The 144,179-nt window shown below is 45.1% G+C and overlaps 1 protein-coding gene across 1 annotated transcript; it reads right to left on the bottom strand.

The window, feature by feature from the left end:
• Window positions 1–41,769: 41,769 nt before the first annotated feature.
• On the bottom strand, window positions 41,770–126,689 carry LOC141139146 (C-type lectin domain family 2 member D-like). Its single transcript, XM_073624988.1, has 5 exons — window positions 126,383–126,689; window positions 61,735–61,852; window positions 46,392–46,543; window positions 45,391–45,491; window positions 41,770–42,309 (listed from the first exon to the last, which is right to left on the bottom strand). The coding sequence occupies exons 1-5, from the start codon at window positions 126,656–126,658 to the stop codon at window positions 42,150–42,152; spliced, it is 807 nt and encodes a 268-aa protein (XP_073481089.1). The 5' UTR covers window positions 126,659–126,689; the 3' UTR covers window positions 41,770–42,149.
• Between the last annotated feature and the right edge of the window lie 17,490 nt (window positions 126,690–144,179).

The following is a 144,179-nucleotide window of genomic DNA, read 5'->3' as shown; positions in this document are numbered from 1 at the left end:
CTCTCTTTACTTTGAAGGGACCAATAAATTTTGGGCCCAATTTGCGTGAGGGACAAGAAAGTTTAAGGTTTGTTGCAGATAGCCAGACTTCATCCCCAATCTTAAAAGTTGGGTTGCTCCTCCTCCCCCTGTCATAGTATTTCTTGTAGCTGTCCTGAGCCTTCTTCATAGCTTCCTGAATTAATTGGAAATTGGTTTGAATGAAATTTATTCGGTCTTGCACCGCAGGAACTGATACCTCTGGAAAAGAGTTAGGCAGAAAAGAAGGATGAAATCCATAATTGGCCCAGAAAGGAGTTTGGTTGGATGCTGTGTGTATGGAATTATTGTAGGCAAATTCTGCACAGGGGAGGAGCGAAACCCAGTTGTCTTGAGAGCATGAGCAAAAGCAGCGCAGATATTGTTCCAGCGTTTGGTTCGTCCTCTCTGTTTGGCCATTACTTTGGGGATGATACGCTGAGGACAGGCATACCTTGATTTCTAAGGATTTGCAAAGGTCTCTCCAGAATTTTGAGGTGAACTGGACTCCTCTGTCAGACACAATGCTAACGGGTACTCCATGGAGCCTAACCACTTCCTTAATGAATATATCCGCAGTATCTGAAGCAACGGGGTGTGCCCTTCATAGGTAAGAAGTGGGCAATCTTTGAAAGGCGGTCGACCACTACCAGAATGGTGGAGAACCCCTCAGCAGGTGGTAGGTCAACGATAAAGTCCATAGCCACTTCCTTCCAGGGTTGCTCTGGTATGGGTAACGGTCTTAATAGACCCCAAGCTTTCGCATTGGATTCCTTGCTGTGTTGGCAAACAATACAAGATCTTACATAATTTTTACAATCCTGACTCCACCCTGGCCACCAGAAGGAATGATGTATTAGTTCAGAGGTCTTTTGTACCCCAAAATGTCCTGCAAACTTGTTATCATGAAATGTTCTTAGTACCAAGGGTCTTACTTGTGCTGGGACAAATATTTTGTTTTGGGCCCATAGCAAACCATCCTGTTTCCTCAGTGTAGGTACTTCAGGGTTTAAACATTGGCTGGAGGCCTGTTCATTGCAGTTCTTAGATCTGGCTGGATTAAACAAAGAAAATTCTATGAGGACAGAATAGTACCAGGTTCTGCTGTTTGAGAGGTTTCTGGGAACATCCGGGATAGAGCGTCCGCTTTCCCATTCTTGGAACATGGCCGATAGGAAATGTGAAAGTTGAACCTGGAGAAGAACAAAGCCCAGCGGGCTTGCCGGGGTCTGAGACGTTTTGCTGTCCTAAGGTACTCCAGGTTCTTGTGATTAGGGATGAGCTTCGTGTTCGAGTCGAACCCATGTTCGACTCGAACATCGGCTGTTCGATCGTTCGCCGAATTGCGAACGTTATGGGCCGTTCGTGCTAAATTCGTGTGGCGCGTCACGGCCCATAATTCACTGCGGCATCGCAGTGCATTGCTGGCTGATGATTGGCCAAGCATGCACTATGACCCGCATGCTTGGCCAATCACAGCGCTGTCAGTAGAGAGAGCTGTAATTGGCCAAAGCCAGGGTGGCTTTGGCCAATTATGGCTCAGGGGATTTAGTACACACCCCACACTATATAAGGCCGCCTGCACGGCGGCCCTGTGTAGTGTGTGTTCCGGTGTGCTGAGAGATAGAGAGAGAGAGAGACAGTGTCATTTGATTTGAGTTAGATAGATTAGGCAGAACAGTCAGTCAGTTAGCTGCACTTACAGTGTATTGTGTATATATATGCATCCCAGGTGTTGCATATATATATATACACTGTATTCAGTTTAGCTAGATCCGTTCCTGTTATCTTCTATCTAGACTATTTACATTTAATGCAGTGCGTCCTGCTCACAGTGTTCAGCTAGATCCGTTCCTGCTATTTACATTTAGTGCAGTGCGTCCTGCTCACAGTGTTCAGCTAGATCCGTTCCTGTTATCTTCTAGACTATTTACATTTAGTGCAGTGCGTCCTGCTCACAGTGTTCAGCTAGATCCGTTCCTGCAATTTACATTTAGTGCAGTGCGTCCTGCTCACAGTGTTCAGCTAGATCCGTTCCTGCTATTTACATTTAGTGCAGTGCGTCCTGCTCACAGTGTTCAGCTAGATCCGTTCCTGCTATTTACATTTAGTGCAGTGCGTCCTGCTCACAGTGTTCAGCTAGATCCGTTCCTGCTATTTACATTTAGTGCAGTGCGTCCTGCTCACAGTGTTCAGCTAGATCCGTTCCTGTTATCTTCTAGACTATTTACATTTAGTGCAGTGCGTCCTGCTCACAGTGTTCAGCTAGATCCGTTCCTGCAATTTACATTTAGTGCAGTGCGTCCTGCTCACAGTGTTCAGCTAGATCCGTTCCTGCTATTTACATTTAGTGCAGTGCGTCCTGCTCACAGTGTTCAGCTAGATCCGTTCCTGCTATTTACATTTAGTGCAGTGCGTCCTGCTCACAGTGTTCAGCTAGATCCGTTCCTGCTATTTACATTTAGTGCAGTGCGTCCTGCTCACAGTGTTCAGCTAGATCCGTTCCTGCTATTTACATTTAGTGCAGTGCGTCCTGCGCACAGTGTTCAGCTAGAGCCGTTCCTGCTATTTACATTTAGTGCAGTGCGTCCTGCTCACAGTGTTCAGCTAGATCCGTTCCTGTTATCTTCTAGACTATTTACATTTAGTGCAGTGCGTCCTGCTCACAGTGTTCAGCTAGATCCGTTCCTGTTATCTTCTAGACTATTTACATTTAGTGCAGTGCGTCCTGCTCACAGTGTTCAGCTAGATCCGTTCCTGCTATTTACATTTAGTGCAGTGCGTCCTGCTCACAGTGTTCAGCTAGATCCGTTCCTGTTAAATTCCTACTGACCGGCAGGCTTGTCTGGTTACAGTATATAAAGCTACCTGAAGAAAATTACAGGTGTTCTATTTGATCCTATTAGTACCACGGTCAGGCAGCTAGACTATTTACATTTAGTACAGTGCGTCCTGCTCACAGTGTTCAGCTAGATCCGTTCCTGTTATCTTCCTACTGACAGGCAGGCTTGTCTGGTTACAGTATATAAAGCTACCTGAAGAAAATTACAGGTGTTCTATTTGATCCTATTAGTACCACGGTCAGGCAGCTAGACTATTTACATTTAGTACAGTGCGTCCTGCTCACAGTGTACAGCTAGATCCGTTCCTGTTATCTTCCTACTGACAGGCAGGCTTGTCTGGTTACAGTATATAAAGCTACCTGAAGAAAATTACAGGTGTTCTATTTGATCCTATTAGTACCACGGTCAGGCAGCTAGACTATTTACATTTAGTACAGTGCGTCCTGCTCACAGTGTACAGCTAGATCCGTTCCTGTTATCTTCCTACTGACAGGCAGGCTTGTCTGGTTACAGTATATAAAGCTACCTGAAGAAAATTACAGGTGTTCTATTTGATCCTATTAGTACCACGGTCAGGCAGCTAGACTATTTACATTTAGTACAGTGCGTCCTGCTCACAGTGTACAGCTAGATCCGTTCCTGTTATCTTCCTACTGACAGGCAGGCTTGTCTGGTTACAGTATATAAAGCTACCTGAAGAAAATTACAGGTGTTCTATTTGATCCTATTAGTACCACGGTCAGGCAGCTAGACTATTTACATTTAGTACAGTGCGTCCTGCTCACAGTGTTCAGCTAGATCCGTTCCTGTTATCTTCCTACTGACAGGCAGGCTTGTCTGGTTACAGTATATAAAGCTACTTGAAGAAAATTACAGGTGTTCTATCCCAGCTTAGTGCAGCTACAGGCCATTAGTATGTCTGGAAGGCCAAGAAGGAGAGGCAGACAGTCACAAGCCAATAAGAGAGGGCAAGCAGGCTCTGTGTCTAGTGCTGGTCGTGGAGACGGTGCATCCTCATCAGCACGTGGCCATGGGACACGCTTGGCCTTTTTTTCGGCAGCTGGCCATGTTGAGCCGCAACATGCGGAAGACTTGGTCGAGTGGATGACCAAGCCGTCCTCATCCTCCTCATCCTCTCTCACCCATGCCCAGGGTGCTTTGTCTGGCAAAGCAGCGGCCTCTTCCCTCAGCTCAATGTCATCAGTGACTCCTTCCCTAGCTCCACCATGTCCTCATGAGGATTCCCTCGAACTGTTTGACCACAGTGTTGGGTACATGCTCCAGGAGGATGCCCAGCGTTTGGAAGGCTCTGATGACGATACTGAGCTCGATGAAGGCAGTAACATGAGCGCGGACAGAGGGGGTGCCCAAGAAGGACAGCAATCTGGCAGTCATGCTCCCCCTGCTGCAGCATACTGCCAGGTTTGCTCCAGTGATGAGGAGGGAGGGGATGATGAGGTCACTGACTCAACGTGGGTGCCTGATAGGAGAGAGGAGGAGGAGGAGGAGGAGGAGGAGGAGGAGGAGGAGGAGGCGGCAGCACATCACCAACGAGGCAGGATGCCCTCCAGGGGCCAGCCTAAGGGCAGCACATTGACTGCATCACACCCCAAAGCTCCACATGTGCAGGGCGCTGCAGTCTCTGCGCGTTATTCAAAAAGTTCTTTGGTGTGGGCCTTTTTTGAGACGAGTGCATCAGATCGCACCGCTGCTATTTGCAACATATGTCTCAAGCGTATCTCGCGTGGCCAAAATATCTCCCGCTTGGGTACCACATGCTTGACCAGACATATGTTGACCTGCCATGCAGTTCGTTGGCAAGCGTATCTAAAAGACCCACACCAAAGAACAAAGAGGATCTCTCCTTGCTCCTCATCAGCTGAGATTTCCAACCCCACTAGACCTTCAGTCCTCTCTGAGACCTGCAGTGAGAGGAATGAAGGTGTAGAATTAGGTGTGTCACAGCCAAGTACTTGTGGGCAATCTGCTTTTGGTACACCGACGTCAGATTGTACCAGGCAAATTTCCCTGCCCCAGCTGCTGCACCGCCGAAAGAAGTTTGCTCCCAGCCATCCACATGCCCAGCGGTTGAATGCTAGCTTGGCAAAATTGCTAGCACTTCAACTGCTGCCTTTTCAGTTGGTAGACTCTGCCCCCTTCCGTGAGTTTGTGGAATGTGCGGTTCCTCAGTGGCAGGTACCCAAACGCCACTTTTTCTCACGGAAGGCGATTCCGGCTCTCTACCGGCATGTGGAAGGCAATGTCCATGCCTCGCTGGACAGGGCGGTCAGCGGTAAGGTGCATATTACCGCTGACTCATGGTCCAGCAGGCATGGACAGGGACGTTACCTAAGTTTCACGGCGCATTGGGTGACTCTGCTGGCAGCTGGGAAGGATGCAGGACAAGGTGCAGTAGTGTTGGAGGTTGTTCCGCCACCACGCCTCCAAAATGCTGATTGTGACACACCTCTCTCCTCCACCCCCTCCTCTTCTTCTTCCTCCATGGCCTCTTCCTCGGAACCAGCGGTGCTCCGTAGGCGTTCAAGGGGCTACGCAAGTACGCAGGCCAAAAGATGCCATGCGGTGCTTGAGCTGGTGTGCTTGGGGGACAGGAGCCACACTGGGGCAGAGGTTCTGTCAGCTCTGCAGGGGCAGGTTCAGAGGTGGTTGACGCCACGCCAACTTAAGGCAGGAATGGTGGTTTGCGACAATGGCACCAACCTCCTCTCTGCCCTCCGACAGGGACAAATGACCCATGTGCCCTGTTTGGCTCACGTCCTTAACTTGGTGGTGCAGCGGTTCTTGGGCAGGTACCCGGGCTTACAGGATGTCCTGAGGCAGGCCAGGAAAGTCTGTGTGCATTTCCGCCGGTCATATAATGCCAGTGCTCGGCTGACGGACCTCCAAAAGGAGTTTAACCTGCCCAAGAACCGCCTAATCTGTGACATGCCCACCAGGTGGAACTCAACGTTGGCCATGCTGCAGCGGCTGCACACGCAGCAGAGGGCCATCAATGAGTACCTGTGCGACTATGGCACCAGGACAGGGTCAGGGGAGCTTGGTTTTTTTTCCCCACGCCAGTGGGCCATGATCAGGGATGCATGCACTGTCCTGTCACCATTCGAGGAGGCCACGAGGATGGTGAGCAGTGACAGTGCATGCATCAGTGACACTGTCCCCCTTGTCCACCTGTTGGAGCACACGCTGCGTGGAATAATGGACAGGGCACTTGAGGCAGAACAGAGGCAGGAAGAGGAGGACTTCCTTAGCTCTCAAGGCCCCCTTTATCCAGACAGTGTTCCTGCGTGCCCGCCGATCACACAGGAAGAGGACGAGGAGGAAGAGGAGGAGGAGGAAGATTGTGTCAGTATGGAGGTGGAGCCTGGCACTCAGCATCAGCAGCAGTCTTTAAGGGATCAGTCCCAAGAAACACATGGACTTGTACGTGGCTGGGAGGAGGTGGCTGCGGACCATGTCGTTCTTAGTGACCCAGAGGACTCCGGACCGAATGCCTCAGCAAACCTACGCTGCATGGCCTCCCTGATCCTGCAAAGCCTGCGTAAGGATCCTCGTATTCGTGGTATCAAGGAGAAGGACCAATACTGGCTGGCAACCCTCCTTGATCCACGTTACAAGGGTAAGGTTGCGGACCTTATCTTGCCATCGCAGAGGGAGCAGAGGATGAAACATCTTCGGGAGGCCTTGCAGAAAGGTCTGTGCAACGCGTTCCCAGAGACTGGGAGGTTACAAACTCCTGTTTCTGGACAACGTGTTGCTGAGGCTTCGGTCAGTCAAAGAAGGAGCGGTGGAGAAGGTGGCCGTCTGACCGATGCGTTCAGACAATTTTTTGGTCCGCAGCCCCAAGGTATGATCGGTTCCAGCAACCATCGCCAGCGTCTGTTTTACATGGTGCAGGAATACCTAGGGGCAAGATCAGACTTGGACACCTTTCCCACCGAAAATCCTCTGGGTTACTGGGTCTTGAGGATGGATCACTGGCCAGAGCTTGCACAGTATGCAATTGAGCTACTGGCCTGTCCTGCATCCAGCGTTCTTTCGGAACGCACATTCAGTGCTGCTGGAGGCGTGGTAACCGATCACAGGGTGCGTCTGTCCACCGACTCGGTCGATCGGCTGACCTTCATAAAAATGAATGAGTCTTGGATCACCACCAGCTACCAAGCACCTGATGCTGATGTAACCGAATAATTTTTTTTGAAATCTCAGATCCCTTCAAAGACTGCCTATGCTGATGCTGAGTGACTATCCCTGAGTAATTATCCTCTTCCTCCTCAATCATCACGCTGATAGCTTGTAAGAACATTTTTGGTTCTGGGCGCCACCACCAGTGCCTAAGGCACAATTTTTCAGCCCCTGTTTAACAGGGGCGTGTAATTACAATTTTTGATGTAATACTTTGCAGCAGGGCTCGTTCCTGCATTCCAACTAGAGTGTCTGTGAGGGGTTGCAGTGTTGTGGCACCAGCACCAGTGCCTAGGGCCCAATTTTTCTGCCCCTGTCTAACAGGGGCGTGTAATTACAATTTTTGATGCAATACTTTGCAGCAGGGCTCGTTCCTGCGTTCCAACTAGAGTGTCTGTGAGGGGTTGCAGTGTTGTGGCACCAGCACCAGTGCCTAAGGCCCAATTTTTCTGCCCCTGTCTAACAGGGGCGTGTAATTACAATTTTTGAAGCAATAATTTGCAGCAGGGCTCGTTCCTGCGTTCCAACTAGAGTGTCTGTGAGGGGTTGCAGTGTTGTGGCACCAGCACCAGTGCCTAAGGCCTAATTTTTCAGCTCCTGTTCAACAGGGGCATGTAATTACAATTCTTGATCTAATATTTCACAGCAGGGCCCTGTGAGGGCTTACAGTGTTGTGGCCACAGCAACACCTAAGGCCCAAATTTCTGCTGAGTATATAGGGCAGGACCCTACTTTCAAACATCTAACTTACAAACGACTCCTACTTGTAAACGGAAGGAGACAACAGGAAGTGAGATGAAATCTACCCCTAGGAAGGGAAATTCTCTCCTGTAAGAGTTAATATGGGAAAACAAGTTCTCCTTTCCACTGATGCTTTCCAATCCTTGTTCCACAAAAAAACCCAAATTTTCAAAAAACATTTTTCATTGGGACAAAAAAGTGAGGTGAAATCTTCTGAAGAGGAGGAAAGACAGCAAAACAAATGTCACAGGGGTGATAACCCTTCCCTATGTTTTCCAAAAAGCTTAGAAAAGATTTTTTGGCTGGAGCTAAACACGTTAAAAATGTTCAAAATTACAAACAGATTCTACTTAACAACAAACCTACAGTCCCTGTCTTGTTTGCACCGCCTGTATACTGCTGTTCAGAGTATATAGGGCCTGGTGGCCCCACACCTTTCCTTATTTTAATTTGGGTGCGGGGTTCCCCTTAATATCCATACAAGACCCAAAGGGACTGGTAATGGACTGGGGGGTACCCATGCCGTTTGTCTCACTGATTTTCATCCATATTGCCATGACCCGACATGACATTAAACCCGCAAGCAGTTTTAAATGAGATTTTTTCCTTTAAAAATGACATTTGGTGCAGGGACTGTTCTAAACATGGGAAACACGCGTCACTTTACAGGCATACTATAGACACCCCCCAGGTACGATATTTAAAGGAATATTTCACTTTTTTTTTTTTACTTTAAGCATCATTAAAATCACTGCTCCCGAAAAAACGGCCGTTTTTAAAAGTTTTTTTTGCATTGATACATGTCCCCTGGGGTAGGACCCGGGTCCCCAAACCCTTTTTAGGACAATACCATGCAAATTAGCCTTTAAAATGAGCACTTTTGATTTCGAACGTTCGAGTCCCATAGACGTCAATGGGGTTCTAACGTTCGTGCGAACTTTCGGTCCGTTCGCGGGTTCTGGTGCGAACCGAACCGGGGGGTGTTCGGCTCATCCCTACTTGTGATCTGTGAAGATCATAATGGGGTGAGAAGCACCCTCCAAAAGATATCTCCACTCCTCAAGAGCAAATTTGATGGCCAGTAGTTCACGCTCCCCAACGTCATAGTTCCTTTCTGGCGGGGATAGTTTCCGGGAGGCAAATGCCACAGGGTGAAGAAGAGCCTTCTTGCCTTGCCTTTGAGATAGAATTGCTCCTAAAGCTGACTCTGAGGCGTCTACTTCCAACACATAGGGAAAAGTGGGGTCTGGATGCAGTAGTACTGGGGCAGAAGTAAATAGATCCTTCAGTTTATTAAATGCTTCCTGAATTTCTGGAGACCACTGGAATTGGCTTTGCTGGCGAGTCAATTGGGTTATGGGTGAAATGATCGATGAGAATCCTTTTATAAACCTGCGATAAAAGTTGGCAAAGCCCACAAATCCTTGGACCCCCTTTTTATCTGTAGGGGCTGGCCATTCTTGGATAGACTTCACTTTCTGAGGGTCCATTGCGACCCCTTCAGTGGAGATAGTGAACCCTAAGAATTGGACTACCGTTCTTTCAAATTTACATTTCTCTCCTTTTAGATAAAGTCCATGCTTCCTGAGGATCGTGAGTACCTTCTTTATATGGACTTGATGCAGCTCAATGGTAGTAGAGAAAATCAAAATATCGTCAAGGTAAACGATCACAAAGTTGTCTAAGTATTCTCGAAAAATATAATTCACTAGATGTTGGAATGTAGCTGGGGCATTGCATAGGCCGAATGGCATCACTAGATACTCGAAATGTCCGAATCTAGACCTAAAAGCCGTTTTCCACTCATCCCCCGGGCGCTCAACCAGGTTGTAGGCGCCCCTTAGGTCAAGTTTAGAGAAGACTCGTGAGGTTCGGAACCGTTGAAACAGTTCTGGGATGAGGGGAAGCGGATAGCGGTTTTTGATGGTGATCTTGTTGAGTTCCCTGTAGTCCACACAAGGTCTTAGAGTACCATCTTTTTTTTCAACAAAGAAAATCCCTGCTCCAGCCGGAGAGGAAGATGGACTAATGAATCCTTTTTCAAGGTTTTCGTTGATGTAGGACCGAAGAGCCTCCAACTCCTTTTCTGATAGAGGGAATATACGACCAAAAGGAATCTCGGAGCCAGGTAAAAGATCAATGGGACAGTCATATGGTCGATGATGAGGCAAACTGTCGGCTTTCTTTTTGTCAAAAATGTCCATGAATTCATGGTAGGCTGCAGGGACGTGCTGAAGATGATCAGGAACTGGCTGGATGGTCAGGCAGGAAGCTGTGCAGACAGAACCAGGGGTCAAGCAGTGCTGGGAGCAGTAGGCCAAAGAGAAGGAGATTTTCTTCTTACTCCAATTAATATGGGGGTCGTGAGCTTGCAACCATGGAAGTCCTAGGATGATAGGAAACATGGGAGAGCATATGATGTCAAAGCAAAGAAATTCTTGATGTCCTGAATCTGTGATGGTGAGAGTGGGTTTAGTTTCTTGGGTAACAGGTCCTGAACTGGGGGACGATCCATCAGCCAGGTGGATTTGGAGACTTTGTCTTTTACTTTGCAGAGGGATGCGTAAGCTCCGGGCTAGAGATGTATCCAGGAAGCAGCTGCAGGCGCCAGAATCAATAATGGCTGGTAGCCGGATCTCCTCGCCTGCCACCTGTAGGGAGACAGGAAGGACAAGGTGAGTTGAACTTGGACCATTTACCTGAAAGTTCATAGCTGTTTGTGGATGGGACTTACTGGGTCTTATAGGACAATTGCGCAAGATGTGGCCTGACCCTCCACAGTACAGGCAGAGGTTGGCTTCCCGCCGGCGTTGTTTCTCATCAGGCGTGAGTTGAGCCCGGATCAGGCCCAGTTGCATTGGCTCACCTTCCAGAGTAGAGGAAGAAGGGACTGCAGGCGGAGGGTGACCTGTAGGGACCCTGGGTAGCATCCACGTAGGCCGGGGAAATTGAAAACGTTCAGAGCGTCTTTCCCGTAGACGTCTATCTAGTTTTATGGCTAGCTGGATCAACTCCTCCAGGGTAGAAGGAGAATCAATGCGTGCTAATTCATCTTTGACAGTCTCTGAGAGTCCCTGGCCGTACTGGTATTTGAGAGCCCCCTCATTCCATCCAGTGTCCCCAGACCATTTTTGGAATTCAACCGTATAGTCCTCCACCGGTCTCTTCCCTTGGTCTAAGGTATGCAAGATGGACTCGGCCGTGGCTGTGCGTTGGGGGTCATCATATAATCTTCCCATGGATTCAAAGAAGGTTTCCACAGAGTTTAGTAAGGGGCTTTTCTGTTCCAGGAGGTTGTGAGCCCAGGCTTGGGGTTCTTTGGACAATAAGGAAATAATGAACCCTACTTTTACTGTCTCAGAACTGAAAGTCTTAGGTTGAAGAGCCAGGTATAACAAGCAGGCGATCTTAAATGCCCTAAATCTTTTCCGATTTCCGGAAAATCGTTCGGGTGTGGGCACCCTAGGTTCTGGAAGAGTCATAACAACCGCAGGAGCTGAGCTGGAGTGATCTTGCGAAGAGCTGGCTCCACTGGGGGATGCGGAGGCTGCGTCCCCGGGAGATAACGTTAGGTGCTGGAGACGACCTTCTAGTTGGAAATAGCCATCTTGCAACCTCTGGACTGCTTGCGTAAGGGCTGTTACCTGCTGGCATAGAGCCTCAAGAGGGGAACCCACTCTGTCGGCCTCAGACATCGGGTTGGTTTGTACTATCACGGGTACTCACCGAAGCCGAGATGCTGGGAGTGGCTTCCCTTGCAGCTAAGCGCACTATACCCTTGGTGATGGTACAGAGGGTATAGGGCACAGAGAGGCACGGGTCGCCAGCAGGCAGATAGCTCTTGAGAGGAGGACTTCTGTAGTGTGGAGATGAGAGCAGCGATGACTCTGGCCCTGGAACTGGAGAAGAAGACCCGGCTGGGGTTCTAACCCGTAAACACAACGGGAGCTGAGTGGGGTGCAGGAGATCAGGCACGGAGAACCCAGTAATAGAAAGTCTGTGGTGCAGGCCGGGAACATATACTGGAAACTGGTGGATAAGGAAGTCCTTTAAACAGGCTGAGGGTCAAACACAGCAGACTGTAATCAGAGAAGTCCTGAAGGCAAGCCGGAGGTAGTGCACTGGAGATGTCAGCAGAGGAGTCCGTTAGACAAGCCGGGGTCATACACAAGAAGGCAGGAGAATCAAAAGACAGGCTGAGGGTCAAACACTGGAAGCAGATGGTAGAGAAGTCCTTTAAACAAGCCGAGGTCAAACACTGGAGAGAAACAAGGTAGGTCAGGCAAATCCGTGTCAAAACAGGCAAACACAAGTAGCAGGAATCAGGAACGGAACACAGGAAACTGAAAGACAAACCAGCAATTAAACAGGGAACAGATCAGTCTTTATATAGGCCAGCAAGGGGGTGTAACGCTGACGTGCGAACGTTCGTACGCCATTACGTCGTTGCGCCGTGTCGTGAACCTGTGTGTGCCGCTACTTTGCTAACCCGCATGCGCCGAAGCGCGGCTCCGCCGCGCAGACGCACAGGAACCTTCCGATATTGGCAAGCTCTTTTCTTATTGCTTCTCTGACAACTGTGCTGCACCCGCACATCAGTGAGAAAGCAGCCTAATAACCCTTTCTTATAAGAGCTAATATGCCCATTGTAAAAGTGCAGTGAATGTGATGTTTAATACACTGACTTTCTTTTCCTCTTCCATCTTCTGCTGGCATCACTCTCCAGGCTGCTAGAAAAGTCCCAGGTGATGTGTACTGGGTATCAATCTGCCTGGGCTGCATGCACTCTGATGCTCTGGAACAGTGGGTTGGCAACCCATTGATCATGATCTGGGCTTGCTGACCCATCATCCCAGAGCATGGGCATGCACTTCCCTGGTTTGAGGTTGCGGGCCACATCAGAGGGCACCGAGATTAAAGAGACCTTGCCACCAACTTTTCTGGTAAAAGCACAGAAAAGTCAGGTATGTTAAATGCTTTCTTGCAGCGGTGTCTTTCCATAAATGATTATGTAGCTCCTGGGGAAGGAGCAAATGGGATTACTATAGAGCAGGGGTGTCAAACTCAATTTCATCGTATCAGCAATAAGGTTTGTGATAGACTCACCTGGGACAGAGGCTTTTGGAGGGGACTAAATGCCAGCCTCTTGCCTACCGACTATGGGCCCTGGCATTTGAGGGAGCTAGAAGCATTTGGGAAGATGTTCTGTTATGTAATGCAAAAGCACATTATAAAAAAGGCCATGATGGTCTCTGCCAGCTTGGGACTCATAATGTTATTGCCATCAGCAAGCCACCTGTCTGGGGCCCCCTACCATAATGTGTTTATTGCAAGTAGGCCTAGTCTGCCACCTAAGGGTCTGTCACCCATTGTTTGGGCTAATTAACTCTGCTGTTGTCTGAAGGTGTTCTGTGTTTATACTTATGATAATGTGTATTGCAGTTTGTCAGCTAGGAGATGGCAAGTCTGACCTGAAAGGTCAGACCTCTGAGTCACCTAGGCTGGTTAAATGGCTAGTTATTTAGCTCATGTTAATTTATGTTTCTGGTTACAGTTTGTATTGTTAGGGTAATATGATCAGGAGGGGGGACCTCCTTAAGTGTATAAAAGCCTGCATTCTTGTTCAAATAAACAGTTCCAGCTTTGCAGCCAAATGAGTCCTGCCTAATTCTTGGTTGTAATGTGGCTATAATATCTATATTCAGAGTGGTATACGATGGAAGCACTAAAGCGGTGTGTGGGACCTTCCGTTACATGGTTGCCCACAAAGGGCCAGATGTATCTGTAAGACTAGATGTCGAGAGCACCCTACCCCCATTACATCAGCTGGCAAGAGACCTCCCACCATCAGAAGTCAAGAGTCCCCTGCCCTCCCTTATATCACAGTGCACACTCCTTATCTTGTGCTGCTGCAGGGAAGACGCTGGGGGTGGGAAACAAAGAGTACAGGCTCTAGAGGACCAGAGGAGGAATGGAGTCAGCTGCCAGAGTCTGCAGAATGCTGAGACCAAGGGAGGTGGAAATGAGGGGGTGCTGTGGCTATACCAAAATGCTCCGGATCTGTAGAAGGAGTTCTGTACTCCTCTCTGCTACTTACTTCTGAAACGGTGGGGGGGGCAGAGATGAGCCTCTTTGCGGCTGCATAGAGAAGTGCAGGATTTGGCAGAGGAGTTCTGTCGTCCTATCTACTGAGACAAGCAGGAATGCCACAGCTGCAGGAAAGGTGCAAGGGCCACATGAAATGATCTGGTTGGCCAGATTTGGCAAATGTGCTATAGAGTGTCATTTGAGTAAAACTGGCCTTACACTTTGGCTGGTTTCTAATAAATCTGTAGAAGTTTGCTTCGTGGGTGGCCCTGTTAACACCCTCATGCTCAGTATCCTTTAGTTGAAGAATTATACCCCGTACACACGGTCGGATTTTCCGACGGAAAATGTGTGATAGGACCTTGTTGTCGGAAATTCCGACCGTGTGTAGGCTCCATCACACATTTTCCATCGGATTTTCCGACACACAAAGTTTGAGAGCAGGCTATAAAATTTTCCGACAACAAAATCCGTTGTCGGAATTTCCGATCGTGTGTACACAAATCCGACGCACAAAGTGCCACGCAGAGATGAAAGCTATTGGCTACTGCCCCCTTTATAGTCCCGACTTACGTGTTTTACGTCACCGCATTCAGAATGATTGAATTTTCCGACAACTTTGTGTGACCGTGTGTATGCAAGACAAGTTTGAGCCAACATCCGTCTGAAAAAATCCTAGGATTTTGTTGTCGGAATGTCCGATCAATGTCCGACCGTGTGTACGGGGCATTAAAGTGGAAATATACCCACCTGTCTTCCAGCCCTGTAATCCCCTGAAGCTCCCCACTGGTCGCTGACACCTTCAGCCTGGCAGCTTCCAGGTATTGATCCCCATCCGTTTCTCAAGAAGTAAAGAAGACAGGCAGAAAATTGTCAGTTGAATAGCAGCTACATTTAATCAGTGCAGACACTGTTTAGGTACTATGACAGCTGCCACCACCCTCTGTCAGAATATTCAAACAGCATCAGCATCTGATAGCTGGCTTGTAGATTCGTCCATCTGTGCAGTATAATGTGGATGGAGGCCAAGGCCATTGGATCAAAGGCCCACCTTTTAGTTTAAAAATAAATAAATAATATTAATAATAATAAATGCTCATTATTTTGCAGGTAATGTGCATTTATTTTTATTATTATCATTTTTTCCTTGGAGCCTGCAACGCATTGCAATGTCAGGCTCCTGCAGAAACTGCTAACGGTTCTCTGCCCATACCTCTTACAGCTGTTGGAAGAGTCAGTAAACTACAAGGGTAGTAGTTTACTGGTAGTTCATTGAAAACTACAAGCCATCTGCTACGGTGGCAGAAGGGACTTGTAGTTCATTCACAGATCTCCTGTGAATGAATTTAACGGGTGTGTGATCAGAGGCCTGCACATACGCACTGTTGTTAAAATGCGATAGCCTGAGTGAATGAAAATCTATTAGTGTCAGTTCAAGTATGTGTTCTTAACTCAGAAAAGTCCCTTTTATTGCTCTCGGCTGTCTCCAAATCTCCAAAGCAAAATACAGTTGTGTTCAAACTAATAATAGAAGTGTGTTTAAAAAAGTGAGTGAAGCTCAAAATCCTTATAATAGCTTTTATTTCCATACAGGGAACACGGCACAGTCTATTCCAAATCAAACCATGAAGAAAAATGTTTCAAATTTGTTAATACTTCATAGAAATTAAAGAAAAAGGAATATTAGGCTTTTCCAAAAAATAGCATTGTCTGCATTTTTCTTTACAAACTCAAAACATTTACTGTATAAACTGAAAAATGCTTGAAGATTCAGCTTTCCTGTGAATCGCTGAACTAATATTGCGTTGTATAAGCACTGTTTCTGAGAACTGCCTCACATCTGTGTTGCATGGAGTTGATCAACTTCTGGCACCTGTGAACAGGTATTCCAGCCCAGGATGATTGCACTACTACATTCCACAATTCCTCTGCATTTCTTGGTTTTACTTCAGAAACAGCATTTTTTATGTCACCCCACAAGTTTTCTATTGGATTAAGGTCTGGGGATTGGGCTGGCCACTCTATAACATTAATCTTGTTGGTCTGGAACCAAGATGCTGCTCACTTACTGGTGTGTTTGGGGTCGTGGTCTTGTTAAAACACCCATTTCAAGGGCATTTCCTCTTCGGCATAAGGTAACATGATTTCTTCAAGTATTTGAAGTGGACACCAACTAGTTACAAGCGCAGATTTCAAAAAGAGAGAAAATGAATTAGTACAATATTTAGAAAACTATAATAAAAACATTGTTACAAAAAAAGATACCAAATTCTACAAAGATAAATTGGCGTTCTCTGGAGGGTACGCATATCGATGGCCTAAAGGCCAGAACAACAGAAGGGGGGACAATTCCGGACAAATAACAAAAACTTTGAAACCCCGTACAAATCTGATTCCGAGGTATCAGCCTCATCTACGTCTGTCTCATCCTATAAACCACCTCCCAAGTCCTCACGAGGGGCACATGTCAGGGGGTGTCTACCAAAACGAGGAAACAGTAATGATTACCTAAATCATGGAGGGACTAACAAAAAGCGTATTATCTCTCCCTCCAGACATCTACCAAACAGCTCCTACTCAGATCCAGGTGAGGGGGCCTATAATGATTCATTCACAGGAACAACTACATCCCTCCCTATGTTTGGAGACACACTGGAAAATGATGTAGCACCCCAACGAGAAATGGGGGCTGTACCCAAATCCAACCAAGGACGGGGTTCCAATACAGGACCAGCCCCTTTAGGCCATGCCCACAACCCCCCGGCTACCCCAATGACACAACGGACAGGGAAAATGGATCCATTTGTAATCAGACCGTAACAAACCGGGATTAGACGTGATTAACCTCTCATCATACCAGCTTACATTGGTGGAATTGGAAGTATTAAGACTTGGACTTAGTTTTTGTCCCTCACAGCAGATAGACAAATTCACTTTAGTTAAAGATTTGCATATCTTTGCAAGAAACCTGACATACAAGTACATATTTGACACCGATAAAGGAAGAGGAGTAAATAGGGAAGAAGATTTGTACAAGGGTTTCAAAGTACAAGATTTTAGGGCCCTAAAAACGTTGATTCAACTACTGGACGAGAATGAGGGATACGAAAATTCCAAAGAGTCATCATCTGAGGAGGAAGATGCAGTCACAACAGCTCCGATTGTACCATTGAAATTTAAGGCAAAATCTCACAAGTTTCCGAATCTTCAAACATGCCCAGCGGTATGGGCATTTTTGAAACAAACTACAAAACAAATCAAAGGGATGCAATTCCCTAAACGTACCATCAATAACTTATCACCAGCACAACAATCAGCCCTAAAAAATCTAATGGAGAAGGAAGACTTAGTTATTAAACCTTCCGATAAAGGAGGAAATGTTGTGGTGATGAACAAGGAGGATTATATCAACATGTGTTTGAACATACTTAATAACCAGGAATGGTATCAGCAAGTTCCATCCCAGAAGCTCATTGAGGCAAGATCTAACTATCTGACCATCATTGATCAGGCATATCAACAGGGCCTGATTGATAAGGACACCCGTGAGTTCTTGGAAGTAAAATAGCCGATAACGCCAACTTTTTACTCATTACCCAAAGTTCATAAGAACATCTCGAACCCCCCTGGACGTCCAATCATATCTGGGATAGGCAGTCATACCCAGAACGCCAGCCAATATGTAGATAGCTATCTACGCCCACATGTCACAAGTCTGCCCTCATATCTAAAGGATACTTTAGATTTACTGAAAATCCTTGAAGGACTTACCATACCCCAAGGGGCAATCGTGGCAGCAATTGACATAGAGGCTCTCTATTCAAGCATCCCACACACCCAGGGTTTAGAGGTGGTCTCAGAGTTTTTGAGAGAAAGGGATACCAATAGCTGGGAACTAGGTCAATTTATCACCACGCTACTAGAGCATATTTTAACCAACAATATGTTCTTGTTCAATGGCGTTACCTACCTCCAGGTACAGGGAGTAGCGATGGGGACTTCTTGTGCCCCATCGTACGCCAACAATAAGAAAAGAGCTTTTAAAAAATATAAAAATGAAGGAACACTAGAGTTGTTTAAATGCTACAAAGAATTTAACAGAATATGTAAAAAGGAAATCAAGGGTGCAAAAATTCAAAATGAACGACAGATCGCAAAAAATAGTAGGACAAACCCCAAAAAATTCTTCAAATATATTAATAGTAAAAAGGTCATGTCTGAGCATGTAGGCCCTTTACAAAATAATCTAGAGTGGGTGACTGGGGACAAGGAGAAGGGTAATTTATTAAATACTTTCTTCAGCTCTGTGTATACAAAAGAGCATGGGGAAGCTCATGTCCATAATGGGGGTGGTATTGACACAGCCCCCAATGATCCACAATGGCTCAAAAGGGATATGGTCCAGAAATATTTAGACAGAATAAAAGTGGATAAAGCACCTGGACCTGATGGCATCCACCCACGGATCCTAAAAGAATTGAGCTCTGTAATTTCAAAGCCATTGTATCTAATTTTTAGGGACTCATTAATGACAGGAATGGTACCACTGGATTGGCGCAGGGCGAACGTGGTGCCTATATTTAAAAAGGGATCAAAGTCTTTACCAAGTAACTATAGACCTGTTAGTTTAACTTCTATAGTCGGGAAGATACTGGAGCGTTTAATAAAAGACCACATAGACGAGTTCTTGCTGGAAAAAAACATTTTAAGCAACAGACAGCATGGATTCATGAAAGACAGAAGTTGTCAGACAAACCTGATTTCTTTTTATGAAGAGGTAAGTAAAACCTTGGACAGAGGGGTGGCTGTGGACGTGGTTTACTTGGATTTTGCAAAAGCGTTCGATACAGTTCCGCACACACGGCTCATGTGTAAGCTAAAGTCTACAGGGTTGGAAATATCAGTTTGTAAATGGATAGAAAACTGGCTAAAAGACAGAATTCAGAGAGTAGTGGTTAATGATTCTTACTCTGAATGGTCTAAGGTTATCAGTGGTGTACCCCAAGGTTCAGTGCTGGGACCCTTACTCTTTAATATCTTTATAAATGATATTGGGTCTGGGATCAAAAGTAACATTTCTGTCTTTGCAGATGACACCAAGCTATGCAGTGGAATAACGTCCTTACAGGATATCTCCAATTTACAAGCCGACCTCTAATTGGGCGACTATGTGGCAGATGAGGTTTAATGTTGAGAAATGTAAAGTTATGCACTTGGGGGCTAAGAATATGCATGCATCATACATTCTAGGGGGAGTACAACTGGGGGAATCCGTAGTGGAGAAGGATCTGGGGGTTTTGGTAGATCATAAGCTCAATAATAGCATGCAATGCCAAGCTGCGGTTTCCAAAGCGAGCAAAGTTCTTTCTTGTATTAAGAGAGGTATGGACTCCAGAGAGAGAGATATCATTTTGCCCCTGTTCAAATCATTAGTAAGACCTCATCTGGAATATGCCGTTCAGTTTTGGGCACCAGTTCTCAAAAAGGATATCGGGGAACTGGAGAAAGTGCAGAGAAGGGCAACCAAACTGATAAGAGGCATGGGGGAGCTCAGCTATGAGGAAAGATTAGAGGAACTGAATTTGTTCACTCTTGAGAAGAGGAGAATAAGGGGGGATATGATCAACATGTTTAAATATATAAGGGGTCCATATAGTGAACTTGGTGTTGAGTTATTCACTTTACGGTCAACACAGAGGACAAGGGGGCACTCTTTACGACTGGAGGAAAAGAGATTTCATCTCCAAATACGGAAAGGTTTCTTCACAGTAAGAGCTGTGAAAATGTGGAATAGACTCCCTCCAGAGGTGGTTCTGGCCAGCTCAGTAGATTGCTTTAAGAAAGGCCTGGATACTTTCCTAAATGTACATAATATAACTGGGTACTGACATTTATAGGTAAAGTTGATCCAGGGATAATCCGATTGCCTCTCTGGGATCAGGAAGGAATTTTTTCCCCTGCTGTAGCAAATTGGAGCATGCTCTGCTGGGGTTTTTTGCCTTCCTCTGGATCAACTGTGGGTATAGTATTGGGTATATTTTTTTTTTGTTTGTTTTTTTATGGTTGGACTGGATGGACTTGTGTCTTTTTTCAACCTGACTAACTATGTAACTATGTAACCTGTACCTGGGGGGATGGGAACGCACCCTTTTCTCCAGTGAGGGGGCCTCGATGTATCTCCGCCACATCCTCCTCTGGCGGAGATACATTGATGATGTCCTCCTGATTTGGACAGGCTCTACAGACTTGTTATCAGATTTTATGGAGTTTATTTCTCAGAACAACTTCAATTTAAAGTTTACGATCCAATCAGATGCTACCTCCATTACCTTTTTGGATCTACGTCTGGTCCTTAGAGAGGATGGTTCTGTTTTCAGCACATTGTATAGGAAGGAAACTGCTGGGAATACCATACTGGATTTCTCTAGCTCCCACCCTCGTACGCTTGTATATAGTATACCGTACAGCCAATATCTTCGGCTGCGAAGGAATTGTGCGAGAAATGAGGATTTTGAAAAAGAAGCAAAGGCCCTATATGAGAGGCTGCTGGACAGAGACTACAGCAAGAAAATCCTCAAAAGGGCCTACCAACGGGCAAAATTAAACACACGTGACACTCTCATATTCAAACAGAAAACAGATGATCCTCATCCTACCACAAAACTTATTACCACCTTTACGACCCATCAACAGTCCATTCAGAATCTTATCAATGCCAACTGGCACTTCCTTTCGGAGGACCCGATAATCTCTAAATATGTAGCTAATGTACCACAGATCACGTATAGAAAGTCACGGTCCATTAGGGACACTTTAGTACACAGTCATCTACAGCCTACAATACCCTTATTGGGGGCGGAAGGCGGCAACGGCACCTATAAATGTGGACACTGCGAATTTTGCCCATGGATCAGAGAAGGCCCTGGATGCCCTCTCCCAAGAGGGGGCTTCCATAGATTAAGGGGCTATGCAGATTGTTCCACAACAGGCATTGTTTATCTTGCCACGTGCCGTTGCGGCGCCTTCTATATTGGTAAAACCAAACGTCCCTTTGCTAGAAGAATTCAGGACCATCTATACTACTTAGATGCAGGTCTGCTATATACTCCTATTTGTAAACACATTGGTCTCCACCATAGCTTTGATCCTAGTTTTATTTCCTTCTTTGCCCTAGAAGTTATATCTGATTTCGAGAGGGGAGGAGATGTTGATAAATTAATACTCCAGCGAGAGGCCAGATGGATTTTTGGCCAGCAGGCCACCCATCCACCTGGCCTCAACACAGCATTCTCATACAAACCGTTCTTGTGAATCCTACTTCCCTCCTCCTTACTTGTCCTATGCCTTTGCTACCTACTATACATAGACTCTATGAATAACTACTTCAAATTATTTGAAACCCCCCCCCCCTTTTTGCTCTCCACCTTCTGTTTTCTAGGGGGGATTACAATATATATGGATGAGGAGCTGTGGGACCCTGTTTAGTCAGTCTCCTCCTCTCTTCCTCCTTATAAATTACATCCTGTCAATAAAGAATGGTCGCTGCAACCGAGATATATTTATCTATGTACACCCATGCATGCCTGTTTGGCTTTTAAGGAAAGATCCCTGTATGGTGTTATGACTGTGCATAGTTACATAAGGCTGTTTACCTGTTACTGGATTTGTTTTACTTTTTTGTATAGTCTTTTGCGGGACTATTTTATGTAGGCATCCCCCCTTTGCCAGGATTATCACGTACAGTGCTGTTGTTGTTGCCATAGACAGGGGGACTCGGACGTCCCTGCGCAAGGGGGTGGAGAGCTCCATATCCGCCCCATATGCCCTCACTTCGGTTCGTGGTGTGGGCAGTGCGCGCGCGTCCGCTGTAGTGTTTGCACGTGCGCACTCGGTGAGATGCACGCGCATCATGTGCGGGGACATCCGGACCGGAGGTGATGCCGGAGGTCATTCGTGACCTGTTCACTTCCGGTAGGACCACACAAAAGATGGTGGCGCCGGTGTGTAGTCTGACAGACACACTCGGCGCCGGTCCGTCCTCACTGGCAGGAGGAGACACCTTGTAGCGAGTAATCACGATTCATCGGCTTCTGCAGGTATTTACTTTATGGCTATCCAGGGTAGCACTTGGTTGCTTTGGGGACGTTATGCACTATATGTTCTCCCGTGTAGGGGAGCAAATATCTGCTTGTTATGCAGTAATACATAGTGGCTGTCTATTTGTTTATTTCTTGGGGCTTGGCAGCCACTTATAATATAGGATCCGGGGACCCTTATTAGTCATATACAGCATTATACAAACGCTATATGGCCCTTATATTTTTGTTAACCCTATCTATTGCTTAAGTTAATACCAATACTTCCCATACAGTTGCTTGCAGTTTGTAGGGCACTATGTGATTAAAACTACCTACAGATAGTCAAAACCTCTTCTATACATCAGATATGATTCTATACATGGATATAGTTATCTGCTCCCTACCTTGTAAGGTGTATCTTTTAACATATATGACCATGACTATATTTCACTCATTTATGTTATGCTTCGGCATAGTCTGAGTGACAAGTGCCATATTGTACAGATTAATCATAATTCTTCTGGGAACTAGGAATTTATTGGCTTTATTTTCTTTCTCTTTTTATACTTTATTAGACCTTTGTCCTGCTATTGTGTGGTCCAGTTCCCCTGTTGGCATTATCCAGTTGGGATCTGGCACCCTTGGATTTTTTGCACCAGTTGGTACAGTGGATGACGCCTGGCAATGGTGGTGTGTGCTTTGATTTTAGATTCATACCAGTAGGTGAGATTACTAGATTGATAGTTTTGATTATGTACCTTATGTGGTTATATAAATATGTATGACCATCTTATAACCCTAGATTATTTATCTGTTGTTTATATAGTTCAAATGAACCTATGATGTCGATCTATGCCCTGATGAAGCAATTAGTCTTTGCGAAACATGTTGGCTGACAGACACAAATGAATTTTGAACACAATACTGGATGGTCATATTTTTGTATATCTATATATTCGTTTTGTATTTTTACAATTTAAATAAAAATAATTTTTTAATTATTTACTCATCTATGCCTACTTGAATATAGACGTATTATCTCCTTATAAAAATCCTATTCTTTGTGTAAGAATCACAACTTTTGTTCTATCAAGTATTTTGATGTATTCAAACTGATTCATGATCCCTGGTATGCGATAAATAGGCCCAAAACCATAGTATGAGAAACATCTCTATATCATGATGCTTGCACCACCATGCTTCACTGCCTTCACAGTGTACCGTGGTTTGAACTCAGTGTTTGGGGGTCGTCTGACAAACTGTCTGCGGCCCCTAGACCCAAAAAAGAACAAACTTGCTTTCATCAGTCCACAAAATTTTGCACCATTTCTCTTTTAGGCCAGTCAGGTTCCTGGGCAAAATTGTACCCTCTTCAGCACGTCATATTTTTCAACAATGGAACTTTGCGGGGGTTTCTTGCCAATAGCTTGGATTCACATAGGCGTCTTCTAGTTGCTACAGTACTCACAGATAACTTTACACCTTCTTTCATCACCCTGGAGCTGATCATTGGCTGAGTCTTTGCCAACTTGGTTATTCTTCGATCCATTAGAATGGTAACTTTCAGCTTTCTTCCACGTCTTTCTGGTTTTAGTTGCAATATTAAAGCATTTGAGATCATTTCAGCTGAACAGCCTATCGGTTTCTGCACTTCTTTATATGTTTTCCCCTCTCTAATCAACTTTTAAATCAAAGTATGCTGTTCTTCTGAACAATGTCTGGAGCTATGCATTTTACTCAGATTTTCAGAGAGAGATGCACTATACCCAGCATGTACAAAATGTTCTGCCTTCATCCTTACATAAGGGCCACCTGTGTGACACCTATTTTTTTCACAGACTGAATGACCTCACTAACTCAACTCCATACTGCTATTATTTTGAGCACACCACTATCATTTAATGATTCAATTACACAGAATCAGCAGCACGCATGTCAGGACTGTTGAGTTTGTTGGTTTTCTATTACTCTACTACAGCTACTAGTAAATTATTTGCCATGTAGAAATATAAGTTATACCAAAAGCAGTGATTGATCTGGTTTAGCGATGTTGAACTGCTATTATTATTCCCTTTTTTTTTTTTAATAGGTGATCAGATTCCCTCTGTTCTCAGCTGCATAATAGCTGGGGGAGGGAAAAACAGCAGCACACTAATCTTCCCAGTAAATGGCTGTGCAGGGGGGAGATTGTCAGGACAAGTCTGATCATTAGAGGAGAGCATACTGAATTTCCAGCATGACCACTGACAGTAAACATGTTGTCTCTGATGTTGATGTGTTGAAAGCAGAAAAAAAGGAAAATTTATTATCAAATACTTACCGTAATTTTCCTTTCCTGATGGACTCCATGGCAGCCTACGTGTGGGTTAACCCCGCCTCCTCTCCAATGCTATAGGACCCCATTCCCATAAATGAGTACTCACCACTAGCTACTGCGTTCAGTAACTAGCCTACTCTTTGACCAATGGGTGGGAACTCCGTCTGCCATGGAGTCCATCAGGAAAGGAAAATTACGGTAAGTATTTGATAATAAATTTTCCTTTTTCCTGACAGACTCCATAGCAGCCTTGGTGTGGGAAATAACTAGCCGACCACACGGGTGGGTATGCTGAAACAAACATCATTTTAATTTGTCCTATCAACCGATAGGATTCTCAAACCAAAGTTTACAGAGGACAATGAAGCAGGCTCAATACAGTAATGAGACATGAAAGTGTTGATAGAGGCCCACGAGGCCACTTTGCAAATGGTGTCTGGGGCCACATGTCGAGCTGCCGCCCATGAAGCTGCCATTCCCCTGCTGGAGTGAGCTGTCACCACCTGTGGAGGAGCCAAGCCCTTCGCCTTGTATGCTTGTTGAATAGTTTGAACAATCCAAGTAGCGAGTGTCCTAATCGAGGCTTTCTTTCCTTTGTTACTTCCCAAGTGTAAAATGAATAGATGGTCAGAACATCTGAAGGGAGAAGTCACTCTCAGATATTCTTTAATTGCTTCTCCTACATCCAGAGGATGAATCTCAGAGGACCCCGGAGACCTAAACGTAGGAAGTACTATCTCCTGATTATCATGGAACACCGAGGACACTTTTGGGTTAGAACCCAGCATAGGCATAAGAACTACTCGATCCAGGAAAACGTTAAGAAGGGTTCTTCACAACCCAGAGAGCCAATCTCAGAGACTCTTTTTGTCGATGTGATGGCTACTAGAAAGACCACTTTAGCTGAGAAGTCCTTGATAGAGAGCGGGGAAGGACCGGTAGTACTGAGTCCGGAGATTGAGTCTAGGACAAGTGGCAGGTCCCATTTGGGGAATCTGGATTTCCTTTGGGGCTTGAGCCTTGAAGCTCCACGAAAAAATTGCCGGATTAGCGGATTAGTTGCCCAAGAGGACCCAGAGAAGGCCGACAGTGCAGAAACCTGAACCCTAAGCGAGCTGATGGATAATGGTAGATCTAAGCCCGTTTGAAGGAAGCTGAGCAAAAATCCACAAATTTGGACCAGATTCTACTGTAGACTCTATTTGTGCTAGATCTTCTTGAACTCATGAGGGTTGATATTACTGTAGGAGCGCAGCCAAGCGAGATTAGCCTCTCCCTCTCAAGAACCAGACCATCAGTCTCAGCACTGCTGGACACGGGTGCAGGACTGACCCCTGAGAAAGAAGGTCCGGCCTGAGAGCGAGAGGCACCGGGTCCCTGAAGCTGACTTGGACAAGGAGAGGGAACCAAGGCCTGTTCGGCCAGTATGGAGATATCATCAACACTTCGGCTGTTTCCGAACAGAGTCTCTTCAGGAATCTCAGGATGACTGGAAGCGACAGGAAGGCATATGCCTTGCTGAACTTCCAAAGATCCATCAGTGCATCTGACCCGAAAGCCTGGCTGCAACGGCTTCTGGTGTAGAATTTCTCCAGCTTGAAGTTGTGGCGAGAGGCGAACAGATCTACCTCGGGGTTGATCCCTAGTGAGGAGACCCATCTGAATGTTTCCATATGAAGGGACCACTCGTTGTTGTCCAGTTCGGTGCGTGAAAGGAAGTCCGCTTGAGAATTCGGGACTCCTGGGATAAACACTGCCGATATATTGCAAAGGTTCTTCTGCGCCCACGAAAGGATGGGCTCGACTTCTCGAAGGAGAGTGGGACTCCGGGTACCCCCTTGCCTCTTCACGTAGGCGACGGCCGTTGTGTTGTCCATCTTTAACAGTACTGACTTCCCTTTCAGTAGGTGAGAGAAGGATTGTAGAGCACACCAGGCCGCCCTGAGTTCCAGGACGTTCGAACCTGGGACTGGGAGGCAGGAATCCCATTTGCCCTGGGCGAAGTTCGAACCGCAGAGGGCTCCCCAACCAGTCCCGCTGGCATCGGTCGTAACCGTGATCCAGGAGATGGGGGCGATGGAATGACATGCCAGGAGATTCTTGCGTTGAAGCCATCAAAAGAGGCTGTTCCTCATTGATGACGTCACACAGACCATGGCCCACTTGACCATGGGGGTCGTAGAGACCATCGTGCCGACGATCTCCAGGCACTGAGAGGCTTTCAGGTGTGGGGAATGCAAAGCCCGAGAAATTCTGTCCCGAACAACCGGAATTTTCTGTAGTGGAAGGGAAATAGTGCTTCTCACGGTGTCGAACTGAGCTCCTAGATATATTAGGTGTTGAGCTGGAATTAGGTGACTTTTTGCTAAATTCAGGAGCCACCGAAGCTGGGCAGGGTGGAGATCACCTGTTCCCGGTGGGCCAGCAGCTGCTCCCTGCTTTGTGATAGTACCAAGAGGTCGTCGAGGTAGTGGTAAAGACGCACCCCCTTTAACCTTATGAGAGCTACCATGGCTAAGAGAATTTTTGAAAAGACCCGGGGGGATGTTGTCAACCCGAAGGGGAGGCAGATAAACTGCAGATGATCCTGTCCCACCTGGAAACGTAGATATTTGTGAAGCGCCTTTTCTACTGGGACGTGGAAATAAGCGTCCTTCAAGTCAATGGAAATCATCCAGTCGCCTGGCTGAATAGCTTGCTGAATGGTTGACAGTGTTTCCATCTTGAATTTCCCTTGCTCTATAAACTCGTTCAGGTAGGTCAGGTCTATGACCGGGCGCCAAAAGCCACTCTTTTTTCGAACAAAGAAGAGAGGGGATTATACCCCCTAAAACCATTCATCCCTGGGGACGTGTACCACTGCTCCCTGAGACTTCAAAAGGTCCATGTAGGACAGTAGAGCTTGCTTTTGATCTTCCGACCGGGGCAGAAGAGTGGAGACAAATCTGGGAGGAGGAGTATTGGAGAAGGTCCATCTGTGACCTGTCGAGACTGTTTTTATCACCCAAAAGTCCGAGATCGAGGCCACCCAGACATGCCGGAAAAGGTGCAGCCCTGCCCCTACCCGGCCCGCCTGGGCGGGCGCAATTTTAAAAAGACTTCGCCTGCTCACGACCACTGGATGTCTGGCCCTTGGTGGACTTGCGAAAGGATGTCTGACCTCTGCTCCAGTTTTTCCTGAAGTCCCTGCCGGGCTTGTATGAGCGTGCTTCCCTAGAGCGCTCCGGATAACGTCTCCAGAACTGAGGCTTCTTCCGACCAAGAAGACATCTATCTTGGGGAAGGAAGCCCGACTTGCCACCCGTGGCACGTGTTATGGCATCGTCTAGCTTGTTGCCAAACAGTGAAGACCCCTCAAAGAGAATCTTACACCAGGCCTGCTTGGAAACCGGGTCAGCAAGCCACGGACGTAACCATAAGGCCCGCTTGGCCGTGACTGACGACAGCATAATCCGCGCCAATAGGCGTATCAAATCAATGGATGCCTCCCCCAAGAAGACTGCCGCTAGCTTTAATTCTGCAGCTGCTGAACTTCCCGCTAGCTCCTCCGAAACTCCCTTAAGGAAGGAATCCACATTCTCCGTTCAAGCCTCCATGGCTTTTGACATAGCTGCTAGAGCCAAGGCCGGTTTACAGGCCGTGCCGGCCAGCCCATAAATCCTCTTCAAGTCCTGGTCAATCCTTCTCTTGAGACCATCCTTGAAGGACACCGCATCCTCTAGGGGAAGTGCGACATGTTTAGCCAGACGCATTAAGGCCGCGTCTACGAGGGGAGCATTCTCCAGATACTTCACTTCTTCCGACTTGAAGGGATATAATCTGGAGGTTTTATTTGACATGGAGGACTTCCTGTCCTTCTTACTCCATTCCTCATCTATAATATCTTTCAGTTCCGAAAGGAGCGGGAAACTTGAGCGTTCTTTTACCAGTTGTTTGAAGAATTTTTTCTGTTTAGCTGGGGGAGTAGCGGGATCCTCCCACTTGAGGGCCTCCTTGATTGCCTTAATTAATGGTGAAACCATGTTGAAGTCAAAACCTCCGATTTCCTCTTCCTCCTGAGGATCATCGTCTGAGGAATCAAGAGAGGCTGCATAAGGCTGGGAAGTGCCCAGGTCTTCACAGGCCTCATCAGCCGGGGGGCCAGACAGTGAAGTAGACTGGCTTAGCATGTGGGGAGAATCCAACTCTTTCAGGGATTGCTGTACCACACGTTTAACAAGAGATTCCAAACGTTGGTTCTCCATGTCTTTTTCCCTGACCGCCCGGGCATAGCACCGATCACATAATGACTTGCCCTCCGGAACTCGCGTTCCACATCCCCAGCAGGCTCTTCGATCAGAGCGGCTGTCATGGCGGTGGGAGTGGTGTCTGGAGGAGGAATGAGAGTGTCTCCTCTGGTGGTGGTCTCCAGATGCAGAGTCTCGTCTGGATCTTGAAGGAGATTGGCGTTGTGGCCTGGCAAGGTCTTTGTCATTCTGGACCAAAATCTGAGGGTCCGATCTAGAAGGACTGGAAGAAAAAACACAGTAGGGAAGGGGAAATGGCGGGACCAACATCAGATAACGCACATTACAATGCGACTGACTATCCACCCCCTCCCTCATAAGCACATACCTTGTGCGAGAGGGCTGGCCACTTAAAGGCGGTGAATTATCCATGATTTTCAGATAATGGGCGACACAGTGTAGCCGGTCTGTAGAAAGAAAATGGCCTGAATAGGCCGAGGAACCAGTAAGAAAAAGTCATCTGCCCCCAAAACAAACATGTGTATTTGCGACATATGCCAAAAAGAAAAAAACACCTCATATTTGATCATAGAAACCATGATAAAGGAAGAGATTTTCTTTTTTTTTTTTTTTTTTTATATATATATATATATATATTTTTTTTTTTTTTAAATAGATATATTGCATTACACTATGTTAAATACTGTTTTCTCTTCTCCCTTTTTTTTTTTTCAAATCCAAGAACAACAGAGTGTAACCAAAAACAGGCAAGCACTCACCTGGAGATGACCAGAGCTGGGTATGGGGAAGACCGCTCCGCTCCCGTTCACTGTGAGGGAATTCCCATTGTGAGAGAGTCTATGAGCGATATTTAAAGCTCCCCGCCCATGACGTCACCGCCCCCCACGCATCTGCGTCGTAGGCCGGCGATCGTACTGCGCATGTGCGGTTTGCCGAGAATCCGCCGTACTGCGCATGTGCGAGCCAAGTCTTGGTCTCGAGGAGGCTACTGCGCACGTGCGAACACCGCGAACGGCGGCACCCGGAAGTGCTGAGGCGAGCTGGAACGCACCAGCGCTCCAGCCGCCATGAGGGGTGAAAAAGATCCCAAAAACGACCGCCTTTGATCGTAACAAGAGCCGGGGGGGGGGGCCTAGGGGGAGACAGACTATACAAAGAAAACACTGCCATGGAGACAAAAATTATGCTTCCGACCTTGCCAGCCATTGATGCGTCCAGAAGTTCCGGCATACAGAGGCGACCATCCCTCCACCAAAGGGGTAAACTTCAGCCTCTAAACGCTACTCGCCCGCCCATGGCTGGGCCCTGAGCTGCACCGCAAGAGGTATGCCCTGATCTTGGATCCATCCGACCGGACGCGAACATCTTGTGTAGGTCCATTGGAGGAGGACAAAAAAAGGAACGCAGTAGCTAGTGGTGAGTACTCATTTATGGGAATGGGGTCCTATAGCATTGGAGAGGAGGCGGGGTTAACCCACACGTAGACTGCCATGGAGTCTGTCAGGAAAATGGGAATTGCAGTTAGTTCTGTATGGGGCTGCATATCCACAGCCAAAAGCATTACAATAGAAATGTGTGCATCGGAACTGAACTACAGAAGTAGGGGACCTGGTCTGATGAATACAAGGAAAGTTTGAGGAACACAACGAATTTGAGGTGTTGATTTGGTCTCCATATTCTCCAGATCTCAATCCAATCGAGCATCTGTGGGATGTGCTGGAAAAACAAGTCCAATCCATGGAGGCCCCCCTTTACAACTTACAGGACTTAAAGGGTCTGCTGCCTACAGCTTGGTGACAGATACTACAGCATACCATCAGAGGTCTAGTGGCTCCATGCCTCAACGGGTCAGGGCTGTTTTGGTAGATAAAGAGGGACCTGATCAATATTAGATGGGTGGTCAAAGATATGCCTGATTGGTGTATAATCTTGTAGGAAGATTGTTGGTGAAATTAATGGAATGGAGACAGTTTAGGAATGGACATTATCAGATCTGCACGTACAGTTGGCCTAGGTCAAAGGTCTCCAAACTTTCTAAACAAAGGGTCAGTTTACTGTTTTTCAGACTTGGGAGGGGGGGGGGTCTGTCTGTGTGAGTGGAAAATGCCCTGGCATTAATGGGAGTAAACAATGCCCCATCATTGGTGTCAGTGGGAGGAATGGTGTACAATCATTGATATCAGTGGAAGGAATGCTGCTCCAGCATTGGTATCAGTGGGAGGAATGGTGCTCCAGCATTGGTATCAGTGGGAGGAATGGTGCCCCATTATTGGTGTCAGTGGAAGGAATAGTGCCCCATCATTGGTATCAGTGGGAGTAATTGTACCCCATTATTGGTGTCAGTGGAAGGAATAGTGCCTCATCCTTGGTGTCAGTGGAAGGAATGGTGCCCCATCCTTGGTGTCAGTGTGAGTAATAGTGCACCATCGTTGGTGTCGGAAAAGAATAGTGCCCTATCATATATTCTCTTCTGTGCTTCTTATCCTCCACTTGAGTTGAGTTGAGTTTTTTGCCATGAGGAAACATGTTAACCTTTCAGTGAGCAGTATGAGAAAGTGAGAGCGATAACACCAAATTTAACAATCCCTGCTCCCCATTCACACCTGAGACCTTATAACACTAATGAGTCACGTGACACCAGGGAGTGAAAATGGCTAATTAAGCCCAATTTGGACATTTTTACTTAGGGGTTGTACTCACTTTTGTTGCCAGCGGTTTAGACATTAATGGCTGTGTGTTGAGTTATTTTGAGGGGACAGCAAATTTACACTGTTATACAAGCTGTACACTCACTACTTTACATTGTAGCAAAGTGTCATTTCTTCAGTGTTGTCACATGAAAAGATATAATAAAATATTTACAAAAATGTGAGGGGTGTACTCACTTTTGTGAGATACTGTATGTGTCGTATCACTTTGCGCTCATTGTTTTGTTGTGATGAGGCATGAGGAGGCAGATTGGCCACAGATTTTTTTTTGTCAAAGACAGCATAGAAACATTTTAAAAGTTGTTTTCAGATAATCGCACCTGTTTAAAAGGTGCGCCATGTCACTTCTTAGTTATGGGGCAGATGGGTCTATTAATTCTGCTGCAATCTAGTTCATAACACCAGTGACAATTACTGTATGTAAAAGCAAGCAGACAGTTGCAGATTGATTGCAGACCTTTGCAGAAAATAAAAAAAGTGTGGCGTTGCACTTAGTCGCAAAAGGTGGAATTATAACTGCAAATTATTTTCACATATTTGCAAAGTGTGACAATTGAAAACTGTATACACCTTTAGTATACATTGCTGTGTTGCGGAAGCAGGATGGGGACTTCCCTATCCCGGAATGGGAGGAAGCTTTGTATTTTATTGCTGAAAACAAGGCTTCCTTTGATTGGTTTAGGTTGAGATGATGATGTCACCCGTCTATTTCTCCACCCCAGCCATTTAGAGGAAGCCTTGTAATTATTCATTAAATACTAAGCTTACTGTGAATGGCTTAGCAGCGCTCAGCCTGGGTTCAGTTTTGTTCCAGGAATGAAATGGGAAGTCTCTGTTCTGTTGCAGGAGCACAACAATGTATACTGTGTGTAGCTGATGCTCCATACATTTTGTAGAGATCTGCTGCCCTTTTCTGTCTGTATTTGTACAGCTGTGCAGCTTATCATTGAATTAATTCTGTATAGCACTTCCTGTGTTTGGGTTGTTGGGTTGGAAACTCAAGAAGGAGGACTATACATATCTTGTTCATGGAACAGCTTCTGCTAAATCCAGACCAGAAGCAGGGGTTATAGAGCAAGTGCTTAAAAGTTTACTACTGTTACCCATAGCTTCTAACCGTCCCTGATTTTGAAGGACTGTCCCCGATTTGGAACAAAGTCCCTCTGTCCCTCTTTCCTCCTTATTTGTCCCTCATTTTGGTCTGATCTATATAGTTTTATATAAAATGCACTTTTTATCTTTCAAAAAGTGTTTCCCGCTGTTAACCATTCATCAGCGTTCTAAATTGCTGCATTTGTAAATTGCAAAAGCTAGTATAAAGGAATAGTCGTGGTAAAAAAAAGCACTTGTGGCTTTAACTATTAATTTGTTTTGTTAGGGGGGTATACTATGTCCACATACTTTTGCTAATAGGTGTCCCTCGTTCCCATCTCAAAAAGTTGATATGCATAATATCTAAAGAGTGTGTGCTTGCGTGCACCTTCGAGTATACTAGTCGATGAACCTGTTTATTTCAATTGAGTTTTATAAAGCTCCCGTTATTCTAGTTAAAAGGATAAGTTCACCTTTGTTCTCCTTTTCTTTTTCTTCTAAATTCCAGCTCCCCTATGTACCAATATAGCATTCATGTACTTTCATTGCAAAAATATGAATGCTTTCCATTAATTCTACATACAATTACTTTACTTGTCCTCATCCATGTTTCCAGACGTATCCATTTGTATTGTCTTACTTCCTGGTCAGACTATATGTTATGACACAGGAAGGAGTTGACCAGCTGACCTCATTAGCACACACCCTGCATCATCCACCCACCCACCCACTCCCAGCTGCATGTTTTTTAAATGAAATGCAATCAATCAGTGATTACCCTTCTCACTAAATACACAATATACAATCAGATTGCATAATATATCAATATATCTATATATCTATATATCAATATATATACACTGGAAGTTCAACATGTTTCCTCATGGCAAAAAACTCAACTCAACTCAAGTGGAGGATAAGAAGCACAGAAGAGAATATATGATGGGGCACTATTCTTTTCCGACACCAACAATGGTGCACTATTACTCCCACTGACACCAAGAATGGACACAGATGTTATTGTCATCATCATGTCGAATCTCCTATCTATAGCGAACTGTTGTAGCAACAAAAAATAAAGCATTTGTTTATGTCGGATCTTTCGTTTTTCGGATTCTGCACTTTCGTTATCGTTTGTTAAAAACGATAACGAAAATACCTGAAATTCGGACGAAAATGGATTCGGACGAAAACGAATGCACATGTCTAACAAGTACATAAAAGGGAGTGGACAGAAACACTCAACTGTCAAGCCCCATTCACATCTCTGCATACTGGGAACTCGCATTCCCACATGCGTCTTTTTTTTTTAGCGAGGGGGGAGGCGTTTTGGAGCATTTACCCTCATCAAACATTGGGCAACCCATCCACCTGAATGGGCTGCCCTACACACAACAATCGCCCCAAAGAAGCTTCAGAACTTTTAGAGAGGAGCTTGGTGTGTTCTTTACTGCGATTTTTGATGCAGCGCATTTCTGAAATGCAAAGATGGCCATACAATCTGATTGTACAAACATCCATGAGGACAGAGAAGTAAGTGTATGTAGAAATAATGCAAAGTGTTGATATTCTTGCAAAAAAAAAAAGGACATTAATATTATATTCGTACATAGGGGAATTTAGAAAAAAAAAAAAAAAAGAGAACAAAGGTGAACTTACCCTTCAACCTTGTCCCTTCTGGTCTGGGATTCTTTAGAAGAATTCGGTAGCTGTAATGACAGCTGTCGACCGGAATGTAACCATTCCGGTCGGTCGCTTTGAAAAAAGTTTTAGTAACAAGTTGGTGATCGACAATGGAAATTTCCAAATCTAGGAAATGTATGGTGGTGGAACTAGACTCGTAGCTCAACACAATGCCCCTCTCATTGTTGTTAAGAGCAGCCATGAAGTCATTACAGCTCGTGGTTGAAATCGGTACCGCGCAGCCAACTACTTCGTATTAGACGAAATTGTACGAATTTGTCCGATTTCCACCAACGGGCTGGAAAGTTAAAGTCTAGATTTGTCGAAAAAAGGATATCTTTCGACAACTATAGACGAGGAGCTCAATAAGGTCTCTCAGATCGATCGACGTACTTTAACTATGAAACAACCTAAACGTATTCCTGATGCCAGTGGCGTTGCTAGGGGGTGGCTTTTGGGGGTATAGCCCCGAATCTGGGGCCCAGAGCCCGAGTCTCTGCAGGGGTCCCCAAGGGGAGGGGAGGCTCTCTGGGGACCCTGATGTAAGTAGGGGGGCTCTCTGGGGACCCTGATGCAAGGGGGAGGCTCTCTGGGGACCCTGATTTTAAGGGGGAGGCTCTCTGGGGACCCTGATTTTAAGGGGAAGGCTCTCTGGGGACCATAATGTAAAGGGGGCTCTCTGGGAACCCTGATGCAAGGGGGAGGCTCTCTGGAGACTCTGATGTAAGGAGGAGGCTCGGGGGACCCTGATGTAAGGGGGGGCTCTCTGGGGACCTTGATGTAAGGGGGGCTCTCTGGGGACCTTGATGTAAGGGGGGCTCTCTGGGGACCCTGATGTAAGTAGGGGGCTCTCTGAGGATATAAACATGTATATTACTATATATACATGTGTATGCCCAAGCGTATGACTTTCTTTACTACTGTGCTATGGGCTCTAGCCCCAGATCTTTTGTAGACCTAGCAACGCCCCTGCCTGACGCCAAGTTCAAATGGTCCTTTATCACCGAATTCTCTGTACAACAATAAACAAATTAAAAACATTTTCAATCAGCGTTGGAGGGTACTTAAAAACGATCCCCTGCTTGGCCCCATTCTTCCAGATAAGGCTGGAATTGTATATAGGGGGCTCCATCTTTAAGGAATCGGACTACACCCAATGTGATTAATCCCCCTATCAGACCTACTTTTTTTCCATAACCTGACGGGGTATTACCCCTGTCGTAAATGCAATGTCTGAATACACAGTGTATGCGGGAGGAGAAAATCCGAGACTTTCGAATCTACAAGCACTTCTGCGATTTATCAAATGAAGCATTTTACTACCTGTGCTACCCGCTTTATTGTCTATCTTTTTACATGCGCATGCAAAAAGCAATATGTTGGACGCACCATTAGAACGTTTTCGATCAGGGTGAAGAGCATATTGCTAATATTAAGAAAGGTCGCATTAACCGTAGCATACCCAGACACTATTTGCATTTTCACGACAAAAATCCCTCAGGCACTAAGTTCCAGGTCATTGACAAATTCGTCCCTCATTGGAGAGGTGAATCATGTGTGAGAGGTGTCTCACAGTTAGAGACATTCTGGATCCATCAGCTCAAATTCTACTCTCCGCATGGGACGAACATAGACTGGAATATCAATGCCTTCATTAATAAAGCCTAAGGTTACACGTTGCACATTTATGCAATTAGTGTTTTTTATGTTTACAAATACACACTTTGTTTGTGTCTGTTCTCCATACTATTTACATTCCATACACTAACATTGCTATTGATTTTGGATTAATGGAAATATTTGGTTGTTTTTCTATCTTTTAGTACGATCGATTGTTGAGATATAGATCACTATCGATCACATATTGGATAATGTGTTAGGCCCTATAGTACCTCGATTCTTTCTAGGTCAGTTCTCTATAATGCATATTCCATATACTAGCATTGTTCATTCTTTTTTTTTTTTTGGATTAATGTGAATGTTTGGTTTATTTTCAATTAATTTTTTGGCACGATTGATTGTGGAGATATAATTAATATACTTCTGACCATATATTGAACAATATGTTAGGTACTATATTACCACGGCCGATTTTTATGCAATTATGAGCATGACTACAGCACGACCGTTTTTGGGCATTATATTTTATTATGTTGATCCATGTACCATCAATATTTACACTAGCTCAGCTCTACCACTTTGTATTGTGTGATGTTATATCTTTTATATTCGTGTACCAAGATGCTTCGAGTCACCAGGGTGTATGCTATGCAAACATATTGATAGCAGTGTCTTAAAGTGGAGTTACACCCACTTTTACAACTCTTCAGCATCCCTCACTAAACTGTGCACTGTTAACGAATTGGATATTTAAAAAAAAAAATTTCTCAGCACCTACTGTATATCTGCTGTATTCATTTTTCACTTCCTCCTCCCTGGCCGTGGCCCATCGCATCATTTCCTGTTTGCAATGCCTTCTGGGAAGGGGCAGCAACTTCCTCTGACACTGCTGTTGCTATGGAAACCTGACCTGAAACCGATTACACTGCTTGTGCTGCACTGAGCATGTGCAAGGATGAGATCCAGGAAGAAATACAGTCTGGCTTCAGATGCCCACACTTAAGACGGCCACGGCCTGCTGTAAGTTTATAAAATAACAAACTACTGCTATAAACTAACAAAACAGACCTTAGTTTACAGACTAACTTTACTAGAATACATTAAGTTTGTGTATTATAGGGGTATTTTTATTTAAAAAGTATAATTTTGGCCGGAACACCACTTTAACTACTGGGTAATTGGTATGGTTGCCTAGTTACACTGCATGCTGAGACTGTTTATGTTTCCAGATCATGTGATACAGGTCATGTGTTCCTTGAGCGATCGCTGATTGGCCGATTACCAAACAGACTCAGTGCTGTGTTGGGGCAGACCCAGCCGTTATCAGCAGTTATCAGCTGTTCCTGTTCAAATGATTATTGTTGCAGATTGCATTGACCACTATACAGTGGGGACGGAAAGTATTCAGAACCCCTTAAATTTTTCACTCTTTGTTATATTGCAGCCATTTGCTAAAATCATTTAAGTTCATTTTTTTCCTCATTAATGTACACACAGCACCCCATATTGACAGAAAAACACAGAATTGTTGACGTTTTTGTAGATTTATTAAAAAAGAAAAACTGAAATATCACATGGTCCTAAGTATTCAGACCCTTTGCTGTGACACTCATATATTTAACTCAGATGCTGTCCATTTCTTCTGATCATCCTTGAGATGGTTCTACACCTTCATTTGAGTACAGCTGTGTTTGATTATACTGATTGGACTTCATTAAGAAAGCCACACACACCTGTCTATATAAGACCTTACAGCTCACAGTGCATGTCAGAGCAAATGAGAATCATGAGGTCAAAGGAACTGACTGAAGAGCTCAGAGACAGAATTGTGACAAGGCACAGATCTGGCCAAGGTTACAAAAAAAATTCTGCTGCACTTAGGGTTCCTCCATAATCCTTAAATGGAAGATGTTTGGGACGACCAGAACCCTTCCTTGAGCTGACTGTTTGGCCAAACTGAGCTATCGGGGGAGAAGAGCCTTGGTGAGAGAGGTAAAGAAGAACCCAAAGATCACTGTGGCTGAGCTCCAGAGATGCAGTTGGGAGATGGGAGAAAGTTGTAGAAAGTCAACCATCACTGCAGCCCTCCACCAGTCAGGGCTTTATGGCAGAGTAGCCCAATGGAAGCCTCTCCTCAGTGAAAGACACATGAAAGCCGGCACGGAGCTTGCTAAAAAACACCTGAAGGACTCCAAGATGGTGAGAAATAAGATTCTCTGGTCTGATGAGACCAAGATAGAACTTTTTGGCCTTAATTCTAAGCGGTATGTGTGGAGAAAACCAGGCACTGCTCATCACCTGTCCAATACAGTCCCAACAGTGAAGCATGGTGGTGGCATCATCATGCTGTGGGGGTGTTTTTCAGGTGCAGGGACAGGGCGACTGGTTGCAATCAAGGGAAAGATGAATATGGCCAAGTACAGGGATATCCTGGATGAAAACCTTCTCCAGAGTACTCAGGACCTCAGATTGGGCCAAAGGTTTACCTTCCAACAAGACAATGACCCTAAGCACACAGCTAAAATAATGAAGGAGTGGCTTCACAACAACTCTGTGACTGTTCTTGTAAACACACAGATCCACGTCCTGTCAGATGGGAGGAGACCGATGGTGTGTTCCTTGTACAGAGGAACACCGATCGGTCTCTTCCCCTTGTGAATCCCCTCCCCCCACAGTTAGAATCACTCCTTAGGAACACATTTAACCCTACAGCGCCCCCTCCTGGTTAACCCCTTCATTGCCAGTCACATTTATACAGTAATCAATGCATTTTTATAGCACGGATCGCTGTATAAATGTGAATGGTCCCAAAAATGTGTCAAAATTGTCCGATGTGTCCGCCACAATATCGCAGTCACTATAAAAATCGCAGTCACGATAAAAATCGCAGATCGCCGCAATTACTAGTAAAAAAAAAAAAAAAAATAATAAAAATGCTATAAATCTATCCCCTTATTTTGTAGACGCTATAACTTTTGCGCAAACCAATAAATATACGCTTATTGCAATATTTTTTACCAAAAATATGTAGAAGAATATGTATCGGCCTAAACTGAGGACAAAATTTGTTTAAAAAAAAAAAAAATTTGTATATTTATTATAGCAAAAAGTAAAAAATATTGTGTTTTTTTCAAACTTGTCACTCTTGTTTTGTTTATAGCGCAAGAATAAAAACCGCAGGGGTGATCAAATACCACCAAAAGAAAGCTCTATTAGTGGGGAAAAAAATGATAAAAATTTAATTTGGGTACAGTGTATGACCGCGCAATTGTTATTCAAAGTGCGACAGCGCTGAAAGCTGAAAATTGGCTTGGGCAGGAAAGGGGTGAAAATGCCCTGTATGGAAGTGGTTAAAGATCATGTGCGTGTATAGGCAGGTGTCCCAATACTTTTGGTAATATTGTATTCATTGAAAATGCCAACATTCAAGCAATAAAAATGTAAAATAAAAAACAGAAAACACTTGCATGAAAAAGATATAGACTTTTAGCTGAAGGGCAGGAATCTGTAATAGGAATTCCAGATTGTAGCAGGATTTTTAGGCATTGCCTAAATTTCTACAACCCTGCACATAGTTACATCAAGATTTGTGAATGGTCAAGGAAAAGATACAATGACACTTCTCTCCAATCAGCAATCATCTTTTTTTTGTTTCTTTGATTGACTGAAACAGTCAATCTTTTTAGTTGTTTGGGATACTACCCTTCTTGTTGAACTGTCTACAGTTATTCCTTCCTTGTGAAAAATAGATTATATGTTGGCATTTGGTGCTGAGAAATTGGCAACTAATTTTAGCGGTCCAGGGACAAGAAGTGTGCAAAAGGTTTATATTTCTTTCAGGGAACTTGTTTTGGCCAAAATAACATTTTAAGATGTTACCTATAACATAGCAAATTTTCACTTTTTAAATTCAGTTCCACTTTAAACCCTTGTTTATATATAAAATAAAAATGCATAGGGCAAAATCGAATGTTCTCAGGCTATATTCTCTACAGATCAAGAATGTATAAACAGGGAAAATTCCACAAAATGCCCACTAGATGGCACTGACTACTATAACAAATACCTATGCTCCTCAGCTCCATCTAGTGGCCACAATGCAGTGTTTTCCCCATTCATACAAACTGCATGGAATATAGCCTGAAAACTTTTGATTTTGCCCGGGTATGCCCAGGTATTTTGGTAGTATGTAAACAGTAAAAAAGGGAGGATAGACCATATTGGCCCCATAAAGAATGAGGAAGGACATCTGGTTACAAAGGATGGGGAGATGGCAAAGGTATTGAATTTATTCTTCTCCTCAGTCTTCACGAGTGAATCGGGGGGCTTCAGTAACCAAAACTGCAGTGTTTATCCTCATGACACAAAACAGGAAGCACCTCCATGGTTAACAGAGGACGGAATTAAAATTAGACTTGAGAAACTTAACATTAATAAATCACCGGGACCAGATGGCTTGCATCCGAGGGTACTTAGGGAACTCAGTCAGGTGATTGCCAGACCGTTGTTCCTAATTTTTACAGACAGTCTATTGACTAGAATGGTACCAGCTGATTGGAGAAAAGCCAATGTAGCACCAATATTTAAAAAGGGCCCAAAAAACATCCCTGGGAATTACAGACCAGTTAGCCTAACATCAATAGTATGTAAACTCTTGGAGGGGATGATAAGGGACTATATACAAGATTTTAGTAATAAGAACGATATCATTAGCAGTAATCAGCATGGATTCATGAAGAATCGTTCTTGCCAAACCAATCTATTAACTTTCTATGAGGAGGTGAGTTGCCATCTAGATAAAGGAAGGCCCATAGACATGGTGTATCTGGATTTTGCAAAAGCATTTGACACAATTCCCCATAAACGTTTACTGTACAAAATAAGGTCCGTTGGCATGGACCATAGGATGAGTACATGGATTGAAAACTGGCTACAAGGGTGTGTTCAGAGGGTTGTGATAAATGGGGAGTACTCGGAATGGTCAGGGGTGGGTAGTGGGGTTCCCCAGGGTTCTGTGCTGGGACCAATCCTATTTAATTTGTTTATAAACGACCTGGAGGATGGAATAAACAGTTCAATCTCTGTATTTGCAGACAATACTAAGATAAGCAGGGCAATAACTTCTCCGCAGGATGTGGAAACCTTGCAAAAAGACATGAACAAATTAATGGGGTGGGCGACTACATGGCAAATGAGGTTCAATGTAGAAAAATGTAAAATAATGCATTTGGGTGGCAAAAATATGAATGCAATCTATACACTGGGGGGAGAACCTCTGGGGGAATCTAGGATGGAAAAGGACCTGGGGGTCCTAGTAGATGATAGGCTCAGCAATGGCATGCAATGCCAAGCTGCTGCTAATAAAGCAAACAGAATATTGGCATGCATTAAAAGGGGGATCAACTCCAGAGATAAAACGATGATTCTCCTGCTCTACAAGACTCTGGTCCGGCCGCACCTGGAGTATGCTGTCCAGTTCTGGGCACCAGTCCTCAGGAGGGATGTACTGGAAATGGAGCGAGTACAAAGAAGGGCAACAAAGCTAATAAAGGGTCTGGAGGATCTTAGTTATGAGGAAAGGTTGCGAGCACTGAACTTATTCTCTCTGGAGAAGAGACGCTGGAGAGGGAATATGATTTCAATTTACAAATACTGTACTGGTGACCCCACAATAGGGATAAAACTTTTTCGCAGAAGAGAGTTTAATAAGACTCGTGGCCACTCATTACAATTAGAAGAAAAGAGGTTTAACCTTAAACTACGTAGAGGGTTCTTTACTGTAAGAGCGGCAAGGATGTGGAATTCCCTTCCACAGGCGGTGGTCTCAGCGGGGAGCATTGATAGCTTCAAGAAACTATTAGATAATCACCTGAATGACCACAACATACAGGGATATGTAATGTAATACTGACACATAATCACACACATAGGTTGGACTTGATGGACTTGTGTCTTTTTTCAACCTCACCTACTATGTAACTATGCACTTTTTTATTTTTTTTTATAAATTCACCCTTAAAGTAGTACTAAACCCTAACTAGAGTGTGCTATAACAATGTGTATCAAACAATTTACCGTAAATTTGTTTTTTCATTCAGGACATCATTCAGTGAACATATATAACAGATCACATAAATATAAAAAATAATTTATTATATAAACATACATTATATATTATGTGGCCTGCACATAGTAATCATCCTCATATAATCATCTGAGAGGATTATCTTCAGTGTTAAACTGTACGGGACCTGTGATTTCTAATGGAGGTCCTGGTCTTTGGTACAGGGAATGAAGCTAAATCTCCCCAAAGTAACACAGACAACAAAGTAACACCTGATGGAGGGTTTCCCCATTCCCTATTCTATTGAAAACTAGCAAAAAAAGTTAGCTTTAAAATAGAATATAAATGACAGGAAGTTTTTATGGAAGACGGATGGAAGGATGGTGTTCCTGGGTCTGCACACTGCCGCTGCTTGGAGTGGAGTTCAATGTCTATTGACAAGCTTTTCTTATATTAGGGAAGGTCCAGAAGAGACAGGAAGGTCAGGTTTAGCTCCGCTAGCTGTTTTGCTGCATATAAAGCGTCGAGTCGTGGCGCAGTCCAAGGCCATTATTTTTCCGTTCAGATAGGTACAGTTCAGCCCGATGTCATCGCAGTACTCTTCCACCCTGTAGACATATTATCATCAACATATAGAGACACTGCAGGGATTAGGATTACACTGCAACAGCTGATTATAAAGCTTCAACATTTATGGCCATTGTCTACCGGGGGGGGGGGGGGGGATTGCTATACCAAGGTTACCAGATTTTGAAAATGAAATCTGGGGACAGCCTACTGTCCACATCCACTTTTAGCCACACCCAAAAACCACACCCTCATTTGTAGCCACACCCACAAAACCATGCGATCCTTTTAAAAAATACCCTGAAATAATTGGTCACAGACTTTTGGACCACGAGGCAGACATTGCAGGTATAAACACAAAATGCCCTGAGTACTATGACTAGAGACATAGTGAAGTGTGCTTAGTTAGCTGCAGGACACCTGCCAGTATATTAGTAAGTGAACCTATGTCTGTGCAGTGGTCAGGAGAGGGTAAGTCACAAAAGCATAAGGGTCAGGAGTGTGTTGTACACACTATGGGGGTCAGGAGTATGTAACACACAGACTACAGGGATCAGGAGTATGTAACACACAGACTACAGGGGTGAGGAGTATATAACATACAGACTACAGGGGTCAGGAGTAAGTAACACACAGACTACAGGGGTCAGGAGTATGTAACACACAGACTACAGGGGTCAGGAGTATGTAACACACAGACTACAGGGGTCAAGAGTATGTAACACACAGACTACAGGGGTCAGGCATATGTAACACACAGACTACAGGGTCGGGAGTATGTAACACACAGACTACAGGGGTCGGGAGTATGTAACACACAGACTACAGGGGTTAGGAGTATGTAACACACAGACTACAGGGGTCAGGAGTATGTAACACAGAGACTACAGGGGTCAGGAGTATGTAACACACAGACTACAGGGGTCAGGAGTATGTAACACACAGACTACAGGGTCGGAAGTATGTAACACACAGACTACAGGGGTCGGGAGTATGTAACACACACACACACAGAGTGCAGGGGTCAGCAAACTATAACACACACACAGAGTGCAGGGGTCAGGTGTATGTAATGCACAGAGTACACGGGTGAGGTTTATGTAACACAGAGTGCAGAGGTCAGGAATATATAACACACACAGACTGCAGGGGTCAGGAGTAAGTAACACACAGACTACAGGGGTCCAGGGTACGTAACACACAGACTGCAGAGGTCAGGAGTATGTAATGTACAGAGATCAAGAATATATAACACACAGACTGCAAGGGTGAGGAGTAAGTACCACACAGACTACAGGAGTATATAACACACACAGATTGCAGGGGTCAGGAGTAAGTAACACACAGACTACAGGGGTTTAGGAGTATGTAACACACAGACTACAAGGGTCCGGAGTATGTAACATGGACTGCAGAGGTTAGGAGTATGTAATGCACAGAGTACAGGGGTGAGGAGTATGTAACACAGAGTGCAGAGGTCAGGAGTATATAACACAAACAGACTGCAGGGGTCAGGAGTATATAACACACAGCCTGCTGGGGTCAGGAGTATGTAATGCACGAAGCACAGGGTTCAGGAATATGTCAAGCGCAGCGCTGGGCTCAGGGGTATGCATAGTTGCCAACAGTCCCAAATTAATCGGGACACTCATAGATGGACTTAGCAGCTGTCACAAAATGTCCTTGTCCTAGGCTGAGTCTTGAAAATTACCATTTGTCATGGACAGGTGCGGGGCTGGTTGCACGTAGAACAAACACACACTGCTGGGGACACAGATCAGATCCCTCCCCAGCCCTATTTCCTCCCCAGCATCATTTAAGCGGCTCAGGTGGCTCCAGTTTTCAGGACTCTCACTCACCAATGCGAGAAGGTCAGGTGGCGCTTGCCTCTCAGTGATTGGGTGGGACTCGGAAAGGGGGCATGGTCAGCCTCAGAGGGCTGAAGATGAATATTCCAGCCTGCCTTGAGCCTTGAACTGCAACACAAGTGAGGCTGGAGTGGACCCGAGCAGAGGCACTGTATGTTCAGTGCTGCAATTTGGGCTCTCTCTGCATCTCCATCTCTGCGGGAAGACCATAATGGCTGGCCACTCTTTCTGTGTTTTGTTTTGGGGGGGGGGTCGAGCAGCAGCCATTTGGGGTCTCTGTCTCGTGGGGATGGCTGTCATCTCCATCCTACACACACACACAAACACAACTCCATCCTATCATCTCCATCCTACACAGACACAGACACAACTCCATCCTATCATCTCCATCCTACACAGACACAGACACAACTCCATCCTATCATCTCCATCCTACACACACACACAAACACAACTCCATCCTATCATCTCCATCCTACACACACACACAGACACAACTCCATCCTATCATCTCCATCCTACACAGACACAGACACAACTCCATCCTATCATCTCCATCCTACACAGACACAGACACAACTCCATCCTATCATCTCCATCCTACACAGACACAGACACAACTCCATCCTATCATCTCCATCCTACACACACACACAAACACAACTCCATCCTATCATCTCCATCCTACACAGACACAGACACAACTCCATCCTATCATCTCCATCCTACACAGACACAACTCCATCCTATCATCTCCATCCTACACACACACAGACACAACTCCATCCTATCATCTCCATCCTACACACACACACAGACACAACTCCATCCTATCATCTCCATCCTACACACACACACACAGACACACAACTCCATCCTATCCTCTCCATCCTACACACACACACACACCTCCATCCTGTCATCCCGATCCTGCACACACACACACACTCACATCTCCATACCCTATATAGCTAAATAGAAAGAAGAAGTGGTACTGTGCAGAGTCCATACATACAGAATAAGAGCAGATACTGAGAATTACACCCAACATACAGGACAAGAGAAGTAGTACTGTGCAGAGTCCACACATACAGAATAAGGACATATACTGAGAATTACACCCAACATACAGGACAAGAGAAGTGGTACTGTGCAGAGTACATACATACAGAATAACAGCAGATACTGAGAATTACACCTAACATACAGGACAGGAGAAGACAAGTTGTTTCATAATATACACACAATACTTACTCCTCAGTATAAACTGTGCCATCGATCCATTTCCATTTGTTTTGGTCCCTCCTGAGCCCGATCCAAAAATCGTCATGTGTATTTAGCTTTTTCAAGTCTTCCTGTGAATAAATACATCATAGAAATCATTCTAACTATATTTCAGTCGGTTATTTGTTTATTTGTCTAGAGTTCCATTTTAACCCCTTCGTGACCACAAGTCTACATGGAAAATGCACTTGCTGTGAGAATGTTTGACTAAAATTGCAGCGGAGAACTAGTAATGCAGTTTCCTAGTTCTTAATGTCAAGATAACTGACAACTACTAGTGCTGCTAAACTTAGTCTGGGTATCTAATCTATAAAAGGGTTAAAAAAAAAAAAACAAGTGGCACACAAAGCACTCATTTAAAATCAAAATCATGGGGGGGGGGGGGGAGTTGTGTCTCCCCCAAAAACCCACACAAGAACCTTCAAGTCTGGTAATGGATTTTAAGGGGGGCCTCAGAAAAAACAAGAAAGGAAAATGAATCCCCCCCCCCCCCAAATCCATACCAGACTCCTAACTGAGCCTGGATGGCCAAGAAAAGAGGGATGAGTGTCACTCCCCCTCCCTGAACCATACCAGGCCACATGGGGGGTCCCCCTGGCAAAGCACCTTATCCTTATGATGAAAGGCCTCTTCCTCACAGCCTGGCCCAGCGGTTGTGGGGGTCTGTGAGTGGGGGCTTATTAGAACCCGGAAGCCCCCTTTAAAAATAAGGGGTCCCCAGATACCACCCGTCTCATGAATAAGTAATGAATAAGCACTCCTACTCATTCGCAACAAAAATAAAAGGTTAAAAAAAAAAACACACGCTTTTTGACAAGCCCCGGTATATGCCTTGCCCACCATCCTACTCCAACTCCATCTCCATCCCTCATTCTCAGGAATTCATTCTCATTACCGTTGATACTCCCATAGACTTAAGTAGGACCACACTCATTATCAGAAGGAATGGATGGTGAATACTATTTACACACCTTTGTGTTGTTTCTTATTATCACTAGGGAGCCGCCATACTTATTGCATAACCTCTGACTGTCTGTCCAGTTCTTCTTGCCGTCTGATAAGTAGTAGCAGCTGCCGTTCACCAGGATCCAGTCTGCAGGACACCATGCAGGACACAATGGCTCTAGAGGGAAGATAATGGAATATCAGTGGCTGCTCTAGGCTCTCACATTGGTATTGAAATAATTTATCTGTCATCGTATTAACATTTATTGTCAAATTTTCCTAGAGGAAATCTTACTGTTAACCACTTCAATACCAGGCACTTAGACACCTTCCTGCCCAGGCCAATTTTTAGCTTTCAGCGCTGTCGCAATTTGAATGACAATTGCGCGGTCATACATCACTGTACTCAAAAATTTTTTTATCATTTTGTTCCCACAAATAGAGCTTTCTTTTGGTGGTATTTGATCACCTCTGTGTTTTTTATTTTTTGCGCAACAAATAAAAAAAGACCGAAAATTTTGAAAAAAAAACAAGTTTTTCTTTGTTTCTGTTAAATTTTTTTGGAAATAAGTACATTTTCTTCTTCGATGACGGGCACTGATATGGCTGCACTGATGGCACTGATACGGCGGCACTGATGGGCACCGATGAGATGGCACCAATGAAGTGTCACTGATGAGGTGGCACTGATGGGTACTGATGATGGGCACTAATAGGCGGCACTGATGGGCACTGATAGGTGGCACTGACGGGCACTGATAGGTGGCACTGGTATGCGGCACTGATGGGCACTCATAGGTGGCACCAATGGGCACTCATAGGCGGCACTGATGGGCATTCGTAGGTGGCATTGATGGGTACTTATGGGTGGCACTGATGGGTACTTATGGGTGGCACTGATAGGTGGCACGGATGGGCACTGATGGGCACTGATAGGTGGGCACGGATGGGCACTGACAGGTGGCACCGATGGACACTGATGGGTGGCACTGATGACACTGATTGATGGCACTGATGCCCCTAAGGGTGGCATTGCTGAGCATCACTGCTATATAATGGTGCCAATCAGTGCCCATTTGTGGGCACTGATTGGCACAGATTGGGCAGATTGGGCACATGTGGATGACCATGGGGTACATATCTGGCCATCCACATGATGCCCCTTCCCTGGTGGTCCTAGTGGCGATCCCTGGTGGTCCAGTGTGGTGATCTGAGGGGGGGCTGCGCTGATAAACAATGAGCACAAACCTCCCCTGTCAGGAGAGCCGCCGATCGGCTCTCCTCTACTCGCGTCTGTCAGACGCGGGTGAGAAAAAGCCGATCAACGGCTCTTCCTATTGACATCATGATCAGCTGTGATTGGACATGGCTGATCACGTGGTAAAGAGCCTCCGCCGGAGGCTCTTTACCAAGATTGGTGGAGCGGTGTGTCAGACTGACACACCGCTCCACCGATCGCCGCAATGCGCGCCCCTGCAGGCGCGAGGCGGCATGTTATCCTGCTGGACGTCATATGACGCCCAGTCGGGATAACTGAACCACCGCCCGGCCGTCATCTGCTATGGGCCGGGCAGGAAGTGGTTAAAGGATATCTATGAGCAAACATACACTATATTGCCAAAAGTATTGGGACACCCCTCCAAATCATTAATTCAGATGTTCCAATCACCTCCATGGCCACAGGTATATAAAATAAAGCACCTAGGCATGCAGACTGCTTCTACAGACATTTGTGAAAGAATGGGTCGCTCTCAGGAGCTTAGTGAATTCAAGCGTGGTACCGTGATACATTGCCACGTGGGCAATAAGTCCATCCATGAAACTTCCTTGCTACTAAATATTCCACGGTCAACTGTTATGCCCCGTACACAATGCTGCCAGCAAAACTCAGATGAGAGCTTTTGGTCAGAAAATGCGACTGTGTGTCTGCTCCATCGGACTTTTGCTGGCGGGAATTCCAGCCAGCAAAAGATTGAGAGGAGGTTCTCTATTTTTCGGTTGGAAAAAGTTCCTATCCGAAAATGCGATAGTCTGTATGCAATTCCGACACGCAAAAAATTACGCATGCTGGGAAGCATTGAACTTAATTTTCTCGGCTTGTTGTAGTGTTGTACATCACCGCGTTCTTGACGGTCAGAGAACTTTTGTGTGACCGTGTGTATGCAAGCCAAGCTTGAGCGGAATTCCATCGTAAAAACCATCCAAGATTTTTCTGACGGAAATTCCGCTTGTGTGTACGGGGCATTAGTGGTATTATAACAAAGTGGAAGCAACTAGGAACAGCAGCAACTCTGCCACAAAGTGGTAGGCCGCGTATAATGACAGAGCGGGGTCAGCGTATGCTGAAGCTCACAATGCGCAGAATTCATCAACTATCTGCAATAGCTACAGACCTCCAAACTTTGTGTGGCCTTCAGATTAGCACAACAATGTGTAGAGAGATTCATGAAATGGGTTTCCATGACTGGGTAGCTGCATCCAAGCCATCCATCACCAAGTGCAATGCAAAGCGTCAGATGCAGTGGTGAAAAGCATGCCACCACTGGACTCCAGAGCAATGAAGACTTATTCTCTGGAGTGACAAATCACCCTTCTCTGTCTGGCAATCCAATGGAGGTGTCTGGGTTTGGTGGTTGCCAAGAGGACGGTACTTGCCTGACTGCATTGTGCCAGGTGTAAAGTTTTATGGAGGTGGGATTAAGGTGTGGGGTTGTTTTTCAGGAGTTGGGCTTGGCCCCTTTAGTTCCAGTGAAGGGGGAACTCTTAAGGTGTCAGTATACCAAGACATTTTGGACAATTTTATGCTCCCAACTTTGTGGGAACAGTTTGGATATGGCTATATGTGAAATGGAAATATTCATAATACTTAAAATAAAATACTTAAACTTGTTTAAGGCAGATATTGATCCACATATTCGAGATCTACGATAAACATTCATGTAGTAATCCTAAATGGGTATAGTTATCAAGTCCACATACTGCACTATAGACATGAGAAGCTGGTGTGGCGCCAAAACAAAACAAAGAAATCTCTGACCTTAATCTCCTTGGCAAAACAAACTAAGCACACTCACTTGTGTAAGCATCACACATCAGCGCATAGAGCAGTCAGCCGCCCACGGCGATCTCTTCCTCGCACCGTGCTGCAAGTATCAATCAGGCACTTCAGATGACGTCACTTGGCTCCTCTGAAGGAGATTAAGGTGAAAGGTTCATTGCGCAATGAATATTTTCTTTGTTTGATTGCATGAATGAAACTGAATACTGGAGAAGTATACCAGCGGATCATCAAAGGAAACAGTGAGCTAATTTAGGGTGAAATCGCAACATTTGTTGAACTGTCTATAGTGCAGTATGTGGACTTGATATCTATACCCATTTAGGATTACTACATGAATGTTTATCGTAGATCTCGAATATGTGGATCAATATCTGCCTTAAACAAGTTTAAGTATTTTATTTTAAGTATTATAAATATTTCCAGCACATAAATAGCAGCGTATTTAGCGCACTCACATATAACCTTTTTGAGTGGCATCAGAACACTAATACAGAGGTGCGGCTTTATACTAATTTATATTTTTTATATTGTTGATATAGAAGTATACTTTAGTTTTTTGGAATATCACATTTAATAGCAATTCACAAAATTATATAATATTTGAATCACTATATCACTTAATATTAGAATCATCACATTATCCAATTAGCGCTTTAGTTCATTACTGTTAATTAGTTTGGATACGGCCCCAACCTGTTCCAACATAACTGCGCAGCAGTGCACAAAGCAAGGTCCATAAAGACATGGATGAGCGAGTTTGGGGTGGAGGAACTTGACTGACCTGCACAGACTCCTGACCTCAACCCGATAGAACACCTTTGCGATGAATTAGAGTGGAGACTGCAAGCCAGACCTTCTCGTCCACATAAGTGCCTGACCTCACAAATGCACTTCTGGAAGAATGGTCAAACATTCCCGTAGACACACTCCTAAACCTTGGACAGCCTTCCCAGAAGAGTTGAAGCTGTTATAGCTGCAAAGGGTGGGCCAACTCAATATTGAACCCTTTGGACTAAGACTGGGATGCCATTAAAGTTCATGTGCATGTAAAGGCAGGCGTCCCAATACTTTTGGCAATATAGTGTATATTTTATTGCAGCTTACCAGTCATTAGATGTGGTGGCTGTATTAGTGTTCTTTTTTGGGCTAAGCACATTTTTGGCAAGTACAGAATAAATCTGTCAATCCTGCCAGAAATACTGTGCCCTTGGCACTTCCTGCGAGCCTAAATAAAGCACAAAAAGCCCTGCCTTTCTCACGTAAACTGCTAATCTCATCAATCCCTCTATGTAATGGAGTTGAAGAGCACAAGTCAAGCCTTGGTGACAACTGTGATGGAACCATCCACACTCCGCTTGAGTGCTTCCGTCAGTATACCGCTTCCTCCAGTCTGAACATAGATATCAGATATTATAGCCAACTATTGCAACCAAGAACTAGAAAGGACTCGTTTGGCTGCAAAACTGGAACGTTTATTTGACAAACTTACACAGAATATATACCCCACAGGAGTACAATCCCCTCCTAATCATATTACCCTAACAATACAAACTGTAACCAGAAACATAATTAACATGCGCTAATTAACTAGTTACTTAAAAAAGCCTAGGTGACTCAATGCCCAGCCAGACAATGTTGTGATTAATAAGATAACCCCACTTCAGGTCAGACTTGCTGGCATCGAGCTCACAAAGCAAAATACACATTATTATAAGTATAGACACATCCCCACAGTAAATTTGCTAGCAGAAAATAGGTGTTTTAATTAGCACAAATAACAATGGGTGGAAGACCCTTAGGAGGTACACTAGACCTACTTACAATAAACACATTATAGCAGGTGACCCCAGACAGGTGGCTTGAGTTGATGACATCACCATCTGCTTTAAGTCCCACAGTGTGAAGCAGTCACTATTGGTAATGAGGCAGCTAGGCACTATACAGGGACCACGGGCCTCTTGGGGAGACATGGACTTGAATCCAAAGTAACATTACTCCAAGGGTCCCCCAGGAATACATCTCACAAAGAGTACTGTTCCCTTAAAAGCCAGGGCCCATAATCAGTAGGCAAGAGGCTAGCCTGCCGTCCTCTCCAAAAACCTCTATCCCGGGTGAGTCTGTCACAATTCTCCCCTTTCGGCAGGAGACTAACACAGTGGGAGACCCCAGATGGGTTGATTTCGAAGTTAGTCAGTAGTTCCAGGCCCCCAATGCTCGTACCCACACAGTACCCCAAAACAAATTTTCCCAAACAGAGCATTACTCACTCAGCCAACCTCTGCCTCTCTTGTAGAACATACTCGCCGCTGGGGAGAAGTGTGGACTGGCCCTCCTTGGAATCCTTTCAGCTGCTGAAGAGAAGACAGGGTAGCTGGGCTCACTCCGTCATACTGTTGGGGATCTGGGCCCACTGGCCAGAATCCCTGGGGTATACAGGTGGAGACTGTAGTCACATCCACTTTATCTAGATGAAAACTCCTCAGTGCTTGTAGAGCAAGGCTGATATCCTCCTGTCTCAATATCAGACCTTTTTCTGGGGTTGTGTCACTGGAGGCCACAGTCCCATCCACTTTCACAGGAAATCCCTCTTTTGTTAATTGAGGGCAGAGGGCAGCAGTGTTCTGTACTGTTAGTGCTTCAGCTGGTGACCCCACATCATCCACTCTGGCTAACTTTTGGGGAGGGGGGCCGGCTTCCTCCAGTCCGACTGTGGATCTGCCGCTGGGGAGGAAAGATCATTTCCTCTGCTCTGACTGACTGTTGGGGAGGGAGGAAGACAAACTCCTTTCCTTTCTCCCCCTGGATCCTGATCTGCTCCTGGGGAGTGACCATAACTTTCTCACACTGGGCCTGTGGAACTACTGCAGTTGTGGGGCAGAGGTCTTGGACCCTCTGTTAGGTTGTCAGCGCTTCAGCTGGGTGGTCTTTACCATCCCAGGGCTCGATCTGTTGCTGGGGAGAGGGGCCAACTGCCCAGTTTCCTGAAGCCATGGAGACACTGTAGGTGGTAGGCAGAGGCCAGTGGTGCTCTGCCGCGTTGCCAGTGATTCGGCTGGGGGTAGAAGTTTCACTACATCCACTTGTCGCTGGGGCGATGGGCCGACTTCCCCGGCTACGTGGAACTCTGCAATTTGTTGCTGATGCTGGGCAGAGATTGGTAGAACTCTGCCCTGTTGCCAACACTTCTGCTGGGGACCCCCACATAATCCGCTCTGGATAACTGTTGGGGAGGGAGGCTGGCTTTGACACTCCCAGACTGTATCTGCCGCTGGGGAGGAAGGACGACCACCTTCTCTTCCGAACTGTGTATATGTCGTTGGGAAGATGAGTTGCTTGCTCCATCTTCCAGACTCCTGGACTCTCGTTGTGGAGCAAGGATGACTTCCTTCCCTCCTAAGTCACTACACTGCTGTTGAGGAGGGAGGATGAACACCTCCTCTCCCTTCTCCCCCTGTTTTCTGATCTGCTGCTGGGGAGTGACCGCCACCTTCTCACCCTGGGCCTCCAGAACTGCCACTGGGTTGGGGCAGAGGTTAGTGATGTTCGGCCCTGATGCCAGCTGTTCCACTGGGAAGCAAACTGAAAAGTCAGTGGCCTTGCACACTTACTCCAGGGTCACCAACTGTTGCATGCAGAGGTCCGCAGCATTCTGCCTTGATACTAGCTCCTGTGCTGGAGGTTCACTGCTGGTTGTTCCTCCTCAGCAGAAAAGTCTATTAAATCACTAGTCTCTGGAATTGGTATCTGGGGATAGAGGTTCACCATCTCCTGTCCTGAAACCCAGAAGATGTTACCGGTGCTGGGCAGAGGCTAGCAGAGCTCTGCCTTGTTGTCAGCACTTCAGTTGAAATTTCAATGTATGTTACATCCTCCAATGAAAAATCAATTAACTCCATGCTTTTTGTGATCTGTGGCTGGAGAGATGAGACGACTGCTCCATCTCCCGTACCCTCATCCGGCTGCTGGACAGACACAATCCTCCATCCAAGATCATCCTGTGCAGAAACAGGATTGTCAAGGTGAGTCCGCACTTGCTGCATAGGCCATAAGACCTCCGCTTTCATAACTGTGGGCAGAGATGAGCAAAGCACACTGTTATTCTGCCACATTGCCGACTCTTCAGTCAGGATTTCAGAGCTGTCAGCTGGTATTTCTTGATAGTCCCAGGCAAAGGGAGCCCAGACCAGCTGCTGAGCAGAATCTAGCAGCCATATGTAGAGGATCTTCAGCTCCCATTCCTAATTGTCTAGAAACTCCAAACCTTCCAGTGCCCAGAGAACTTTCAAGACATTCAGCATCTGTTGTCTGTATTCCAAGATTTCCTCCAAACGCTACTACAAATCGCTCCCAAAGGCAGGGTCCTCAGGACAGCCTCTCTAATAACAGTCCCAGGCTGCTGTAGCCAAAGCCTTCTGTTGGGTTGTCGCCCACTGTCAACGGACACACTTTTGCTACATATCAGTGGAGAGATCTGTAGCTCTCATCAAGCTGCATCTATGCCTGGACCAGCCTGCTTAACCCAGCTTTCCATTCCTTGTGTGGTTATTTCCCCAAAAGCAGCATTCGCACTTGGTACTGCGATCAGTACTTTTCCTGGATGGAGGCGAGAGTTTTTCCCTGGTGTCGCTGCTCACAGGCTAGCGGTTCCTTCCAGAGTTTCCAGCTGACAGAATCATACCATCCCAGCAGGACCTGCATTGACACTGGTCCCCTGTGCTGTATCCACATCTCTCGCAACCTCCTTCTGAATTCCTCTTTCATGGCGGCTGCTTTCTGTACCTCTCCTCTTCTGCTATCCAGACCTTGCATCCAGGTGGAGGTTTGGATTTCCCAGACTGTAGGAAGCATCACACTGCTGCCACCAATGTGACAGAACCACCCCACACTCCGCTTGAGTGTTTCCCACAGTATACCACTTCCTCCAGTCTGAACATAGATATCAGATATTATAGCCACCTATTGCAACCAAGAACTAGACAGGACTCGTTTGGCTGCAAAACTGGAACCTTTATTTGACAAACTTACATGGAAATATATGCCCCACAGAAGGACAGTCCCCTCCTAATCATATTACCCTAACAATGCAAACTGTAACCAGAAACATAATTAACATGCACTAATTAACTAGTCACTTAAACTAGCCTAGGTGACTCAATGCCAACCAGACAATGTTGTGATTAATCAGATATCCCCACTTCAGGTCAGACTTGCCGGCATCGAGCTCACATAGTACAATACACATTATTACAAGTATGAGCACATCCCCACAGTAGTTTGCTAGCGGACAATAGGTGTGTTAATTAGCACAATTAGGAGGCACACTAGACCTACTTACAATAAACACATTATAGCAAGCGACCCCAGACAGGTGGCTTGAGTTGATGACATAACCAACTGCTTTGAGTCTCACAGTGTGACGCAGTCACTATTGGTAATGAGGCAGCTAGGCCCTATACAGGGACCCCAGGCCTGGAGTCCCAGAGTCTGTGTCTTGGGGAGACATAGACTTGAATCCAAAGTAACTTTACTCCAAGGGTCCCCCCAGGCATAAACCTCCCGAAGAGTAGTGTTCCCTTAAAAGCCAGGGCCCATAGTCAGTAGGCAAGAGGCTAGCCTGCCATCCTCTCAAAAAATCTGGTCCTGGGTGAGTCTGTCACAACAACCATGTCTCCCTCCATAGATACAGTACAATACATCAGCCACCCAGGGACAGGAAGGGTAATATTCAGAGGATTACAGTTTATATGGCCACTTGACAACCAGCGACATACTGGTACGTTGCTGGACTTTTAGTGGTTATATTGGGATGATGCCTGCAGCTGCAGCAAGCAACGGGAGGGGACGTCCCACCCTCTCCCACTGCCCTCGGTGGCTCTCAGGCTCTCTCGTCCCACCGGGAACCCAAGAGTGCAACGGTTTGAAAAAAGCATTGGAACACACCGATCTTGGTATGATCCAATGTTTTTAAGGGCAGAGGAGAGATCTGGGGTCTAATAAACCCCAGATCTCTCAGTAAAGGGTACCTGCCACTGCCTATTGCTATTACAAGGGATATTTTTATTCCCTGTGATAACAATAAAAGTGACCCAAATTTTTTTTAACGGGACAATGTAAAAATAATAATAAAAAAATGTAAAGTGCTCCTGTCCCCCCCGTGCTTGTGCACAAAGGCGGACACATGTGTTAGTATCACTGCGAACGCCAGATTGATGGCAGTAATTTTAGCACCAGACCTCCTGTGAAAATCTAAAGGGGTAACCTATAAAGGCTTTTGAAGCATCGCCTATGGATAATAAAACGTAAGTAATGCGCAATTTTAAAGCATGACATGTTTGGTATCTATTTACTTGGCGTAACATCATCTTTTACATTTTACCAAACAATTTCTAAACACAAATATTGTATTTTTGTGCATTAAAATTCAAAAAAGTGTAATTTTTCCCAACAAAAATTGCATTTGAAAAATCACTTCGCTAATATGGTGTGACATACAAAATTACAAAACCCACTATTTTATTCTCTAGGGCCTCTGCTTTAAAATAAATATTTCATGTTTGTGGGTTCTAAGTAATTTTGTAGCAAGAAAAAAAATACAGATTTTTTTACATCAAACACAACAAAAAGTGTCAGAAAAGGCCTGGTCTTCAAGTGGATAGACAGCTGACGCCATTCTTAGTAATGGAAATCGTTTGAGCCATTTTGGTCCAAATGAACTATTTAATGTGAAATTAAACCTTGCTTTAGGCTTGAAGTACATCACTTTGTAATTTGTCAGTACTATATACAGTTGTGCTCATAAGTTTACATACCCTGGCAGAATTTATGATTTCTTGGCCATTTTTCAGAGAATATGAATGATGACACAAAAACTTTTCTTTCACTCATGGTTAGTGTTTGGCTGAAGCCATTTATTATCAATCAACTGTGTTTACTCTTTTTAAATCATAATGGCAACATAAACTACCCAAATGAACCTGATCAAAAGTTTACATACCCCAGTTCTTAATACCGTGTATTGCCCCCTTTAACATCAATGACAGCTTAAAGTCTTTTGTGGTATTTGTGAATGAGGCGATTTATCTTCTCAGATAGGTGGCACAGTGGTGTAGTGGGTAGCACTCTCGCCTAGCAGTAAACAAGGATCTCTGGTTCAAATCCCAAACACAACACTACCTGCCTGGAGTTTGCATATCCTCCCTGTGCCTGTGTGGGTTTCCTCTGGGTACTTTCTGTTTCCTCCCACATTCCAAAGACATGCAGGTAGGTTAATTGGCTTCTGTCCAAAATTGACCCCAATATATGAATGTGAGTTGGGTTGTGGGCTCCTTGAGGGTAGGGACCAATGTGAGTGTGCAATGTATGTGTGGATCACTGTGTAAATTGATGGCACTGTATGGTTACCTTAAATAAATAATAATATAATAGATGAGCATCTTAATGAGACACAATTTACAGGGATAGGGACAATTGTAGACACTCACACTGGATGGACTGGTGTCCTTATTCAACCTTACTAACTATGTAACTATGGTAAAGCTGCTCATTCCTCTTGGCAAAAAGCCTCCAGTTCCTGTAAACTGCTGGGCTGTCTTGCATGAACTGCACGTTTGAGATCTCTCCAGAGTGGTTCAATGATATTGAGGTCAGGAGACTGAGATGGCCACTCCAGAACCTTCACTTTATTCTACTGTAGCAAATGACAGGTCGACTTGGCCTTGTTTTGGATCATTGTCATGTTGGAATGTCCAAGTACGTGCCATGCACAGCTTCCTGGCTGATGAATGCAAATGTTCCTCCGGTATTTTTTGATAACATATTGCATTCATCTTGCCAACAGTTTTGACCAAATTTCCTGTGCCTTTGTAGCTCACACATCCTTAAAACATCAGCAATCCACCCCAGTACCCTTCATCATAGGCCTTGTTGACTCCTCTCCAAATGTAGCATTTATGGTTGTGGCCAAAAAGCTCAATTTTGGTCTCACTCCAAATGACTTTGTGCCAGAAGGTTTAAGGGTGGTCTCTGTGCTGTTTGGCGTATTGTAAGCGGGATACTTTGTGGCATTTGCGTAGTAATGGCTTTCTCCTGGCGACTCGACCATGCAGCCCATCTTTCTTAAAGTGCCTCCTTATTGTGCATCTTGAAACAGCCACACCACATGTTTTCAGAGAGTTCTGTATTTTACCTGAAGTTATTTGTGGGTTTTTATTTGCATCCCGAACAATTTTCCTGGCAGTTGTGGCTGAAATTTTAGTTGGTCTACCTGACCGTGGTTTGGTTTCAACAGAACCCCTAATTTTTCTCTTCTTGATTAGAGTTTTAACACTGCTGATTGGCATTCTAAATTCCTTAAATATCTTTTTATATCCCTTTCCTGCTTTATACAGTTCAACTACCTTTTCCCGCAGATCCTTTGACAATTCTTTTGCTTTCGCCATGACTCAGAATCCAGAAATGTGAGTGCAGCACTGGATGAAAGATGCAAGGGTCTGTCAGGAGTGCAGAAACACATTGACCTTTTATACACACACTATATACAAGCAAGCAGTTCACATGTGAGGATGGTTACCTTTAATAGTCATTCAAACCCCTTTGTGTCAACTTGTGTGCATGTTAGGCAAAAATCACCAGGGTATGTAAACTTTTGATTAGGGTCATTTGAGTAGTTTCTGTTGCCATTATGATTTAAAAAGAGTAAACACAGTTGATTGATAATAAATGGCTTCGGCCAAACAATAACCATGAGTGAAAGAAATGTTTTTGTGTTATTCATATTCTCTGAAAAATGGCCAAGAAATCATAAATTCTGCTAGGGTATATAAACTTATGAGCACATCTGTAAATACCTTATCTGCAGCTTCCACATATATTTGCAAATATGTGCAATGCAACCCTCTGTTTTTACCATGACTTGTTAGACAGGGTTAATTTTGTTTGTTTGCAGGCTGTCTGGTAAGTGTGCTGGGAAATTTTTGTTTGTTTGTGATGTGCGTTGCACAATTTAATTTGATGTTGGGAAACATTGGATGCCTTCAGCTGCCATTGTGCTCTTGCTGGGCGTCCAATGTGTCCCTGTGCATGGGCTCCCTCCAGGCAAACTTGCCCTTAATTTATCCACTGCTATACAGTATGTGCTTCAACTTGTAGACTCTCAAAAATATCGCGTTTGAACTGCAATATACAGCAAAGCCTTGGTGTGGCCACTGTGGCTTCCACATATATTTGCAAATGTGTGTTACTCTGTTTTTAACATGAATTGTTATAAAGGATCAATTTCGTCTGTTTGCAGGCTAGCTGGTAAGTGTGCCTGAAAACTTTTGTTTATTAAGTATTGGAAAAAAGTAAGAAGGAGGAAATTTTGTGGGGCTTATAGTTCAATCGTGCAGATATAAAGACAGGAGGCAAATGAAAGGAAGAGAAAGTAGGGAACAAAATAGTACTTGCGTGGGGAAGAAAGGAGTGAGTGTGGAGAAGCATGGTGCATGGTGTTCCCAGTCCCCGTAATGAGTTCCTCATAGGGCCTTCAGACATTCTGTGGAGAATGTTGGATGGCAATATTGAACCCACAGGTCCCACACCTAGAGAAACTTGTCATGTGTTTTTGTGAGGATACTAGTCAGTTTTTCATTGACAAAGACAAGGCACCAATGCAATTTCTGACTTCAGTTAATAAAAAAAAAAGTTAATTGTTTTTTCCATGCCTGAGCTATTGTCAATTTTGATGCCAATAATACAAACTGGGCCAATGTAATATGAGTATTGTGAGGGTTGGAAGTAGTAAAGCTTACCATGGACCTTTAGATTTCATAACTATACAAGGGTTACCGTTGCAATCTGGTTCCTATGCACCAGAGGGCTAGTGTGGCTCCCCTGTACGTTTGGATAGGAGGGGCTGCGTATAGAGGAATGAACCCCCTCCATTTTCCTCCTGCAGCCACGGAAAGCCTGCTTTTCCTACTCTCCCTCCCGTGGGTATTCAGCAGCTGAAAGAGGAAAATGGAGGGGATCAGTGCCTCTCCCATCCAGGTCCTGCTGCCCTGGGGACCCTGTTTGCTCCTCTGGCTCCCCCTCCTCTCTCTCTCCTGCTGGCTGCTGTGGGGGATGCTTTTAGGATGGAGAGCAGGGAAAGGTCCGATAAATGTTATTAATCGGCTACTTCCTTTTCTGAATAGACAGAGTCAGTGAATTATACCGATCACCAGGGGCGGACTGACCATTGAGCCACTCAGGCACTGCCCGAGGGCCCTGGGCCTTTAGGGGGCCCCATCAGGGTTGCCAGCCTCAGTAAAACCAGGGACAGTATGTATAAATCTGTGTTTTTTTACATCTGTCTGTGTATACTGTGTGTACATGTATGTGTATACTCTGTGATTGTATACTGTGTGTGTGTATACTGTGTGGCCCCATAATCTCTGATTGCCTGGGGGCCCCATAATCTCCTATTGCCCGGGGGCCCCATGAGTTATTAGTCCGTCCCTGCCGATCACTGACTCTGTCCATTCATACTTAAAGCATAGTAAACTGTGCTTTAGTTTGTGAATGAACAGGAAGCTGTGTGCAGAGCTATTCCTGTCCATACATTCTGTGCTGCTGAGGCTTCAGAGATGGGATTGAGGGCTGTGTCAATTCTCTGTCTATTTAGACCCCTGAAATCCCACCAACACTCCCCAACGGGGCTCCTAAAAAAAAATTGTAATATAAATAAACTTTATACAAAAAAAGAAAATTGTAAAGAAAATAAATAAAATGATAAAAAATAAAAAACTACTGACACCAGCGGCGGAACTAGCAGGGTCACAAAGGACACTGTCATTCCACCACCGCGAGGAGGGTGGGGAGGCAAGATGGAAAGAAGGGGGCCTGTTGCAGAGCATGTGAAAGGGTCCCACGGCGGGAGTAAAGGCCCTTCTGATCAGTGGGAAAGGCCCAGATCAGGTTTACTGCACCAGGGCTCTGAAGGTTCTAGTTACACCTCTGGAAAAGACTCTGATCTAGAAAGAACTAAGCATCGGACAGGTCCGATACGTGAAAAATGTCTCTGACAGTCCGACCACCCCTGAAGCAATGACTTGAGTGCTCAGGATATAGGTGTGCGAGTCTAGAGGGTACTAAGTACCGTCTGGTTAAGGCCATGAATGCGAACTCAAGAGTAGTAACATTTATACAGTAGTACAGGTAGCAACAACAGACCAGGTCTCCAGCCAGCCCTCCTCTGTCCTGATACCCTTTAAATCATCCTCCCATTTGGCCACATAACAGTGTGCAGTGAAGAAGTGGTTAAGGTGGGAGCAATCTATAGAAATAAGTTTGGATGATAAGGGCATATATTTGCAGATCTGTTCAAAAGTGGTCAGGTTTGTGGAGAGGTCCTTAAGATGTATGTCTGACCTAATTCAATGTCGGAGTTGTATGTACCTAACATAATTCCTACTGGGGAGCTTGAAATGTGTCTCTGATCACGGGACCACGTGAGAATTGAATCCTTTTCAAGGAAGGTGTAGGCGACATCTCTCTTTTTCTTAATGCCAACAGTGAAAGTGGTGTCACCCTCTGGGCGGTGCTGTCTGGCAGAAGTGTATTGCCGCGTACACATGATCGGACATTCCGACAACAGAATCTTGGATTTTTTTCCAAAGGATGTTGGCTCAAACTTGTCTTGCATACACACGGTCACACAAATGTCGGAAATTCCGAACGTCAAGAACGCGGTGACGTACAAGACGTACGACGAGCCGAGAAAAAGGAAGTTCAATAGCCAGTGTGACTCTTCTGCTTGATTCCGAGCATGCATTGACTTTTGTGCAACGGACTTGTGTACACACGATCGGACTTTCCCACAAGTTTTGTTGTCAGAAATATTGAGTACCTGCTCTCAAACATTTGTGTGTGGAAATTCCGACAGCAAATGTTCGATGGAGCCTACACGCGGTCAGACTTTCCGACAACAAGCTCACATCAAACATTTCCTGTCGGAAAGTCCGACCGTGTGTACGCGGCATAATAATCACAAAAGTTGCTGAACAGAATTAGGGCTCACAAACAGATGTGGGTTTCCCACGTTTGACCCACGTCAGACACAATTTAGCAATTTCCCATTGAATTTGGAGGCTGTTTGACCTGCTTTGTGCTGTGTAATGTTTCTTCTGATATAGAAGGACCTACTGGCCTGCCTTTTATTGCTAAAATCTGTTTTCCATTTGAGCATATACCGTATATAACAAGAACGCCCGCCAACATGAGCCCTTATGAATCCTTTGACAATAAGACAAGCTGACTGCCTGAAATTAATATGCAATAACATTTCTTACCTGATTTACTTGTGCTCCAAACATATATTGCTGTCCCAACAATGACAGCGACAAGTACAGAAACATTCGAGATTGGAATCCAGTAGAACGGCACATTGCGCGTGAACCATTGCAGTGCCTGAAAACATAAAATAACTGACATTATTAATACATTTAATGACTTCAGTAAACATATAAAAACACAGGCAGACATTACGTTGTCTGGTGAAGTTTAAAATCAGGAAGATTTTTGCAACAATACAAGATCAGCCTGGCAGTCTAAAGTTATTTTACAAATCTTCAAAGAGAACAGCTTTATATATTGCTATCCCCAGAGATCACCACTTAAAGCAGAGCTCCACCCAAAAAAGGGGAAGCTCCACTTGTCTGCCTCCTCCTGGTTTTGACAGGTACCCGTTCCCATTTCCTGCTGAGTTTGCCGCTGCAAACTCAGCCTAAAGTTCGGGCCTCACGGCACTCAGTCCATTGAGAAAGCACAGCACGATTCGCGCATGCGTAGTAGGAAACCGTTTGTGAAGCTGCAAGGCTTCACTGCCGGTTTCCCTTAGCCAAGAGGGCGGCGCCAGCACCCGAGAGCCGATTCTAGAATCGGCTAGGGTGAGGACACCTCGGGATCTCTGGACAGGTAAGTGCACTAATAGTAAAAGTCAGCTGCTGACTTTTAATATTTTGGTGGGGGGGCTGGAGCTCCTCTTTAATCACTGGTTAATCCTGTGCAATAGTAAGCATAGGTTTTATTATTATTATTATTATTATTATTATTCAAGGTAAGAGAATTCAGCCATTGAGGATCTCAGCTGTTGAGATGCTGGGCTTGCCTTGTACTCCAGAATGCGAGATAAAGACATGCCTTTACGGAGTCTGGATTGACTAGAGTTAGACCTCATCCTGTGACAGCTGTTATAAAGGCAAGGGCAGGGCCACCAGATGATGTAAGTGAGTACAGTTCAATACAGAAGGGACAGGAGGGCCCTGCTCATAGAGCTTACATTCTAAAGGGAGGGGGTGGTGGTGCAAAAGGTAATAGATGCAGGAAATAATTTGATGGGGGTGGCTCAGGGACAACTGTTAGGTGGGTGTGGGATAGGCTTCCCTGAATAAGTGAGTTTTCAGGGATATCTTGAAGGTGGACAGGTTAGGGGCTGATCGGACATACCAGGGCAGGGAGTTCCAGAGGATGGAAGAGGCTCTGGAGAAGTCCTGAAGGCGAGCATGGGAGGAGGTAACAAGGGAGATAGAGAGCAGGAGGTCCTGGGAGGAGCGGAGGGGATGATTTGGGTGATATCTGCAGATGAGGTTGGCAATGTTGTGGATGGCCTTGTATGTTGTGGTTAGCATTTTGAATTGTATACGGTGGGGTAGGGAAAGCAAGTGAAGGGATTGGCAGAGAGGAGTAGCAGTCACGGATCGGTTAGTGAGGTGTATTAGTCTAGCAGCAGCATTCATAATAGACTGAAGGGGGGATAGGCCATTAAGGAGAGAGTTGCAGTAGTCAAGGTGGGAAATAATCAAGGAGTGAATAAGTTGCTTTGTGGTGTCATTAGTCAGGAAACGTCGAATTCTGGAGATGTTGCGGAGGTTAAGGCGGCAGGATTTAGCCAGTGATTGGATGTGGGGGCTGAAGAAGGAGAGGTCAGAGTCAAGGATTACACCCAGCACCCTGGCATGTGTGGAGGGACCAATGGTTGTGCTGTTGAAAGGGGGGGGCTGACTTGTGGAATCCGGGGAATTGGGATGAGAAGGTGTGAGTTACGACTACTGTTTGAGGAGGAGGTAGACAGCCAATTTTGGGGGTGGGAATTGGGTGCGGGAGGGCCAGGATTTGGTGTGATGTCCCCAGACATTAGGAGTAGTAGGAGGGTGAGGGTGGTAAGGCGGGAGTGGGATTTATAGGAGGGCAGTGGAGTGGAAGTGGTGATACTGTGTGGGCTTAGAATGAGCAGGAGGTGATAAATAATATTGAGTTGGCAGAAGAGAGGGAGATATGTACAGGTTGCTGGCTGGAGAGGGGGGTAAAGAAATGAGAGTTTGAGGAGAGAGCACGTTATAGCAAAGGTTAATTTGAGCATGTTGGAGGGTGTGGAGAGGGGAATAGAAGGAAGGCTGAGGAAAGTTAGAGGATGAAGGGGAACTTCCTGTAAAATAAGTGTGGAACATTAATGTCTGTACCTGCTTTTTTGTACAAGTGCCTTTAGCACTTGTACATGGGCACTTTGACTAACACTTGTTGCCGGAGTGACACTTTGCACAAGGAGTGGCCAGCCCAAACTCTCGCCCACTATAGAAGAGAAATACCCTTCAACCTCTCTAACACTGTGCTAATCGGTGGCGGCCGCTCCATAAGGGGCGCAGCCTCCCTAATCTCCATGCCCCCAGCCCCTAATCTCTATGCAGGGTGAGGGAAGAGGATTTTTGCTAGAAGAGGTGATATGGTAGAGAGGAAAGGGTATTTGTACTAGGAGGGGGATTTTTTTGGAGGGGGTATTTGTGCTAGTAGGGAAGATCTGTTCTAGGAGGGTGGGGGAGATTTGTGCTGGGAGAGGGGCTTTGGAGTGGGGGGGGGGAGGATGCTTACTCAGAGTGGAAATTTGAGTAGAGGAATTGTGCTAGGCAGAGTGATTTTTTATTTTTTTTTGGTGGGGGGGAATAGTGCTGGGGGGATTTGAGGGGAGAGAGGATTTGAACTGGGAGGAGGGATTTCAGCAGGGAGATGGACTTGTTGTGGGAATTTATGCTAAGAGGGTAAGCATGCCGATTAGTGTTTATTAGCATGATTTTTACTAACACATAATTCTCATAGATCTTGGGGGGGGGGGGTGCAGTTGGTTATATTTGAAGAGGTTATGTGTGATTCCGTGCAAAGGAATGTACAGGGCAGATGAAAGATATGAGAGAAAACAGCTGCCCCTACAAAATACGACCACCTAAGTGGAGTACAGATAAATAGATTGGGAAGGGTGTAGGTGTGTCGCTATTCCTCTTAGAGAGCCTTATATATGTAATATTAAAGTGCTTGGAGTGAATAAAGTTACAAGTGCTAAAAAGATATATATATATATATATATATATATATATATATATATATATATATATATATATATATTTTTTTTTTTTTTTTTTTTATATATATACACATATATCCAAAAGGCCAGTATAGTAAACTAAATGGATGTGTGTGACAGGCTTTGTGTGTAATTACAGTGATTAGTACTCATGTGTTACACCCTCTGCAGAGTGCAACACTTAAAAAATGTGAATACCTTCAGGGTTAATGATGACATGTGCTGATGGCGTATGTGAAAATTACAACCCCTGTGTGCTTATACTCCTGTTTTCCGTTCCACAGGTGTTAGAAAAATGTGAGGGGTTTGACCCCCTGCTAATTGGTGTAACAAGTGCTAATTAATTAAGCTGGTGTTTACACCGTTCAATGGTTATAATCGATAAAATGGCAACAGACATGTATTAAAGAAAAAAAGCTTAAAAAAAAAAAAAAAAAAAGAAATACACACCAAAAATAATGAAAATAGAAATAATAAAAACTAAAAATTAAAAATATATAAACAGTGCTTTTCACATTGGGTGCAGTGATAAACAGAACAAACAAGGTGACTTGTGTTCTTTAAAAGTGTCCAGTGCTTTGTGAAGAATAATGCTTTTCTTGCCCTCTTAATTAGGTGATAATAGTGTCGGTGATCTTATCTGTGCTCCTATTATGAATGCACTCACCGAATTGCCTTACCCCCCAGGGGTGCTGCTCAGCCACAGTATATGCCACTGTGTAGCACTCTGGAAATGATCGGTCCGTGATTTGCTAATAACGTTCCGCCAAAGTTAGCATATAAAGAAGAGAAGAGTGCCTATAGCGTAATACCGCTTTATAAGCTTTTTATTTATTTAAAAAAAAAATGGAGGAATACTCACATTTAATCTAAAGGTTACAGACATTTAATGAAAACACAGGTGCCGAGAGAAAAATCCTATTTGCGGCCCTGACCGGAAGTGACGCAAAGACGTTCTGTAACTCCGCCCTATGCATTTCGTAACTGAAGACGTCATCTGGAGCATCCATCTTGCTACACCTCCCATCATTTTATAGTGTGCGGTGTCCCTAATAGGCCTGTGCATGTGACTATGGCGGCCATTTTTGGTGAGCTTTTAAAGACCGAAGCAGTATTGCGGTATTGCATGCCATTGAAGTCAATGCGGAACAAATTATTTTCGTTTCCATTGACTTCAATGGGAAAACTCACTTTGATATGCGAGTACTTTGGATTACGGGCATACTCCTGGAACGGATTATGCTTGTAATCCGAGGTTCCACTGTATAAGAAAAAAAAACTATAGACTCTATTGGCTGTAATGCCATTGCACATATTGCCTGAATCTAAAAACATTACCGGTCCTCTGTTATTAGTGAAAACAAGTATCAAGTAACATCTTTATAAATAAAGCCACGTTTCATTAACAAACGAAAATATTGCTTTTTGACCACAGTTCATTTTGACTTCACATTTTGATTTAGTTTCAGTCACAGTCTTTTGACTAGGATATCATTTTAGTTTTAGTCATATTTTAGTCATCTGAATTGAAACTGAATTTTATTTTCGTTTCGCTTCCGTCACTGTAAATGCTGCATGCTGACGAAAACTGATGAAAATATACTGTATTTGTCGATAAAATTAACAATGGATCCCACAAAAAATAAATAAATGGGCAGAGGGTCCTCCCCAAATTTTATACGGATTATAAGGAGGAGCCTTACACAAAAAAGCATAAGCCCCCCCCCCCCCAAAAAAAAAAATCCACACAAACAGTAATCTAAGCATGCAACCTGGTCTGGCCAGGAAAAGTGGTGGGAAGATGTTAATGAGGTCAAGGACCTCTTCCACACAACCCTGGCCCAATGGTTGTGGGGGCCTGTGAGTGAGGGGCTTATCAAAATCTGGAAGCCCCCAGATTCACCCACCCGTGTGAATGAGTAAGGGGTACATTAGGGTTGAATTAAGGGTGAATGATTGAACAATGCCCAACAACCGGACTAAATAAAAAAAAAAGAAAAAGCACACTGACCCGCCAACACCTCTGATCCACTTGCTCACACCTCTGATCTCCTTGAATGACAGATCCTGATCCTCATATCGCAATGTTAACAAAGAGGCAGGGAATCCCAGGTGACATCATTGACCAAATATGTCAGGAATCTCCAGTGATGCTTATTTTGCTTTGATACATATTCCCCATGGCAATGCTCAGCCCCCAATGTCATTTGTGTGACAACCCCTTGCCTATTCCTTGTGGACCAAATCCAGGTACATTCATCACTAGTAGACAATTGTATATTCTCTATAGCATTCTACACAGATCTAAAACGCCACCATGTTCTGCAGCATTGTACATATTTCTAAAACCCTGCAAGTTCTCTAACATATCCTTTTTTTTTTTTTTTTTTTTTTTTTTTTTAATAAAAACGCAAAACATACAGCAAGCAAAAACACGACGTGCTGTCCTCTAACACAAGGCACTGTTGTGATAAGCTTCATAGGATACAAGGGTGACCAGGTTTTGTGCGCTTTTAGGCCGGCCATACATGGAATGAAATTCGGCCGGCTCAGCAGGGACTGGCCGAATTTTGATCCATCTATGGGCAGACTGATTGTACTCAAGTCGATCCATCAATTGACTTGGGTGCAACCAGCCTGTCAATTTTTTTTTACATACGATCACTGCCGGTGGCTATAGTCGCTAGCAGCATAGGCGTGAGCAGGTGTGCCTGGGCACACGCCAATTACCCCGTGTGGCGTAGATTCCCCATACTATTTTACCAAAGCTCCTAAAAAAAAAAAAAATAGTACAAAATAATTTTAAAAAAAATAAAAATAAAAAACTACTGACACCATTCACTGCTCCCTACTTACACCAACCTCTGCCCTACTTACACCAACCTCTGCCCTACTTACACCAACCTCTGCCCTACTGACAAGTCTACTGCTCTGACACCATACATGTTTAATTACATTTGGGGTGCACATAAATAGGAAAAACAAAAGGAAAACACCGCGCTGTGAGGGGATATTAGTGAATAATACTTGTGCAAGGACAAATTAAAATTATGAAACCATAAAACAATCAATGATCAAAAACAATATACAAAAGCAGCTGCTAAAAGTAAGATACACGTTACTTATATAAATGGTTATAAAGGAGCAGCGCTGTGACAAACCATGTAATACGAAGGCATACAATAAATATTCTCAAAAGTTCATTATTTGTATAATAAACAAAGTGTAAATAAGTATAGAAAGTCCCATTCAAAGGATCCTAGACAGCAGATACGTGGGTAGGTAGATGGCAGTTAATTCTTAGTCCTTCACCGCACCACTGTGATAATAATACAAATGCGCGCTTACCAAACAGCAAGCTTAGGAAGCTTGTGACCTTAACCCGGTCGGGGCCTTTCCAGGAGGGACCATCAAAGGAGAAACAGACCACCTTCGCTTGGGATAAGCACGCTGTTCAGCAGTTAACACTAATAGGAGAAATACCCCTGGCTAGGGATAAGCCTCAGGAGAAGTATGGCAAGAAAAGAAGGAGGGCAACATAGCGTGATCCTGCTTTCAATGTTTAATAAAATCAAATGGAAATACACTTACATTTGGATGATAAAAACAAGCACATAAGCCGGCCGGCTAGAAACGATCGCCCGTCCTACAGACGGTAATGCAGCACGTCAGCACGCCCAACGTACGTTTCGTCACACTCTGACGTCGTCTGGGGCACGGGCGACGCACTGACGTGTCGCATTAATATAGTAAACAACATACCAAGCCTCGTACTGAGGACGGGACCGGAAATCACCTTGCGTTCCACTAGTTCCGGGCGGATACCAGAGAAACGTCATCTTGAGTATGGGATTAAACTTAACATACTGTGCACACTATTGATAACGAACCACCATACAATGCCGGGCATAAATTAGCACCGTACATAGGCTGGTCACACACTTGCCAAGAATTCTAAAGTTAGTAAAGGTTAGTATAAATAAATAAAAATAACATAAAAATAAGGAGGGGATTAAAATTAGAGATTAATTAAAAATAGAGATTAATTAAAACTAACATTGAAGGGCATCCTTTGACGGTAAAGCCCTAGAAGGAAAAGGAGATGATAAATGTCCCCTTTCTTTATATGCATAATAAGCTGCATAGGATGGTTCATAGAGGCAAAAAGCAAATGATTAGGTATATGGAGGTATTCTCAAAGCCTATCATGGCTGAATAAAATTAAGGGGCACATAAACGGGAAACAACATACCATATTGACCATTAATGGGGTGGTAGGTCCTAGGGGAAAGAAAGGTGATTTGTTCCCAAGTGTAAGAACCACTAAAAACACCATAACATAAACCACAAAGCACATACCAAACCAGGACAAATACATTAGACAGTTAACTAGTCCCAACCTAGGATATCAAATCAACACAGGGGAAATACCCCATACGTGAACATAAACTACAATAGTACAATGGGGCATATACCCCCTCGGGGTGGTATAAATCTGGTATTAACCGTTTAATACATATAAGGGATAATCCTTATGGGTAGGCCAGGACTCTAGGTGGATATTGGTATCTCAAACTGGAAATCAAAGGATGGAATTAATCTCATGAATTATCTATGAAAGCGTTAGTGTCAGTATCAATATTAAGCCCATATGGGGCATAGCACTTGATTTTATGTATCCAGAGCATCTCAAGCTTCGAGATGCTCCTAACCAAAGAGCTACCCCTCCAATGGGGCCGATATCTATCAATTCCTAGAAAAAGTGTTTTGGAGGGATCTTTATTATGAACAGTAAGATAATGCTTTGAGACAGAATGCTTAGGAAAGCCATTCAAGATGTTAGTGATATGTTCGTTTAGACGAACGGAGAGGGGTCGCCTGGTCCTGCCCACATACTGCAGACCGCAAGGGCACTGCAGCAAGTAGACGACCCCCTCCGTTGTGCAGGTAATGAAGGGCCTAATGTCATGTTCCTCATGGGTGCTGTGGGAGGTGAACTTCTGAGTTCGCCTAGATGTCGCGGAATTGAGCTTACAAACACGACACCTACCACATTTGTAGTACCCTTTCAAATTATCAAAAAGGCCCTGGATGCCTCCGATAGGGGGGGGGTCAAGGACATTAGGGGCTAATTTATTCCTAAGTGACGATGCTCCCTTAAAAATCACTTGTGGTTTGTCTGGAATAACCGTTCGCAAGATCGGATCATTCCCCAATAGGTGCCAATGTTTGTTAAGTAGGCTTTTGATATTGCTGTGCTGTATTGAGTAGGTGGTAATGAAGGGGAGAGTGACAGAATTCTCTCTGGGGGGTGCCCCTTGATTAAGTAGCTGATCTCTATCCATACCCTTAACAACGTCCATGGTCTGAGTAAGGAACTCCCTATTATACCCTTTTTCCACAAACCGGTGCATCAAGACTTCGGCCTGTTGCATGAACTGAGAGTTGTCAGTACAGTTACGTTTAAGTCGTAAGAATTGACTCTTGGGAACAGACCGAAGCCATGATCTGTGGTGACAGCTGTTCAGAGGGATATACGAGTTGCGGTCTGTTTTCTTAAAATAGGTGGAAGTTACAAACCGATCCCCTTGTATATCGATATTAAGGTCCAAAAAATGAATATTGGACTGGCTGGCTTCAAAATTCAGTACAATGCCCCTATTATTGGAATTAAGTTCCTCCATAAAGAGGTCAAGGTCACTGCGATCGCCATCCCACAGGAGGAGGATGTCGTCAATGTACCTAGCCCACAGTTTTAACTGGGGCCTTTGGCAAACATGGACGACATCCTCCTCCCACAGGGCCATAAACAGGTTTGCAAGACTGGGGGCATATTTAGCCCCCATTGCAACTCCACGGTCCTGTCGATAGAAACATTTGTTGAACCAGAAGTAATTGTGGGACGCGGCGTACCTTAGAAGTGCCAGGATAAAATTAATTTGCTCATCATACAGCCCAGAGTCCCTTCTTAAATAATATTCAACCGCATAAAAACCCAACTCATGGGGGATAATCGTGTATAGGGACGAAACGTCCGCCGTCACCATCCACATGTTGGGAGTGGGAGTGAGGTTAGCTAGTATATTGATGGTATGTTTGGAATCCCTAATGAGGGAAGGCATTTTACCCACCAGGGGTTGTAGAAAAAAATCTAAATACCTGCCCACCCGGGACGTAAGAGAATCAATCCCACTTACAATGGGACGTCCCGGGGGGCAGGTAGGATGTTTATGCACTTTAGGGAGATAATATATTACAGGAGTCCGGGGAGCTTTAGGTATCAAATAGGCCTTCTCTTTCTTATTGAGGATACCTTGGGTGTACCCCCACTCAACCAGTTTACGCAGTTCCCTAAGATAAGGGATTTTGGGGTCGGAATCCAGAGGGGTATAGGTCTCTCTATCGTTAAGGATCTTAAACATTTCTTGGAGATAGTCGTCTCTATTGAGGACAACAATCCCTCCCCCTTTGTCCGCAGGTCTAATAACTAGCTTTTTGTTATTACAAAGAGAGTCGAGTCCGATGTGAAGGTCTCGATCCAACTTAACCTTTTTGATGGACATTCTATCTAAATCCCTCAAAAGCACCTCCTTAAAAACCTTGACAGAGGGTGCCATAGCCCCTGGGGGGTTGAATAGGGAGGCGTTGGCCAATCCCGTGTGCTGGTAATCATCAGAAAACACATTTCTCTCCTGAATGGGGTTAGAAAGCAAATATCTCTTAATGTTAATTTTACGAATGAATTTGTGAATATCCATATAGGTTTCGAACTTGTTAAGTTTCCTAGGTGGTGCGAACTTCAGGCCTCTGTCGAGTACCAGTTTTTCTTCTTGACTGAGAACCACAGTGCTTAAATTAAAAATTCCTGTCCCAGCTAGAGCTTTTTTCTTTTTTGCTCTAAGGCGTCTGCCCCCTCGGGTCCCTCTCCTTGTTCTGCCAGTCGTTTGGTGCCCTGGCCTGGCCTGTGAAAACCCCACTCTTGAGGGTTAGGGCCCACAGGGCCTGGATAATAGGAGGATCCCATTCGGTCGTTACCATAGTATGACGACGGCCCAGGGGTTTCTCCATCACCTGGATAGGGGGAACCCACTGGGTTGATGTTCCCCTCCGGGGGGCCCTCGAGGTCACGTAAAGGGAAGAACCGATTCTGGGTAATACCCCCATAACCAAAATATTCATCTGTATTGGAGCCACCCGATGAGTTAATCATTGGACCTCCTGTTACATGGGAATATCTTTCCTCATGGTTGTTAGAATAACTCATAAGGGGAGGGGGACCTCCCGTGGGTCTCCCAGTGGAGTAGTTACCCCCACGTAGTGGGGGACCCCGCCTGGAGTTGGACCCCACGCCCTGCGGTACATAGGGGGGGTAGGGACCCCAACCTCGATCGGGGCTAGGTTCCCATTGTGTATTGGGTGGATTCCAATAATATGAATTAGAATGGGGGGGATTTTGGTGCCGGCCCCCTCTACTCTCATTATTAGATTTAGGGAAACGTCTTGGGGGTCCCGATTGATAATAGGGGGGTGGTGGTGGTGGTCCTCCTTTATTGCGATTAAATTGTCTCCGAGGAGATTGACGAGGGCCCCGTGCACTGATGTCTTTGATTCTTTGCCCAGTGTTAGAAATAGATCCTTTAACCTCATTAGGAATATCGGAAGTAGAAACTTCCATAGTGTTGTTATCTGTGGCAGGATGGTCCCCATTGGCTGTCAACAGTTTCTTCTGCCATTCGAACACTATCCCGCCCTGGTAGTCAGCCAGATCCCTGTTATATTTCTTCTTTTTCTTATATGTTTGTTCCCTATCTTCCTTTTCTAATAAAGTCAACAAAGTCTGGGATTTATCTTTATACTCAGGGGTATCTTGAAGGGGAATCACTTTATCTCGCAGGGTTTTAATCTCTTCATCTAATCTCGATAGCTTTTGTATCTTCCTTTCAATGAGGAATCTAAGAAGAGCCACTCCTGCCTCATTGAAGTATTTATACCATTCTTCAAGGTGGATATCCCCTTTCTGGGGGCTAACCTCCCACCTTAGGCTACGAGGTACCATATTAGACTTAACATAAGTCTCTAAATAAGCGACATCCCATTTGGTATGAATTTCAGAGATGGTAAGATTCTTTAACCTAGTGAAGAGGCCATTAAGGTCACCTTCTTCGTTCTTATAGGGTTCAAACACCCCACTGGTATTAACCTTCTTAGAGGTCCTATAATCAAAAATATCCATCTTAATTGGATCTATTGTTAAGTGATAACAAATAATGTGTATAGACAAAAAAGCAGCGGTGTGAAAGTATCACATAAATAGGAAAAACAAAAGGAAAACACCGCGCTGTGAGGGGATATTAGTGAATAATACTTGTGCAAGGACAAATTAAAATTATGAAACCATAAAACAATCAATGATCAAAAACAATATACAAAAGCAGCTGCTAAAAGTAAGATACACGTTACTTATATAAATGGTTATAAAGGAGCAGCGCTGTGACAAACCATGTAATACGAAGGCATACAATAAATATTCTCAAAAGTTCATTATTTGTATAATAAACAAAGTGTAAATAAGTATAGAAAGTCCCATTCAAAGGATCCTAGACAGCAGATACGTGGGTAGGTAGATGGCAGTTAATTCTTAGTCCTTCACCGCACCACTGTGATAATAATACAAATGCGCGCTTACCAAACAGCAAGCTTAGGAAGCTTGTGACCTTAACCCGGTCGGGGCCTTTCCAGGAGGGACCATCAAAGGAGAAACAGACCACCTTCGCTTGGGATAAGCACGCTGTTCAGCAGTTAACACTAATAGGAGAAATACCCCTGGCTAGGGATAAGCCTCAGGAGAAGTATGGCAAGAAAAGAAGGAGGGCAACATAGCGTGATCCTGCTTTCAATGTTTAATAAAATCAAATGGAAATACACTTACATTTGGATGATAAAAACAAGCACATAAGCCGGCCGGCTAGAAACGATCGCCCGTCCTACAGACGGTAATGCAGCACGTCAGCACGTCAGCACGCCCGACGTACGTTTCGTCACACTCTGACGTCGTCTGGGGCACCGGCGACGCACTGACGTGTCGCATTAATATAGTAAACAACATACCAAGCCTCGTACTGAGGACGGGACCGGAAATCACCTTGCGTTCCACTAGTTCCGGGCGGATACCAGAGAAACGTCATCTTGAGTATGGGATTAAACTTAACATACTGTGCACACTATTGATAACGAACCACCATACAATGCCGGGCATAAATTAGCACCGTACATAGGCTGGTCACACACTTGCCAAGAATTCTAAAGTTAGTAAAGGTTAGTATAAATAAATAAAAATAACATAAAAATAAGGAGGGGATTAAAATTAGAGATTAATTAAAAATAGAGATTAATTAAAACTAACATTGAAGGGCATCCTTTGACGGTAAAGCCCTAGAAGGAAAAGGAGATGATAAATGTCCCCTTTCTTTATATGCATAATAAGCTGCATAGGATGGTTCATAGAGGCAAAAAGCAAATGATTAGGTATATGGAGGTATTCTCAAAGCCTATCATGGCTGAATAAAATTAAGGGGCACATAAACGGGAAACAACATACCATATTGACCATTAATGGGGTGGTAGGTCCTAGGGGAAAGAAAGGTGATTTGTTCCCAAGTGTAAGAACCACTAAAAACACCATAACATAAACCACAAAGCACATACCAAACCAGGACAAATACATTAGACAGTTAACTAGTCCCAACCTAGGATATCAAATCAACACAGGGGAAATACCCCATACGTGAACATAAACTACAATAGTACAATGGGGCATATACCCCCTCGGGGTGGTATAAATCTGGTATTAACCGTTTAATACATATAAGGGATAATCCTTATGGGTAGGCCAGGACTCTAGGTGGATATTGGTATCTCAAACTGGAAATCAAAGGATGGAATTAATCTCATGAATTATCTATGAAAGCGTTAGTGTCAGTATCAATATTAAGCCCATATGGGGCATAGCACTTGATTTTATGTATCCAGAGCATCTCAAGCTTCGAGATGCTCCTAACCAAAGAGCTACCCCTCCAATGGGGCCGATATCTATCAATTCCTAGAAAAAGTGTTTTGGAGGGATCTTTATTATGAACAGTAAGATAATGCTTTGAGACAGAATGCTTAGGAAAGCCATTCAAGATGTTAGTGATATGTTCGTTTAGGGAACAAACATATAAGAAAAAGAAGAAATATAACAGGGATCTGGCTGACTACCAGGGCGGGATAGTGTTCGAATGGCAGAAGAAACTGTTGACAGCCAATGGGGACCATCCTGCCACAGATAACAACACTATGGAAGTTTCTACTTCCGATATTCCTAATGAGGTTAAAGGATCTATTTCTAACACTGGGCAAAGAATCAAAGACATCAGTGCACGGGGCCCTCGTCAATCTCCTCGGAGACAATTTAATCGCAATAAAGGAGGACCACCACCACCACCCCCCTATTATCAATCGGGACCCCCAAGACGTTTCCCTAAATCTAATAATGAGAGTAGAGGGGGCCGGCACCAAAATCCCCCCCATTCTAATTCATATTATTGGAATCCACCCAATACACAATGGGAACCTAGCCCCGATCGAGGTTGGGGTCCCTACCCCCCCTATGTACCGCAGGGCGTGGGGTCCAACTCCAGGCGGGGTCCCCCACTACGTGGGGGTAACTACTCCACTGGGAGACCCACGGGAGGTCCCCCTCCCCTTATGAGTTATTCTAACAACCATGAGGAAAGATATTCCCATGTAACAGGAGGTCCAATGATTAACTCATCGGGTGGCTCCAATACAGATGAATATTTTGGTTATGGGGGTATTACCCAGAATCGGTTCTTCCCTTTACGTGACCTCGAGGGCCCCCCGGAGGGGAACATCAACCCAGTGGGTTCCCCCTATCCAGGTGATGGAGAAACCCCTGGGCCGTCGTCATACTATGGTAACGACCGAATGGGATCCTCCTATTATCCAGGCCCTGTGGGCCCTAACCCTCAAGAGTGGGGTTTTCACAGGCCAGGCCAGGGCACCAAACGACTGGCAGAACAAGGAGAGGGACCCGAGGGGGCAGACGCCTTAGAGCAAAAAAGAAAAAAGCTCTAGCTGGGACAGGAATTTTTAATTTAAGCACTGTGGTTCTCAGTCAAGAAGAAAAACTGGTACTCGACAGAGGCCTGAAGTTCGCACCACCTAGGAAACTTAACAAGTTCGAAACCTATATGGATATTCACAAATTCATTCGTAAAATTAACATTAAGAGATATTTGCTTTCTAACCCCATTCAGGAGAGAAATGTGTTTTCTGATGATTACCAGCACACGGGATTGGCCAACGCCTCCCTATTCAACCCCCCAGGGGCTATGGCACCCTCTGTCAAGGTTTTTAAGGAGGTGCTTTTGAGGGATTTAGATAGAATGTCCATCAAAAAGGTTAAGTTGGATCGAGACCTTCACATCGGACTCGACTCTCTTTGTAATAACAAAAAGCTAGTTATTAGACCTGCGGACAAAGGGGGAGGGATTGTTGTCCTCAATAGAGACGACTATCTCCAAGAAATGTTTAAGATCCTTAACGATAGAGAGACCTATACCCCTCTGGATTCCGACCCCAAAATCCCTTATCTTAGGGAACTGCGTAAACTGGTTGAGTGGGGGTACACCCAAGGTATCCTCAATAAGAAAGAGAAGGCCTATTTGATACCTAAAGCTCCCCGGACTCCTGTAATATATTATCTCCCTAAAGTGCATAAACATCCTACCTGCCCCCCGGGACGTCCCATTGTAAGTGGGATTGATTCTCTTACGTCCCGGGTGGGCAGGTATTTAGATTTTTTTCTACAACCCCTGGTGGGTAAAATGCCTTCCCTCATTAGGGATTCCAAACATACCATCAATATACTAGCTAACCTCACTCCCACTCCCAACATGTGGATGGTGACGGCGGACGTTTCGTCCCTATACACGATTATCCCCCATGAGTTGGGTTTTTATGCGGTTGAATATTATTTAAGAAGGGACTCTGGGCTGTATGATGAGCAAATTAATTTTATCCTGGCACTTCTAAGGTACGCCGCGTCCCACAATTACTTCTGGTTCAACAAATGTTTCTATCGACAGGACCGTGGAGTTGCAATGGGGGCTAAATATGCCCCCAGTCTTGCAAACCTGTTTATGGCCCTGTGGGAGGAGGATGTCGTCCATGTTTGCCAAAGGCCCCAGTTAAAACTGTGGGCTAGGTACATTGACGACATCCTCCTCCTGTGGGATGGCGATCGCAGTGACCTTGACCTCTTTATGGAGGAACTTAATTCCAATAATAGGGGCATTGTACTGAATTTTGAAGCCAGCCAGTCCAATATTCATTTTTTGGACCTTAATATCGATATACAAGGGGATCGGTTTGTAACTTCCACCTATTTTAAGAAAACAGACCGCAACTCGTATATCCCTCTGAACAGCTGTCACCACAGATCATGGCTTCGGTCTGTTCCCAAGAGTCAATTCTTACGACTTAAACGTAACTGTACTGACAACTCTCAGTTCATGCAACAGGCCGAAGTCTTGATGCACCGGTTTGTGGAAAAAGGGTATAATAGGGAGTTCCTTACTCAGACCATGGACGTTGTTAAGGGTATGGATAGAGAACAGCTACTTAATCAAGGGGCACCCCCCAGAGAGAATTCTGTCACTCTCCCCTTCATTACCACCTACTCAATACAGCACAGCAATATCAAAAGCCTACTTAACAAACATTGGCACCTATTGGGGAATGATCCGATCTTGCGAACGGTTATTCCAGACAAACCACAAGTGATTTTTAAGGGAGCATCGTCACTTAGGAATAAATTAGCCCCTAATGTCCTTGACCCCCCCCCTATCGGAGGCATCCAGGGCCTTTTTGATAATTTGAAAGGGTACTACAAATGTGGTAGGTGTCGTGTTTGTAAGCTCAATTCCGCGACATCTAGGCGAACTCAGAAGTTCACCTCCCACAGCACCCATGAGGAACATGACATTAGGCCCTTCATTACCTGCACAACGGAGGGGGTCGTCTACTTGCTGCAGTGCCCTTGCGGTCTGCAGTATGTGGGCAGGACCAGGCGACCCCTCTCCGTTCGTCTAAACGAACATATCACTAACATCTTGAATGGCTTTCCTAAGCATTCTGTCTCAAAGCATTATCTTACTGTTCATAATAAAGATCCCTCCAAAACACTTTTTCTAGGAATTGATAGATATCGGCCCCATTGGAGGGGTAGCTCTTTGGTTAGGAGCATCTCGAAGCTTGAGATGCTCTGGATACATAAAATCAAGTGCTATGCCCCATATGGGCTTAATATTGATACTGACACTAACGCTTTCATAGATAATTCATGAGATTAATTCCATCCTTTGATTTCCAGTTTGAGATACCAATATCCACCTAGAGTCCTGGCCTACCCATAAGGATTATCCCTTATATGTATTAAACGGTTAATACCAGATTTATACCACCCCGAGGGGGTATATGCCCCATTGTACTATTGTAGTTTATGTTCACGTATGGGGTATTTCCCCTGTGTTGATTTGATATCCTAGGTTGGGACTAGTTAACTGTCTAATGTATTTGTCCTGGTTTGGTATGTGCTTTGTGGTTTATGTTATGGTGTTTTTAGTGGTTCTTACACTTGGGAACAAATCACCTTTCTTTCCCCTAGGACCTACCACCCCATTAATGGTCAATATGGTATGTTGTTTCCCGTTTATGTGCCCCTTAATTTTATTCAGCCATGATAGGCTTTGAGAATACCTCCATATACCTAATCATTTGCTTTTTGCCTCTATGAACCATCCTATGCAGCTTATTATGCATATAAAGAAAGGGGACATTTATCATCTCCTTTTCCTTCTAGGGCTTTACCGTCAAAGGATGCCCTTCAATGTTAGTTTTAATTAATCTCTATTTTTAATTAATCTCTAATTTTAATCCCCTCCTTATTTTTATGTTATTTTTATTTATTTATACTAACCTTTACTAACTTTAGAATTCTTGGCAAGTGTGTGACCAGCCTATGTACGGTGCTAATTTATGCCCGGCATTGTATGGTGGTTCGTTATCAATAGTGTGCACAGTATGTTAAGTTTAATCCCATACTCAAGATGACGTTTCTCTGGTATCCGCCCGGAACTAGTGGAACGCAAGGTGATTTCCGGTCCCGTCCTCAGTACGAGGCTTGGTATGTTGTTTACTATATTAATGCGACACGTCAGTGCGTCGCCGGTGCCCCAGACGACGTCAGAGTGTGACGAAACGTACGTCGGGCGTGCTGACGTGCTGCATTACCGTCTGTAGGACGGGCGATCGTTTCTAGCCGGCCGGCTTATGTGCTTGTTTTTATCATCCAAATGTAAGTGTATTTCCATTTGATTTTATTAAACATTGAAAGCAGGATCACGCTATGTTGCCCTCCTTCTTTTCTTGCCATACTTCTCCTGAGGCTTATCCCTAGCCAGGGGTATTTCTCCTATTAGTGTTAACTGCTGAACAGCGTGCTTATCCCAAGCGAAGGTGGTCTGTTTCTCCTTTGATGGTCCCTCCTGGAAAGGCCCCGACCGGGTTAAGGTCACAAGCTTCCTAAGCTTGCTGTTTGGTAAGCGCGCATTTGTATTATTATCACAGTGGTGCGGTGAAGGACTAAGAATTAACTGCCATCTACCTACCCACGTATCTGCTGTCTAGGATCCTTTGAATGGGACTTTCTATACTTATTTACACTTTGTTTATTATACAAATAATGAACTTTTGAGAATATTTATTGTATGCCTTCGTATTACATGGTTTGTCACAGCGCTGCTCCTTTATAACCATTTATATAAGTAACGTGTATCTTACTTTTAGCAGCTGCTTTTGTATATTGTTTTTGATCATTGATTGTTTTATGGTTTCATAATTTTAATTTGTCCTTGCACAAGTATTATTCACTAATATCCCCTCACAGCGCGGTGTTTTCCTTTTGTTTTTCCTATTTATGTGATACTTTCACACCGCTGCTTTTTTGTCTATACACATTATTTGTTATCACTTAACAATAGATCCAATTAAGATGGATATTTTTGATTATAGGACCTCTAAGAAGGTTAATACCAGTGGGGTGTTTGAACCCTATAAGAACGAAGAAGGTGACCTTAATGGCCTCTTCACTAGGTTAAAGAATCTTACCATCTCTGAAATTCATACCAAATGGGATGTCGCTTATTTAGAGACTTATGTTAAGTCTAATATGGTACCTCGTAGCCTAAGGTGGGAGGTTAGCCCCCAGAAAGGGGATATCCACCTTGAAGAATGGTATAAATACTTCAATGAGGCAGGAGTGGCTCTTCTTAGATTCCTCATTGAAAGGAAGATACAAAAGCTATCGAGATTAGATGAAGAGATTAAAACCCTGCGAGATAAAGTGATTCCCCTTCAAGATACCCCTGAGTATAAAGATAAATCCCAGACTTTGTTGACTTTATTAGAAAAGGAAGATAGGGAACAAACATATAAGAAAAAGAAGAAATATAACAGGGATCTGGCTGACTACCAGGGCGGGATAGTGTTCGAATGGCAGAAGAAACTGTTGACAGCCAATGGGGACCATCCTGCCACAGATAACAACACTATGGAAGTTTCTACTTCCAATATTCCTAATGAGGTTAAAGGATCTATTTCTAACACTGGGCAAAGAATCAAAGACATCAGTGCACGGGGCCCTCGTCAATCTCCTCGGAGACAATTTAATCGCAATAAAGGAGGACCACCACCACCACCCCCCTATTATCAATCGGGACCCCCAAGACGTTTCCCTAAATCTAATAATGAGAGTAGAGGGGGCCGGCACCAAAATCCCCCCCATTCTAATTCATATTATTGGAATCCACCCAATACACAATGGGAACCTAGCCCCGATCGAGGTTGGGGTCCCTACCCCCCCTATGTACCGCAGGGCGTGGGGTCCAACTCCAGGCGGGGTCCCCCACTACGTGGGGGTAACTACTCCACTGGGAGACCCACGGGAGGTCCCCCTCCCCTTATGAGTTATTCTAACAACCATGAGGAAAGATATTCCCATGTAACAGGAGGTCCAATGATTAACTCATCGGGTGGCTCCAATACAGATGAATATTTTGGTTATGGGGGTATTACCCAGAATCGGTTCTTCCCTTTACGTGACCTCGAGGGCCCCCCGGAGGGGAACATCAACCCAGTGGGTTCCCCCTATCCAGGTGATGGAGAAACCCCTGGGCCGTCGTCATACTATGGTAACGACCGAATGGGATCCTCCTATTATCCAGGCCCTGTGGGCCCTAACCCTCAAGAGTGGGGTTTTCACAGGCCAGGCCAGGGCACCAAACGACTGGCAGAACAAGGAGAGGGACCCGAGGGGGCAGACGCCTTAGAGCAAAAAAGAAAAAAGCTCTAGCTGGGACAGGAATTTTTAATTTAAGCACTGTGGTTCTCAGTCAAGAAGAAAAACTGGTACTCGACAGAGGCCTGAAGTTCGCACCACCTAGGAAACTTAACAAGTTCGAAACCTATATGGATATTCACAAATTCATTCGTAAAATTAACATTAAGAGATATTTGCTTTCTAACCCCATTCAGGAGAGAAATGTGTTTTCTGATGATTACCAGCACACGGGATTGGCCAACACCTCCCTATTCAACCCCCCAGGGGCTATGGCACCCTCTGTCAAGGTTTTTAAGGAGGTGCTTTTGAGGGATTTAGATAGAATGTCCATCAAAAAGGTTAAGTTGGATCGAGACCTTCACATCGGACTCGACTCTCTTTGTAATAACAAAAAGCTAGTTATTAGACCTGCGGACAAAGGGGGAGGGATTGTTGTCCTCAATAGAGACGACTATCTCCAAGAAATGTTTAAGATCCTTAACGATAGAGAGACCTATACCCCTCTGGATTCCGACCCCAAAATCCCTTATCTTAGGGAACTGCGTAAACTGGTTGAGTGGGGGTACACCCAAGGTATCCTCAATAAGAAAGAGAAGGCCTATTTGATACCTAAAGCTCCCCGGACTCCTGTAATATATTATCTCCCTAAAGTGCATAAACATCCTACCTGCCCCCCGGGACGTCCCATTGTAAGTGGGATTGATTCTCTTACGTCCCGGGTGGGCAGGTATTTAGATTTTTTTCTACAACCCCTGGTGGGTAAAATGCCTTCCCTCATTAGGGATTCCAAACATACCATCAATATACTAGCTAACCTCACTCCCACTCCCAACATGTGGATGGTGACGGCGGACGTTTCGTCCCTATACACGATTATCCCCCATGAGTTGGGTTTTTATGCGGTTGAATATTATTTAAGAAGGGACTCTGGGCTGTATGATGAGCAAATTAATTTTATCCTGGCACTTCTAAGGTACGCCGCGTCCCACAATTACTTCTGGTTCAACAAATGTTTCTATCGACAGGACCGTGGAGTTGCAATGGGGGCTAAATATGCCCCCAGTCTTGCAAACCTGTTTATGGCCCTGTGGGAGGAGGATGTCGTCCATGTTTGCCAAAGGCCCCAGTTAAAACTGTGGGCTAGGTACATTGACGACATCCTCCTCCTGTGGGATGGCGATCGCAGTGACCTTGACCTCTTTATGGAGGAACTTAATTCCAATAATAGGGGCATTGTACTGAATTTTGAAGCCAGCCAGTCCAATATTCATTTTTTGGACCTTAATATCGATATACAAGGGGATCGGTTTGTAACTTCCACCTATTTTAAGAAAACAGACCGCAACTCGTATATCCCTCTGAACAGCTGTCACCACAGATCATGGCTTCGGTCTGTTCCCAAGAGTCAATTCTTACGACTTAAACGTAACTGTACTGACAACTCTCAGTTCATGCAACAGGCCGAAGTCTTGATGCACCGGTTTGTGGAAAAAGGGTATAATAGGGAGTTCCTTACTCAGACCATGGACGTTGTTAAGGGTATGGATAGAGAACAGCTACTTAATCAAGGGGCACCCCCCAGAGAGAATTCTGTCACTCTCCCCTTCATTACCACCTACTCAATACAGCACAGCAATATCAAAAGCCTACTTAACAAACATTGGCACCTATTGGGGAATGATCCGATCTTGCGAACGGTTATTCCAGACAAACCACAAGTGATTTTTAAGGGAGCATCGTCACTTAGGAATAAATTAGCCCCTAATGTCCTTGACCCCCCCCCTATCGGAGGCATCCAGGGCCTTTTTGATAATTTGAAAGGGTACTACAAATGTGGTAGGTGTCGTGTTTGTAAGCTCAATTCCGCGACATCTAGGCGAACTCAGAAGTTCACCTCCCACAGCACCCATGAGGAACATGACATTAGGCCCTTCATTACCTGCACAACGGAGGGGGTCGTCTACTTGCTGCAGTGCCCTTGCGGTCTGCAGTATGTGGGCAGGACCAGGCGACCCCTCTCCGTTCGTCTAAACGAACATATCACTAACATCTTGAATGGCTTTCCTAAGCATTCTGTCTCAAAGCATTATCTTACTGTTCATAATAAAGATCCCTCCAAAACACTTTTTCTAGGAATTGATAGATATCGGCCCCATTGGAGGGGTAGCTCTTTGGTTAGGAGCATCTCGAAGCTTGAGATGCTCTGGATACATAAAATCAAGTGCTATGCCCCATATGGGCTTAATATTGATACTGACACTAACGCTTTCATAGATAATTCATGAGATTAATTCCATCCTTTGATTTCCAGTTTGAGATACCAATATCCACCTAGAGTCCTGGCCTACCCATAAGGATTATCCCTTATATGTATTAAACGGTTAATACCAGATTTATACCACCCCGAGGGGGTATATGCCCCATTGTACTATTGTAGTTTATGTTCACGTATGGGGTATTTCCCCTGTGTTGATTTGATATCCTAGGTTGGGACTAGTTAACTGTCTAATGTATTTGTCCTGGTTTGGTATGTGCTTTGTGGTTTATGTTATGGTGTTTTTAGTGGTTCTTACACTTGGGAACAAATCACCTTTCTTTCCCCTAGGACCTACCACCCCATTAATGGTCAATATGGTATGTTGTTTCCCGTTTATGTGCCCCTTAATTTTATTCAGCCATGATAGGCTTTGAGAATACCTCCATATACCTAATCATTTGCTTTTTGCCTCTATGAACCATCCTATGCAGCTTATTATGCATATAAAGAAAGGGGACATTTATCATCTCCTTTTCCTTCTAGGGCTTTACCGTCAAAGGATGCCCTTCAATGTTAGTTTTAATTAATCTCTATTTTTAATTAATCTCTAATTTTAATCCCCTCCTTATTTTTATGTTATTTTTATTTATTTATACTAACCTTTACTAACTTTAGAATTCTTGGCAAGTGTGTGACCAGCCTATGTACGGTGCTAATTTATGCCCGGCATTGTATGGTGGTTCGTTATCAATAGTGTGCACAGTATGTTAAGTTTAATCCCATACTCAAGATGACGTTTCTCTGGTATCCGCCCGGAACTAGTGGAACGCAAGGTGATTTCCGGTCCCGTCCTCAGTACGAGGCTTGGTATGTTGTTTACTATATTAATGCGACACGTCAGTGCGTCGCCGGTGCCCCAGACGACGTCAGAGTGTGACGAAACGTACGTCGGGCGTGCTGACGTGCTGACGTGCTGCATTACCGTCTGTAGGACGGGCGATCGTTTCTAGCCGGCCGGCTTATGTGCTTGTTTTTATCATCCAAATGTAAGTGTATTTCCATTTGATTTTATTAAACATTGAAAGCAGGATCACGCTATGTTGCCCTCCTTCTTTTCTTGCCATACTTCTCCTGAGGCTTATCCCTAGCCAGGGGTATTTCTCCTATTAGTGTTAACTGCTGAACAGCGTGCTTATCCCAAGCGAAGGTGGTCTGTTTCTCCTTTGATGGTCCCTCCTGGAAAGGCCCCGACCGGGTTAAGGTCACAAGCTTCCTAAGCTTGCTGTTTGGTAAGCGCGCATTTGTATTATTATCACAGTGGTGCGGTGAAGGACTAAGAATTAACTGCCATCTACCTACCCACGTATCTGCTGTCTAGGATCCTTTGAATGGGACTTTCTATACTTATTTACACTTTGTTTATTATACAAATAATGAACTTTTGAGAATATTTATTGTATGCCTTCGTATTACATGGTTTGTCACAGCGCTGCTCCTTTATAACCATTTATATAAGTAACGTGTATCTTACTTTTAGCAGCTGCTTTTGTATATTGTTTTTGATCATTGATTGTTTTATGGTTTCATAATTTTAATTTGTCCTTGCACAAGTATTATTCACTAATATCCCCTCACAGCGCGGTGTTTTCCTTTTGTTTTTCCTATTTATGTGATACTTTCACACCGCTGCTTTTTTGTCTATACACATTATTTGTTATCACTTAACAATAGATCCAATTAAGATGGATATTTTTGATTATAGGACCTCTAAGAAGGTTAATACCAGTGGGGTGTTTGAACCCTATAAGAACGAAGAAGGTGACCTTAATGGCCTCTTCACTAGGTTAAAGAATCTTACCATCTCTGAAATTCATACCAAATGGGATGTCGCTTATTTAGAGACTTATGTTAAGTCTAATATGGTACCTCGTAGCCTAAGGTGGGAGGTTAGCCCCCAGAAAGGGGATATCCACCTTGAAGAATGGTATAAATACTTCAATGAGGCAGGAGTGGCTCTTCTTAGATTCCTCATTGAAAGGAAGATACAAAAGCTATCGAGATTAGATGAAGAGATTAAAACCCTGCGAGATAAAGTGATTCCCCTTCAAGATACCCCTGAGTATAAAGATAAATCCCAGACTTTGTTGACTTTATTAGAAAAGGAAGATAGGGAACAAACATATAAGAAAAAGAAGAAATATAACAGGGATCTGGCTGACTACCAGGGCGGGATAGTGTTCGAATGGCAGAAGAAACTGTTGACAGCCAATGGGGACCATCCTGCCACAGATAACAACACTATGGAAGTTTCTACTTCCGATATTCCTAATGAGGTTAAAGGATCTATTTCTAACACTGGGCAAAGAATCAAAGACATCAGTGCACGGGGCCCTCGTCAATCTCCTCGGAGACAATTTAATCGCAATAAAGGAGGACCACCACCACCACCCCCCTATTATCAATCGGGACCCCCAAGACGTTTCCCTAAATCTAATAATGAGAGTAGAGGGGGCCGGCACCAAAATCCCCCCCATTCTAATTCATATTATTGGAATCCACCCAATACACAATGGGAACCTAGCCCCGATCGAGGTTAGGGTCCCTACCCCCCCTATGTACCGCAGGGCGTGGGGTCCAACTCCAGGCGGGGTCCCCCACTACGTGGGGGTAACTACTCCACTGGGAGACCCACGGGAGGTCCCCCTCCCCTTATGAGTTATTCTAACAACCATGAGGAAAGATATTCCCATGTAACAGGAGGTCCAATGATTAACTCATCGGGTGGCTCCAATACAGATGAATATTTTGGTTATGGGGGTATTACCCAGAATCGGTTCTTCCCTTTACGTGACCTCGAGGGCCCCCCGGAGGGGAACATCAACCCAGTGGGTTCCCCCTATCCAGGTGATGGAGAAACCCCTGGGCCGTCGTCATACTATGGTAACGACCGAATGGGATCCTCCTATTATCCAGGCCCTGTGGGCCCTAACCCTCAAGAGTGGGGTTTTCACAGGCCAGGCCAGGGCACCAAACGACTGGCAGAACAAGGAGAGGGACCCGAGGGGGCAGACGCCTTAGAGCAAAAAAGAAAAAAGCTCTAGCTGGGACAGGAATTTTTAATTTAAGCACTGTGGTTCTCAGTCAAGAAGAAAAACTGGTACTCGACAGAGGCCTGAAGTTCGCACCACCTAGGAAACTTAACAAGTTCGAAACCTATATGGATATTCACAAATTCATTCGTAAAATTAACATTAAGAGATATTTGCTTTCTAACCCCATTCAGGAGAGAAATGTGTTTTCTGATGATTACCAGCACACGGGATTGGCCAACGCCTCCCTATTCAACCCCCCAGGGGCTATGGCACCCTCTGTCAAGGTTTTTAAGGAGGTGCTTTTGAGGGATTTAGATAGAATGTCCATCAAAAAGGTTAAGTTGGATCGAGACCTTCACATCGGACTCGACTCTCTTTGTAATAACAAAAAGCTAGTTATTAGACCTGCGGACAAAGGGGGAGGGATTGTTGTCCTCAATAGAGACGACTATCTCCAAGAAATGTTTAAGATCCTTAACGATAGAGAGACCTATACCCCTCTGGATTCCGACCCCAAAATCCCTTATCTTAGGGAACTGCGTAAACTGGTTGAGTGGGGGTACACCCAAGGTATCCTCAATAAGAAAGAGAAGGCCTATTTGATACCTAAAGCTCCCCGGACTCCTGTAATATATTATCTCCCTAAAGTGCATAAACATCCTACCTGCCCCCCGGGACGTCCCATTGTAAGTGGGATTGATTCTCTTACGTCCCGGGTGGGCAGGTATTTAGATTTTTTTCTACAACCCCTGGTGGGTAAAATGCCTTCCCTCATTAGGGATTCCAAACATACCATCAATATACTAGCTAACCTCACTCCCACTCCCAACATGTGGATGGTGACGGCGGACGTTTCGTCCCTATACACGATTATCCCCCATGAGTTGGGTTTTTATGCGGTTGAATATTATTTAAGAAGGGACTCTGGGCTGTATGATGAGCAAATTAATTTTATCCTGGCACTTCTAAGGTACGCCGCGTCCCACAATTACTTCTGGTTCAACAAATGTTTCTATCGACAGGACCGTGGAGTTGCAATGGGGGCTAAATATGCCCCCAGTCTTGCAAACCTGTTTATGGCCCTGTGGGAGGAGGATGTCGTCCATGTTTGCCAAAGGCCCCAGTTAAAACTGTGGGCTAGGTACATTGACGACATCCTCCTCCTGTGGGATGGCGATCGCAGTGACCTTGACCTCTTTATGGAGGAACTTAATTCCAATAATAGGGGCATTGTACTGAATTTTGAAGCCAGCCAGTCCAATATTCATTTTTTGGACCTTAATATCGATATACAAGGGGATCGGTTTGTAACTTCCACCTATTTTAAGAAAACAGACCGCAACTCGTATATCCCTCTGAACAGCTGTCACCACAGATCATGGCTTCGGTCTGTTCCCAAGAGTCAATTCTTACGACTTAAACGTAACTGTACTGACAACTCTCAGTTCATGCAACAGGCCGAAGTCTTGATGCACCGGTTTGTGGAAAAAGGGTATAATAGGGAGTTCCTTACTCAGACCATGGACGTTGTTAAGGGTATGGATAGAGAACAGCTACTTAATCAAGGGGCACCCCCCAGAGAGAATTCTGTCACTCTCCCCTTCATTACCACCTACTCAATACAGCACAGCAATATCAAAAGCCTACTTAACAAACATTGGCACCTATTGGGGAATGATCCGATCTTGCGAACGGTTATTCCAGACAAACCACAAGTGATTTTTAAGGGAGCATCGTCACTTAGGAATAAATTAGCCCCTAATGTCCTTGACCCCCCCCCTATCGGAGGCATCCAGGGCCTTTTTGATAATTTGAAAGGGTACTACAAATGTGGTAGGTGTCGTGTTTGTAAGCTCAATTCCGCGACATCTAGGCGAACTCAGAAGTTCACCTCCCACAGCACCCATGAGGAACATGACATTAGGCCCTTCATTACCTGCACAACGGAGGGGGTCGTCTACTTGCTGCAGTGCCCTTGCGGTCTGCAGTATGTGGGCAGGACCAGGCGACCCCTCTCCGTTCGTCTAAACGAACATATCACTAACATCTTGAATGGCTTTCCTAAGCATTCTGTCTCAAAGCATTATCTTACTGTTCATAATAAAGATCCCTCCAAAACACTTTTTCTAGGAATTGATAGATATCGGCCCCATTGGAGGGGTAGCTCTTTGGTTAGGAGCATCTCGAAGCTTGAGATGCTCTGGATACATAAAATCAAGTGCTATGCCCCATATGGGCTTAATATTGATACTGACACTAACGCTTTCATAGATAATTCATGAGATTAATTCCATCCTTTGATTTCCAGTTTGAGATACCAATATCCACCTAGAGTCCTGGCCTACCCATAAGGATTATCCCTTATATGTATTAAACGGTTAATACCAGATTTATACCACCCCGAGGGGGTATATGCCCCATTGTACTATTGTAGTTTATGTTCACGTATGGGGTATTTCCCCTGTGTTGATTTGATATCCTAGGTTGGGACTAGTTAACTGTCTAATGTATTTGTCCTGGTTTGGTATGTGCTTTGTGGTTTATGTTATGGTGTTTTTAGTGGTTCTTACACTTGGGAACAAATCACCTTTCTTTCCCCTAGGACCTACCACCCCATTAATGGTCAATATGGTATGTTGTTTCCCGTTTATGTGCCCCTTAATTTTATTCAGCCATGATAGGCTTTGAGAATACCTCCATATACCTAATCATTTGCTTTTTGCCTCTATGAACCATCCTATGCAGCTTATTATGCATATAAAGAAAGGGGACATTTATCATCTCCTTTTCCTTCTAGGGCTTTACCGTCAAAGGATGCCCTTCAATGTTAGTTTTAATTAATCTCTATTTTTAATTAATCTCTAATTTTAATCCCCTCCTTATTTTTATGTTATTTTTATTTATTTATACTAACCTTTACTAACTTTAGAATTCTTGGCAAGTGTGTGACCAGCCTATGTACGGTGCTAATTTATGCCCGGCATTGTATGGTGGTTCGTTATCAATAGTGTGCACAGTATGTTAAGTTTAATCCCATACTCAAGATGACGTTTCTCTGGTATCCGCCCGGAACTAGTGGAACGCAAGGTGATTTCCGGTCCCGTCCTCAGTACGAGGCTTGGTATGTTGTTTACTATATTAATGCGACACGTCAGTGCGTCGCCGGTGCCCCAGACGACGTCAGAGTGTGACGAAACGTACGTCGGGCGTGCTGACGTGCTGACGTGCTGCATTACCGTCTGTAGGACGGGCGATCGTTTCTAGCCGGCCGGCTTATGTGCTTGTTTTTATCATCCAAATGTAAGTGTATTTCCATTTGATTTTATTAAACATTGAAAGCAGGATCACGCTATGTTGCCCTCCTTCTTTTCTTGCCATACTTCTCCTGAGGCTTATCCCTAGCCAGGGGTATTTCTCCTATTAGTGTTAACTGCTGAACAGCGTGCTTATCCCAAGCGAAGGTGGTCTGTTTCTCCTTTGATGGTCCCTCCTGGAAAGGCCCCGACCGGGTTAAGGTCACAAGCTTCCTAAGCTTGCTGTTTGGTAAGCGCGCATTTGTATTATTATCACAGTGGTGCGGTGAAGGACTAAGAATTAACTGCCATCTACCTACCCACGTATCTGCTGTCTAGGATCCTTTGAATGGGACTTTCTATACTTATTTACACTTTGTTTATTATACAAATAATGAACTTTTGAGAATATTTATTGTATGCCTTCGTATTACATGGTTTGTCACAGCGCTGCTCCTTTATAACCATTTATATAAGTAACGTGTATCTTACTTTTAGCAGCTGCTTTTGTATATTGTTTTTGATCATTGATTGTTTTATGGTTTCATAATTTTAATTTGTCCTTGCACAAGTATTATTCACTAATATCCCCTCACAGCGCGGTGTTTTCCTTTTGTTTTTCCTATTTATGTGATACTTTCACACCGCTGCTTTTTTGTCTATACACATTATTTGTTATCACTTAACAATAGATCCAATTAAGATGGATATTTTTGATTATAGGACCTCTAAGAAGGTTAATACCAGTGGGGTGTTTGAACCCTATAAGAACGAAGAAGGTGACCTTAATGGCCTCTTCACTAGGTTAAAGAATCTTACCATCTCTGAAATTCATACCAAATGGGATGTCGCTTATTTAGAGACTTATGTTAAGTCTAATATGGTACCTCGTAGCCTAAGGTGGGAGGTTAGCCCCCAGAAAGGGGATATCCACCTTGAAGAATGGTATAAATACTTCAATGAGGCAGGAGTGGCTCTTCTTAGATTCCTCATTGAAAGGAAGATACAAAAGCTATCGAGATTAGATGAAGAGATTAAAACCCTGCGAGATAAAGTGATTCCCCTTCAAGATACCCCTGAGTATAAAGATAAATCCCAGACTTTGTTGACTTTATTAGAAAAGGAAGATAGGGAACAAACATATAAGAAAAAGAAGAAATATAACAGGGATCTGGCTGACTACCAGGGCGGGATAGTGTTCGAATGGCAGAAGAAACTGTTGACAGCCAATGGGGACCATCCTGCCACAGATAACAACACTATGGAAGTTTCTACTTCCGATATTCCTAATGAGGTTAAAGGATCTATTTCTAACACTGGGCAAAGAATCAAAGACATCAGTGCACGGGGCCCTCGTCAATCTCCTCGGAGACAATTTAATCGCAATAAAGGAGGACCACCACCACCACCCCCCTATTATCAATCGGGACCCCCAAGACGTTTCCCTAAATCTAATAATGAGAGTAGAGGGGGCCGGCACCAAAATCCCCCCCATTCTAATTCATATTATTGGAATCCACCCAATACACAATGGGAACCTAGCCCCGATCGAGGTTAGGGTCCCTACCCCCCCTATGTACCGCAGGGCGTGGGGTCCAACTCCAGGCGGGGTCCCCCACTACGTGGGGGTAACTACTCCACTGGGAGACCCACGGGAGGTCCCCCTCCCCTTATGAGTTATTCTAACAACCATGAGGAAAGATATTCCCATGTAACAGGAGGTCCAATGATTAACTCATCGGGTGGCTCCAATACAGATGAATATTTTGGTTATGGGGGTATTACCCAGAATCGGTTCTTCCCTTTACGTGACCTCGAGGGCCCCCCGGAGGGGAACATCAACCCAGTGGGTTCCCCCTATCCAGGTGATGGAGAAACCCCTGGGCCGTCGTCATACTATGGTAACGACCGAATGGGATCCTCCTATTATCCAGGCCCTGTGGGCCCTAACCCTCAAGAGTGGGGTTTTCACAGGCCAGGCCAGGGCACCAAACGACTGGCAGAACAAGGAGAGGGACCCGAGGGGGCAGACGCCTTAGAGCAAAAAAGAAAAAAGCTCTAGCTGGGACAGGAATTTTTAATTTAAGCACTGTGGTTCTCAGTCAAGAAGAAAAACTGGTACTCGACAGAGGCCTGAAGTTCGCACCACCTAGGAAACTTAACAAGTTCGAAACCTATATGGATATTCACAAATTCATTCGTAAAATTAACATTAAGAGATATTTGCTTTCTAACCCCATTCAGGAGAGAAATGTGTTTTCTGATGATTACCAGCACACGGGATTGGCCAACGCCTCCCTATTCAACCCCCCAGGGGCTATGGCACCCTCTGTCAAGGTTTTTAAGGAGGTGCTTTTGAGGGATTTAGATAGAATGTCCATCAAAAAGGTTAAGTTGGATCGAGACCTTCACATCGGACTCGACTCTCTTTGTAATAACAAAAAGCTAGTTATTAGACCTGCGGACAAAGGGGGAGGGATTGTTGTCCTCAATAGAGACGACTATCTCCAAGAAATGTTTAAGATCCTTAACGATAGAGAGACCTATACCCCTCTGGATTCCGACCCCAAAATCCCTTATCTTAGGGAACTGCGTAAACTGGTTGAGTGGGGGTACACCCAAGGTATCCTCAATAAGAAAGAGAAGGCCTATTTGATACCTAAAGCTTCCCGGACTCCTGTAATATATTATCTCCCTAAAGTGCATAAACATCCTACCTGCCCCCCGGGACGTCCCATTGTAAGTGGGATTGATTCTCTTACGTCCCGGGTGGGCAGGTATATAGATTTTTTCTACAACCCCTGGTGGGTAAAATGCCTTCCCTCATTAGGGATTCCAAACATACCATCAATATACTAGCTAACCTCACTCCCACTCCCAACATGTGGATGGTGACGGCGGACGTTTCGTCCCTATACACGATTATCCCCCATGAGTTGGGTTTTTATGCGGTTGAATATTATTTAAGAAGGGACTCTGGGCTGTATGATGAGCAAATTAATTTTATCCTGGCACTTCTAAGGTACGCCGCGTCCCACAATTACTTCTGGTTCAACAAATGTTTCTATCGACAGGACCGTGGAGTTGCAATGGGGGCTAAATATGCCCCCAGTCTTGCAAACCTGTTTATGGCCCTGTGGGAGGAGGATGTCGTCCATGTTTGCCAAAGGCCCCAGTTAAAACTGTGGGCTAGGTACATTGACGACATCCTCCTCCTGTGGGATGGCGATCGCAGTGACCTTGACCTCTTTATGGAGGAACTTAATTCCAATAATAGGGGCATTGTACTGAATTTTGAAGCCAGCCAGTCCAATATTCATTTTTTGGACCTTAATATCGATATACAAGGGGATCGGTTTGTAACTTCCACCTATTTTAAGAAAACAGACCGCAACTCGTATATCCCTCTGAACAGCTGTCACCACAGATCATGGCTTCGGTCTGTTCCCAAGAGTCAATTCTTACGACTTAAACGTAACTGTACTGACAACTCTCAGTTCATGCAACAGGCCGAAGTCTTGATGCACCGGTTTGTGGAAAAAGGGTATAATAGGGAGTTCCTTACTCAGACCATGGACGTTGTTAAGGGTATGGATAGAGAACAGCTACTTAATCAAGGGGCACCCCCCAGAGAGAATTCTGTCACTCTCCCCTTCATTACCACCTACTCAATACAGCACAGCAATATCAAAAGCCTACTTAACAAACATTGGCACCTATTGGGGAATGATCCGATCTTGCGAACGGTTATTCCAGACAAACCACAAGTGATTTTTAAGGGAGCATCGTCACTTAGGAATAAATTAGCCCCTAATGTCCTTGACCCCCCCCCTATCGGAGGCATCCAGGGCCTTTTTGATAATTTGAAAGGGTACTACAAATGTGGTAGGTGTCGTGTTTGTAAGCTCAATTCCGCGACATCTAGGCGAACTCAGAAGTTCACCTCCCACAGCACCCATGAGGAACATGACATTAGGCCCTTCATTACCTGCACAACGGAGGGGGTCGTCTACTTGCTGCAGTGCCCTTGCGGTCTGCAGTATGTGGGCAGGACCAGGCGACCCCTCTCCGTTCGTCTAAACGAACATATCACTAACATCTTGAATGGCTTTCCTAAGCATTCTGTCTCAAAGCATTATCTTACTGTTCATAATAAAGATCCCTCCAAAACACTTTTTCTAGGAATTGATAGATATCGGCCCCATTGGAGGGGTAGCTCTTTGGTTAGGAGCATCTCGAAGCTTGAGATGCTCTGGATACATAAAATCAAGTGCTATGCCCCATATGGGCTTAATATTGATACTGACACTAACGCTTTCATAGATAATTCATGAGATTAATTCCATCCTTTGATTTCCAGTTTGAGATACCAATATCCACCTAGAGTCCTGGCCTACCCATAAGGATTATCCCTTATATGTATTAAACGGTTAATACCAGATTTATACCACCCCGAGGGGGTATATGCCCCATTGTACTATTGTAGTTTATGTTCACGTATGGGGTATTTCCCCTGTGTTGATTTGATATCCTAGGTTGGGACTAGTTAACTGTCTAATGTATTTGTCCTGGTTTGGTATGTGCTTTGTGGTTTATGTTATGGTGTTTTTAGTGGTTCTTACACTTGGGAACAAATCACCTTTCTTTCCCCTAGGACCTACCACCCCATTAATGGTCAATATGGTATGTTGTTTCCCGTTTATGTGCCCCTTAATTTTATTCAGCCATGATAGGCTTTGAGAATACCTCCATATACCTAATCATTTGCTTTTTGCCTCTATGAACCATCCTATGCAGCTTATTATGCATATAAAGAAAGGGGACATTTATCATCTCCTTTTCCTTCTAGGGCTTTACCGTCAAAGGATGCCCTTCAATGTTAGTTTTAATTAATCTCTATTTTTAATTAATCTCTAATTTTAATCCCCTCCTTATTTTTATGTTATTTTTATTTATTTATACTAACCTTTACTAACTTTAGAATTCTTGGCAAGTGTGTGACCAGCCTATGTACGGTGCTAATTTATGCCCGGCATTGTATGGTGGTTCGTTATCAATAGTGTGCACAGTATGTTAAGTTTAATCCCATACTCAAGATGACGTTTCTCTGGTATCCGCCCGGAACTAGTGGAACGCAAGGTGATTTCCGGTCCCGTCCTCAGTACGAGGCTTGGTATGTTGTTTACTATATTAATGCGACACGTCAGTGCGTCGCCCGTGCCCCAGACGACGTCAGAGTGTGACGAAACGTACGTCGGGCGTGCTGACGTGCTGACGTGCTGCATTACCGTCTGTAGGACGGGCGATCGTTTCTAGCCGGCCGGCTTATGTGCTTGTTTTTATCATCCAAATGTAAGTGTATTTCCATTTGATTTTATTAAACATTGAAAGCAGGATCACGCTATGTTGCCCTCCTTCTTTTCTTGCCATACTTCTCCTGAGGCTTATCCCTAGCCAGGGGTATTTCTCCTATTAGTGTTAACTGCTGAACAGCGTGCTTATCCCAAGCGAAGGTGGTCTGTTTCTCCTTTGATGGTCCCTCCTGGAAAGGCCCCGACCGGGTTAAGGTCACAAGCTTCCTAAGCTTGCTGTTTGGTAAGCGCGCATTTGTATTATTATCACAGTGGTGCGGTGAAGGACTAAGAATTAACTGCCATCTACCTACCCACGTATCTGCTGTCTAGGATCCTTTGAATGGGACTTTCTATACTTATTTACACTTTGTTTATTATACAAATAATGAACTTTTGAGAATATTTATTGTATGCCTTCGTATTACATGGTTTGTCACAGCGCTGCTCCTTTATAACCATTTGGGGTGCACACCCTAATGCAATAGGCTGCACACACCTATGGCTAGCAGGAATAATTGTGTTCTGCCGCTGGGGAAGGCTCCCCGCCGACAGAACACAATAGCGCTGCTGGAGGGATTCCCCCATACACATAATGTGGATGGGGGAATTGAGTCGATTTTCTTTACCATGGTGAAAGGAAAGAAAAATCGACTCATCTGCCTTAGGCCATAGACTGTGCAAATTTCTTTCCTGCAACCACAGGTTGCAGGAAAGAAATTCACGATTCCCCCATCAACACAGACAGTGTTTACAGGGGAATCCGTCCTGAGGAACAATTGTCTGCTCCCGACGGAGGCAGGTGGGAGAAGAGAGTTATTATTGCCGCTAGATGTAATCGCAAGTGAATACGGTCGTTGCCCTGAACCCTCCCACTTGTGCTAGTAGCGAATAAATATGCACTATCAGTTTCTGGCTTCTCCTCCCAGCCAATTAGGGCAGGAGGCACATCTAAAGAAGACCGGGTTGGCCAGGAGGAGAAGCTGGGGAAGTCGTGGCACCGTGACCACTGGAGGGGTGAGTGCGGACCCCCCTAAAATGTTTAACACCAGCCACCACTATGGTCGGCAGGAAGCTACACTAGCAAACTCTCTGTTTATCTGTTAAATTCAGTTGTGTAAAATTATTAGACTTTAAAGCTCCTCGGGAAATCATTCTTGTTTATTAGGTTGTTTTATATATTTCTTTATTGGCTGATTTGAAGTTTTTATTTATTATAGGTGATGTAAATCCTTATCAGATAATATTTAGTTTGTTAAGCACTGTGCATCTATTTTTTTTTTTCATACTTTGTGCTGCTGATCTCCTGCAGCCTAATTTCAGCCACTTGCTGTCTACACGCACTCCAATGAAGGCTGTGTGGCGGTGGCAGTCAACTTTCTTGATATGGGGGGGTTATCACCAAAGGGACACACAGTTTGGGCACCAGGGCTGTATGGTATTCCTCTGGACAGGTTTCTCCTTCCAACAGTGAGCCATGCCTGTGCAGTGCGTGTCTGTGTAAGGCTCTACTCACACCTAGGCGATTTGAATCGCGGGCAGAATCGTCAAGATTGTGCCCAGAATTGCGGCAAAATGCGGGATGGGTTTGCGATGCCATTACTTGATAATGCACCCCAATTGCGGTGCGATTTTGCCACGTGATTAAATCATGCTGCAAACTGCAAAATCGCAACGCGCAAAGCTTGTTTGCAGGAGCTTCCTTTGAGCGACAGCATCGCGCTTTGCAATTTTGACACTATTTAGCGTGGCAAAATTGCACCGCGATTGGGATGTCATTAACAAGTAATGGCATCACAAACGCACCCCGTGTTTTGCCACGATTCTGGAATCGTGGGCAGAATCGCGCCGATTCCACTCACTATTCAAATAGATTAGGTGTGAATGGAGCCTGACAGAATGACTACACAGGAGTCCAATTGGGAAACATGGACAGAGTGCTATCACCCTTTAACAGTTAGTGCTTACACAGGGAACTTTATGGCAGGATCACCAGAAATGACTTTAGAAATGACTGTAACATGATGAGCATATATGAGATTTCAGTGATTGGGGTTTAAGTCTATTTTAAAACTGGGGGCGCCTTCACGCTATAGCAAGGGCACACAGAAAACAATTGTTTCCTGTGTGCCCCATTCACACCTTCTCACAGCTGTCACCTGTGGTGTAGGTAAACTCAAACGCACAGGAAACGCCCTTAGCAGGGGGAATCTTATAGATAGTCTGCAGTGATCCGTGCGGCAGAGGGGGGGGAGCAACTTTTTTTTTTCTTTTTTTTTTTCCCCCATGGTGTAGTGAAACACACTCACAAAAACTTAACACCCAGTACAAAAAGAAAAAAACATGCACACAAAAGTGAAAACAAAGTGCACAGATGTACACATGGTCCTCCTCCAAAGAGAAAGGACCCTGGCCCTGATCCCATGGGGCGCAAGGCTCCTGACAGGTACTGGGGTACTCACTGGTCTACCTGTCCGAAACCAGGTGGACCCATTTCTTCATTAGGCCTGCCGAAACAGACCAATCCTGAGTACTAGGTGGGGCTCCCCTGAAGGGAGACCCCATGGGAGGGGGAGAATCTGACCAGAAGGCCACGTGCCCTCTCACCCAAGACTTTTAGGGCAGGCCCGAGGACCTTCACCTACAAGAAGCAATCTCCTTGTATGGCTCTTCATGAAGCAGCTGAAAGACAGCTTCTCCTCCTCTCACTCCCGCAGCTTTCAGCTGCTCCATGGAGAGCCACACAGGGAGATCGGTTCTTGTAGGTGAAGACGCAATGCAGGGGTGGGGTGCGCTACAAAGGTACATTTTTCCTAATGTTTGGACTTTGGTTTTAACTCCTTCAGATCCGCACTATAGCTTAATCTGCAGTCAAAAACTCACCCAAGCTCTACCGCATGTTTATAAGATGATGAGCTGAATAATGGTGCTCAGGCCATTGTGTCCCATACATCAAAATTGCAAAAAGAATGCCGGCGACTCAATTGCTTCTTCTTAAATCTTTATTGTGCACAAACAGCAGTGCGACATCAAAACGCTAACATGTTTCGGCAAAAGCCTTCCTCATAGCATACAGATTTACAATAAAATCAAGTTTATATAGGAAAAAGTGTCCATTACTCCAAAAAAAGGGGGCGGTATAATCCAATTTAAAAACAACTAAAATCATGTGAGGTTGGTAAAGCCAGAGAAAGGGGGAGGGAAAGAATGGAGACAGACTGGAAACTCTAGGGCAGAGGTTGGGAACCTATGGCTCGCGAGCCAGATGTGGCTCTTTTGATGGCTGCATCTGGCTCTCGCCTCTCAATCTGCAGATCGCGTGGTGTGCCAATCCGCAGATTGAGCCCATAGGAAAGGCGTGGGCTTTGGCCTAGCTCCAGAGCGGCAGCCATCCTGGTACACCCGGCGGCGACCTAGGTGAGTGGCGCGCTGACGTCATCATCACTCGCCTCAACTGCTCGTGGATCTGCCTGCTTGTGTAGTGGTAAGCAAGCAGACAATCGTAGGGGAGATGTGGATATTACAGTGGGGGGAGATGTGGATATTACAGTGGGGGGAGATGTGGACATAACAGTGGGGGGAGATGTGGACATTACAGTGGGGGGAGATGTGGATATTACAGTGAGCAGTCTTTCTCACATCTAAAGAACATTAAGACCAACCTATGATCACGTTTAATGGATGGAAGTCTCAGCGCCTGCATGAAGCTTAACCTAACCACGTATCAACCAGACTACAAAGCCATCAGCAAAACCATGCAGCACCAGAAGTCGTGTTAATGGTAAGAAGTACTTTATTCATCATTGGTTAGAAACAGCATAACAACGTTATTAAAAAGAATTCAGAGACTTATTGTACTTTAAAAGTGTTGGTCTTACATAAAATGCACACATTTACTTGTATTTAGTTTTAAACATATTGTATGGCTCTCACGGAATTACATTTTAAAATATGTGGCTTTCATGGCTCTCTCAGCCAAAAAGGTTCCTGACCCCTGCTCCAGGGCAAACAATTATTAATCCCCTGTGGAATCAAATTATATTATTTTAAAAACAAGTTCACATCCATTCTACTGTTCATTCCACTAGGAAATCGAGTATTCAATCTGTGCATCCACCACACCTCCCGCTGACGTAGGCTATGGTGTGTATCCCCCCCCCCAAGGCCCCATTCACACCTGAGAGTAGCATTTTTTTCCGGCATTTTGTCAGGCATATTTGCGCGTTTCCATGCAGCGTTTTCCGGTGTTTTTGAGCTTTGGTGTTTTTTTTTATTAGCCAATAGGAAGAATGATCTGTTTCATCATTTGTTGCTATGTTTTAAGATTTTGTCATCTGCTTCCTGCTCCAAAAACGCCCAAATATGCCCGATTCGAACGACAAAAAAGGGTCCAGAACTTGTTTGAGCTTCAGGCGTAGGGCTTCAGGCGACTTGGAGTGGGGATGTGAACCATCTCCATAGACAATAATGTATTTTTTCCCCTCAAGCGTTTTGTAGCTTCAGGCTTCAAGCTACAAAACGCTCAGGTGTGAATGGAGCCGAACAGATCTTCTTCCCTGTTCCAGACTGCAAAAGGAAAAAAAACTCCAGATTGCCACCATGAACTGTTCTAAAATGTTTAGATACATTTGAAATATTTTTTGCATTGCTATTTAAAGTGTCATTGTAGTGTTCTGATATTCTAATACGTAGATTGCGGATAGTGCATCCTACATACTGTACTTTACAAGTACTACAATCAATTAGGTAGACAGACAATCATCTTTGAGTTACAATTTATAAAACTTTTTACTGGATATGTTCTACCTGTTGAAAAAGACACTGTTTACAGGTGTTATAACCGCAGGGATAGGAGCCCACTGTCCCCAACCATAAAATGGAAGGGGAAGTGGAACGAAATGGAGAAGGCGAAAGCAACAGCTATTTACCGACCATTTAATCTCATGTGTATGTGCCAATAAATGTCCTGTATCCCTGAGATAGCCAGGTAAGCGTTTAACCAAGGGTTGTAGATGCTCATCCACCCATTCACTGAGTCTTTCTAATGGGGATCCAATACCTGCTACTATTGGGCGTCCCTGAACAGGGGATTGCTGCTTGTGTACATTTGGAAGATGGTGGAATATTGGGGTCACAGGTTTTTCTGTAAATATGAAATCAATAATCTTCTGTTCTAAAGCACCCATTTCTCCACCATCATCATCCAAAAGTTGCAATAAGCCCGTTGAATACTATCAGTAGGATCTGAATCCAGTGGCCTGTAGGTGCTGATGTCATTTAATAGTTTAAGAGCTTCTGACTTATCTTATCTTCTGTATTAAGAATTACAATTGCTCCACACTTATCCACTTAATGGATTGTTATATCAGTTCTAACCTTTTTTTTTTTTTTTTTTTTGGAGAGCCTCATGTTCCCCTTTACTTAAGTTTTATGTTTTTTTTTTTTTTTTTTTTTAAAGGTTAACTTTTTTATTATTTTTATAAGCAAAATCAGTATTGGTTGCACAGACATACAATCATATCAGACATTGTTTTAGTCATATTACAATCCGGTAAACAGGTATATAGGTTTGCATTATACATCAGTATGAATCGTCTTACATCATATTTTATTGCAGTTAGGGGAGGCTGTACACAACTGCTACAGTATATTATTCCTATACAACACTTATAGCTTGTCAGTCTGGTGTTATAGTGTTCTCCGAGCTTACCCATGAGTTCCACATTTTGAGAAATTTTTTGGGACATCCTCTAGCTTCATATGTTAGCTTATACAATGGTATAGCGTGATTGATGAGGGTTAGCCAGAACTTTATAGTCGGAGTAGAGTGGGATTTCCAGTGCATAGTTATTGTTTTTTTGGCATAGAACAGTACAATCCTTCAGAAAGGATTGCATGTTTTTAGACAAGCCTTCATCATCAATGTAGCCTAATAGACACCTAAGAGGATTACAAATGTTCGGTATATTGGCTACAGAGCTGAGGAATGCCGTAACCTCTGACCAGAATCGCCTTATCGGAGCACACTCCCACATTAGATGGAAGAATGTACCCTCAGCTGCACCGCATCTCAAGCACAAAGGATCTGGTAATTTTTTTAATTTGAATAGTAATTTGGGTGTGAAGTACGCTCTATACAACAGCTTTGACTGGATCACCCTATCTCTGGAGGAGATGACCGAGGGGACCTGCAAGGGAAGAATCTCCCCCCATATTTCCTCCGTCAGCTCAGGTATAACTGCACGCCATGTGTGCTCAATCCTCTCCAATCTGGTAGTGGTGGAATGAAGCAGAGTTTTATAATAAGATGAAATTAATTTATCATGAGAGGGGTCAGTCAGCAAAAGTTCAAGCCTAGAGGATTTCATCTCTATATTTCTTAGCCTAAATTGTGCCGCTGCTGTGTGTCTTATCTGCAAGTATTGGAAGTAGGCCGTCCTTGGAAGCCCAAAATCCCTTTGGAATTCTATAAAGGATCTAAATGTGTTACCCGTAAATAAGTGTGATATTGTTTTCACCCCTTTTTTGGACCAGTACCCCCCGTCAGTCCTTTGATTAAATTCTGGTAGGGAAGGGTTTCCCCAGAGTGGGGCATTGGGAGAATAAACAGCTGGAGAGTCGGTTGGGAGTAATTTGGAAATTTTAAAAATCCGCAGGGTCATAGATAAGATATTTACGCCCTCCCTCCCTCTAAGTGACATGCGATGTATTAGGTTTTGAAGAGATTCGTATGAGGTGAGAATGGCCGCCTCAAGTGCGGTAGCTGCATTGTTGGCCTCCGGAAAGAACCACCAATGAGCGTGCATCAATTGCGAGGCAATGTAGTACGTTTGGAGGCATGGCAGAGCCAGACCCCCTTCCAAAATGGGTAGTTGTAAAGTATGTTTTGCAATCTTCACCACCCCTCCTTTCCATAGAAAGTTAATAATTATTGAGTCTATTTCTTTAAATTTGGCTTTAGTAATGTAAATTGGGGAATTACTCAGGATATAAAGGAATCTTGGGAGGTAAATCATCTTGAAAATATTAATTCTACCTAATAACGTGAGAGGAAGATTATTCCATGTTTTCAGGGTGGATTTTAATCTAGTGATGAGAGGGTCCAGGTTAATCTTAGTATATGAGGAAATAGGGTGTTCGATTAGAACCCCTAAATATTGAAAGGTGGTTACTATTTGTAATGGGCATGCCGGGGGCAATTTTATTTGTGACTCCCGGTCAATCTGAAACAAAAGAGATTTATCCCAATTGACCTGGAATCCCGAAAAGTGACCGAAACGCTGGATAGTCTCCAACAAGACTGGGAGAGACGACTGAGGGTCCTCGAGATATATCAACATATCATCTGCATATAAGGAGACTTTTTCTTCTAGGCCCCCAGTCGTCAACCCCTTAATCTCACCAACGCAGCCAAGGGTTCTATTGCCAGTGCAAATAGTAGTGGTGACAGCGGGCCTGGATCTCACCAACGCAGCCAAGGGTTCTATTGCCAGTGCAAATAGTAGTGGTGACAGCGGGCATCCTTGCCTCATTCCTCTCTTTATATGGAAAGCGTCCGATACAGACATATTAACCCTTAATCTAGTTATGGGTTTGGAATAGAGGAGCTGTACCCATTTTATGAAGACATTGCCAAATCCAAATTTGGCCAGACCTCAAACAGATATGGCCATTCGACTGAGTCGAAGGCCTTATGAGCATCTAACGACAAAACCGCTCGAGTACCAGTCCTGTCATGTGATGTCTGTAGGTTAGTATATAATCTACGCAGGTTTATAGAGGTTGATCGTCCAGGCATAAATCCCGTTTGATCCGCCCCTATAATGGATGTGATTACTACGTTCAAGCGCCTGGCAAGTACTTTAGCCAGAATTTTAACGTCTGTGTTAATAAGTGAGATTGGCCGATATGATTCGCATAAAAGGTGATCTTTATGAGGCTTGGGAATTAAAACTATCAATGCTTCTGACATGGATGGTGGTAACTGGCCTGTTCTAAGGGCATAATTGTACATCCGCAGTAGATGTGGGACTAAGAGATCCCGGAATTGCATATACCACTCGATAGGGAATCCATCAAGGCCCGGGGTCTTGTGTCTGGCAAAAGATTGTATTGCTTCCTCTATTTCTTCCGTTGTTAACGGAGCATCAAGCTCATCAGCCTGACTCCTCGTCAATCTCGGAAGTGAAACCTCTGATAAATAATCATCCAATTCTATTATTGTGTAGTGGGCTCTGGTGGCATACAGAGCGGAGTAGAAGGCAACAAACTCCTTCATAATATCTTCACTCTGCTCAACCATCACGCCCGTTTGGGTTTTTATTCTGGGAATGTTACAGGGTTGATATTCAGGCCTGGCCAGGTAAGCTAATAAGTGGCTGTTTTTATCCCCAAATTCAAATATACGTTGGTTTTGGTATAGTAACTTTTTCTGTGTACGTTCTAGGAGTACCAGTTCTAGTTTTCTAGCTTTATGTCGCCAAACAGCATGTGTGTCAGTAGTGGGGTGTGTAGAGTATTCTGTTTCCGCCATTCTAAGTTCTCCCTCTGCGTCCACTAACCTGGACTGCGACGCCTTGCGGGCCCCCCCGATGGCAGCTGCAAAAGAGCCACGGGCAGTGGCCTTGAAGGCATCCCAGACCACCGGGACGTCTGCGCTGCGTTTGTTGATTACCCAGTATGATTTCATGTCTGCCATACTTTGATCTAATACAGCTTGGTCTGCCAACCATAATGAGCTCAGCCTCCACACCCGATAAGAGGAGGATGTATTCAGGGCCAGGTCTACCATCAAAGGCGAATGGTCAGATAGGGCCCTAGGTAAATATTAGATTTTGGCTATAAGACTGAGTAGATCAGATGAGACCAGAAGTCAATTCTTGATAGAGTATTATGAGTGTCAGACTGACATGAGTATTCCTTTATATTCGCATGTTTCCATCTCCAGGCCTCCACTAAATCAAATTGGGTCAGAAAGGATCCTAGAGGAGTTGGGGGTAGTGTAGCACATCGAAATCTATCCAAAGAATTATCTAAGACTGTGTTGTAATCCCCTGCAATTAATAAAGGACCTTCGGCAATTTCAAGTATCGTTCCCATCACCTTCTCAAAGAATTTCTTTGTGAAAGGCGGTGGGACATAAACATTTGTCACAGTGTATGGTTTACCCATTAGTTCCACTACCAGGATCACAAAACAGCCATTGGGATCTAATTTTATGCGTTTAATGGAAATTGGTGCCGATTTGGCAATAAGAATGGATGTCCCACGGGTGTAGGAGGAGTAATTAGAGTGTAAGGCATATGCTATTTTAGCTCTTTTAAGGGCCATCACTCTGGAGCCCTGGAGATGGGTCTCCTGGAGAAGGATCACATGCGGTTTACATCGTGATAAGTAATCAAACATTATTGAACGTTTTACCTTAGCATTAAGCCCCCTCACATTCCATGATACCAGACGCCAGGAGCATGGCAGATAAGATGGGTGAACTAGAGATACTGTTGTACAAGGAGGATTTGGATTTTGTGGGAATTTCAGAGACCTGGTTCAACAGCTCTCATGATTGGCTGGCAAACATTCAAGGGTATACCCTATACCACAAGGATAGAGAGGGTAAAAAAGGGGGAGGGGTATGCCTATATATCAAGAATAATGTACAAGTGAATGTGAGAGATGACATCACTGAGGGAGCTAGAGAGGAGGTGGAATCCTTATGGGTAGAGCTCCAAAGGGATGAAGCTAATGGGAAAAAAATACTGGGAGTATGCTATAGGCCCCCTAACCTGAAGGAGGAAGTGGAGACGGATCTCCTATCACAAATTGGATTAGCAGCAAGGATGGGAAGTGTTATCATAATGGGGGATTTTAATTATCCAGACATAGACTGGGCGGAGGGAACCGCGCATTCATTTAAGGCTCGCCAGTTCCTTAATGTCAGGTTCCACACTTACCAGACAGATGAGTCCACGTGGGCAGAGGGTAGGCTCCCTTACGTGTCCGATTCGGGGCCCCTGGTAGAGCAGACAGGAGGCCCGCGAGTGCGGAGTGGTATGAGAGCCTGAAGTAAAGTCCTGGAGCACAGTGGTCTGGCAAGCAACCGGTAGAGCTTGAGACTTGATGGAGCAGATGCTGAGCAGGAGTTAATCAGACTTGGTCACACACAGGCAGAGGTCGGCAACGTGCTGGCGGCAACGGTACAAGGGAGAAGGCAGAAGCGAAGTCAGACAAGCCGGGGTCGGGTTCAGGCAGCAGTCAAGGAAGGTCCAAAGGTAGCCGGGTCACAACGGGAAAACACTACGGAGATACAGGAACACAGGATGATCACGGGACAAGACACAGAGCTGTTTGATCAGGCAGCACCAGTTCAGTGCAGAGGCAGGCTTCAAATAGGCTGATTGGCGCCAAAACGCCGCGCACGTGCGCGCGCCGATTCGCCAAGGCGCGCCCCCGACACCAGCACGCACGCCCACACCACCGTGCACGACAAAGGAAGCGCCCACAGGCGGACGCGCGCTAACGCGGACGCGCGCTAGCGCGAACGCGCGTACGCACAAACGCCCGGACGCCACCCCGCACGCCACGGCCGGTCAGCCCAGGCGCGCCGATGCCCACAGGGACACGCGCCCCAGCACGCACAGGAACACGAACGCCAACGCGCCCCGGCGCGCACCGGCGCCCAACCAGGTAACCTCTCTGACAGTGCCCCCTCCTCAAGGGCAGACTCCGGATGCCCAGTTGGGCCATCTTCGAGGCATGAGAGGTTTTAAAGGACTGCAGGAGTTCTCTGGCGTGTAAATTGCTTTCCGGCTCCCACGAATTATCTTCGGGTCCATAGCCCTTCCATTTTACCAGATATTGCACCTGATTGTGCCTTCTTCTACAATCTAGAATTGCTTCCACTTCGAATTCCTCTTCGCCATTAACCACAATAGGTTTGGGTGGACCAATACTGCGACCAGAAAAGAAGTTAGGAGTGACTGGCTTCAGAAGAGACACGTGGAACACTGGATGTATCCTTAGAGAATTAGGAAGGTCCAGTTCGTAGGCCACATTGTTGATTTTCCTCTTGATCCGGAAGGGACCCAGATATTTGGGGCCCAGATTCTTGGATGGGCAGGCCAACTTGAGATTAGTGGTAGACAGCCAGACAGAATTGCCGGGTTCGAGGACAAGTTCCCCCCGTCTCTTCCTGTCAAAGATTTTTTTGTAATCTTCCTGAGCCTTGGTCATGATCTCCTGCAGCAATTTATTGTTGTTAGAGAAGAAGTCCAAAGTTTGGGATACTGCAGGAACAGGACATTCGGGGAATGATCCGGGCAAGAAGGATGGGTGGAAACCGTAATTGGCAAAAAACGGAGACTGGTTCGTAGCTGAATGTAGAGAATTATTGTAGGAGAATTCTGCGATGGGAAGCAGGGAGGCCCAGTCATCCTGAGAAAAAGCAGAAAAACAGCGGATGTATTGCTCCAAAGTCTGGTTCGTCCTCTCGGTTTGCCCATTTGACTGAGGGTGGTAAGCTGAAGAGAAAGACAACTCGATCTCAAGCGCGCCACAAAGGGCCTTCCAGAATCTGGAGGTGAACTGGACGCCCCTGTCCGAGACTATGTTGGTCGGGACTCCATGCAGCCTGACGATCTCCTTAATGAAGATGGAAGCGGTCTCCTTGGCAGAAGGGGTGCCCTTCATGGGGAGGAAGTGGGCCATTTTAGACAGCCTGTCAACCACAACGAAAATGGACGAAAAACCTTCTGATGGTGGAAGCTCAACAATAAAGTCCATTGATATCATGGTCCAAGGTCTCTCAGGGACTGGCAATGGTCTCAAAAGGCCCCATGCTCTTGTTCGGCTAGTCTTGTTTCTGGCACACGTGTTACAGGACTCCACATAGTCCTTGCAATCCTTAGTAAGACACGGCCACCAAAAGGTGCGTTGGACGAGATCGATTGTTTTCCGAGTGCCGAAGTGGCCAGCCAGTTTGTGGTCATGACATAAACTTAACACCTGTACCTTTAACTCCTCAGGGACCACAATCTTATTCTTGAACCAGAACAGTCCATCCTTGGTACAGGACTCAACAGGTGGAGACATCCCCATAGAGGCGCGTCTGATTCGGGAAATTAGATCCTCCTGAAGGACTAAGAAATTTCCAGAGGGAAGGATGGTATCTGGGGACACGGTTCTTTCAGAATCGAGAAACATCCGGGAGAGGGCATCAGGTTTAACATTCTTGGATCCGGGTCTGAACGTAATATGAAAAATAAATCGGGAAAAAAAAAGTGCCCATCTGGCCTGCCGGGGTCTCAATCTCTTGGCTGTCCTTAAATATTCCAAGTTCTTATGGTCTGTGTAGATCAAAATGGGGTGTGCTGCGCCTTCCAGAAGGTAACGCCATTCCTCCAGAGCCGTTTTAATGGCTAAAAGCTCCCGATCACCCACGTCGTAGTTTTTCTCGGAGGGAGAAAGTTTGCGTGAGAAGAATCCCACAGGGTACAGAAGTGCTTTGGCACCCTGTCTCTGTGAAAGTACAGCTCCGACTGCAACCTCAGACGCATCTACCTCTAGGACGAAAGGCAAGGCAGGGTTGGGGTGCTTGAGGATAGTGGCTGAGGTGAACAGCGCCTTAAGTTTTTCAAAGGCCTCTTGAGCCGCAGGGGTCCAATGGAAACGACATCCTTGTTTAGTAAGCTCTGTGATGGGAGTTATAATTGAAGAAAATCCTTTAATAAATTTTCTATAGAAATTGGCAAAGCCAATAAAGCGTTGTACTCCTTTTTTGTCAGTCGGTGCAGGCCAATCCAGAATAGCGGATACTTTCTGTGGATCCATTTTGATGCCATCGGGGGAAATAATCAAGCCCAGGAACTGGATAGATTGGAGCTCGAATTCACATTTTTCCAGTTTGGCGTACAGTCCGTGTTGTCTGAGCCGGGAGAGTACATTTTGTACATGCTTACGATGTTCCATCAGGGAGGCCGAGAAAACCAAGATATCGTCCAAGTAAACGATGACATATAAATCCAGTAAGTCATGGAAGACATCGTTGATGAAATGCTGGAACGTTGCCGGTGCATTGCACAGACCAAAAGGCATGACAAGATATTCGTAATGTCCAAATCGAGTACGAAAGGCCGTCTTCCACTCGTCTCCTTCTCTTATGCGGATCAAGTTATAGGCTCCACGGAGGTCTAGCTTGGTAAAGACGGTAGCCGATCCCAATCTCTGAAATAGCTCGGGAACCAGGGGTAGCGGGTATCTGTTTTTAATAGTAATTTTATTGAGCTCCCGATAGTCAATACAAGGACGTAAGGAGTGATCCTTCTTTTCCACGAAGAAGATACCTGCCCCAGCTGGAGACGTGGAAGGACGGATGAACCCTTTCTTTAGGTTCTCGTCTATATAAGTTTTCAGGGTGCCCAACTCCTGCTCAGTTAGAGGGAAGATCCTTCCAAAGGGGACTTCGGTGCCTGGTAAGAGTTCTATTGGGCAATCATAGGGTCTATGTACTGGAAGGGTTTCTGCTCCTTTTTTGCTAAACACATCCAGGAAATCCCGGTAAGGTTCGGGAAGATCTTGGCAGGGCTTGGCTTCAGAGTCTATGCGCAGGCATTGGGAGGAAGTTAATGGGGTCCCCCGTAAGCAGTGTTGTCTGCAATATTCCGAGGAAAACTGAATCTTGCCTGTGGACCAGTTGATACTGGGATTGTGGGCCTGTAGCCAAGGTATTCCTAGGATGACTGGGAAGAGAGGAGAGGAAATGACATCTAGGCGTAAAAGTTCCTGGTGTTCCGGGCCAATGGTGGCCAACAGAGGAACCGTTTCTTGAGTGACGGGTCCGGAGCGGAGGGTGGAGCCATCCGCTAGAAAAACTGCCAGTCCTTGAGCTTTAGTCTGAGTGGGAATATGATGGGTTTCGACGAAGGTCCGGTCAATGAAACCACTACAAGCTCCGGAGTCAATGATGACCGGTACTGGGATGCTCCTTCCAGGTAACTGTAATACAATGGAGAAAGTTAAATGGTTACCAGCACTAGGTAGGACAGGTGCACACAATGAAGAAGACGGCAGACACTTACGTCTTTTGTTTGGGCATGCTCTTGCAAAATGACCAGACTCCCCACAGTACAGGCATAGATTGAGTGTGCGCCTACGTGTCTCCTCCTCAGAAGTCAGAGAGGGACGGAGCAATCCCAACTGCATGGGCTCCGGGGCCTCCGGGCCAGGGGTAGAAGAGACCAGTGGAGCTTGGTTTGAGGCGCTAGGGGCCCTGGGCAACATCCAGGTAAGGCGTGGGTGACTGACAGACCTCTCAGAGCGTCTCTCCCTGAGACGGCGGTCGATCTGGATGGACAGATTAATTAACTCTTCCAGTGTCTGAGGTATTCCCACTCGTGCCAATTCGTCCTTTAGAGGATCTGACAACCCCAGCCGATATTGGTGACGCAAGGCTGCGTCATTCCAATCCGTATCCGAGCTCCAACGCCTAAACTCCACGGCGTAGTCTTCAGCAGCTCTGCGACCTTGTTGAAGGGCATGTAAAGCGGCCTCTGCCGTGGCTGTTAGCTGGGGGTCCTCATACAACTGAGCCATAGCTAGGAAGAAGGCATCTAGGGAATCAAGAGATTGGGCCTTTTGCTCCAATAAGCGGTGGGCCCAGGTTTGAGGTTCTCCGGTCAACAGGGATATGACGAACCCCACTTTAGTAACTTCCAGGGAGAATGTTCGGGGCTGCAAAGCGAAGTAGAGCTCGCATGCGTTGCGAAACGCTCGGAACTTACTGCGTTCTCCGGAGAATTTTTCGGGTGTAGGCACCCTGGGCTCTGGAGGGAGCATCACTACAGCGGGTGCTGAAGCAGGGTTGGCAGGAACTGCCCCAGGAGGAGAGGCTGAGAGGGCCTGAACCTGTCCTTCCAATCTGGTGTAGCCTTCCTGTAGGCTTTTAACGGCTTGAGTAAGGCCCGCTAGATGCCTGCATAGTTCATCCATGGGGGAGGCCCCCTGCCCGGACTCAGTCATGGCTGCCTGATACTGTTAGGTTCCACACTTACCAGACAGATGAGTCCACGTGGGCAGAGGGTAGGCTCCCTTACGTGTCCGATTCGGGGCCCCTGGTAGAGCAGACAGGAGGCCCGCGAGTGCGGAGTGGTATGAGAGCCTGAAGTAAAGTCCTGGAGCACAGTGGTCTGGCAAGCAACCGGTAGAGCTTGAGACTTGATGGAGCAGATGCTGAGCAGGAGTTAATCAGACTTGGTCACACACAGGCAGAGGTCGGCAACGTGCTGGCGGCAACGGTACAAGGGAGAAGGCAGAAGCGAAGTCAGACAAGCCGGGGTCGGGTTCAGGCAGCAGTCAAGGAAGGTCCAAAGGTAGCCGGGTCACAACGGGAAAACACTACGGAGATACAGGAACACAGGATGATCACGGGACAAGACACAGAGCTGTTTGATCAGGCAGCACCAGTTCAGTGCAGAGGCAGGCTTCAAATAGGCCGATTGGCGCCAAAACGCAGCGCACGTGCGCGCGCCGATTCGCCAAGGCGCGCCGCGCGCCCGCGCGCGCCCGAGCGCGCCCCCGACACCAGCATGCACGCCCACACCACCGTGCACGACAAAGGAAGCGCCCACAGGCGGACGCGCGCTAACGCGGACGCGCGTACGCACAAACGCCCAGACGCCACCCCGCACGCCACGGCCGGTCAGCCCAGGCGCGCCGATGCCCACAGGGACACGCGCCCCAGCACGCACAGGAACACGAACGCCAATGCGCCCCGGCGCGCACCGGCGCCCAACCAGGTAACCTCTCTGACACTTAATGTCTTGCAGGACAATTTTATGGGTCAGATGGTAGACGCACCAACTAGAAATAAAACATTACTGGATCTACTGATTACCAACAATACAGACCTGATCACAGATGTGGAAATATGGGGCAATTTAGGTAACAGCGATCACAGGTCAATTAGTTTCAGCATAAATCACACAAATAGGAAACATAAAGGGAATACAAAGACACTGAATTTGAAAAGAGCCAACTTCCCTAAACTACAAACCTTGCTAAAAGGCATAAATTGGGATAAAATATTAGGAACAAAGAATACGGAGGAGAGCTGGGTTTGCTTTAAGAGCATATTAAATAAGGGCATTAGCCAATGTATCCCATTGGGTAATAAATTTAAAAGAGCGAACAAAAATCCTGGATGGCTTAACTCCAATGTAAAAATGCATATAAAAGCAAAGGAGAAGGCCTTCAAAAAATACAAGGTTGAGGGATCATCCTCAGCATTCAGACTTTATAAAGAATGCAATAAGAAATGTAAGGGTGCAATTAGGACAGCTAAGATAGAACATAAAAGACACATAGCGGAGGAGAGCAAAAAAAATCCCAAGAAATTCTTTAAGTATGTAAACAGTAAAAAAGGGAGGACAGACCATATTGGCCCCATAAAGAACGAGGAAGGACATCTGGTTACAAAGGATGGGGAGATGGCAAAGGTATTGAATTTATTCTTCTCCTCAGTCTTCCCGAGTGAATCGGGGGGCTTCAGTAACCAAAACTGCAGTGTTTATCCTCATGACACAACACAGGAAGCACCTCCATGGTTAACAGAGGACGGAATTAAAATTAGACTTGAGAAACTTAATATTAATAAATCACCGGGACCAGATGGCTTGCATCCGAGGGTACTTAGGGAACTCAGTCAGGTGATTGCCAGACCGTTGTTCCTAATTTTTACAGACAGTCTATTGACTGGAATGGTACCAGCTGATTGGAGAAAAGCCAATGTAGCACCAATATTTAAAAAGGGCCCAAAAAACATCCCTGGGAATTACAGACCAGTTAGCCTAACATCAATAGTATGTAAAATCTTGGAGGGGATGATAAGGGACTATATACAAGATTTTAGTAATAAGAACGATATCATTAGCAGTAATCAGCATGGATTCATGAAGAATCGTTCTTGCCAAACCAATCTATTAACCTTCTATGAGGAGGTGAGTTGCCATCTAGATAAAGGAAGGCCCGCAGACGTGGTGTATCTGGATTTTGCAAAAGCATTTGACACAGTTCCCCATAAACGTTTACTGTACAAAATAGGGTCCGTTGGCATGGACCATAGGGTGAGTACCTGGATTGAAAACTGGCTACAAGGGCGTGTTCAGAGGGTGGTGATAAATGGGGAGTACTCAGAATGGTCAGGGGTGGGTAGTGGGGTTCCCCAGGGTTCTGTGCTGGGACCAATCCTATTTAATTTGTTTATAAACGATCTGGAGGATGGGATAAACAGTTCAATCTCTGTATTTGCAGACGATACTAAGCTAAGTAGGGCAATAACTTCTCCGCAGGATGTGGAAACCTTGCAAAAAGACCTGAACAAATTAATGGGGTGGGCGACTACATGGCAAATGAGGTTCAATGTAGAAAAATGTAAAATAATGTATTTGGGTGGCAAAAATATGAATGCAATCTATACACTGGGGGGAGAACCTCTGGGGGAATCTAGGATGGAAAAGGACCTGGGGGTCCTAGTAGATGATAGGCTCAGCAATGGCATGCAATGCCAAGCTGCTGCTGCTAATAAAGCAAACAGAATATTGGCATGTATTAAAAGGGGGATCAACTCCAGAGATAAAACGATAATTCTCCCACTCTACAAGACTCTGGTCCGGCCGCACCTGGAGTATGCTGTCCAGTTCTGGGCACCAGTCCTCAGGAAGGATGTACTGGAAATGGAGCGAGTACAAAGAAGGGCAACAAAGCTAATAAAGCGTCTGGAGGATCTTAGTTATGAGGAAAGGTTGCGAGCGTTGAACTTATTCTCTCTGGAGAAGAGACGCTTGAGAGGGGATATGATTTCAATTTACAAATACTGTACTTGTGACCCCACAATAGGGATAAAACTTTTTCGCAGAAGAGAGTTTAATAAGACTCGGGGCCAATCATTACAATTAGAAGAAAAGAGGTTTAACCTTAAACTACGTAGAGGGTTCTTTACTGTAAGAGCGGTAAGGATGTGGAATTCCCTTCCACAGGCGGTGGTCTCAGCGGGGAGCATTGATAGCTTCAAGAAACTATTAGATAATCACCTGAATGACCGCAACATACAGGGATATGTAAGGTAATACTGACACATAATCACACACATAGGTTGGACTTGATGGACTTGTGTCTTTTTTCAACCTCACCTACTATGTAACTATGTAACTATGTAACAAGGCTACGTCCAGATCCATTAAAACGGATATTAACTGACAATGTCCGTCAACGTCCGATCAGTTAAGAACCATTTTGAAGAAATAATTCATAGTTCATACTTTGACAAATAAAAAAACAAAGTGAAAAAACCTTTATTTTAAAAGGGTTATGCAGAATAATAAAACTAAAACTGTTTTGAACATATCATGTGCTTTTGTGTCTTTTTATGCTATCAAAACACAATGAAATACCCAAATTAATGAATTAATAAATTTAAATTTGCACTGCATTATTTATATACAGTCAGGTCCATAAATATTGGGACATTGACACAATTCTAATCTTTTTGGCTCTATACACATCCACAATGGATTTGAAATGAAGCGAACAAGATGTGCTTTAATTTGAGGGTATTTACATCCAAATCAGGTGAACGGTGTAGGAATTACAAAAGTTTCTATATGTGCCTCCCACTTTTTAAGGGACCAAAAGTAATGGGACAATTGGCTGCTCAGCTGTTCCATGGCCAGGTGTGTGTTATTCCCTCATTATCCCATTTACAAGGAGCAGATAAAAGGTCCAGAGTTCATTTCAATTGTGCTATTTGCATTTGGAATCTGTTGCTGTCAACTCAATATGAGATCCAAAGAGCTGTCACTATCAGTGAAGCAAGCCATCATTAGGCTAAAAAAACAAAACAAACCCATCAGAGAGATAGCAAAAACATTAGGTGTGGCCAAATCAACTGTTTGGAACATCCTTAAAAAGAACGCACCGGTGAGCTTAGCAACACCAAAAGACCCGGAAGACCATGGAAAACAACTGTGGTGGATGACCGAAGAATTCTTTCCCTGGTGAAGTAAACACCCTTCACTACAGTTGGCCAGATCAAGAACTCTCTCCAGGAGGTAGGTGTATGTGTGTCAAAGTCAACAATCAAGAGAAGACTTCACCAGAGTGAATACAGAGGGTTCACCACAAGATGTAAACCATTGGTGAGCCTCAAAAACAGGAAGGCCAGATTAGAGTTTGCCAAACAAAATCTAAAAAAGCCTTCACAGTTCTGGAACAACATCCTATGGACAGATGAGACCAAGATCAACTTATACCAGAGTGATGGGAAGAGAAGAGTATGGAGAAGGAAAGGAACCGCTCTTGATCCTAAGCATATCACCTCATCAGTGAAGCATGGTGGTGGTAGTGTATGGCTGCCAATGGAACTAGTTCTCTTGTATTTATTGATGATGTGACTGCTAACAAAAGCAGCAGGATGATTTCTGAAGTGTTTCGGACAATATTATCTGCTCATATTCAGCAAAATGCTTCAGAACTCATTGGACGGTGCTTCACAGTACAGATGGACAATGACCCGAAGCATACTGCGAAAGCAACCAAAGAGTTTTTTTAAGGGAAAGAAGTGGAATGTTATGCAATGGCCAAGTCAATCACCTGACCTGAATCCGATTGAGCATGTATTTCACTTGCTGAAGACAAAACTGAAGGGAAAATGTCCCAAGAACAAGCAGGAACTGAAGACAGTTGCAGTAGAGGCCTGGCAGAGCATCACCAGGGATGAAACCCAGCGTCTGGTGAGGTCTATGCGTTCCAGACTTCAGGCTGTAATTGACTACAAAGGATTTGCAACCAAGTATTAAAAAGTGAAAGTTTGATGGATGATTGTTAATCTGTCCCATTACTTTTGGTCCCTTAAAAAGTGGGAGGCACATATACAAACTGTTGTAATTCCCACACCATTCACCTAATTTGGATGTAAATACCCTCAATTTAAAGCTGAAAGTCTGCAGTTAAAGCACATCTTGTTCGTTTCATTTCAAATCCATTGTGGTGGTGTACAGAGCCAAAAACACTAGAATTTTGTCGATGTCCCAATATTTATGGACCTGACTGTATATATATTGGTACTGCCATGAAACTTCTCCTGATGGAGATAGAAAGTAGTCGGCAAATTGTTCACGCATGGCAATGTAGGATGGGTGGAGCAATGCTTTCTGGGTAATTTCCTTAAATGCAAAGAAACTGCTGTAAACGGATGAAAACGGATACAAAAACGGATGAAAAAACGGATGTAAACGTGTACATTAATGGATGAAAACGTATATTAACGGAACGGAAGACGGATGAAGCAACGGATAAGAACTGATACGTTTTTAATGTGGCTAAACTGATGGTGCCCGTGTGAAAGGGGCCTTAACCCTTTTCTCTCCTGTGGAGCCGGATGTTTTTTTCTTTAGAATAGAGCAAAGGAATTTGCCATTTGTTGGTGGTATTTGATCACCTCTGTGGTTTTTATTTTTTGTGCTATAAACAAAAAAAAGCCCGACAATTTTGAAAAAAAAAAAACAATATTTTTTACCTTATGCTATAAAACATATCCAATAAAAAAATGTAAAAAAAAAATGAATTTCTTCATCAATTTAGGCCAATATGTACTCTGCTACATATATTGGTAAAATAAATCCCATTAAGCGTATATTGATTGGTTTGAACAAAAGTTATAGCGTCTACAAACTATGGGATATTTTTCTAAAATCTTTATTTATTGTTTACTAGTAATGGTCGCGATCAGAGATTATTAGCAGGACTGTGACTTTGCTGCGGACAAATTGGACACCTAACTGACACTTTTGACACTTTTTGGAGACATGTGATATTAATACAGTGATCAGTGCTAAATAATATGCACTGTCGCTGTACTAATGACACTGGCAGGGAATGGGTTAACATCAGGGGCGCTCAAAGGGTTAAGTGTGTCCCTAGGGAGTGCTTTCTAATTGTGGGAAGAATGCTGTGACTGGAGAAAGACAGTGATCCATGTTTCTGCTCAGCAGAAACACAAGATCTCCATCTTCCTCTCTCACAGAACGACGGTCTACCTTGTTTACATAGGCAGACCGCAGTTCTGCTTCGCCAGAGAGCGATCATCAGGTCCCATCGGACATCGCATCCGCCGGACCCGCTGATTGGCTCCCGCTTTTTCCAATCACAGCGGAAACAGGTCACTGGTGGCACGCGCCCCAGACCCTGTGCACGAAATCACGTACCTCTATGTGCAGAAGGACCACCCTGCAGCAGTATATCTGCATGGGGCGGTCCTTAAAACCTCTTCCCACCCAAGGTACGTCATACGACGTCCTTGACTTTGTGGGGGTATATCTGAATGATGCCTGCAGCTACAGACATCATTCAGGTATCGGCTTTTTCAGCCGGCAATTGCCTACACCATAAGAATGATCATAGCGGCTGTTCCATCGCTTAATCCTTCTTATGGGCGGCCGCCCTCTGGTGCTTCTACCGACTCACCAATTCCATCGGTGAGTCGGAGAACGGATCCGCCGGCCCTGGATAGTAACCTTAGAGATTTCCGGTGGACTAGATGGTCTCTGTAGTCTCTATGATCGTTCGGAGGCCGGGCTCGATGTTATGACGTCAAGCCCATCCTCTGCATTCAAACAAATGGCGCTGCCTCGGCTGGGAAGCCGATCGTTTTATTTTATTTTTTTTATTTCAGGCTTCCCAGCCTAGAGGTGAAATGTGGGGTCTTATTGACAACATATCTCAAAGAGGACCGATCATGTCATATTCCTATTACAAGGGATGTTTACATTCCTTGTAATAGTAAATAAAGTGTCAACTAAAAAAAGCAAAGTAAAATTAACAATAAAAAAAAAAATGAAAGCTCCCCTGTCCCCGTGTGCTCGCATGCAGAAGCGAACACATACGTAAGTCCTGCCCACATATGAAAATGGTGTTCAAACCACACATGTGAGGTATCGCCTCAAACGTTAGTGAGAGCAACAATTCTAGCCCTAGAACTCATCTGTAACTCAAAACATGTAACCAGTAAAAATTTTAAAGTGTCGTCTATGGGGATTTTTAAGTACCAAAATTTGGCATAACTTCATCTTTCACATTATGTAAAAAAATTGGGCTAACTTTAATGTTTTTTTTTTTTTTTAAAGCATTAAGCTGTTTTTTTTCCCCCAAAAAAAGGTGTTTGAAAAATTGCTGCGCAAATACCGTATAATAAGATAAAAAGTTGCAACGACTGCCATTGTATTCTCTAGGGTCTTTGCTAAAAAAAAAAAACATATATAATGTATGGGGGTTCTATGTGAGATTCTAGCAAAAAAATTATGACTTTTACATGTAGGAGAGAAATGTCAGAATTGGCCTGGATGGGAAGTAGTTAAGGGGTTAACATTGGCGGTGAGACTAGCATTTTGAATTTACTCCAGCTGACTTCTAAGAGCTTTTTACACCCTCATGATGACTTGCAGGTTACAGTTTCCTTTTTGAATGGTGTCATAATTGTAGTAGGCAAGTTGCTGATTACTGCACATTCTTAAAGACCTAAGGTCTTGTGTGTAAACAATGGTGACAGGAAGTCCTTATCAGGATTGCCCAGAGCATTATCGCTGCCAGGCCCCATGCTCCACTTTTAAACTTAGCTGGCTGGACCGTTTTTGCAATTTTTCCATTGCCTTTTTATTTATCCCACACAGCTTTTAGAGTATGTAAAAGACCCCCCAAACCATATCTTTTCTGAATGACCAATATAATAAAAATAAGGTGCTACTGATTTTTAAGCCCCCCATGATATTTGCGCAAATGTTTATCAAAACAATATTTTTACTAAAAATACACTAAAAACATTAGCAGATACAAACACAGCAAAATTCCTGCTAAATTCACATGACCTGCAGAATAAAAAGAAGGTGCTACTGATTTTTAAGCCCTGCAATATTTGCACAAATGTTTATCAAAACAATATATTTGCTAAGAAATTCCCAGTAGATCAGCAGTTTTTTAAATACTCAGACCAGTCCGTCTGGCACCAACAACCATGTCATGTTCAAAGTCACTTAAATCCCCTTTCTTCTCTATTTTGATGCTTAGTTTGAACCTCAACAAGTCGTCTTCACCACGTCTAGATGCCTAAACGCATTGAGTTGCTGCCATGTGATTGTCTGATGTAGGTGTACTTAATAAAGTGGCTGGTGAGTGTATATACCGTATTTATCAGCGTATAACACGCACTTTTTTCCCCTTAAAATCAGGGGGAAATCGCGGGTGCGTGTTATACGCCGATCCCCTGCGATCCTGACCTGTCAGAATTAAAAAATCGCTGACCGCGATTTGAAAATGGCGCCGCCGGCGCCGAAATACACAGTGCCGGTCCTCGAGCGCCGCCCGAACCTAGCCGAGTATACTCGGCTAGTTTCGGATAGCTCCGCTCACCGTCTGAGTGGAACCGAAAGTAAACGAGAGCCGCCGAGAAGAGCCGAGGACCGGCTCTGTGTATTTCGGCGCCGGCGGCGCCATTTTCAAATCACGGTCGGCGATTTTGAAGCTCACAGGCTTCAGCAAGGCTGGACTGGGGCAAGGCTGGACTGGACACTGGGGAAGGCTGCACTGACATGGCTGCACTGACATGGCTGCACTAGCAAGGCTGCACTGACATGGCTGCACTGACATGGCTGCACTAGCAAGGCTGCACTGACATGGCTGCACTGACATGGCTGCACTAGCAAGGCTGCACTGACATGGCTGCACTGGCAAGGCTGCACTGGCAAGGCTGCACTGACATGGCTGCACTGGGGCAAGGCTGCACTGAGAAGGCTGCAATGATGGGCATTTAAATGTAAGTTTTTTTCCCTTCAACTTCCCTCCTAAGTGCCGGTTCACATAGGGGCGACTTGTCAGGCGACCTAGTCGCCTGACAAGTCGCCTCCCGTTCTGTGCTACGGAACCGTTCTAATAGGAGCGACGCAAGTCGCTCCGACTTAGAAAAAGGTTCCTGTACTACTTTGGGGGCGACTTGGGGCGACTTGCATAGACTTCTATACAGAAGTCGTTTTGCAAGTCGCCTCCGAAGTCGTTTGCAGGTCGCCTCGCTGAGGCGACCTGCAAGTCGTGCCGCCCCTGTGTGAACCGGCACTTAAAGTTTTTTTTCCTTAAAATTCCCTCCTAAATTGAGGTGCGTGTTATACGCCGATAAATACGGTATAATACAAGGTAACGTCCTCTTTTTTTGTTGCTGTAACCCCCTTGTATAGTATATTGAGTGTTTTGGTAGGTTTTTAGGCCCCTTTCACACTGGGGCGCTTTGCAGGCGCTATAACGCTAAAAATAGCTCCTGCAAAGTGCCCAGAAAGAGCCGCTGCTGTCTCTCCAATGTGAAAGCCCCGAGGGCTTTCACACTGGAGCGGTGCGCTGGCAGGACTGTAAAAAAAGTCCTGCTAGCAGCATCTTTGGAGCGGGGAAGGAGCGGTGTATACCGCTCCTTCACCGCTCCTGCCCATTGAAATCAATGGGGCAGCGCGACTATACCACCGGCATAGCTCTGCTGCTGCAGCAGCGCTTTGCGGTGGTTTTAACCCTTTTCCGGCCGCTAGCGGGGGGTAAAAGTGCCCTGCTAGTGGCCGAATAGCGCTGCAAATTTGACGGTAAATCGCTGCTAAAAATAGCGGCGTTTTGCCGCCGAGGCACCCACCGCCCCAGTGTGAAAGAAGCTTTAGGCAACACATCTGGTTATGTGCAGAGATTACTATTTTTTACCTGTTGGTGCTGTTCACCCTTCTATACTTTGTATCTTTTCCCCTTGTGGATATGTATGTATGTGCTGATTTCATCTCTGTCTTTTGCCACATGCAGGGCCATCTTTAATATTGATTGGACCCCGGGCAAACATTTTATTGGGCCTTCCCGAATCCACTTGTCAACTATTTGCAGGCAGTGCAGGCTCAAGGGGCAGCTGCTTTTAGGCCTAAAAACAATGATTGGGCCCGGGGCAGCTGCACTATCTAGGCCTGCGTTAAAGACAACCCTGGCCACATGTTGGCACTAACAGGGAGATTTACTAGAACTGGTGCCCACAGAATCTGGTGCAGCTGTGCATAGTAACCAATCAGCTTTTAACTTCAGCTTGTTCAATTAAGCTTTGACAATAAGGCTGGGTTCACACTGGTCCGACAAACGCTCCGACATTGGGAGCTCATGACCAGTGTAGTCTAAATGTCCCCTTCATTCTTATCGCTGTTACCCACTTATACTCCAACCCATACCTTACCCACCTCAAATAATGAGACCACACTTATATTTTATGGAGTAAAATGGCCATAACAGCCTATTTTATTAAAACAAACCAACTAAATAACTCCAAACCACTATATATATACTGTATATATAAATATAATAAACAATAACATAACCTGTTAACCCCAGTCTGATGGTCTCTGATGGTGACCCACCTTTTAACCACGTATAACCACACACCACACCAATGCACTGTGGGACCTTTTCCAAACTGATAGGCCTCCAGCTGTGACCGCTCGGAGACAACCCCTTCCCACAGTGCAACCATTCCAGTATTCCATCCACCGTTCAGGAATACCCCGGAGGGGCACATACAAACGATGAGCCCCCCACCCCTTTTTGATCCCTCCGTTTACTGCCACCGTCAAAGACCACCAGAAGAACACCGCCATAGCCCTGAAGGGCACCTATCCGCTGTCATGACGACCTTCTTCCTTTTCCTGCAATAAATTAAAAACAGAGCAGCAAGTACACACGGACACATTGCACACATATATCTAGGGTGGGAGGGTGGGAAAAACTGCCTCCTCCTGTAAGTTCATCTTCACACTGACCCTTTGCACCGCCCCCTCTATAAATATAACCACTCCCCTTTGGCAAAAACTTCTTTCTTACCTTCCCCTTTCTTGCCACTCCCATTACTCCTTTCCACATTAACCCCATATGTGTCTCCCTTAGACACACTGTCATGCCCGGCCCTACACTATCCCTCCTTGCAGTCCTTTCATTCCGGGCCTCACTTGACCAGTGTAGTCTAAATGTCCCCTTCATTCTTATCGCTGTTACCCACTTATACTCCAACCCATACCTTACCCACCTCAAATAATGAGACCACACTTATATTTTATGGAGTAAAATGGCCATAACAGCCTATTTTATTAAAACAAACCAACTAAATAACTCCAAACCACTATATATATACTGTATATATAAATATAATAAACAATAACATAACCTGTTAACCCCAGTCTGATGGTCTCTGATGGTGACCCACCTTTTAACCACGTATAACCACACACCACACCAATGCACTGTGGGACCTTTTCCAAACTGATAGGCCTCCAGCTGTGACCGCTCGGAGACAACCCCTTCCCACAGTGCAACCATTCCAGTATTCCATCCACCGTTCAGGAATACCCCGGAGGGGCACATACAAACGATGAGCCCCCCACCCCTTTTTGATCCCTCCGTTTACTGCCACCGTCAAAGACCACCAGAAGAACACCGCCACAGCCCGAAAGGGTGACAACCTTACCCTTGAGGGCACCTCCACACCCTCAGGGCCCGTTCTATCCCTTCTTGTAAACCCATAGCCATAAGTCAATCCCCACTTCAGAGAGACGAACTCCATCACTCCTCAAGTAGAGCCCCACATTTTTTCCAAGCTCTCTGTGCCTAATCACAATAGCCCCATTCTGTGCCACGAACCTACCCACTACTTTGTTGATATGAGTCTTACTGATGCTCACCACAGATCTAGCCCAATGTCAGACCACAGCAAAAAGGGGTACCCGGGAATTTAGTGCGTAAGTGCGTGAAATCGGATTTAATATCCGCGATCAGGTCCCTGACTGTCCGGATCCCCAAATCATTCCTCATGTATCACCAACACGTCAGGTGGTCTATCCAGCCTTACGTACCTCTCCACCTCCACCATCACTCTACCCCACCTCATCCCGGGTATCCCCAACCATCTCCGATAAGCCTCCCTCCTGGAAAATACCCAATTGCCTGCCATCCGGTCTTACGTCTCCTCTCCTGGCCCCCCAACACACCTAGGAGTGCCCTATGATCCAGACAAGGCGTACTGAACCTCCATCTGAAACGACAAACCAATAACATAAAGGCAGCAACACACCTGTCAACTTAACACAACCATATCACAACATGCGAATCCCACATGCACCCTCCTTTTCCTGTAAACATCCAAGATAGTTTTTTTTTTTTTTTTTATATATCTATTCCATGGCCAAATGAGGCCTAATATAAGACCGAAATCTCCTCAAATCCCATCTTCCAATTCTGCGCACAGCCGCCTCATCCAACCCACATCTGGCAGCTTCTGTAGCCGCCCCTATGCGGAAGGAGTGTGAAGCGTACCCTGCCCCGTCCAACCCAGCTGCTTTACGACATTTCCTAAAAATTGATATGAACTGAAACTTTGACAAGTAGTACCCATCCTCATGCCTCAGGAATGGCCCTGCCCCATCTGCACACCCTAGACCCAGGTAATGCGAACAGCAACACATCCACACCCTTACCCTGGTGATCAGTTTTTGACCTGCGCAGCCGCAAACACACTCTATCCACCTCCACCTGCACATCTTGCTCCCAACAGACCCACTGCCAAACACTTCGCTGGGCTGACCAACTCCCCTGTCCGAAAAACCCCAAAAATGCTAGCGAGAACACCGCTGTAAACAGCAACGCTTCATACCGTGATTTACATATTGAACCCAACATCGCACATACGGACCCCAGGTTCGCAAAAGTGACAGGCCGTCTCACATCCTTCCACATATGCTGTGTTTGATAACCCTTTATGGCCTGCTTCACCCAAAATCTTTTTTCCAGTCCTCTCCTCCCATTAATTTGAAATGAAACGATAAGCCCGCCATTTTTTTATCGATGGAAGAGACCGAAAAACATTTTTCAATGTTCCTAGCTACAAAATACAATACCAGTAACCGCCCGTCAGACCCCATTTTCCCAGCCCCTGCCTCCTGTACCAACTCTGACCATTCTTTCCATACCTTCGCGTAGGCTGACCAAGTGGACTCACTTAGACTGCCGAATCCATCCCGCGGTGACTCCAAGGGCAGCTCCCAAATCCAGTCCGGGCAAGGAACTCCTTCCTTTTGTGCACCCGGAGCCAGCTCCCTGAACTTGTCCCATTGAAATCGAGACAAGGTGTCAGCTAGCGAATTGTCGACACCCGGGATGTGCACCGTATAAATAAAATATTTAATCTCAAACACCTCAACACCAGTTTCCGCAAAAGCCGTATAACTGGTTGTGGTGACGCAGACATGCGATTGACCACCTGCACTACTCCCATGTTGTCACAATTTATTCTCAACTTTAGAATCTGGCATGCCTCCCCCCACAGTTCCAAAGCCAGCACCACTGAAAAAGTTCCAGTCGCACTAAATTCTTAAGGAACTCCGCCCTCTCCCAAGACTGCGGCCAGGGTTCCACGCTCCACTGCCCTTAGAAAAATGCACCATAGCCCGTGGAGCCTGCAGCATCTGTAACCAGCTCTACATCGAAATTACTCACCGGGCCAGACATCCACACCGCCCTGCCATTGTATGAGGCTAAAAACTCATACCACACCTTTAAATCCTCCCTGTGTTCCCCGGTCAGGCGAATAAAGTGAGTCGGGGCCTTTACCCCCGCGGTGGCTGCCGACAGCCGTCGGCAAAACCTGCCCCATGGGGATGATCCTGCAAGCAAAATTCAACTTACCCAGCAACGACTGCAGAATCCTCAGCTGAACTTTCCGCAGTCCGTGGATTTCCCGAATTTCCTTCTGCAAGTCCTCCAACTTACCTCTGGGCAAGCGGCACTCCATCGCCATTGAGTCTATTACTATCCCCAAAAGCTAAGTTCAGCCGTTGGGCCTTCCGTTCTTTCTGCAGCCAATGGTATACCAAACCTGCCTGCGATGTGCTGCAACGTGGAAAGTAGAATCGCACACACAGAGGAAGCAGGGGGGCCTATACACAAAAAGTCATCCAAATAATGTATGACTGAACCTAAGCCGGAAACCTCCCTAATCACCCACTCCAAAAACGAGCTGAAAGCCGCGAACATGGCTTTTGGAAAAGATAAGTGGTGTATCAAGCGGAACTTGTTCGGTTCCTTCTTGGGCACCACCCCCAATGGTGACACCACCAAATCCTGCCAGGGTTGGCAAAGGGCCCCCCCATGCGCCCCATGGCCATTTCTCTTCCCTATTTGTCCTCCACCACCCCCGGATGCTGTAAAGCAGATGTCAGATTCCTTGCCTTTGGCAGAACCATCGCCAACGAACACGGGATCTTAAAACCGTCCTGAAACCCCGAAGCCAATAACTTTGCCGCTTCCCTGTCTGGATACTTACTTAGAAAAGGAAGTATCCTTTCCACCCTCACCGGCGTCGTCCCTCTTTTGAGCAGAGTCGCCGGCATGCTTCCCTCTCTTAAAACACCTGGACAATGTATGGGCTCCCCCTCACCCAGAGCACTCGTGCTTGAACTTGTATGCTGCTCCAAATTTACAGGAGCCCTCATTGCACTGCCAGCATACTCCCCACTTCTTTCCGGCCGGCAGTCCTGAGCAATGTGTACCCCCGGCCTCCCCCTGAAAAAACTGAGGCGGGGCCCTCGCTGAAGACATAAGCCTCATCCAGAGGCTAATATCTTTATGATCCCAATGCAGAGACGGGCGGACTGCTCTGCGCTGTCTGAACTGCTCGTCGTATCTGAGCCAAGCAGTACCACCGTACACCCTATGTGCCTCTCCTATAGCGTCCATGTAACAGAACAAAGCCGAGCAATGCTCGGGGTTCTTCTCACCAATAACGCTCACCATAATGGCAAACGCTTGCAGCCAGTTAACAAATGTACACGGTATAAGCCTGTACCTCTTTCTTTCCTCGTTCTCCTTCTTGGAATCATCAGGTTTCACCCTGTCCAAGTTAATTATTTCCAATGGCAGTAGCGAAAATTCTCCACATACTCGCCCTTGTAAATCTTATCCCGGACTTCCTGTTTTAGATGAGCTCCCAGCAGGCCCTCGAAGTAGAGGTATACCTCGCACTTTTGCCGCGTCCACAGTCCTGACCATATTGGTCCTCTCTGCCTTCTCCGTATCCCCTTTTTCCCCTACGTTCTCGTTGACCACTCCTACCCCTGACTGCACGGGTATCGGAGCTGCCGGGGGCATCTCCACCCCAGATCCCCCAGTTCCTCCAACCACTGCCTGAAATCTACCTAACAACGCCCGCAGGCCCTCCAATAAATCCGTCAGCTGCGTACCGGCCTGTGCCCTGCCCCCTGCTGGCCCAGCGTGTCCCCCCCTGACTGTATCAAAGGAACTGCTGGCCTAACCGTACCCGCAGCTACCACCCCTAACACATCCTGCAATGCATCAGACAAAGACAAATTAACCACTGACTTACCGGGCTGACCAGGAGCTCCCCCAACAGCCGCCGCGTTGCTCTCCATCGCTGGTACTAGTGGTTCCTCCTCCCCTGATGCTTTCCCTTCTGACCTCTCGTCCTGTTCCAGGATGGGTGGCATAGCAAGCCCCCCGGGAGATGAGATCCCTAAGGCCGTGGTGCTTGGCAGTTGTGGGGCCCGCTTCACCCCTGAAATTCCTCCTTCTCCAGACCGGCGTCACTGACCTGACCTGGCGATGCCCTGGCTGTCATGTGTTGTTCTTCCTCCGCCATCTTGTCCCACTGAGCGCTGTCCCAGTAGGCTCCGCCCCCTCACCGACTTCCCGATCTCCCGCTCCACCACCTCCGTGTCTCTGCTCAACTCTCCGTCCCTCATCATCTCCCCTCTCTGATCGCTGTGTGCGGATGGGGATGCCGCCCTGCTTCCTGACCCACGATGTCCGTGCGGGGAACCGGCGCCATGTTGGCCCGTGGCCCCACCCACCGGATTAGGCAGGCGGCGTGTGAACCACCCAGGGCCTGCTGAAAGCTGTGGCTGATGCTGTTTTGCCAGGGGAAGCGATCGCTCCTCTGTCGGGCTTCTGGGGAGGCGAATGGGTCTAGATGCAGGCCCTGGTGAAAAGCACGCTGGAGGCCGTGACCTTCGCGATGGGACACCTCACCTGACGGGGATCCGTCTGCCTCGTCCTCCATGAGCTCTGCGCCTGTCTCTGCAGCCACTCTGGTATTGCTTCAATCTCTGCCATCATGGAGGAGCAGTGAGAAAAACTGCCTCCTCCTGTAAGTTCATCTTCACACTGACCCTTTGCACCGCCCCCTCTATAAATATAACCACTCCCCTTTGGCAAAAACTTCTTTCTTACCTTCCCCTTTCTTGCCACTCCCATTACTCCTTTCCACATTAACCCCATATGTGTCTCCCTTAGACACACTGTCATGCCCGGCCCTACACTATCCCTCCTTGCAGTCCTTTCATTCCGGGCCTCACTTGACGCATGACGTGTGAAATTCAATGTTTCCCTATAAGAGCCGTCCTAACTGGTCCGATACAAGTCGTTCTGACTTTAGAAATGCTCCCTGTACTACTTTGGTCCGACTTTGATCCTACTTCAGCCCATTGACTATCACTGAAGTCAGATCAAAGTTGGATCGCCGTCTCGCATGATCCGACTTCGGCATGCGACTTGTGCTCAGATGATCTTGAGGGGGAACTCTGCGCCAAATTTTAAATAAAAAACCGGAATGGGTTCCCCCTCCAAGATAATTATTCCAAAAAAAGAACCGCGCTACAGGATATTAAGAAACCGCTGCCCCCCTATAGACAGGAAACACTAAAGTGAAACCAGAAAATTGCAGATAAAAAATGTAAAAATAGGGGATGGCGCTGTTTGAGAAAAGTGTATCAATCCAATGATCAGAGTGGCAGGTGTTATGTCTGTGTAGACAGGTAATAAAGGTGTATCAGTGCAATCTTCAAATTTTTTTTAAAATGACCAGTGCTGTCTCTGTGCAAAGATGGCTGTAAACAATATACATATGGTAGGAATTCAATCACTATACCCAAACATATAGGTGACAGATGCTCAACCTGTACAAAGAAAATTAATAATAAGAGTGTCCTAGTGCAATAAATTCTCTTATCATAAGTATAAAGTGACAAATGCTAATATTGTGCAAAAAATGTAAACCGATATACTTATATAATCACTGTAACCAAAGGTGTGAGTAGGGGAACCCACAAACCGTATACGAATAAATTAAAATAAAGTGACATGTGCTAATGATACTCATATGAATTAAAGTGACAAGTGCAAAGATATGTGTAAATGTGCAATTCAAAATGTGCAATAAAAACAGCAATAATAAAATTTCATAAGCCTGCTGTGTATTAATTAAAATGTGTATAATGTGTTAATCTAGTAGAAAAGTTCATAGAGGTGACATAATGTTCCATCCAGTATATTTGAAATCCTCTTTGTGCAATAGAAGATGCAGGGATGTAGCAATAGTCCCCCTATGTGAATACAGTCACCGGAGTGCCCTACCCCTGCAGGGGTGCCAGCATAAATGTTGGTCCCAAGATGCCTGTGTTCTTCCAGCTTCCAGCAGTATGATTCAGGGTAATCCACCCGCAGGGAAGGAAGAAAGATCTCCACTGGCTCCCGTTTTAATGGAATTTCCGGTCGGGCAGCCACATGGTGTGTTTTCATGGAACAAAAATAAGGGTAGTCCACATAGCGTAACACTGTTTGATTGCTTAGAGTTGGTGCCTAAACTTCTCCACATAGAGATAGCCCTCCCTAATTAGATTCCCCCTCCAAGAGCATACCAGGCCCTTGGGTCTGGTATGGACCTTAAGGGGAACCCCCTACGCCAAAAAAAACGGCGTGGGGGTCCCCCCAAAATTCATACCAGACCCTTATCCGAGCACGCAGCCCGGTCGGTCAGGAATGGGGTTGGGGATGAGCGAGCGCCCCCCCCCCCCCTCCTGAACCGTACCAGGCCGCATGCCCTCAACATGGGGGGGGTGGGTGCTTTGGGGCCTACCTCAAAGCACCTTGTCCCCATGTTGATGAGGACAAGGGCCTCTTCCCGACAACCCTGGCCATTGGTTGTCGGGGTCTGCGGACGGGGGGCTTATCGGAATCTGGGAGCCCCCTTTAATAAGAGGGCCCCCAGATCCCAGCCCCCCACCCTATGTGAATGAGTATGGGGTACATGGTATCCCTACCCATTCACCTAGGGAAAAAGTGTCAATAAAAAAACACACTACACAGGTTTTTAAAGTAATTTATTAGACAGCTCCTGGGGTCTTCTTCCGACTTCGGGGGTCTTCTCCCGACTTCGGGGGTCTCTCCGGTGTCTTCTCCCAGTGTCCGGATCTTCTGCCGGCTCCTCCGCTATCATCTTCCGCTCTTTTGCTAGCAGTGGCCCGGACTTCTGCCTTCTTCCCTCTTCTCTTCTTCCGATGTTGACATGACGCTCTCTCCAGCTGGAATGCTCTCTGAGCGCTCCACAATGGACTTATATAGGCATTGACCCCACCCCCTTATAACGTCACTGTCCCTGGGCATGCTAACAGGGCGTGGTCACCGGGTGATGTTGACCACGCCCCCTTATGACGGCACAGTCCCAGCATGCTCCGGGACTGTGACCTCATAAGGGGGAGCGGTCACTGCCTATATAAGACCATTGCGGAGCGCTCAGAGAGCATTCCAGCTGGAGAGAGCGTCGTGTCAACATCGGAAGAAGAGAAGAGGGAAGAAGGCAGAAGTCCAGGCCACCGCTAGCAAAAGAGCGGAAGAAGATAGCGGAGGAGCCGGCAGAAGATCCGGACACTGGAGGAAAATGCCGAAGAGACCCCCGGAGTCGGAAGAAGACCCCCGGAGTCGGAAGAAGACCCCAAAGTCGGAAGAAGACCCCGGAGCTGCCTAATAAATTACTTTAAAAACCTGTGTACTGTGTTTTTTCATTGACACTTTTTTCCCTAGGTGAATTGGTAGGGGTACAATGTACCCCATACTCATTCACAAAGGGTGGGGGGCCGGGATCTGGGGGCCCCCTTATTAAAGGGGGCTCCCGGATTCCGATGAGCCCCCCATCCGCAGACCCCGACAACCAACAGCCAGGGTTGTCGGAAAGAGGCCCTTGTCCTCATCAACATGGGGACAAGGCCCTTTGGGGTGGGGGGGCCCGCAGGGCGCCCCCCCTGCCCCAAAGCACCCACCCCAATGTTGAGGGCATGCGGCCTGGTACGGTTCAGGAGGGGGGGTGCTTGCTCGTCCCCACCCCATTCCTGACCGGCCGGGCTGCGTGCTCGGATAAGGGTCTGGTATAGATTTGGAGGGACCCCCACGCCGTTTTTTCAGCGTAGGGGGTTCCCCTTAAGGTCCATACCAGACCCAAGGGCCTGGTATGCTCTTGGAGGGGGAACCATGCCAGTTTTTTATTTAAAATTTGGCGCGGAGTTCCCCTTCAAGATTCATACCAAACACAGTGCCTGGTATTGGCGGGGATCCAAGTTGGATCCCCGTTTATTGAAAGTCGGACGCATGCAGGCTTCAAGTCGCAGGGCAAAGTCGGATCCAAAGTAGGACGGCTGTCGTGTCACACCAGTGTGAACCCAGCCTGAAACCTAGAAGCTGATTGGTTACTATGCACAGCTGCACCAAATTCTGTTTGCACCAGTTTTAGTAAACCCCTCCCCCCCATATATGTCCACACAACCATGTGATACTAAGGCTTGGTTCACACTGCTGCAACCCCAAAGTAGTACAACTTCCAGTGCCACTTTGCATTGCAACTTGATGTGATTTTCATGCGACTTTTCATGACGCACTGGGGTTGATTTACTAATACTGGAAAATCTGGTGCAGCTCTGCATGGTAGCCAATCAGGCTTGTAACCTCAGCTTGTTCAATTAGGCTGGGTTCACACATGTCTGGCTGCGGGTTGCAGTCCGGAGTCCATTGCGTTTGTGTTCACCAGTTCAGGTGTGATTCAGGGCCGAATTTGTCCTTGAATTTGCACCTGAACTGGACTCAAAAATGCACAGAACCCTTTTTCAAAACCACACCATGGCCACCCCGGATATGTGTGAACCACAAAATGTTAAGACAAAGAGATGTCATAAGAATGGTAAGTAATCGAAGGGTCAGCTACAGTCTATGGTACAAATTTATAAGACTTTATTGATGAAAAAAGAAAGATTAAAAGCGTGAGGTTCATCGGAGGTGACTCAACTTAGTGCCTCACCACCGGTGAACCACACTCACACAATGTCAAAAAACAGTCAACTGAAACACAAAAGGATATAAAATCAGTAAAAACCACTGTGCTTGACTCACCTCCCCACACACTCCACAGACCAGATTCTCCCCCTCACAGATGTGGGATATTCAATAGATGTTAAGTGTTTGAAAAATATTCATTCAGGATAACTCATTGCTGTCCAGTAATGTGGTTTCAAAATAAATACAAAATAAATGATGAACATACAGTCAGGTCCATAAATATTGGGACATCGACACAATTCTAATCTTTTTGGCTCTATACACCACTGCAATGGATTTGAAATGAAACAAACAAGATGTGCTTTAACTGCAGACTTTCAGCTTTAATTTGAGGGTATTTACATCCAAATCAGGAATTACAACAGTTTGTATATGTGCCTCCCACTTTTTAAGGGACCAAAAGTAATTGGACAGTTTAACAATCATCCATCAAACTTTCACTTTTTAATACTTGGTTGCAAATCCTTTGCAGTCAATTACAGCCTGAAGTCTGGAACTCATAGACATCACCAGACGCTGGGTTTCATCCCTAGTGATGCTCTGCCAGACCTCTACTGCAACTGTCTTCAGTTCCTGCTTTTTCTTGGGGCATTTTCCCTTCAGTTTTGTCTTCAGCAAGTGAAATACATGCTCAATCGGATTCAGGTCAGGTGATTGACTTGGCCATTGCATAACATTCCACTTCTTTCCCTTAAAAAAACTCTTTGGTTGCTTTTGCAGTATGCTTCGGGTCATTGTCCATCTGTACTGTGAAGCGCCGTCTAATGAGTTCTGAAGCATTTTGCTAAATATGAGCAGATAATATTGCCCAAAACACTTCAGAATTCACCCTCCCGCTTTTGTCAGCAGTCACATCATCAATAAATACAAAAGAACCAGTTCCATTGGCAGCCATACATGCCCACGCCATGACACTACCACTACCATGCTTCACTGATGAGGTGGTATGCTTTGGATCATGAGCAGTTCCTTTCCTTCTCCATACTCTTCTCTTCCCATCACTCTGGTACAAGTTGATCTTGGCCTTATCTGTTCATAGGATGTTGTTTCAGACCTATGAAGGCTTTTTTAGATGTTGTTTGGCAAACTCTAATCTGGTTTTCCTGTTTTTGAGGCTCACCAATGGTTTACATTTTGTGCTGAACCCTCTGTATTCACTCTGGTGAAGTCTTCTCTTGATTGTTGACTTTGGCACACATACACCTACCTCCTGGAGAGTGTTCTTGGTCTGGCCAACTGTTGTGAAGGGTGTTTTCTTCACCAGGGAAAGAATTCTTCGGTCATCCACCAGAGTTGTTTTCCGTGGTCTTCCGGGTCTTTTGGTGTTGCTGAGCTCACCGGTGCGTTCTTTCTTTTTAAGGATGTTCCAAGCAGTTGATTTGGCCACACCTAATGTTTTTGCTATCTCTCTGATGGGTTTGTTTTGTTTTTTTCAGCCTAAAGATGGCTTGCTTCACTGATAGTGACAGCTCTTTGGATCTCGTATGGAGAGTTGACAGCAACAGATTCCAAATGCAAATAGCATATCTGAAATGAACTCAGGACCTTTTATCTGCTCCTTGTAAATGGGATAATGAGGGAATAACACACACCTGGCCATGAAACAGCTGAGCAGCCAATTGTCCCATTACTTTTGGTCCCTTAAAAAGTGGGAGGCACATAAACAAACTGTTGTAATTTCTACACCGTTCACCTGATTTGGATGTAAATACCCTCAAACAAAGCTGAAAGTCTGCAGTTAAAGCACATCTTATTCGTTTCATTTCAAATCCATTGTGGTGGTGTATAGAGCCAAAAAGATTAGAATTGTGTTGATGTCCCAATATTTATGGACCTGACTTTATCATACAGAGCTAGTATTCCCATATAGCCATGAGTTGGCCACTAATATCCGAGGTGCTCTGGTCTAATGAGACTAAAATTGAACTTTTGGCCATCAAAGAAAACGTTATGTCTGGCACAAACCCAACACATCACATCACCCAAGGAACACCATCCCCACAGTGAAACATGGTGGTGGCTGCATCATGTTGTGGGGATGTTTTTCAACAGTCAGTACTGGGAAACTGGTCGGAGTTGAGAGAAAGATGGATGGTGCTAAATACAGGAATATTCTTGAGCAAAACCTGTACCACTCTGTGTTTGATTTGAGGCTAGGACGGAGGTTCACCTTCCAGCAGGACAATGACCCCAAACACACTGCTAAAGCAACACTTGAGTGGTTTAAGGGGAAACATGTAAATATGTTGGAATGGCCTAGTCAAAGCCCAGACCTCAATCCAATAGAAAATCTGTGGTCAGACTTAAAGATTGCTGTTCACAAGCGCAAACCATCCAACTTGAAGGAGCTGGAGCAGTTTTGCAAGGAGGAACGGGCAAAAATCCCAGTGGTAAGATGTGGCAAGCTCATAGGGACTTATCCAAAGCGACTTGGAGCTGTGATAGCCGCAAAAGGTGGCTCTTCAAAGTATTGACTTTAGGGGGGGTGAATAGTTATGCACATTGACTTTTTCTGTTATTTTGTCCTATTTGTTGTTTGCTTCACAATAAAAAAAATCTTCCAAGTTGTGGACATGTTCTGTAAATTAAATGATGCAAATCCTCAAACAATCCATGTTAATTCCAGGTTGTGAGGCAACAAAACACAAAAAATGCCAAGGGGGGGGGGGGTGAATACTTTTGCAAGGCACTGTATATGCTATGCTGTAAGTTACATAGTCCATTCAATATACTATGCTGTACATAACATAGTCTAGACCCCTGCACTGTAAACACTATGCTGTATGTTACATTGTCCACTCTATATACTATATAGTTAGTCAGGTTGAAGAAAAGACACAAATCCATCTAGTTCAACCAATAAAAGGGAAAAAAAACTATAAAAATCATACAATTCTAAATACACAATCCTATACCCACAGATGATCCAGAGGAAGGCAAAAATAAACAGCAAAGCATGATCCAATTTGCTCCAGCAGGGGAAAAAATTCCTTTCTGATCCTCCGAGAGGCAATTTTCCCTGGATCAACTGTACCCATAAATATTAGTATCCAGTTATATTGTGTACATTTAGAAAAGAATCCAGACCTTTTTTAAAGCAATCTACTAAACTGAGGAAAAAGGGTATTACTGCGCCACCAATTGAATATGGCAAGCTGCTGGCACTACAATTAGACAAATTGTGCATATGAATGTGGATTAAATTTTTTCACATGCATTTATTCACTATTATTGTAGGTGTTATTTATTCGTCATCGACGTTGCTATTTTTTTGTGTTTCTACTTGTTTGCGCTTTAATTTAGCGCTGAAAATTAATCCACAATCTACTGAGCTGGCCAGAACCACCTCTGGAGAGAGTCTATTCCACATTTTCACAGCTCTTACTATGAAGAAGCCTTTCCGTATTTGGAGATGAAATCACTTTTCCTCTAGACGTAAAGAGTGCCCCCTTTGTCCTCTGTGATGTCCTTAAAGTGAATATCTCAACACTTCCCTATATGGACCACTTATGTATTTGTACATCTTTATCATATCCCCCTTAATCTCCTCTTCTAAAGAGAGAATAAATTCAGTTCCTCCAATCTTTCCTCATAGCTGAGCTCCTCCATGCCTCTTATCAGTTTGGTTGCCCTTCTCTGCACTTTCTCCAGTTCCCCGATATCCTTTTTGTGAACTGGTGCCCAAAACAGAACTGCATATTCCAGATGAGGTCCTACTAATGATTTGTATAGAGACAAAATTATATCTCTCTCTCTTAAATCCATATCTCTCTTAATACTAGAAAGGCAGGGCCAGCCCCACCATGGGACCCAGTGGGACCATTGGTCACGAGCAGCATTTTCAGGGGGGCGTCAAACTGCTGCCCAAGAGCAGCGGCAGACCTGCCACCCGCCAGCTCCTCTGCTTATCCCACTGTGAGGAGCCCGGCGCCGCTGCTGTTAGAGGTGACAGGAGCGTGTGGGCAGAACACTCGCTGCCCAGGAGTGGAGCAGTCAGCAGGTGAGTGAGCGGGTCGGCAGGTGAGCAGCCTTGCTGGCCAATCCACAGGCTGACGGGCGGGTGGGAGCAGAGAGATTACATCATCTCTCTGCTGCCTGCCTTCACTCTGGGACACAGCAAGTGACAATCCGCAACTTGTGGGAGGTGATATTGTGGCAAATGACAATCCGCAACGTATGACAAGTGACAATCCCCAGCGTGTGGCTGGTGACATGGCAAGTGACAATCCACAACGTGTTTCAAGTGACAATCCTCAACGTGTGGCAGGTGACGTGGCAAGCAACAACTCGCAACGTGTGGCAAGTGACAACCCGCAACGTGTGGCAAGTGACAATCCGAATGTGTGGCAAGTGACAATCCATATGTGGTGGCAGGTGGCGTGGCAAGTGACAATCCACAACGTGTGGCAGGTGACGTGGCAAGTGACAATCCACAACGTGTGGCAGGTGACAATCCACAACGTGTGGCAAGTGACAATCCACATCTGGTGGCAGGTGACGTGGCAAGGCAAGTGACAATTCAACGTGTGGCAGGTGTCAATCCGCATCTGGTGGTGGAGTCCGAATCAAAACTGTATGTATAAACACACATCACAAGTTGTATGAGATATGGGAGCCTGAGAGGGACTTACCTTGCCAAGCCCTGATGAACCACTTAAGGACCGGAGAGATTTGACCCCTTAATGACCAGGCCATTTTTTGCGATAAGGCGCTGCGTCGCTTTAACTGACAATTGCGTGTCGTGCGACGTTGTACACAAAATTTATGTCCTTTTTTTCCCACAAATAGAGCTTTCTTTTGGTGGTATTTGATCACTTCTGCATTTTTTTTTTGCGCTATAAAAAAAAAAAAGAGCGACAATTTTGAAAAAAAAATATATATTTTTTTACTTTTTGCTCTAATAAATGTCCAAAAAAAATGAAACAAAAAAACAAATTTCTTCATCAGTTTAGGCCAATATGTATTCTTCTACATATTTTTGGTAAAAAAAAAAAAATAACGCAATTAGCGTATATTGATTAGTTTGCGCAAAAGTTATAGCGTCTACAAAATAGGGGATATATTTATGGCATTTTTATTATTTTTTTTTTTCTAGTAATGGCGGCGATCTGCGATTTTTAGCGGGACTGTGACATTGCGGTGGACAGATCGGACACTTTTTTGGGACCATTGACATTTATACATTGATCTGTGCTATAAAAATGCACTGATTACTGTGTAAATGTCACTGGCAGGGAGGGGGTTAACACTAGGGGGCGATCAAGGGGTTAAATGTGTTCCCTGGGAGGTTTTCCTAACTGTTCCCTAACTGTGGGGGGATGGGACTGACTGCAGGAGGAGAGAGATCGCTCTTCCTAATCACTAAGAACAGCAGATCTGTCTCTCCTCCCCCGTCAGAATGGGGATCTGTCTGTTTACATTGACAGATCCCCGCTCTGTCTCTCTGTGGAGCGATCGTGGGAGGCCGGTGGACATCACGGCCGCCAGCCACGCACAGGTCCTTTTATACTCCTATATACATGTATAGAGCCCTGACAGGTCCTCTTTATACTCCTATATACATGTATGGAGCCATGACCGGTCCTCTTTACACTCCTATATACATGTACGTATAGAGCTATGACAGGTCCTCTTTATACTCCTATATACATGTATAGTGCCATGACGGGTCCTCTTTATACTCCTATACATGTAGACCGCTATGACCGGTCCCCTTTAGTTATCATGATATAAATAATGAATGTAGGGGCCTTTTGGTGGGTGTGATTTTTTTGGGGGGGAGCGATCGTGGGAGGCCGGTGGACATGGCGGCTGCCAGCCACGCACAGGTCCTTTTATACTCCTATATACATGTATAAAGCCCTGATAGGTCCTCTTTATACTCCTATATACATGTATAGAGCCATGACCGGTCCTCTTTATACTCCTATATACATGTATAGAGCCATGACAGGTCCTCTTTATAGTCCTATAAACATGTGTAGAGCCATGACAGGTCCTCTTTATATTCCTTTACATATATAGAGCCATGACAGGTTCTCTTTCTACCCTTATATACATGTATAGAGTGATGTAATGTCATCTTTATACTCCTTTATACATGTATAGAGCCATGACAGGTTCTCTTTCTACCCCTATATACATGTATAGAGCCATGACAGGTCCTCTTTATAATCCTATATACATGTATAGAGCCATGACCGGTCCTCTTTATACTAATATAAACATGTGTAGAGCCATGACAGGTCCTCTTTATATTCCTTTACATGTATAGAGCCATGACTGGTTTTCTTTCTACCCCTATATACATGTATAGAGCCGTGACAGGTCCTCTTTATACTCCTATATACACGTATAGAGCCATGATCGGTGCTCCTTATACTCCTATAAACATGTGGAGCCATGACAGGTCCTCTTTATATTCCTTTACATGATTAGAACCATGACAGGTTCTCTTTATATTCCTTTACATGATTAGAACCATGACAGGTTCTCTTTATATTCCTTTACATGATTAGAACCATGACAGGTTCTCTTTATATTCCTTTACATGATTAGAACCATGACAGGTTCTCTTTCTACCCCTATATACAGGTACATATAGAGCCATGACAGGTCCTCTTTATACTCCTATACATGTAGATCGCTATGACCGGTCCCCTTTAGTTATCATGATATAAAATAATGAATGTAGGAGCCTTTTGGTGGGCATGTTTTTTTTTTTTTTTGGGGGGGGCAGCATTTCATTCTTGGTCCCAGGTAGCACAATGTCTTGGGCCGGCCCGGGCTATAAGTGATTATCATTAAAGCCCCTTTACAAATCAATTCTCCCACTACTGATTATGGGGGTCTGAGGGTACAAAAACAAATACCAAATGGCTGCAAGCATCTGTCAGGCCGAGGCCACAGGTCAGACACCAGGGCCTATAGGGTGACCACATGTCAAGGATTGCCAGGGACAGTCCTGAATTTTGCAGGCCTGCCCCGAGTCTCAGGCACCTTCTTTCCCGGACAATATAGAAACTGACACAGCCACCCTGCACAGTGTATTCTGCCCTGATTGGGTAAAGCTACCCCATACTTATTCACATGAGGGGGGGCCGCTCACAGATTTCGATAAGCCCCCTCCCGCGGACCCCCACAACCACCAGCCAGGGTTGTGGGGATGAAGCCCTTGACCCTATCAACATGGGGACAAGGTGCTTTGGGGTGGGGGGGGCAGAGCATGTGGCCTGGTATGGTTTGTGGGGCGTTCGCTCATCCCCCCCCCCCCCTTTCCTGACCTCCCGGGTTGCATGGGATAAGGGTCTGGTATGGATATGGGGGGAGACCCTATGCCGTTTAAGAAAAAAAATGTTTGTGGTTCCCCTTAAAATCCATACCAGGCCCTTCGGGGGCCCCATGCTGGTTTTTTTTCATTATTATTGTAGGGGTTATTGCAGGGTTGCTATCAAATCTAGTTGCCAGGCGATAGTTGCCTTGGCCAGTTGTTAGGAGATCAATTGACTCTTGGACTTTTTTCACCCTTTCTCTTCTGTCACTAGGTGGCACTATGCTAGTGACATTAGATAAGACAGGGGCTTTGCAAGCTCAGACATGAATGCATGGGTGTCTCAGCCAATGGGTAGGGATTTTCTTTGGTCCCTTGGCCTGCTGGGAGCGCCTATTTATTTTGGTGGAGTCAGGTGATCAGGATTCTGTGCCACCTACTCGGCTGTCTGGGTGGACGTGTGTTATGCTGCCCCCCCCGGGCTGCTAGGCCGTAAGCCTGAGGCCTATCCCGGGGACATCTGGCTGCTAGGCTGTCTGAGGGCCTATCCAGAAGCAGGAGAGCAGCGTAGGGTGGGGACTGCTGGCTGGAAAACCAACCAGAGGTAGGAGGGGAAGCTGTCGCCACTAAGGGACCATCCACCTTGTTACCAGAGATCACTGTGAGTAAGCTGAAGCAAGTACCAGAGCAGAATTCTCACCAGCCGGGGACGGTGAAGAAGTGGGAACATTTCAGTAAGTGCCAAGTCAGGATCCACTGGGACAAAAGAGGTGACGCTTGCGGAGCATCAGTGAGTGCCAAGCCAGGGACCCAGCAGGGAAGCAGGGTTGGCGCTTGAGGAAGATACTGAGTGCTACCTATAGAAGTCTCAGAGTCTGCCACTTATCATTGCATCTACTTAAGGGTGTCCTGACCCTAACCCTCTCTCCCACTGTTCTGTTCAAGAGACAATAAATCTCTTTGCATTCAAAAAGTGTCTGGCACCCACCATTTCATCTTGCATTACACCCACCATGCCTTGTAACCCACTCTACACAGAAGGATGTCAACTGTCCCTAACTCTGGAGGTCACCATTAGGCCTCAAGGGACTCAGGACTTTGCTACATTATTAATTGTTGGCATTTTATTTTTTACACTCAGCTGTCATCCACTGTTAAGGACACGGTGGGGACAGCTTCCCGGCCCGCTCCTTAGCAACCAGCTATTTGTCAAAAAATACCACATGTGATACTGCCATCCTGTTTTTTTTGGGGGGGGGGGCACAAACAAGCACCCCCCTGCCTGCTCTAGGTCAGATCTAATTCGCTATTGTCACACAACTGGGTGGGCTTGGAGCATGGTGCTCTGTGCCTGGAGCCCACCCTTTTTTGAAGCCTATTAGAGCCTCTGGCTCTAATCATGTGCTTCAAAACCCCCCATTGGAATCCATGTTCCGGCGCCCTGTATGTAGATCAGGGGGCCGGATGCATGGATAGGGGGGCGGCGTCCATGCAACCCTAAAGGCCACTGCTGAGCCTGATCCTAATCCAGTGCTGCACCCAAGAGCAGCAGTGCTGCTCTCTCTGTCTCCTCACAGGCCATTGGCTCCTACTGCTGTCAGTACCCCCACATACTTGCCCCCCCATACTTGTGCCCCCACATGTGCCCCCACATACTTGCGAACTGTCCTGAATTTCCCGGTACATTCCAGGGATTTAGACCTTTTTCCTGATTTTAGCGTTTCCCGGGAAATCATTTTATTACCGATTTTTCGCTGCCGCTAGAGGTCCGCAGCCGGCTGGCATTTTACAGAAGACCAGAAGAAGTAACGCCGAGAACAAACAAAAAGTGGAGCCGGCTGGGTGGCTGACAATAGAAATTGTGCTGCGGGGACACCGCTGGGGGATACCTGATGTAAGGGGGACACCGCTGGGGGATACCTAATGTAAGGTGGACACCATTGGGGGATACCTGATGTAAGAGGGACACTGGTGAGGTATACCTGATGTAAGGGGGACAATGCTTGGGGATACCTGATGTAAAGGGGGCTCCACTGGGGGACACCTGATGTAAAGGGGTCTCTACTGGGAATGCCTAATGTAAAGAGGGACTCCGCTGGGGACGCCTGATGTAAGGAGAGACTCTGCTGGGGACACCTGATGTAAGGAGAGACTCTGCTGGGGACACCTGATGTAAGGAGGGACTCTACAGGGGACACCCGATGTAAGGAGGGACTCTACAGGAGACACCTGATGTAAGGAGGGACTCTACTGGGGACACCTGCTGTAAGGAGAGACTCTGCTGGGGACACCTGATGTAAGGAGAGACTCTGCTGGGGACACCTGATGTAAGGAGAGACTCTGCTGGGAATGCCTGGTGTAAGGAGGGACTCTGCTGGGGACACCTGATGGCATCTGGTGGCAGGCGACCTGGAAAGTGACACGCTCAGGGCTCCCACTGATTCGGCATTATGGTGAGTTAAACTATTTTATTTTATATTACGATGAAATAATAGTAATAATGCACTTCAATCATCCTGACACAATCAGCAGATAAAGATACTCCAAACACCTGGTGTTAGCTCTTCAATCATCTCGGAACCATGGTTGTTATGAACCATGGTGCCATGCTGATTGTTAAACTTTCTGAAATACACATATTGTTATTGTGGTCTAGGACCTGGGCCTGCTGTCCCTCCATCCCTCTTTCTTTCTTTCTTTCTTTCTTTCTTTCTTTCTTTCTTTCTTTCTTTCTTTCTTTCTTTCTATCTCTCTTTCTTTTTCTCTCTTTCTCTCTTTCCCTCTTTCTCTCTTTCTTTCTTTCTCTCTTTCTTTCTTTCTTTCTCTCCCTTTGTTTCTCCCTCCATCCCTCATTCATCTCAGACTGTAACCACACACCCTTTGAGTAATGCCCTTTTAAGCTACACCCAATATTTAGCTTAAACCACGCCTATTTTTTGCTATGGCTCGCCTCGCAGGCCACATTTTTTTTCCACGCTATGTCACACCTACAAACGAATTCCCCGCCCCTAATTATAATAAGACTCCGCCTACAGACAAAAAAAGTGTCCCTATAATTTTTTTTACTATGTTGGCAACTATGCCCTCATAGCAAGGGGCTTGCTCTGGGGGGGAACTCAGAAGGGGAGAGGAGCTGAGAGCACTGGTGGGGACCTCAGAAGTGGAGGTTCAGGGAAGTTGGTAGGTACAACATGTTTATTAATTAGGAAAAAAAATGTAACCTTTACAATCACTTAAAGCAGAACTCCAGCCAAAGATACCAAGATAAAAATGAATAGCTCATTAAAAGATTAAATAACAAAACCAGCTTTTGCTGCAATCTGCAGTACTTTCTTCAGATTTTTTCTTTTCTGAGATGTCCTCAGTTTGATGGTTGTCATTGTCACCTAGGTATACCCATGTTACTGGTGCTCCCCTGCAGATCCTTTCTCCTCCACAGCCAGCCCTTTAATCGGAAGTGTCACCTGGTTTATAGAGGCCAGGGGTAGTGGAGGCATCACCTCCACCTTCACGTGTCAGTGCTTGGGCCAGGTGATTGGTTGCTGTACATTAGCACTGTCACATGTTCACCTGTACCTGGGAGCAGTGGGTATTTAATCCAGCTGTGGTGGAGGCAGGAGCACCAAGGTAGCGATGGTAAAGTGATTATAACTAGTGCGGAAAGTGCCTTTACAAAGACATTGTCTCTTTGCCCTGAATTTTCCTTCTGTTTGAAATTCTTTTTTGGTTGCAGCTTCCACAGTTTAGGTCCTCTTTAAAGCTGAACTCTTTCATTTAAATATATCCTGCAATAGCTAGAAATGTTATAAATCTACTTTGTGTGCACCAAACCCAGATATTACATAACGAAGAGCTGTGGGAGTGACCCAGCGGGCCCCACCCTCTACGAGCTGCCTGCAGAAAACTACAGGAGGGGCGGAGACAAGACCAGTCACCTTGCACAAGGAGAGAGAGCTGCAGTGATTGGTCTTTAATTATTACTGGATTACTGCACAGATCTGGAAGAAATACACCAAGGTTTAAGAATACACATGACTTGTAATTAGACAATTTGCTTGTTATGGAGTTTCCAAGGAAATGGAGTTTACCTCTAATGTTTCACATCTTCATGATGACTTGCAATTTCTCCCTGTAATGCTGCCATATTTTCCTTTCGTTAGCATTAGTTTGTGTGAAAGCTGTTCACATTCTTCCTTGGGCTGCTTTGTGTTTTATTGACATGGACATAATACAAACACTAAAGTAATTAAAGTATAACTAAAGGCAAGATTTTTCCTTCACAGCTGGAAGAGTGGAGAGATAATCGAACCACTGTCAGGTTTTTATTGCTGCCTGTGCCCTGTTATGGAGATTCACTCTTTTTATTTGTCCTGACCACCGATGTTATCAGGAATAAAAGTGAGGGGTTAACCACTTGAAGACCAGGCCTTTTCTGGCACTTTTTTATTTACAAGTTTAAATTTGTATTTTTTGGCTCGAAAATTTCTTAGAACCCCCAAACATTATTATTATTATTATTCAGGATTTATATAGCGCCAACAGTTTACGCAGCACTTTACAATATAAAAGGAGACAATACAATTACAATACAATAAAATACAAGAGGATTAAGAGGGCCCTGCTCAGAAGAGCTTACAATCTAATACATTATATTTATATTTTTTAAAGGCAGAGACCCTAGAGACTAAAATGGCGATCGGTGCAATATTTTATGTTACACTGTATTTGCACAGCAGGCTTTCACATTTTTTGGTAAAAAATGCACTTTAATGAATAAAAAAACAAAAAAAACCCACAATAGTTACCCTCGTGGATTAGCGACAAACTACTGTATTTAAAAAACTTCATAGGCGACGCTCTAAAATGTTTTACAGGTTACCTGTTTAGATTTACATTCTAGTGCTAGAATTATTGCTCTCGCTCTAACGATTGCGGCAATACCTCACATGTGTGGTTTAAACACCGTTTACATATGTGGGTGCGACTTACATGCACACTTACATTTTCTTCTGCGCATGAGCATGGAGGGATGGGGCGCTTTACTTTTTTTTTCTCTTATTTATTTTATTTTTACACTGTCCCTTTTATTTATTTATTTTTTTTCTTTAATCACTTTTATTCCTATTACAAGGAATGTAAAATCCCTTGTAATAGAAATAAGCATGACAGGTCCTCTTTATTGAGAGGTCTGGGGTCAAAAAGACACCGGATCTCTCATTTACCTTAAGGCCCCTTTCACATGGGGCTGTCCGTTTTCCCTCCTCCGCTTGCTCCGCGGGGATCGCTCCGTTGATCCCCGCTGAGCCAGCGGATGACAAGTCCATCTCTGCACTCTGTGCAGGGACAGACCTGTCAGAGAGTCCGCTCTCCCCTATGGGGGGATCGGATGATTACGGACCGCCTGTCCGTTTTCATCCGATCCGCAGATGGATGGAAAAATAGGGTTTTCCTCCGTCACACTTTTTCGGATCGGAGCGGGTCGGATGTCAGCGGACATGTCACTGCTGACATCCATCGCTCCATAGAGGTCTATGGAGGGTCCGTTCAGGTCCACCTAAAAAACTGACAGGTGGATCTGAACGGTCCACCCGTGTGAAAGGGCCCTTAAAAGCAAAAGAAAAAAAAATTGACACTGACTTACAAAAAAAAAAAAAAAAATCATTTGTTTATGCCCAAGAACTGGAAGTGATGTCAAAGGTCGCTCCAGGCCTCCAAGGGCATAGAGTCGAGTGGGGGCCATCTTGCCCTCACTCAACTTCCTGTGTAGCCATTGGTCGCATCGGATCGCTTTCGGGCTTTACTGATGGCTCTGGTATGCTGTGAAATGACCGGGAAGTAGCTGCCTCTAAAGCTGGATACACACTATACAACTTTTGTTATTCGATTTTCTTTAGATTTACCTTCAACTATGTAGTGCAAGGGCCTGCCTGATTGCATGCAAATTGAAAGTTTTTAGGTTTGACCTCATTTTATATGGTAAATCTAAAGGAAGAAAATCTAAAGAAAATTGTATAGTGTGTATCAGCTTTAAAGTGATCCATGGCTAATGAGCCCACAGGACCACTTTAACCTCTTGCCGACCAGCCGCCATCATTATACTGCGGCAGGTTGGCACGATCCCACGAACCGTCGTAGCTGTACGTTGGCTCCTTTAAGCAGGATAGCAGGCGTGCGCCCGCTGCACTGCGGGGGTGCCGATGCTCGTGGCCAGCGGTTACGATGACCGCTGAGCACGCGCAGTCGCGGGCACGAGAGCAAGAACAGGGACATGTGTGTGTGTAAACACACAAATCCCTGTTCTGTGAGGAGAGGAGAGACAGATCGTGAGTTCCTACTAGCTAGGAACCATGATCTGTCATCTCCTCTAGTCAGTCCCCTACAGTTAGAACACACATG

This window comes from Aquarana catesbeiana, linkage group LG04 (genome assembly GCF_042186555.1).
Source record: "Aquarana catesbeiana isolate 2022-GZ linkage group LG04, ASM4218655v1, whole genome shotgun sequence".
NCBI classification, from domain to species: domain Eukaryota; kingdom Metazoa; phylum Chordata; class Amphibia; order Anura; family Ranidae; genus Aquarana; species Aquarana catesbeiana.
Note: the sequence above shows the minus strand (reverse complement) of the source record. Positions and strands in the feature narration are given on the sequence as shown.

Excerpts from the sequence above, each read along its gene's own strand:
- LOC141139146 (XM_073624988.1), bottom strand. The coding sequence starts at position 126,658 with ATGACAGTGTGTCTAAGGGAGACACATATGGGGTTAATGTGGAAAGGA. Across the intron at positions 45,492-46,391 it reads TAATAAGAAACAACACAAAG|GAAGACTTGAAAAAGCTAAA; the intron begins GTGTGTAAATAG and ends ATTTATTCACAG. Across the intron at positions 42,310-45,390 it reads GGCACAGTTTATACTGAGGA|GGTGGAAGAGTACTGCGATG; the intron begins GTAAGTATTGTG and ends ATATGTCTACAG.